The 144179-nt window shown below is 36.3% G+C and overlaps 1 protein-coding gene and 3 long non-coding RNA genes across 4 annotated transcripts; 2 read left to right on the top strand and 2 right to left on the bottom strand.

Annotated features, from left to right (window-relative positions):
- The first annotated feature begins 41702 nt into the window (after positions 1-41702).
- Positions 41703-44088, top strand: LOC123381271. Its single transcript, XR_006588096.1, has 3 exons — positions 41703-41934; positions 42564-42670; positions 44043-44088. It is a non-coding gene; the product is annotated as an uncharacterized LOC123381271 (long non-coding RNA).
- A 6009-nt stretch (positions 44089-50097) lies between these two features.
- LOC123383969 lies at positions 50098-53209 on the bottom strand. Its single transcript, XR_006594434.1, has 2 exons — positions 52930-53209; positions 50098-52146 (listed from the first exon to the last, which is right to left on the bottom strand). It is a non-coding gene; the product is annotated as an uncharacterized LOC123383969 (long non-coding RNA).
- Positions 52342-139778, top strand: BMT2 (base methyltransferase of 25S rRNA 2 homolog). The gene is made up of 5 exons (XM_003982969.6): positions 52342-52835; positions 68883-69024; positions 83501-83671; positions 124770-124884; positions 136550-139778. Exons 1-5 carry the CDS (start codon positions 52676-52678, stop codon positions 137177-137179), a joined length of 1218 nt encoding a protein of 405 aa, XP_003983018.1. The 5' UTR covers positions 52342-52675; the 3' UTR covers positions 137180-139778.
- Positions 93437-100232, bottom strand: LOC123383968. The gene is made up of 3 exons (XR_006594433.1): positions 99314-100232; positions 98272-98420; positions 93437-93773 (listed from the first exon to the last, which is right to left on the bottom strand). It is a non-coding gene; the product is annotated as an uncharacterized LOC123383968 (long non-coding RNA).
- Positions 139779-144179: the final 4401 nt, after the last annotated feature.

Below are 144179 nucleotides of genomic sequence, written 5' to 3'. Positions count from 1 at the left end.
GGCATTGGCCAGCACCATTTCCCTCTCCCATCCCCCAGCCAAAATTTAAAAAGGGAACCAATTCCCGTCACTGAACTTGCTTGCATGGTGCAAATGCCCAACACTGTGCTTCTGTGGATCCATCCCTACAGGAGGGAGCCTGCCTCCCTCCTGGTGCTGCAGGGCCCCTCCCTCGGGGGACCACCTACAGCAAAGAGCTAAGCCTACCCCTCCTGCCCCTGTGCACCTTGCAGATCCACCCTGGCTGATACGCCAGATTCCATCGAAGCAGCACTACAAGCCTGGCAGTGTGCAAGCAGCCCAGACAGGGGCCACACCACTCCACAGTGAGTCCTGCCCCTGAGAGAGGGGAAGATAAGGTACACACCAGTCTGACTGTAGCCCCAGCAGTGGGCTGGAGGCAGACATCGGGTCTGACTGCAGACTCGCCCACCAACACAAGTTACTCTAGACAGCACAGGGGAAATGCCCTGCAGTTTAGAGCCACCGGAGGGACTACCCAAAATGATGAAATAGAAGAATTCTCCTCAAAAGAAACTCCAGGAAATAGCGACAGCTAACAAATTGATCAAAAATGATTTAAGCAATATACCAGAACAAGAATATGGAATAGTCATAAAATTATTTGCTGGGCTTGAAAAAAAGCATAGAGGACAGCAGAGAATCTATTACTACAGAGATCAAAAGACTAAGAAATAGTCATGAGGAGCTTAAAAAATGATATAAATGAGGTACAAAATAAAATGGAGGTGACCACAGCAAGGATTGAAGAGGCAGAGGAGAGAATAGGTGAATTAGAAGATAAAATTATGGAAAAAGGAAGCTGAGAAAAAGAGAGATAAAAAAAATCCAGGAGTATTAGGGGAGAATTAGAGAACTAAGTGACATAATCAAATGGAACAACATCCATATCATAGGAATTCCAGAAGAAGAGAGGGAGAAAGGGGTTGAAGGTGTACTTGAACAAATCATAGCTGAGAACTTCTCTGATCTGGGGAAGGAAAAAGGCATTGAAATCCAAGAGGCATAGAGAACTCCCTTCAGACATAATTGAATTGATCTTCTGCAGGACATATCATAGTGAAACTGGCAAAATACAAGGATGAAGAGAAAATTCTGAAAGCAGCAAGGGATAAACAGCCTATAACTTACAAAGGTAGATATATAAGAGTAGTGGAAGACCTATCTACTGAAACTTGGCAGGCCAGAAAAGAATGGCAGAAAATCTTCAATGTGAAGAACAGAAAAAATATGCAGCCAAGAATCCTTTATCCAGCAAGTCTGTCATTCAGAATAGAAGGAGAGATAGAGGTCTTCCCAAACAAACAAAAACTGAAGGAATTCATCACAACTAAACCACCCCTACAAGAGACCCTAATGGGGATTTTGTGAGGGAAATGTTGCAAGGACCACAAAGTACCAGAGACATCACTACAAGCATGAAACCTACAGACACCACAATGACTCTAAACCCAATAATAACGCTGAATTTAAATGGACTAAATGCAACAACCAAAAGACATAGGGTATCAGAATGGATAAAAAAAACAAGACCCATCTATTTTCTGTCTACAAGAGGCTCATTTTAGACCTGAGGACACCTTCAGATTGAAAGTGAGGGGATGGAGAACTATCATGCTACTGGATGTCAAAACAAAGCTGGAGTAGCCATACTTATATCAGACAAACTAGACTTTAAATTAAAGGCTGTAACAAGAGATGAAGAAGGGCATTATATAATAATTACATGGTCTATCCATCAGGAAGAGCTAACAATTATAAATGTCTATGTGCTGAATATGGGAGCCCCCAAATATATAAAACAATTAATCACAAACATAAGCAAACTTATTGATAACAATGTGGTAATTGCAGGGGACTTTAATACCCCACTTACAACAATGGATAGATCATCTAGACACAGGATCAATAAAGAAACAAGGGCCCTAATGATACATTGGATCAGATGGACTTGACAGATATATTTAGAATTCTGCATCCCAATGCAACAGAATATACTTTCTTCTCAAGTGAACACGGAACATTCTCCAAGATAGATCACACACTGGGTCACAAAACAGCCCTTCATAAGTATAAAAGAATGCAGATCATACCATGCACACTTTCAGACCACAGTGCTCTGAAACTTGAAATCAACCACAGGAAAACGTCTGGAAAACCTCCAAAAGCATGGAGGTTAAAGAACACCCTACTAAAGAATGAATGGGTCAACCAGGCAATTAGAGAATAAATTTAAAAATATATGGAAACAAATGAAAATGAAAATACAACAATCCAAACGCTTTGGATGCAGTGAAGGCAGTCCTGAGAGGAAAATACATTGCAATCCAGGCCTATCTCAAGAAACAAGAAAAATCCCCAATACAAAATCTAACAGCATACCTAAAGGAAATAGAAGCAAAACAGCAAAGACACCCCAAACCCCGCAGAAGAAGAGAAATAATAAAGATCAGAGCAGAAATAAACAATAAAGAATCTAAAAAAAAACTGTAGAGCAGATCAACGAAACCAAGAGTTGGGTTTTTGAAAAAATAAACAAAACTGATAAACCTCTAGCCAGGCTTCTCAAAAAGAAAAGGGAGATGACCCAAATAGATAAAATCATGAATGAAAATGGAATTATTGCAACCAATCCCTCAGAAATACAAGCAATTATCAGGGAATGCTATGAAAAATTATATGCCAACAAACTGGACAACCTAGAAGAAATGGACAAATTCCTAAGCACCCACACACTTCCCAAACTCAAACAGGAAGAAATAGAAAACATGAACAGACCCATAACCAGCGAAGAAATTGAATCATTTATCAAAAACCTCCCAACAAATAAGAGTCCAGGACCAGATGGTTTCCCTGGTGAATTGTACCAGACATTTAAAGCAGAGATAATACCTATCCTTCTCAAGCTGTTCCTGAAAATAGAAAGGAAAAGAAAACTCCCAGACTCATTCTATGAAGCCACCATTACATTGATTCTCAAACCAGACAGAGACCCAGCAAAAAAAGAGAACTACAGGCCAATATCCCTGATGAATATGGATGCAAAAGTTCTCAATAAGATACAAGCAATTCAAATTCAACAGCATATAAAAAGAATTACACAACATGATCAAGTGGGATTCATTCCTGGGCTGAAGGGCTGGTTCAACATTTGCAAATCAATCAATGTGATACATCATATTACTAAAAGAAAAGAACCATATGATCCTGTCAATTGATACAGAAAAAACATTTGACAAAATTCAGCATCCTTTCTTAATAAAAACCCTCAAGAGAGTCGGGATAGAAGGAACATACTTAAACATCATAAAAGCCATTTATGAAAAGCCTACAGCTAGTATCATCCTCAATGGGGAAAAACTGATCAGGAACAGGACAGGGATGTTCACTCTTACTGCTGTTGTTTATCATAGTGTTGGAAGTTCTAGCGTCAGCAATCAGACAACAAAAGGAAATCAAACACATCAAAATTGGTAAAGATGAAGTCAAGCTTTCACTTTTTGCAGATGACATGATACTATACATGGAAAAGCCAATAGACTCCACCAAAAGTCTGCTAGAACTGCTACATGAATTCAGCAAAGCTGCAGGATATAAAATTAATGTACAGAAATCAGTTGCATTCTTATACACTAATAATGAAGCAACACAAAGACAAATAAAGAAACTGATCCCATTCACAATTGCACCAAGAAGCATAAAATACCTAGGAATAAACCTAACCAAAGATGAAAAAGAACTGTACGCTGAAAACTATAGAAAGCTTATGAAGGAAATTGAAGAAGATACAAAGAAATGGAAAAACATTCCGTGCTCATGGATTGAAAGAATAAATATTGTTAAAATGTCAATACGACCCAAAGCTATCTACACATTCAATGCAATCCCAATCAAAATTGCACCAGCATTCTTCTCGAAGCTAGAACAAGCAATCCTAAAATCTGTACGGAACCACAAAAGACCCCAAATAGCCAAAGTAATTTTGAAAAAGAAGACCAAAGCTGGAGGCATCACAATTCCAGACTTTAGCCTCTCCTACAAAGCTGTAATCATCAAAGCTGTCATCATCAAGACAACATAGTATTGGCACAAAAATAGACTCATAGACCAATGGAAAGGAGACTCCAGAATTGGACCCACAAAAGTATGGCCAACTAATCTTTGACAAAGCAGGAAAGAATATCCAGTGGAAAAAAGACAGTCTCTAACAAATGGTGCTGGGAGAACTGGACAGCAACATGCAGAAGGATGAAACTAGACCACTTTCTTACACCACTCACAAAAATAAACTCAAAATGGATAAAGGACTTGAATGTGAGCCAGGAAACCATCAAAACCCTAGAGGAGAAAGCGGGGAAAAAAACCTCTCTGACCTCAGCCACAGCAATTTCTTACTTGACACATCTCCAAAGGCAAGGGAATTAAAAGCAATAAGGAATTACGGAAAGAGCCTGAATGTCCATCAACTGATGAATGGATAAAGAAATTGTGGTTTATATACACAATGGAATACTACGTGGCAATGAGAAAGAATGAAATATAGCCTTTTGTAGCAACGTGGATGGAACTGGAGAGTGTTATGCTAAGTGAAATAAGTCATACAGAGAAAGACAGATACCATATGTTTTCACTCTTATGTGGATCCTGAGAAAATTAACAGAAGACCATGCGGGAGGGAAAGGAAAAGAAAAAGTTAGAGAGGGAGGGAGCCAAATCATAAGAGACTCTTAAAAACTGAGAACAATCTGAGGGTTGATGGGGGGTGGAAGGGAGGGGAAACTGGGTGATGGGCATTGAGGAGGGCACCTGTTGGGATGAACACTGGGTGTTGTATAGAAACCAGTTTGACAATAAATTTCATAAAAAAAATTTTCACATCTTGAATGGTAGTATTGCTCTTATTAATAAAGGGTCTTTAATATAATTGATAACAGAATTATATTTTTGAGGACCCAAGGCCCAGAGTATTAAATGAGTACATTTACATTTTATGCAGTTCATTACAGAATTCGGGGAGAGCGAGTAAACACTTAATGAAAGCAACTAAAATAAGTTGACATAATGATTAGTAATAGTATACGTTTATTCTATCCTATGGTTTCTAACTTTATTCTGAGCTAAATATTTTAAATTTAGAAACTTTTATGATTAATGTCATTTGGTCTAAATAAAATTTATCAGACCAAATTAAAGTATCAATATGATAAGAAACTTTAGTAACCAATATTTGGCTCATTGCAGCTATCAAATTATTTAATCATGAATGATTTAAACCAATTACAAAGAATATCTTTCAACCATACATTTCCCAAATACATGTGTTGAAAAATAATAGTAATTGTTCAATGTCCTACTAACATAGTTCATATATTACTTGGGATCACCATCAGTTCCTCCTCCTAGGCACTTATCAAAGTGTATACAGCAAATGATTATTTGCCAAAGTACTCAAGATTCTTGAGGGCAAATTAATGTTTCCTCTTATCTCTAGGGAAAAATAACATACTCCATGCAGAGAACTCAAAACCGTAATTGTTTACAAAACAGTAAAAAAATAAAAGCTAAATTGTTTTAAATCCTACTAACAAATAGCATGAAATGCTAAAATGTGTGAATAGAATGTCTCCTTTTAAGTGCAAATTCTGCTAGACTTAGACAATGATGTCTCATCAAGCCTTGATATTTTACAAGAGCTCTCGCAAACCTGTGCAGCCAATAAGCTTCCATCTCTACATATCCTACACCTTATATCCATTAGATCTGGGTCAGAGAAGATCAATGTGTACCAGATGCAGATGGACAACTCACACAGGTGCAGTTTTTAAGATAATTCTGATTGGTGCTATCCTGAGGGTATGGAAGGAAGAGGAGGTCGCACGGAGCACAAAACCAACTGACTGGTCCTGCATGGCTCTCAGATGCTTTATGATGCCACTGAGTGCACAAGGGCACACACAGAGGAGCATGAACAGAGGGGGCAGTGATGTATGTGCAAGAGCTCATTGGCTGTTGCCATGGAGGCAGCCAGTAATGGTGTATAGGGAACAAACTGAAGGACATAAAAAGAGATGACTGTGCTACAAATACTGAGAAGGAAACCTGCGAAATCCTCTCCTCTTATTGGCTATTACTATGGAGATAGCCTTTAAAATCCCCTAGGAGATGGAAATTAGATTCTGATTTAAACACACACACACACACACACACACACACACACACACACACACACTACTCATAGTGGGGAGTATCAGCATGAAAAATATTTAAGGTATTCTCCATAACACTTGCTAACATATAGCAAGAAAATCCTCCATAGGCACAATATTGGCATTATTTAATAATGATTAAGAATATCATTTTTCCTGCCCTGGCATCCGTTTCAAAAAGTTATCCAGCTCATCCAATTTTATGTCTAAGATGTATGTCAGATTCCCATACCATTGGGTCCCATCAACAGGTCACCCTTTCAAGTAATGAATACAATCCCCTGCTGCACAGAAAGTGCTTAAAGACCTTGACACCCTGATGTTTGGCAGAGAGATATATTTCAAGTTTTATCAGCTCCTTATAACTTGGGTAAATGTTTTTCAGAGCTGCATTATTAACAAGGATCCTTGGCACCCTGTTATGTTAAAATATCAGTTGAGCTTTAACCTGCCTCTCATGAAGCATAAAGGAAATCATTGTTTCTTAAATTATTCTCTTCCGCTTCTTTTCGCATGATAGTAGTTTGCCCTGACTCAGTTACCAGAATAACCATCATCTCTTGAATCCTTTTCAGTGTTTCCTTTGCTCTAAACTCCTGCTATGTGTGGTAGCTAAGCTACCTAAGACTTAGGGTTATCCACGTTCCAAAAAATATGTAGAAATATGTAACTCAGTCTAAGGAAAATGTATAGTATAGGAAAAAACATGCCTTTAAGGATATGGAAATTAATTACCATTAGTTATATACCAAGAAAAGTACCGAGCATATTAAAAAGTTGAATAGTTGTGTATGTAAAATAAAATACTTTTTTCTCCTTTTCAAGGTAACAGAATGAGAAAGAGCTAGGGTTTGAACCTTCTAGACACTAAATGTTGAGATAGAATTGTCTCAGTGGCTGAATTCTTTAGGAGGTATGAAACAGGTGTTATGAAGGGTACAGTTGAAGTGGCATAGAGGGTCATTGATTACTCTTTGCAAGGACTGTTCTAGTCACAGAATGGAGCTTGAGAGAGAGTCACAGGTAGCAAAACTCTCTGATTCACTCCTGGCAACATTATATGAAATTCTGCAAGCAAGAGAGGCACATGCTTTTATTGCAAAAGTCAAAATATTAATAGAGGTATAAATTACTATGGAATGTTCTGAGTCACCACTCTAGCTGGGTGAAAGGATTATGTCTTCTGCCAGAGGAAGAGAGCGTTAGAGAAAGGCCAAAACAACCCTAGACAGTACACCAATTCCCTGCAAACAAACATTTAACACAAATCCTCCTGCCCTCCAAAGGCATAGCCAAACAAGCCACCCTATGGGAACTTAACTGAGTCCTCATTACAAGTCAGGATGCTCTAGAATTATAGATTTTCTTGGCGAGGGATCAGTCTGTATTTGGAAATGGTAAGGTTCTATCTATGCACTCGGTGTCAGAAGCAATCCTGAACCCAGTGTACCTTAACATTTGTCAAATACATCTGCTGCAAGCTGCCTACACAACTGTATGACAAATAAAAGAATACCGGAACTATTAAGATGATAGATGTCATCAGTGAGACAGAAAGGTGTGCTTACATGGTCTCAGAAATGTTCCACAGTACCTCACTTTTGCTTTCTTTAATGCTTAAAAATGTGGTTTAGCCTTCAAGCATTACCGATTTGGTATTTTTAAGCAAATGGGGAACTCTGGTTCCCTGTAAATATTAAATATTTGTATTTACAAAGATCTTTTTATAGCAGGATTTGACCTGAACATTTCACAGGATGTGAAGTACGGTATCTCATTCCTTTGACCCTAGGCAGTATCCTGAGAAATTCCATTTGCAGAATGATTTTCCTGAGGGGACTAATGCTCTTATTTTAGGTTATTACACACAGAGATCATTCATTTTTTTAAGTTAATTGATTTTTCATGCTACAATTTTAGTGCTACTATACAGATCTTAAGTTGCAAGGAAGGCCCTCTAAGGATTACTTCCTCTAAGTTACATACGTGAACTTCCTGTAATTAGCCAGCCAATGAATGTGAGCACCTAGACTTTGGCCTCCAGATACAAGTAGTCTGACTGTCTGTGGGCAATTGTGATGAAAATATAACATTTATTTGTACTTGATTATGTTATTTTTAAAAAACATTTACTCACATTAGGATATTATATTTCAGAAGTAAAAATAGCAAAGTGTCAACATTCCTACAAATATGTTCATCAAATTAGTAAGAAAAAAAGATAAGAACCACAATAGGTGAGAATGGGCATGAATGAATCAGCAGGTCACATGAGGTGATGGCTGAAAAAAATGTCCAACCTCACCTGAATTCAAACACGCAAAATAAAATGCAATAATATGTTAGCATATTATAGTTAGATTGCCCAAAATAAATAATGATATATCTTAATGATGACAAAATTTAGAACAATAAATGAAAACCATCTACTTTAAAGATTAGATCATTTTGATTAAACTTTAAATGACTATAAATACTTGGGCATAATTTGGGAGCATCTTCATTAATTTGTAACAATCATAAATGTTAATCCAATTTTTCTGTTCCTTTCTCATTTAAATAAAATGTTGTTTTTCTAAAGTTTGGAAAGTCCAGCGTTCCTCAATTGTTGGAGTTAAAATTGTATTGCACCTTTTTTTCATTTTAATAGTTACGTATGATCTCAGCCTACCTTTGACTTAGCAAGTGAAGTAATTCCCCCAAGGTCTAACTCCCTTGACTTCAGAGTTCTAACTTTTCCTTCCTTACAGTATTTGACAGAAAGAAACTGGGTTGAATATGTCCTACATTTCCCACTATAACTTCCATATGACAGCATTTTTCAAATCAGCAGAAAAATTTCCTCTTCTGACCATGTTTCTTTTTCATGCCCATCCTTCTCTGTTTTTGAAACCAGGGCTGGTTTAAATCTAAATTTATAATGTATACTTAGGCTCACATTGCATTTTCCCTTGGTAATAGGAATAGCAGGCCTTAGCTCACCTATTAATCTACTTGTTTGGTGGTTGTTATTTAAAAAAACATGCCCTTGGCATTTTGGAACAGAGTATAACATAATTTAAACAGATACATAAGATTATTTCCTTCTCTATACCAACTAAACTGCCCTCACAGTTGTTCAAAAGCACAGATTTAATGTACCACAACATTTTCCTAATTCAGCGCTGCTAGGAAACAAATTATAATTTTCAGAAATTTCTTATTTCTTAATGATATGACATATTAAGCTTTTGATAAAAAAAATAATGTTTCATATCCAGAACTGATAAAATAAAATATTTGTGACTCCATACTACCTTACAAGATGCTTTCAGTAATTAAAATAAATCCTCTATATTTTCAGCAACTAAATTACTTTTTTAATGTTTATTTATTTTTGAAAGAGACAGAGACAGAGCATGAGTGGGGGAAGGGCAGAGAGAGAGAGGGAGACACAAAATCCAAAGTAGGCTCCAGGCTCTGAGCTGTCAGCACCAAGCTGGACACAAGGCTTGAATTTACAAACCACAAGATCATGACCTGAGCCTAAGTCCAATGCTTAACTGACTGAGCCACCCAGGTGCCCCTAAATTATTTTTTAAATTCCTATTTAGATAGCACCTAAGGGTAAAATTAAAGATTCTAAAAGTAGTAAGTAAATTTGATATATTTTTCTGCATTTTTGGTTTAAAGGTTTTTATTTTGATGGTTTATTTTTCAAGAAAAAAAATCTAGTTTTGTTATAATACGGGAAAAGTATCATGTCTCCAGCCTCATTTACTGCTAATCCTTCCCTGCCCACTATTATATGACCTGCCTGAAATGCTCTTTGGATTTTTTTCATATTTGGCAGATTCATATCATATTTTAGGACTAACTCGGAGATCCTGTATGAGACCATCAACAACTAGATTTGAATCACTCATTGCACTATCTGTAAACCCCTAAGTCTTTGTCCACACTTCTTTTTAAACACTTAGCATCATTTATGATATGTAGTTCATTTCACATATGTCCATATCTCTTTCTAGAGTATGAGATCCTTAGGGGGAAGGAGCTGGTACAAAATAAATGCCACATAGGCGTTTAATGAAAAACTAAATCAAACCAGTAGTATTGAGATTAGGAACACAGGCAGAACTATAAGACATAGAAGGAAAGTGAAATACTTCTTCCTTGAAACAGGAGGAAAGAAGTTGTACGTATTGCTCCTTCAGGAAGGTATTTTCTTTATTTCAAAAGTAAGGTGGGGTGCCTGGGTGGCTCAGTTGGTTGAGTGTCCAACTTTGGCCTAGGTCATAATCTCACCGTTCCCAGAGTTCGAGCCCCATGTTGGGCTCTGTGCTGACAGATGGGAGCCTGGAGCCTGTTTCAGATTCTGCATCTTCCTCTCCCTCTCTGCCGTTCCCCCACTTATTCTCTGTCTGTCTGTCTGTCTGTCTCTCTCTCTCTCTCAAAAATAAATAAACATTTAAAAAAACAAAAACAAAGCAAGAAAAACCCTACAAAAGTAAGGTAAAAAATCTCGGGAAGAAAACTGATTCCTCTGATTATGAATTTGTGTCCAAGGCACCATAGAGTTTGGCCAAACTGCGAATAGTTGTGAATAGATTTCACAAGATATTCTCGAAGAAAGCAAGAATAAACAAAGAAGAATATGACTGAGAAAATTAGAGAATATGTTTTCTAATGAATTAAAATAAAAACTTAATCAAAATTAGAGAATAGTTCAATGGGGTGATTAACATCCCATCATCCATCATCAGACTAGGCTGTCCTGAGGAAGAACACACTCAGCTTAATCCTATTTCAGGAAAAGAGATGAGAAACAAGGGTCTATGAAACTTTGAATGTCTGCAATATCCAAATGTACAGGTATCTTTTTCTTCTTCAAAGGTACTGAGTATCGTCTTTATTGTGGCTGAAACTTGGGAGTGGGCTAGAAAGGTAATACAGTGATTTATAATAAGAAACATATACTAGGTTGTTTGTCCCCATCTCTGGTACAGAGCTCCTAAAATTCTTGGAATTTCCTAAGTGTGGAAAACCTTACAGATGTCTTCTGTTATGTTAATGAGGCAGAAAGCTCCTAGGTAACCTAAGTGTGATTCTGAGACCCAGTGAGTAGAGGGTTGGCCCTTTTAGTCCCCCTCCACCCTCCACCTCTGGGGAAGGGAGAGGAGCTGGCGACTGAGTTCAGTCACTAAAGGCCAATGATTTAGTCAGTCATGCCTATGTTATGAAGTCTCCATAAGAACCCAGAAGGACAGGGTTTGGAGAGCTTCCTGGTTGGTGAACAGGTGGAGATTTGGGGAGAGTAGGAGCCTGGAGGGGGCATGGAGGCTCTGTGCCTTTCCCGCATTCTTTGTCCTATGCCTCTCTTCCATTCAGCTCCTGAGTTACATCATTTTACAATAAACCCGTGATCTAAACCCGTGATCTAGTAGCAAAATGTTTCTCTTAGTTTGTGAGCTGTTCTAGCAAATTAATAGAAACCAAGGAGGGGGTTGTGGGAACCTCTCATCCACAGCCAGTAGGTCTGAAGTACAGCCAGTAGGTCTGAAGTACTAATAAATAACCTGGGCCTGTAATCGGCATCCTGATTTGGAGGGGTTTGTTGGGACCTCCAATTTGTAGCCAGTTAGAAGCACATGTAACAGCTTAGGCTTGGGACTGGCCTCTGAAGTGGGGGTGTTGGGGGAGGGGCAGTCTTGTAGGACTGAGCCTTAACTTGTGGAATCTGATGCTGTGTCCAGGTAGATAGTGTCAGAATTGAGTTGAACTGTAGGACACCCAGCTGTGTCCTGAGCTGGGGAGAACACCCCCCCCCACAAATACACATGTTCCAATTGGGTCCAGAAACCCAAAATGAGACAATTCTGGGTTCTGATTAGTTCTTATTCCTCAAGCTAGTGAGAAGTCATTGTCCAATACAAGCAATTAAAAGAACTAAACAGATGCTTGGATCAGAGTAAGCAGAGTTTGAGTAAACACATATAGACTCTTGCTCCTGCTCTTCTTCAGGACCCTTCAGATAAATATTCCTTCTTCTGTAAACCAATCTGTCTTCAGATATGTGTTAGTATCATTCATTAGGCTCTAGCTCTCACATTTAATCATATTTCAATGTTTTTCTAGACCCAAATTCTAATTTGGACTAATAAAACACCCATAAATTTGCTGATTTAATCAATCATGTGAAGGTTTTAGTCATTTAGCTCTTAGAATTTCATACTATTTGTTCCAGTTATGAGATCATCTCACACTCTAGCCTTCAGTAGTACACTGCCTCTCATTCTCAGTGGATTACACTCGTTGTATCTGTACATGCCTAATGTTAGAACCCTTCACAAAGACTGCAATTGTCAAAAATAAGGTCTTCAGGCACTTCTCATAACCATTACCCACAATCAATTCCATTCTCCCTGAAGGGGAAGATTTTTGCAAAACTTGGCAATACGCAAGTTAGGCAGTCTGTTCAGCAATGAAGTGTAGGACATCCAGTCGCCATTTTTTTTCAATGTTTATTTTTGAGACAGAGAGACAGAGAAACAGAGAGAGGGGGAGGGAGGGAGGGAATGGGGGAGGGGCAGACAGAGAGGGAGACAGAGAATCCCAACCAGGCTCTGTGCTCTCAGCACAGAGCCCGATGTGTGGATCAAACTCACAAGTTGTGACATCATGACCTAAGCCAAAACCAAGAATTGAATTCTTAACTGACTTAGCACCCAGGCACCCTAAGACATCCAGTCATCATTAACTGAGGAGTCTTACAGGATTTATTTGTTTAGTTTGGGCTTTCTAACCCTTGGAATTTTCTGATCATCATGGGGACGCTGTTTTCTGGTGCTCCAGATAAGCTAGCAGGCTTTTTTATAATATATGAGCTATAAGATCTACCAAAGATAAGTTATCTTAAAAGCCTCTGCATCATTTCCCTTGGAATCATCCTGACCCTCTCATTCTCCATAGCCACATACAATCTTCAGAAAATTGAATGGCTCTGCCCTCAAAATATGTCAGAATCAGACCACCTTACACTCCTCCCTTACTCCCATGGTGGTGTGGGCACAGATCTAGGCCACCAGGAGCTCTTATGCCCTGAATTACAGCTGCCTCCCAACTGTTCTGTTTCTGTCCTTTCTATGCTATAGTCTCTCCACAACTCAAAAGCCAAAGAGATCATTTCATTTTTTTTAATTTTTAAAAAATTTTAAAAAATTTATTGATTTAAATCCAAGTTAGTTAACATACAGGGTACTACTGGTTTTAGGAGTAGAATCCAGTGATTCATCCCTTACATATGACACTCGGTGCTCATCCCAACAAGTGCTCTCCTTAATGCCCATCATGCATTTCGCCTATGTCCCCACCCACCTCCCTAGCAACCCTCAGTTTGTTCTCTGTATTTAAGAGTCTCTTATGGTTTGCCCTCCTCCCACAGAGATAATTTTAGAACATTTGTCTGCTCCCCTCTGCTCAAAACCATACAGAGGTTCTCTATTTCACTCAGAGTAAAAGCCAAAGTCCTCACAGGGGCAGCAAGGCCCTAAGTGGTCCACTTCCCACTCTACCTCCCACGGGACCTCCCTGACTCCAGCTCACTTCTTCTAAACTACATTGGCCTCCTTGCTGTTCCTCAAATATACCGGCCATTCAGTCACTTGGGCCCTCCATGTAGCCTGTGCCATCCACATGCCATGATTTTGTACTTCCTTCAAGTCTATGTTTAGTATCACTTACTCCATCAGGCTACATGAATGCACTGTTTAAAACGGCAGCTTTACCTTCTCCCTGACACAGCTGATGTTACTAATGCTGCTCTACGTTCTCTCTCATAGCACTTACCATTTTCTAGTAAATGAGGTAATTAACGTATTTATTTTATTTATTAGGGTTTGTCCACCATTTCTATAGTATAAATTCTATACTACACACACACACCACACACACATATACATACCAAGTTACCTAGGTTTTGTGCAACCATATTTTCCAAACACCTAGAACTGTAGCTGGTACACAGTAAGTCTACAACAGATATTTGTTGAATTAAACAATTAAAGAACTATGCTTGGGAGCCAAGATGGCAGAACAGCATGGAAGTTTTTTGTGTGTCTCACATCCATTAAATACAGCCAGACCAACACGAAACCATCCTACACACCTAGAAAACTGATTGGAGGATTAACACAACAATCTGCACAACCTGAACCACAGAATTCAGCAGGTATGTGGCGCAGAGAGTTGAACTTGGGGAGAGAGAAGCCGGCAGCAGGCAGGGAGCCGCTTTTGCAGGTGGAGAGAGGACAGAGACTGGTGGGGAGAATATGGGAAAAGCCCCCTTCCCCAAAAGCTGGAGAGGAAGTGGAAAAGTGAAAACAGCCGCAGGGACTGAACTAAAAAGGGAGAAAGGAGAAAGGAGAGGTTTAAATTCCATTAAGAATGTAAACAGCGGGAACACAGAGTCTGAAACGCTTCAGCTCCATACCTGGTGGTGCTTTGGTGGGAAGGGTGAATCCCCAGGAGCAGAGTGGGGTCCGGGAGGTTCTTGGGCCACACAGGGAAAAGTGGTTCCACTGCTGGAAGGACATTTGGTGGAGACTATTGAAGTCACCTGGTCCCAGCAGACCCCAGAAAATGGCCACATTCGCTGGTCCTGGAATAAGGTCGTTAAAAGTGAAGCCTAGTGCCAGATGTGTGTTGTGATTTTCCATTATCCCTGAAAAGCTGCGGCTACACTATTTTGCAAACTTTTTCTGGGGTGGGCTGGCACCTGGCTGCAGTCTCAGGGCACCAGAAGCAGCAGGATCCCGGAGGCATTCCTGGGTGCAGCCGGCATTTGGCCATTGCTCAGTGAGACCCTCCCACAGAGCAGCAGAACGGGTCAAAGCCACAGTCCTTCAGAAGTAAGGGGCCGGGGAAAACAGCTGCATCTGAGACAAAACTCGGGAGAGAGGTCCTACCTCTGGCTTGGTCATGGACAGTGAAGAAGCAGGGAGTGGACGAAAGCTGAAAACAGAGGACGGGTGTGCGATTGTTGATCAGGGAGAATAGAGTTCTGATACTAGAGCCTGGATAGCTGGGTGATGCCATTTTCACTGCTCCTGCTCCTGCACATATGCACCTATGAGCGCAGCAACAATCCACCCCAGGAGCCTAGCAGCGCCATCTAATGGAGAATGGAGCCATTACACTAAGCCCCGCCCAACCAGGCCAACTTCGCTCTCAAGAACATAAGTCTCACCGCCAGCTTAATTTATGGACTATAAAGCACTACATAGTCTTACTTCTAGGGGAAAATGAAGTAATTTCAGTCCTATTTCAGTTAGCAGGTCCATCCATTCAGTTTTCTTTCTTTCTTTTTTCTCTTTTACACTACTTTTCTTTTTCGTGAATACAGAAAAAGAAAATTCATTTTGATTTTCAATTTTTATTAAAAGTATTTTTCTTTAATTTTGTTTACTATATTTTGTACTTTTGTGTAAATTTTTTCAAATTCTACCTTACTTTCATCATTTTATTTTAGTCTACTTCAGTGTATTCACCTTTTCAAATTTTCAAACAATTTCCTTTTTTCTTTTTCTTTTTTCTCTTTTTCTTTTCTTTTCTTTTTCGTGAATGCAGAAAGAAAAACTTCATTTTTACTTTCAATTTCTATTAAAAATATTTTTCTTTCACTTTTTTAACTATATTTTTTTGCTTTCATATAAATTTTTTCAAATTCTAATTTACTTCCATCATTTTATTTTAGTCTATTATAGTGTATTCACTTTTTCAAATTTTCAAACGATTTTTTTTCTCTTTTTTCTCTTTTTCGTTTCCTTTCTTTTTCCTGAGTACAGAAAGAGAAAAATTCATTTTTTATTTAATTTTTATTAAAAATATTTTTCTTTATTTTTTTCTACTATATTCTTTACTTTTGTGTAAATTTTTTCAAATTCTATTTTACTCCCATCATCTCTTCAGTGTATTCATTTTTTTCAAATTCTCAAACGATTTCCTTCCCCCCCTTTTTTTCTCAAATCTGTCAAACTACTTTCAACACCCAGACCAAAACACACCTAGGATCTAGCATCTTTTATTAGATTTTGTGTGTGTGTGTTTATTTTTTTAATTTTAATATTTTTAAAATTTTAATTTTTAATTTTAATTATTCTACCTCATTAATTCCTTTTCTCCCTTCAAAATGGCAAAAGGAAGGAATTCACCCCAAAAGAAAGAGCAGGAAGAAACGACAGCCAGGGACTTAACCAACACAGATACAAACAAGATGGATGTTTGAACCAGAATTTAGAATCATGATAATAAGAATACTAGCTGGAGTCGAAAATAGATTAGAATCCCTTCCTGCTGAGATAAAAGAAGTAAAAAATAGTCACAATGAAATTAAAAATGTTATAACTGAGCTGCAATCATGGATGGATGCAGCAGCGGCAAGGATGGATGAGGCAGAACTGAGAATCAGCGATATAGAGGACAAACTTATGGAGAATAGTGAAGCAGAAAAAAAGACAAATTAAAGCAAAAGAGCACAATTTAAGAATTAGAGAAATCAGTGACTCATTAGAAAGAAACAACATCAGAATCATAGGGGTTCCAAAAGAGGAAGAGAGAGAAATAGGGGTAGAAGGGTTATGTGAGCAAATCATAGCAGAAAACTTTCCTAACCTGGGGAAAGACACAGACATCAAAATCCAGGAAGCACAGAGGACCCCCATTAGATTCAACAAAAACCGACCATCAACAAGGCATATCATAGTCAAATCCATAAAACACTCAGGCAAGGAGAGAATCATGAAAGCAGCAAGGGAAAGAAAAGTCCCTAACCTACAAGGGAAGACAGATAAGGTTTGCAGCAGACCTATCCACAGAAACAAGGCAGGCCAGAAAGGAGCAGCAAGATATATTCAATGTGCTGAATCAGAAAAATATGCAGCCAAGAATTCTCTATCCAGAAAGACTGTCATTCAAAATAGAAGGATAAATAAAAAGTTTCCCAGGCAAACAAAAATTAAAGGAGTTTGTGACCACTAAACCAGCCCTGTAAGAAATTTTAAGGGGGACTCTCTGAGGGGAGAAAAGATGAAAAAAATAAAATAACAATAATATTAATAATAATAAATACATATATATTATATTATACTTATATATTTTATATATTATAATTATAACATATAATATATAATATATATAATATATATAATACAACATATATATAAATATATAAATATATATATTTATATTTGATATATAAATATATATCAAAAACAACAAAGATTAGAAAGGACCAGAGAACACTACCAAAACCCAACTCTACAAGCATCATAATGGCAATAAATTCATATCTTTCAGTATCACTCTAAATGTCAATGGACTCAATGCTCCAATCAAAAGACATACAGTAACAGAATGAATAAGAAAAGAAGATCCATCTATATGCTGTTTACTAGACACCCACTTTAGACCTAAAGACACCTTCAGATTGAAAATAAGGGAATGGAGAACCATCTATCATGCTAATGGTCAACAAAGAAAGCCAGAGTAGGGGTGCCTGGGTGGCTCAGTCGGTTGAGTGTCTGACTTCGGCTCAGGCCATGATCTCATGGTCTGTGGGTTCAAGCCCCGTGTTGGGCTCTGTGCTGACAGCTCAGAACCTGGAGCCTGCTTTGGATTCTGTGTCTCCCTCTCTCTTTGCCCCTCCCCTGCTCAGGCTCTGTCTCTCTCCCTCTCTGTCAAAAATAAATAAACATTAAAAAAAATTTAAAAAAAAAAAAAAGAAACCCAGAGTAGCCATACTTATATCAGACAATCTAGACTTTAAAGTAAAGACCCTATCAAGAGATGCAGAAGGGCACTATATCATAATCAAGGGGTCTATCCACCAAGAAGACCTAACAATTGTTAACATTTATACGCCAAATGTGAGGGCACCCAAATATAAGAATCAATTAATCACAAACATACAGAAACTTATTGACAGTAATACCATAATAGTAGGAGATTCAACACCCCACTCACAGCAATGGACAGATCATCTAATCAAAAAAATCAACAAGGAAACAATGGCTTTGAATGACACACTGGACCAGATGGACTTAACAGATATATTCAGAACATTTCATCCTAAAGCAGCAGAATATACATTCTTCTCCAGTGCTCATGGAATGTTCTCCAGAATAGACCACATACTGAGACACAAATAAGCACTAAGTAAGTACAAAAAGATTGAGATCATACCGTGCATATTTTCAGACCACAACACTATGAAACTCGAAATCAACCACAAGAAAAAATTTGGAAAGGTAACAAATACTTGGAGACTGAAGCACATCTTACTAAAGAATTAATGGGCTAACCAAGAAGTTAAAGAGGAAATTTAAAAAGGATATGGAAGTTGATGAAAATGATAACACCACAACCCAAAACCTCTGGGACGCAGCAAAGGCGGTCATAAGAGGAAAGTTTATAGCAATCCAGGCCTTCCTAAAGAAGGAAGAAAGATCTCAGATACACAACCTAACCTTACACCTTAAGGAGCTGGAAAAAGAATGGCAAATAAAGCCCAAAACCAGCAGAAGACAGGAAATAATAAAGATTAGAGCAGAAATTAATGCTATCGAAACCAAAAAAAAAAAAAACAAAACAATAGAACAGGTTAGTGAAACCAGAAGCTGGTTCTTTGAAAGAATTAACAAAATTGATAAACCACTAGCCAGTTTGATCAAAAAGAAAAATGAAAGGACCCAAATAAATAAAATCAAGAATGAAAGAGGAGAGATCATAACCAACACAACAGAAATAAACACAATAATAAGTGAATATTATGAGCAATTATATGCCAATAAAATGGGCAATCTGGAAGAAATGGACAAATTTCTAGAAACATATACACTACCAAAACTGAAACAGGAAGAAATAGAAAATTTGAACAGACCCATAACCAGTAAGGAAATCGAATTAGTAATAAAAAATCTGCCAAAAAAACAAGAGTCCAGGGCCAGATGGCTTTCCAGGGGAATTCTACCAAACATTTAAGGAAGAGTTAACACCTATTCTCTTGAAGCTGTTCCAAAAAATAGAAATGGAAGGAAAACTTCCAAACCCCAAATAGCCAAAGCCATCTTGAAAAAGAAAACCAAAGGAGGAGGCATCACAATCCCAGACTTCACGCTATACTACAAAGCTGTAATCATCAAGACAGTATGGTACTGGCACAAGAACAGACACTCAGATCAATGGAACAGAATAGAGAACCCAGAAATCTACCCACAAATGCATGGCTAACTAATCTTTGACAGAGCAGGAAAGAATATCCAATGGAATGAAGACAGTCTCTTCAGCAAGTGGTGCTGGGAAAACTGGACAGCGACATGCAGAAGAATGAACATGGACCACTTTCTTACACCATACACAAAAATAAACTCAAAATGGATGAAAGACCTAAATGTAAGACAGGAAGCCATCAAAATCCTTGAGGAGAAAGCAGGCAAAAACCTCTTTGATCTTGCCAGCAGAAACTTCTTACTCAACATGTCTCTGGAGGCAAGGGAAACAAAAGCAAAAATGAACTACTGGGACCTCATCAAAATAAAAAAAGCTTCTGCAGAGCAAAGAAAACAATCAGCAAAACTAAAAGGCAACTGACAGACTGGGAGAAAAATGTTTGCAAATGACATCAGATAAAGGGTTAGTATCCAAAATCTATAAAGAACTTAGCAAACTCAACACCCAAAAAACAAATAATCCAGTGGAGAAATGGGCAAAAGACATGAATAGACACTTCTCCAAAGAAGACATCCAGATGGCCAACTCACACATGAAAAAATGCTCCACATCACTCATCATCAGGGAAATACAAATCAAAACCACAATGAGATACCACCTTACACCTGTCAGAATGGCTAACATTAACAACCCAGGCCACAACAAATGTTGGTGAGGATGCAGAGAAAGAGAATCTCTTTTGCATTGTTGGTGGCAATGCAAGCTGGTGCAGCCACTCTGGAAAACGGTATGGAAGTTTCTCAAAAAACTAAAAATAGCACTACCCTATGACCCACCAATTGCACTACTAGGCATTTATCCACGGGATACAGGTATGCTGTTTCGAAGGAACACATGCACCCCCATGTTTATAGCAGCACTATCAACAATAGCCAAAGTATGGAAAGAGCCCAAATGCCTATCGATGGGTGAATAGATAAAGAAAATCTGGTATATATATACAATGGAGTATTGCTCGGCAATCAAAAAGAATGAACTCTTGCCATTTGCAACTATGTGGATGGAACTGGAGGGTATTATGCTAAGTGAAATGAGTCAGTCAGAGAAAGACAAAAATCATATGACTTCACTCATATGAGGACTTTAAGAGACAAAACAGATGAACATAAGGGAAGGGAACAAAAATAATATAAAAACAGGGAGGGGGACAAAACAGAAGAGACTCATAAATATGGAGAACAAACTGAGGGCTACTGGAGGGGTGGTGGGAGGTGGGATGTGCTAAATGGGTAAGGGGCACTAAGGAATCTACTCCTGAAATCATTGTTGCACTATATGCTAACTAATTTGGATGTAAATTTTAAAAAATAAAAAATAAAACAAGTTAAAAAAAAGAATCGCTAATAGGAAAATATTTCAGTCAGCAGAATCAGTTAAAGATTCAGAGTTCAGATGTATGTAATAGAAACATGACTACTGTGATTTACAAAGGAGTTATTTTTCTCATGTAAAGTAAGCAATCCTAGTTAGTTCCTTATTTCTTATGCCTTTTCCCTCGTGATCCCTAGCATGGGGTTCCTTACTCACAACCTTGAGAGGGTTGCTTCACTTTTAGGCACTAGCCACTTTGTGCCTTTCCTTTCCTGTGACACTTTGTGTCTAATGAGTTCTAATTACATCTCACCAGCCAGAGCTAGAACACATGGCCATTCATGGCTGCAAAATTGTGACGTGTCCATAGTTTTAAGTGGACACATTGCAGCCCTATATCAGAAAATTGGAGCTAACGCGTGGAAATGCTTAGAAGCACATATGGCATAGAGTAAAAGGCATATACATATTAGCCATTACTATCACCTTTGCCTTTTATTTAAAATTTTTTTTAATGTTTATTTATTTATTTTTGACCACAAGCAGGGGAAAGACAGAGAGAGGGAGACACAGAATTCAAAGCAGGCTCCAGGCTCCAAGCTGTCAGCCCAGAGCCTGATGCGAAGCTTGAACCCCCAAACCAGGAGATCGTGACCTGAGCTGAAGTCAGACACTTAACCGACTGAGCAACACAGGCACCTTGTCTTTTATTTTTTAAATTCAGAAAATATTCTGTGAGTACTTAGCCAATAAGGAAATCAACATATTATAATATGCCTACATTGAGTTAATGTAGTTAATATATTAAAACTTTCATTTTTAAATTAAAGGATGATTAAAGTAGTTAAAATGAATTTGCTCTAAAGAACACAATTGATGATAGGATCTTAGAATTTAATTATGCAAAATATGTACAAATTAAATGCTACTTTGTTCTGAATCAGGCTCAAATTCATCCAGATAAAATCATACTTATGTACGTTTTCCAAATGTTGCTGATTCATTTATGTCTAAATGCCTCTGATGTGGTAAGTACAATTCTAGGCTCTGTTTTATGCTCTGTGGACAAAACAATAAAAGGGCAAAAAGGTGTTTCCAGAGTTCACATTCTAATGATTCTAAACAGGGAGTTTATAATATTAAAAACTCTGTCTATACTCCCAGTTTTCCAAATGACTTCCTAAATTAATTTGTCTAATAAATGACTAATAGGAAACTAAAGTAATCCATTTATTTAAAAATTAAGTTTCTCTATACCATAAAACTTAAAAAAGAATATCATGTGAAGTGCATTTTCCTTCTTCGCATCTACGTTACAGGCAAGCTATTTTTCCCCCATGTACATATAGTGTACTTACACCTTTACACTAATTCTTAAGGAAGTTGTTTATTTCTTGCTTCAGTGTACCATTCCTAACAAATTTCTCGGATGTCATTCGTATCTGTAAACATTTAAAAAAAATTTTTTTTCAACGTTTATTTATTTTTGGGACAGAGAGAGACAGAGCATGAACGGGGGAGGGGCAGAGAGAGAGGGAGACACAGAATCAGAAACAGGTTCCAGGCTTTGAGCCATCAGCCCAGAGCCTGACGCGGGGCTCAAACTCCCGGACCGCGAGATCGTGACCTGGCTGAAGTCGGACGCTTAACCGACTGCGCCACCCAGGCGCCCCTATGTAAATGTCTTAAATATAAAGAGCCTGTTGGTCTAGGCTGAGGGAAATTTTGGAAATTAGTTCACAGCCACAAATATTAAGTACCGTTCCTTTATATTACAGATATACAGGATGACTTTAGCGGTGCAGAGAAAATTGAAAAAGGCCACCACATGAAAAAAGTCATCATTTTGAATTCATTACTATCTGAAACTGATCTGAAACCATTTTCTATCTTAGGTCAAGTCTGTAGAATGGGAAGCAAACATTTGAGAAGGAAATCAGCAACACATCTCAGAAATCCTGTGAGAAAACATTCAAGAAAATGTTTATTTCAAAATACTATATTCCTATATTCTGGTGGGGAATGTTCCTTACAAAGTTCTACTTCCTGGCTTTCCAGGGACTAGGGTCACTTCCTAGTCGCTGCTTCTACCCAACTTTCTGGGTGCCACTCCTAAAACAACAGTCTTTATTTTCAGTATGGTCACTTGAGGCCTGAAAATTAACGCTCCCCATTATAGACCTATTTGGTAGAGATTGACAGAGGTGTGTCTGCGCTGTTTTCTGTTATGAGCTGGGTGCACAGTTTCTGCTCAATATTTTTTTTCCTGTTGCCCATGATAAAAGCAAAAAGGTTTTTTAAAAAAGGCTCAAACAAAAATTCAGAGTAAGGCTAATGACCCAATTACGTTATGTTATCAGACTTTAATCTTGAAATAATACATCAGAAACTTTGTAAAACTGGTTAACCTGTTACCTTTTCCCCAAAATGTTCACAAAATCGCAGTGTTTCAATTATTGTTATAAATCCTAAGACATTCAGAGTTCAACCACAGTAACAATGCTGTAAATAGCCGTAAATCTTTTTCTCTTTTGTCCAATACAGTCATTGCCTAAATAACATATGCATATCTGGTCTTTCCATTCTGCTTGAGGTAGAAATAAACTTTTGCAAGATACTCTAATCATTTAACACTGAATTTTGTAGAGATTCACTAAATAATATATATGTCTATATCTCTACTATTTCCAATTAGGACATTTGCATGTGTGTGTGTTTAAGGGTAAGGGAAAACTATTAGAAATAATAAGAGAATTCATAAACCCATGGATTACATACTTAATATTAAAAATACATAGCTTTTTCAATATTCAAGTAATAACCAGGTAGAAAATATATGGGAATAAATGATCCCATTTATAAAAACAATAAAAAGAAAACATCTAACTATAAACTTACAGGAAATATACAGAACCTATATGCCTAAAACTTTAAAACGATACTGGGGAATATATAAAAAGATATAAAGAAACTATAGTACATACAAGCGCTTGTATACAAAGGAGACAATATTGTAAAGATACCATTTCTCCTGTAGATTACTCAATAAGTTAAAGGCAATGACAAAACACCAAAAAAATTTCTTTTCTCAACTGGACAAAATTATACTAAAGATCATCTGGAAAAGTAAATATGCAAAGACAGTCAGGCAAATTCTAAAAGGGAAGAATGAAAGGAACTAGCCCTACTAACTCTTAAAGAAATAGTATTTCTTCCATAATCAAACAGTTTGGAACTTGAGAAGAAATAGATCAATGGAAGAGACACAACAAATAGAGCACACTTATGGAATAGGATAGAAGTGTTAGCTAATGAGAAGGTGGTCATCACATTGCAGTATGTAAATGTATCAAATCAACACCACCTTGTACCTCCTAAACTTAGACAATGCTGTATGTCAATTACATCTCAAAAGAATAGGGGATGGGGGCTAGGGGAGAGAGAGTATAATAGGTAAAGAGATTTCCTTTATGTTAAAATTGTGTTTCAAACTAATATGGAAAAACTTCCATATGATGAAAACTAATATCATAACTATAAACAAAGTCAAACAATACATAAGGGAAAAATATTTGTAACATGTAAAAATGGATTAATCTCCTTAATTTAGAAGTATCTCCTGTAAATCAATAAGAACACAATGATCGTTTGTGAGAAAGAAAGAAGAATTTTTTTATTCCAAAAGAGAGCAAGAAAATGGTGCCTACTCTGAGTATGACCAAAAAAAATAAAACACAAACAAAAACAAAAACTCTGGAATTCTGAGTGAAGATGTTTGGAGGGAAATCGGAAAGTGAGGCTTTCACTTTCCAGTTTGTATCTTTCTCTGCAGTACAGATTTTTCTATCTTCCAAGTACTTATTTAATCAACATGTCAACATATTACCTAGGTGACGGAATTATATGCCAGTATTTATTTTCATTCTTTTATTCACCAATATTAAAAATAAAAGCCAAATTATTGTTATTTTAACATTTTAAAGAAATTGTTCAATATTGTCTGTAATTTACTCTAGGATGCTCCAGTGTAGATAGTCAGATATATGGGTTTCAGTTTAATTTTACCCTACAAGCCAGTAATTATCATCCAAAGTGTCCTCATCAGAAATATACACTTCATGGGTTGTTAGGTACTTTGAGTAGCTCTAACTAAAGCCTACAATCCAAAGGCTGTTACACCAGCCTTTCAAGTATCTTTATCTCCAATCAACACCAGAGGCTTTGTTAGAGGCAGAAGTGATTTTTCCACTGGTGAAATGAATGGTATTCAAGATTTCTAGCATTAGCTAAAAATATTATACAGATATTCCCATTTTTGAATGAATAGCCTAGTATTTATGCAACTCAATATCCTACACCTTTTAGAGTAAAGACTTGGTTTAGGATTATGAGTAAACTATTTGGCTGCCTAATGGAAGACTGTGTCACCTGGCTGCAACTAAAAGGTTAGCGTTTTTTTAACAACAAAATCAACAACAAAAATCCTACCTCTTTCATACTTTCTCTTTTATATTCTCAGATTGCCGTTGCCTAGTTGTCTTTGATCTCTGTGAAATCATCATTTAAAATTAGGAACCCTTAAGATCTTGCTCTGATTGAGCCATTCCTGAATCATCCTTTTCTTTCTTTCTTTTCTTAATTATTCAAGTATAGTTGACATACAATATTCTGTTAGTTTAGGTGATTCAACAATTCTGTACATTACTCACTGCTTACCACAATAAGTATAGTCACAATCTGTCACCATACAATGTCACAATATTATTGATTAGTATTCCCTATGCTGTACTTTTCATCTCCATGATTTACTTACTTATTTATTTATTTTAACATTTACTTATTTTTGAGAGAGAGAGAGAGAGAGAGAGAGAGAGAGAGAGAGAGAGAGAACAAGTGGGAGAGAGGCAGAGAGAGAGGGGGACAGAGAATCCGAAGTGGGTTCTGTGTTAAAGGCAGAGATCCGTTGCAGGGCTCAAACTCCCGAACTGTGAGATCAAGTCACACACTTAACTGACTGAGCCACCCAGGAGCCCCATGACTAATTTATTTTATAACTTGAAGTTTGTACCTCCTAATTCCCTTCATCTATTTTGCACATCCCTCCACTCACTTCTTCTCTGGCACCACCAGTTTCTTCTCTGTATTTAAGAGTCTGGGTTTTTTTGTTATTTGTTTTATTTTTTAGGTTCCACATATAGGTGAAATCATATGGTATTTGTCTTTCTCTGCCTGACTTATTTCACTTAGCATCATGGAGGTATCACAATCCCAGATTCCAAGATGTATTGCTATAATAATCAAAATAGTATGGTACTGGCACAAAAATAGACACATAGATTAATGGGACAGAATTTAAAAGCCCAGAAATAAGCCCATCCTTATATGGTCAATTAATCTTCAACAAAGGAGACAAGCATGTGCAATGAGAAAAAGAGAGTCTCTTCAACAAATGGTGCTGGGAAAATTGGACAGTAATATGCACAAGAATGAAACTGAACCACTTTCTTCTACCATACACAAAAATAAACTCAAAATGGATTAAAGACCTATAGGTATGATCTGAAACCATGAAATTCCTAAAAGAAAACAGGCAGTAAGTCCAGACATAAGCTTTAGCAGCATCTTTATGGATATGCCTCCTTAGGCAAGGAAAACAAAGGCAAAAATTAACTATGGGGACTGCATCGGGAGCATCCCTTTCACATTTCATTATTTGTATAATAATTTTGCTTCTAGCAGTAAAACTGTTTACTTCCTACCCTGTCTTTTTTTTCAACTCTCCATGAATTGTCAAAGAATAAACAGATAGGTCCATAAATAAATGCGACTGTAAAGTGCATTCTTCTATCTTGAAACCAAAATAATTTTTCAGTTATGTACATTCAATGCTTTCTGATAATTGGCAAAGAACCTGAATGGTACTGCATTCCAATGAGTAACTGACTCCATAGCATCAGAAAGTAGAGTGATAATATGATATATGCCACCCAGAAAAAGCAAGCGTTTTATTTTTCCAAAATTATGTATGAAATCTAACATCTGTTAGAGTCATGCAAGGTGCAAAATAACTTAGTTAAGATATACAATAACTTAGAAACATCTAAATACTGTTGAATGTTGTTGATTAAATTTTAAAAGAGCTTAGCATTTTCTTGTTTTCTTTGACCGTATGTTTTCTCTGAGCTTCTTAGTACCCCTCTCTAAAAACTCAAGGTATTTCTGCTATCCAATCTGCACTCTCAACACAATCCCATTACTCATTCTTAGTTCTCATTTCTTACTCTCAGAGTGTAGTTTTTTCTTTATTAATTCAACTACCAGAAACAAACATTTAACATATGCAAACAGAGGGCTCTCTCTGAGTTTCTACATACATGGGACATGATACACTTAGAGAAATGATTATCAAAGAAGTGTGTTTACAATCTAATTGAAATGGAGAAACGAAAACAATTTTAAAATATGCTTTTTCAGTTCTTTGGGGAATCTCTATGATCAGCCTCCATGAACCTTTCCTCATCCATAAAATAGGGATGCTAAACCATCCAATCTAAGGTCTAATTGAAGAAGATTTACGTACTCGTTTATGACGTACCATGGTAATATATCACCAGATAATAATGTGGGCTAGCAATTTGTTAGCCAGCAAATGTATCTCCCCTTTCATGCTGCATATCTAAACTTGGGTTTTCAATAAACATATTTTCCTATAGGCCTATAAGGTCTAGTTATGAGATTTTTCCCACTATGGTTGCAGGTCTCTAGAAGAATGAAGCCATAATCTCTTTAATTATAAAATCACAACACATGTGATATGATGGACATTGTGATGAACCCAATCAAACTACTGGAAAGTATTTAGGATTTTAAAGGCAAAATAAAGGCAAAAATAATAGCCATTCTCTGAAATTGCAAGTGTCTAATACATTTAAATGCTCACCTTTTCCCCATAGATTTTAAACTATTTCCTTTGTGTGGCTAAAACTGAATTAAAAACTGACAATAGATCAGCGTTATGCTTCACCATATAATGAAACATTGAGTAAATACAATATTATACATTGCTATTATAAAATCCTATAAAGTAAATTATACTGTTGGGCTATAGATTCTGATAAAATGTGTTTTTGTTTTGTTTTGGCTTCGTTTTGTTTTTTGGCTTGTTTGTTTGTTTGCTTAGCAACACGAAAAACTAAAAACCCAGGAATGAGAGTGACAATTCCTCAGTAAACCCAGAAATGATAGTGACAACTCCTTGCTCTGTCTCATGTTTGGAGTTGCGCGATGTCTACCTTTGAAGAGAAACTCAAGTGGCACATGTAACATCATATGAAGCCAAAGTAGGTTTGATGGTACATTTTGAAATACGATGACTGAGATACTGCTTTTCACTATCAGCTTTGCCATCTTTCTTGAGAATTTTTTAATCATTCAAGAAATCCTAAAAATCAGCTCCTATCTTATTTATAAACATGAAAGATCTCAAAATAAAAAGAAGAGGAAGACAAAATTTAAGGAAAAATAGTAATCTCTGGTCAAAGAATTCTAAATAGCTATTAGCTATAAACCTTAGTAATTAACATCATAAGTTTAAAATGAATAGTCAAGATTTCAATATTGATGTATTAGACTGCTCAAGCTGCCATAACAGAGTACCACAGATGGGGTGACTTAAACAACGGAAATTAATTTCTCACAGAAATCTGTGATGAAGGTGCTGGCAAATTCATTTTCTGGTAAGGAGCTCTATTTCTAGCTTGCAAAACGATGCCTTCCCTATGTGTCCTCACATGGTCTTTCCTCTGTGTGGATGTGCAGAAAGAGGGAGACAGAGACAGAGAGGTCTAGTGTCTCTTCCTCTTCTTGTAAGGACACCAGTCCTATGGGATTGGGGCCCCACCCTTATGATCTCATTTAACTTTAATTACCTTCTTAAAGACGCTATCTTCAACTACAGTCACACTGGGGACTAGGGATTTAACATAAGAATTTTGTGGGGACAGAATTCAGTCCATAATTCTTGATATCCATTGGAAATCCCTTGAAATATTGGTTTCTCTACTTCGGATCAAGTTAGAAATAATTGGCATAAGATGTTCATTAATTGTGACAATCACGAGTTTATTCTTATTAGTAGGAACATCTCCACATTCTTATATTATGATTTTATCCTTTATCTCCAGGAAAGACAATACAGGAGCATTATAACATGAACTTGTTGGCAAATTTATGTTGAAATGAGAATTTAGCTACTCCTTTCTTTAAATAATGTCAGCTTCCTCTACTAGGACCATGCCTTCCATAATTCGTGCTATTTCATGAAGAGAGATTGCAAAAATATAGCACATATAGGGAAATTTATCCTTATAATAATGGTAACAGTACTGTAATATCAGGTAGCTAGTATCAGAATAAATCTCTTGTAAATATTAATTACAAATTCTGAAAAAATATACATACACACTATTTGAAGGCAATGTATAATGATCAAATGCAAGCAGGAACTAGGGAAGAATTCAACACTTGAAAGAAGAAGGAAACTCAATGAGATGCACATTTATACATTTCCCCCACTGAGGATATGAAGCAATTAGAACATAAACAGGAAGCCACAGTCTTACTTCCTCAAATATCACAGGGCAGAATTTGGGGCTTCCAAAGTAACTGGAAATTGAGAGGATAAATCCAGAAAAGGGAAGGCCATAGAAGGCCAAGCTCCAAAGTCTTGATACAAACTACCTTCAAACGCTTGGGTAGCCCTCAAATTACTTACATTTAGGACTGAGAGAAGGAGACCAGGAAAAAAGCAACAGCTAAAAGTTATTTAAAAAAAAAAAAAGTGAGCAAGGATTCCAGCTATTGCCTACCTCAAGAAAAATGGACTTTGGAGTTTGAGTCAAGTCAAAGTGAAATGCTTTGTAAACACCACAACTTTCCACTGAAATCCCAGAACAATCATGATCATTGATAAAAAGACTACTTTCTAGGAATAAATCATTATTCTAAGATTAAGAGCAAAGCTAATCCCTAAGATAATGGGCAAAATCTTCCCCAACAAAGTATAAAAATTAAGCCTCCACAAGTTCATGGTGATCAGCCAGTAACTTAACTTGTCTGGTCATCACACAAAAGACAACACTTCTCTGAAAACTATAACGAAACCAAGAGTCTTGGGGGTGCCTGGGTGGCTCAGTCAGTTAAGCGTCCAGCTTCACCTCAGGTCATGATTTCACAGCTCATGGGTTTGAGTCCTGCGTCGGGCCCTGTGCTGACAGCTCAGAGCCTGGAGCCTGCTTTGGATTCTGCGTCTCCCTCTCTCTCTCTCTGCTCCACCCCCACTCATGCTCTGTCTCTCTCTGTCTCTCAAAAATAAATAAAACGTTAAAAAAAGTTTTAATAAAAAAGAGTCTTTACAATGCATCATTCACAATATCCCATGTGCAATCATAAAGTATTAGACATGCCAAGAAACGAGAGTGAAACCCCTCGTCAAAAGAAAACAGACATAATAGAAAGAGATCTCATGTTGACCTAGATGTTAAAATGAGCAGACAAGGACTTTAAAGAAATAAGTATGAAGATGTTCATGACTTAAGAAAAAGATGATCGGGGTGCCTGGGTGGCTCAATCATTTAAGCATCCAACTCTTGATTGAGGCTCAGGTCATGATCTCAGCATTGTAAGATCAAGCCCCTTGACAGGCTCCATGCTGGGTGTGTTGTCTGCTTAATATTCTCTCTCTCTCTCTTTCTCTCTCTCTCTCTCTCTCTCAAACAAATGAAACAGATTCTCTCTCTCTACCTCTTCCCCTCTCTCTTGCTTGTGCTTTCTCTCTAAAATAATAATTTTAAAAAAAGAGATGATCAGAATGAGTGAATAATGGACAAATCTCATCAGAGAAATGAAACTACATAAAAGAACTAAATGAAAATTTTAAAACAGGAAAGTACAATAGGCATATGAAAAAGCGCTCAACTTCATTAGTCATCTGGAAAATGCAAATTTCAAACACAATAAAATACTATTTCACATCTTTAGAATAGCTAAATTTAAAAGATGACAATACTAAATATTGACAAGGATATAGAACAACTGGAACTTTCAGATATTGCCAGTAGGATTATAAAATGATGCAGCTACTTTGGGAAAAATTTTTGGCAGTTTTTTATAAAGTAAAATGTATACCTATCCTATGGACTAGCAGTTCCATCCCTATGTATTTATTCAAAAGAAATTAAGACATATGTACACACAAATATTTGAAAGCAAACGTTAATGGCAGAAACAACTCAAATGACCATCAATAGGTGAATAAACTAATTATGATCTATTTATACAACAGGATACTACTCAACAAAAATAAAAGAATATACTCTTGTACAACATATTGTACAACAATAACTATGAAAGACATTATGTCATTTTAAAGAAGCCAGACACAAAGGAGCACATACTGCTTGATTCCTTTCATAGAAGCTCAAGAACAAGCAAAAACATTCCTATAGTGATACAATCAAAACGTGAATTACATATGATTAAGTAGAGACCAACTAGAAGGGGCAGATTGTATCTTTCTAGAGTGATGAAAGTGTTCCATATCTTGTTTGAATTAATGCTTACATGACTGTATTCATCTGTTGTAACTCACCAAATTGTAAGTATATTTTACTTCAATAAAGATGGTTATCAGAAAGTATCTACAGATACCTTATAAAATTTAAACTTCTCAGTACCATCAGAGAATATGGACCTATGGCATATACTTATTCTCCATGAAAATGTATTACTGTATATAGTTTTCTATGCAATCCAATATAAATACCAAATGTAGAAAGCAATAAGGAAAAAACAAAACAAAACAAAAAAAGGATTAAGACATTTTCCAATCTTACAAAATAGTGTTTACTTGGGACAAGGAAACTACCAAAAATATTTTCTGTTCCTTGTTAAGATTCTTTTTGCCTTCAAGATTCAAATTTACATTCTAGGTAGGAGAGAAATCAAATTGGTTCACCTCTTTAGAATGGATTCTGTGCCTAGCTAAGCAGAATGAACTGCTCCAACACAGCATTTTATATTGCATATTCATTTATCCTGAAATCTTGTAAGTTAAAAAGCAAATACTGTAGTGACACGTTGAAAGCTAACATACCCTGATAGGAAAAGTTGTCACTAGAGATGCATGGCTTAAAAAAAATAAAAAAGATTGAGTCATCATAAAACAATGGCTCTCAACCCTACCTGTACATTGAATCAGCTAGGCAGATTTTAAAATACTGTATACTAAGCCTTATTAAAACAGAATATTCTCACTGAAATATGAACTTCATGAGGAAAGTTTTTGGGTTTTTTTTTTTTTTTTACTTTGTTCATTCTTATACTCCCAGAGCTTAGAAAAGAGCCTGGCACATAATAGTATTTGATGAATGAATAAATGAGTAACAAATTAGTTATTACAAGTCAAGGAACAATTTTGGTCTTGTACATAGTGGCAGAATTCCTCTAGATGATGCAGAGCACGGCAGTGCAGAGCAGTTATTTCACAAAAAAGTTTGATAATTTGTATTATTTTAGCTGAAAATTATTAATCATTTATCAAGCATCTCCTATGGTTCAGGAATTATGCTCAGATTAAGGGATATGAATGTGAATAAAACATAGTCCTGCATTTGAGAAGCTCCCAGTCTATTGGGGATTAGTGGTAAAGAGAAAGTTTAGCATGTAAACATTCATTAATTTATTCATTAATTCATTACCCATTCATTAAGCTCTCACTACATGCCAAGCACATATGTGCCAGGGTCTATAGTAGCAAACAGCAAATGTGATACCTGTCCTCAAGGAGCTTACTGTCTAGTAAAGAGAAAGATAATAAACTTAGAAATAATTTGTGATCATTATTATGAAGGAAATGACTATAATGTTGTAATAAAGAATTTTGTCAGATGGAGGGCACTATTTTGTATTGAATGGTCATAAAATACCTCCTTAGGGAGGAAATATTTGTGTTGCAATGATGAGAAGAATGCAAAGTTCATAGGAGGTTTCCAGCAAATGAAATAACACGTTCAAAATACTCAAGGTTGGAAAAAATTTGACATGTTCAAGGGCCTGAAAGAATCCAATGGCCAGAGCATAAATGGAAAGTAGAAAAAGTTGAAAGTAGAATAATAAAACTAATTTAATAATAGGTGTTAAATTCACAGCCTGGTAGGTCATGGCAGAGAGTTTGGATTTTATTCTAAGTGCAATATGAATCTATTAAATGATTTTAATCAATAAAATGGCATGATACAACTTACATATGTAAGAGTATTCCCTTTTCCAAATGGAAAATAGATTTTCTAGCCTGTTTATTTCTTCTTACATTCATAATATTAAATTATAGTAACCCAATAGCTCATAAGTATACTTTTTATAGGAGGGAAAGCGATTGGCCTAGTTCAGGTGTCTGCTCCTGTTTTAATCAACTATGACTGGATAGTGGGGAGTTGTTTGGAATAAATATGGCTTCTGAAAGCTATGTTGAGAAGCCAAAGTAGGTGTATTAAAGTAATACTATGAAGACTATGACTTGCTGAATGAAGAGACACAAGCCACCCACAGGGCAGTTGGCAGGTAGCTTCCTCAGCATCCAAACTCCTACTTTGGGAAAGTGCAAAACTTGGGGTCATTTTGATGGAAGGTATAGTTTCAATACACTCATACAAGAGAAGTAAAGTCACAAGATTTGTAATTTACAAATGTCAGAAATGGGGATGGGCAGGGCTGGGAGGTAGTGCAGCTGCCATGACTGGGGAAAGGGCAGTCATCTGTTCCAGGTCATGAGTGAAAAGGAGGTACAGAGCAGGGGAGTAAAAACCTGTTGCTTACGAGGTGGTTGGGGCAGAGGTCACTAACTTTTGGGGGGCTTTATTCTAAATGGTTACTTTAAGAGGTGCTCAGGAAAAGCAAAGCAGGAACTTTCGGTGGAAATACTAAACACGGATCCTATTTAAATGTTCAGACTCTGGCTGTGAGGAGGGCTGTCATTATGTAAAATGCCAAGGCAGCAACTCAGAAAAACAAAAGTTGTTTTTCAAAAGTTTCAAAAACTCAAAAAACAAAACAAAACAAAAACTGAGGTGTTTCTTATCACAGATCCATTTTTGTGCATCAGTGGTCAAACTCATGGGAAGATTTTTTTTTCAACACGGAAGTAATATGATCAAATTCATCATTTAAAAAGTAACTCTGTGGCCAAAATGAACAAATCAGGAGACTATAGATGCTGGAGAGGATGTGGAGAAACAGGAACCCTCTTGCACTGTTGGTGGGAATGCAAACTGGTGCAGCTGCTCTGGAAAACAGTGTGGAGGTTCCTCAAACAATTAAAAATAGACCTACCCTATGACCCAGCAGTAGCACTGCTAGGAATTTACCCAAGGGATACAGGAGTACTGATGCATAGGGGCACTTGTACCCCAATGTTTATAGCAGCACTCTCAACAATAGCCTAATTATAGAAAGAGCCTAAATGTCCATCAACTGATGAATGGATAAAGAAATTGTGGTTTATATACACAATGGAGTACTACGTGGCAATGAGAAAGAATGAAATATGGCCCTTTGTAGCAATGTGGATGGAACTGGAGAGTGTTATGCTAAGTGAAATAAGCCATACAGAGAAAGGCAGATACCATATGTTTTCACTCTTATGTGGATCCTGAGAAAATTAACAGAAGACCATGCGGGAGGGGAAGGAAAAAAAAAAAATAGGTTAGAGTGGGAGAGAGCCAAAGCATAAGAGACTCTTAAAAACTGAGAACAAACTGAGGGTTGATGGGGGGTGGGAAGGAGGGGAGGGTAGGTGATGGGTGTTGAAGAGGGCATCTTTTGGGATGAGCACTGGGTGTTGTATGGAAACCAATTTGACAATAAATTTCATATATTAAAAAATAAATAAATAAATAAATAAATAAATAAATAAATAAATAAATAAAAAAGTAACTCTGGCAACGGTATAAAGAACAGATAGGAATAGAGACTAAACATAGTCAGAGAGGTAAGTCCAGTTAGGAAACCAATAAGAAAAATTCCAGGTAAAAAAATTAGAAGAACCTGGACTGGGACAGCAATAATAGTAGCAATGGAAAGGCATAGACAGATACCAGACACATTTCAGAAGTTGAATGGATCAGACTTAGTTATAGGCAATGAGGAAATGTGAAAAAGAAAAGATTATCACAAGATTTCTAGCTTGAGCAATAGGGTAAATAGGATTGCTGATAGTTGAGACATGGAAAACAGGAAAAGAAACAAAAAAGTCTGAGGGGGGCCACACCGATCATGAGGAGTTACTGTAAATCTAATGACAGATTGAAAGCTCAGGAAAGAGTTGAGAAATCAATGTTTGAGAGTAACATAGATGATAGTTAGAACTTTAGGATTGCATGAGATCATTCAAGATGATCATGTAAAGTGAGAAAAGATACGTAGCTCCCTAGGAAAACTCTAGCAGAAGAGATGGAACTAGGAGAAAAATAAAGAGCAATCCGAGACATATGGAAAGAATGAGATAAACATGATTTAGAAGTCAAGAAGGAGCTTTACAAGGAAGGAAATGATCATTAACATCGAATTCTATTGGGAGGAAAAGTCAGCTGAGGGCTGAAAAGCAGCTAATGTATTTGACAATCACATCATGGTTGACCTTCTCAGAGCAATTTCAGCAGAGTGGTGTGGGTGGATGGCAGAGTGCAGTAGATTGAGAAGCCACTGGAAGAAGAGGAAGTAGAAGCTGTACTTATGACCTGCTCTTCTCAAAACTTGTGTAGAAACTACTAAATATGTCGGTATATAATGGCTTGTTCTAGTAAAACTTATTTTATCACAGTGCTGGGTTGGACTAAACCTAAATTATTGACAAAGCTCTCAGTTGAACCACAGACTCCTGACTCTCAGATATCCAGAGCTCACCTAATTTTTTGATAAGTTAATCCCATGACCTTTTAGCGAGGTAGATCCAGTAGTATTATATCTCATCTCTATTTGCACTGGTTTTCACGGTATTGTTTTTAAAATGATTTCTTCCACCATCCTTCCTTTTTATTCCATCTCAGATCTCAGAAATGCGACCTTTTTGCAAGCCCATTAACGCTTTGCTCATTTTCTCCAGTTTCCTATCTGTTGGGGTAATTGCTTCCTACACAAAACTCAGTCTCCTATTAACTGGCTCATTACCTTAAGTTAAAAGTTCAGAAACTTCTTCAGACTGAAATCACTGCAGTGTCCTGAAAAGAAACTACTTTTGAAGATGCTGACACGTCTGTAAGCCAAGACATTTTTTGGATTAAATTCACTGTTTTACAGATTCAACTTATTCCTTTTCAGGTTTCTGTTTGCACCAGTTTTCTTCTCTCACTGCAATGGTACATTTATTACTCTCCAAGTCATAATAGTGGCAAACATACAGAGCAGTAGAATATAAAACCATTTAGTGTCGATCACAGCTCTGTGTTGATAGAGCTAATTTGGTTCAGAAAAGAAATACTATTAAAGTTCCTGTAGTTCTCTCTCCAGTTGAAGACAATTAGGTTTATAAACGTTTATACTCATTATTTCCATGCTAACTAGTTTTATCTTTGCATTTTCTAGTCTTACCTCACTGATGCTGAATGTCCTAAAAAACCTTTACTTCTCTGGATCAGTGAGAAAAACCAAGAGATATGAAGGGGGGGGGGGGATTTAAAAAAAATGTAATAAAATAAATGATATGAATTCATTATACCTAATGAGTAATTTAAATTCTTCTTTGGTAGTATAGGTAAACATCTTCTCAAATATACTTTTAAAAGGATCTATGTAAGTTCAAGGACATACATCACTCCAAATGGAACAGTATCTTCCAAAAAAGAATAAAATGCCCTAGTGTTCAACTGTCCTTACTGTCAACTTTTATTTAGCACATACTAGATTGGAGGGCACTGACATAGAGATGTGGGCCTTGATTTATGTCCTCAAGAACTATACCATGGGTTGAGAAGACAGGACATGCTATCCATAGGAAGTAAATGATAATATCAAATAGCACATTTTCAGTGAGAAATGAGCAGTACAGATAGTAAGACCTATCAGATTTAAAAAGGAAAGAGCTAAAAAATCAATATGGAATAATTAGAAAATTTTTCATGAAGGAAGTGCTCCTTGTGCTGGATCGTGGAAGAAGTATAAGATGTGGGTTAGCAAAAAGGCCTGGGGAAGGTATTAGAGGCAGAAGAGACAACTTGATGATCCAAAGGAGAGGGAAGAATTGCTTAAGATTTGTTAGACCGATATGGTTGGAAGAAGGCCTGGAAGTGTCTTTTGTGTTCTGGGGGAAGTTAGCACCGTGTAAAAAGTGAACATACCATATTGTAAGAAGCCCAACCTACTCATGTGGAGAAGTCAGGTAAAGAGCTGAGGCCATCTGCACCGAACTCCCAACTGAAATAGGCAGGACGAACTTGCCAGCAATGTGAGTTGAGGCCATCTTGGAAGCAGTCTTCCAGGACTGGCTGAGTTACTCACCTGATTGCATTGCTGAGCCCTGCCTGAGTTTCAGAACTTTGAGCAAATGAATGATTAATATTGTTTTAAATCATAAAATTTTGGTGTGAATTGTTCCAGACGGAACCTGGTCTGGATCATCCAGCGGAAGAACCAAGCAGCACGCGGAGATCTTGGAAGGCGGGAGGTTTATTTGACACTGGCAGGCTTGGAGGAGATCACTCTCTAGAGGTCTGAGACCCGAGCACAAACACGGGGGACAATTTATAGTCTGTTACTTCTGCAATATTAGTAATTTGGCACGCATGGCAAGTGGGGTAGGAAGAACCCAGAAGGGGAGTCTTCGGGTGGGGACTGAAATTCCCCTATCAGTCCTTTCGGCCATCTTGTAACAATTTTTCCCTATCATTCCCTCCTTTGATGCCCCTTTAAACAGATCTAGGCTGTATTAGAGGGCATCATATTTATTTATTATGGGATGGTCCTTTCCCTTAGTTCTCTGACTTTGGTTGTCAGAAAGTCAAAGGGATGCAGGTGTCCCCTTTCTTGGCAGTGAGGAGGTCAAGGGCCCATCTGTTCTGGAGGGCAACTCCTGCCAGGGAACTTATTTGGCTCTGCAAAGACACTAGGGAGTTGACTACTCGTTCCATATCTTCATTGAGTTCTCAGGACAGTTTACGATATAGTCCCACAGAAGAGCCTATGCCTCCCATGCTTGTCCCTATCCTTGTGGCTATTCCTGCTCCTAGGAGGACGGTAGCAACACCGCTCATTTAGCCTGGGCCTTAGGGCTAAAGGTTTACAAATGGGGACCAGATTAGAGGCAACCAATACCAACAAAACATCTTATCCATAAAAGGAAGGTGAGCACAAACAGTGCTGTTTCCCCAGCTTTCTGGGACAACCTCTGCCAATCGGATGGCAAGGAATATTTTATCGGACTGACTACATTCCTTCCTAGTTGGGAAGGCTTCAACCCATCCAGAGTTTGTACAGACTATCACTTGGAGGTATGTAAGTCCTCGGCGTGGCTGGATATCTGTGAAGTCTATTTCGAGGTCCTCAAAGGGGGTAGCTCCTATTCTTTGGACTCCTGGTGGGGGTTGTGATGCGGATCAGACATTATTCTTAGGAGGGCATGGGGGACTTTAACATGCAGTTCTTGTCCCAGGGAGAGCTTATCTGCCTCTTTATTGAGTAGAATTGTTGCCGCTAATGCCCTAAGACATGGCAACCATCCTGCTGCAACTGGGTCCAGTTTTTTTGACACATATGTCACTGGCTGCTGCCAGGGGCCAACAATCTGTTTGAGAACCCCAAAGGCAACCTTTCCCTTCTCGTGCACAAAGAGGTTAGTATCTCTATATCTGGCAGGCCAAGGGTTGGTGCCTGCCCGAGAATATCATTTATTGCTAGGAAGGCGGCCTTTGTCTCTTCTGTCCAGACAGGGGGTTCTTGATCTAGCCCTAGCAAGAAATTATAGAGGGGTCTTGCTATTGCTGAGAATCCAGGAATCCAGATTCAGTAGAATCCCTCAGCCCCCAGGTATTCTCGTAGACCCCTCTTAGTTTTGGGCTGGGATAAGGAGGGGATGACCATCCTTCTCTCTGGCCCTAGTCTGATGCCCTGGGCCTGGTTCAGTCCATGCAAAGGCAAACAAGGGTCGGCTCTGGGGGGCCAAGTGGAGGCAGAAGAAGGCATCCTTTAAGTCTCGGCAGGTAAACCAGCTGGCAGAACCTGGGATCTGGCTGAGGATGGTGTACAGGTTCGGGACCACTGGGTGCAAGGAGACAGTCACTTTGTCGACAACTCATATGTCTTAAACTGGTCGGTACCCTCTTCCCAGCTTCTTGACTGGCAAGAGAAGAGTGTTGCCTGCTTGTGGGAGGGGGTATTGCTGCTGTCTCTGCAGCTGAATCCCTGGGATTAACTCTACAATAACAGAGTCCTGATTGTGGGCAAGTCCGGGGGTGTTGTCCTTGGCCCATACAGTGGGAAAGGCAGTCCTGAATTCGGGCGGGTGGCTCAGTTGGGCCTGGGCACAGAAAAGACTGCATTCTTCTTGTCTTGGATCCAATTGGAGGCTGGTGCATCCCGTTAGCTCAAAGGTTATTTGGGCCCCCAGCTTTGAGAGTATATCCTGGCTGTGGAAAGAGATAGGGCACTCAGGTAGGTAGAGGAACTCATGTCGTACCATGTGGCCCCCGAGTTCACATTGAAGGGCTTGGCAGAAGGGCTTGGCAGAAGGGCTGTTGCATTGCCTGTTTCCCTGTGGCCCTGAGGATGGTTGCAGTCTTCTCGCTAAAGGGGGACCACAGGGGAGGTGACCACAGAATGTTCAGCCCCAGTGTTGACCATAAAAGTCATGGTTTGGGCCCCCTACTTTCATTTTGACCATGGGCTCATGGGGGCCAAGAAGAAGTGAGCCCAGTCCCCCTCACTCTGAATCTATTCCTGCTAGGCCTATAAGGTCTTTTCCTCATAGGGTTCTTCTGCATATCGGCTGGGTTTCTGAGACTTTCCCCAGTTGGGACATTCATTCTTCCAGTGTCCTTTCTATTGTCCTTGCAGTCCCTTGCTAAGGAGGTTGTGGGCTTCCTCCCTTTTGGCGGCTGGACCTTCCCCATCTTTTTGTCATCCTTTTCCTTCAGAGCAGCGGCGAGGAGGCTGGCCTTTTTTCTCATCTTTTTTTCGGCTTCCCTCTGGGCAGTGATCTCCCTGTTCATGCAGACCTTGTTAGCAACCTCAATCAACTGGGTGGTGTTCATTCCAGCAAAACCCTCAAGTTTTTGGAGCTTCCTTCTGATATCCAAGTGGCTTGGGCCACAAAAGAGGTGTTTACCATCTGTTGGCTTTCTTGTGCCTTGGGATCAAACGGGGTGTAAATGTGGTAAGCCTCGCATAGCCTCTCATGATAATATTCATGGGCTTCTTGGCCCCTGCTCAGATCCCCCAGAGGAGAGCCTCTTGGTACTGGCGAATGTGGACTTGTCCTTGGTCCACTTTGTCAAGGCGACCAAGACCCTAGCCTGCCCCTGTTCATTGCAAGTAAATCGCACCCAAGGGGGAAAGGTTTGGGCAAACTCTAACCAGGAGTTGATATATGGGAACTGATCAGGGTGACCTGGGTCTATGGTGACAACACACCAGAAGCGGTGGACCTCTAAGGTTCCCTCAGAGGGACATCTAAGGTTCCCTCAGAGGGCATTCCTACACCAGAAGTGGGCCATTCCAACTCACATAGCATCCTTAACCTGCCTGGGCTCATCTTAATTCCATAGTCTCCTAAAAATCCCTTTTTGAAGTTCTTGATCATAGTTTTGAGAGCTGTGGGTTTGCTCTGTCCTGACCCTATAATGTTCCCATGAGACGGAGTGGCAAAAACAGAGGGGTAGGGGAGCACCCTCTAATGAGGAGACCAGTCAGATGTGCGTCTGGCCGTGTCCTGAAGGAACTTTGGTGACACTTAGCCATGGCAGTCTCAGCTTTGTGACTTATGATCGGAAACTATTCTGATGCCACCATAGACTGTGTGCCGTTCACCACAGAATCACAGATGGGCCCACTCAGACTCTGTGGGCTTTTGGGGACCGTAAGGGCGCCCGCCCGTGAAGCCACAGATTCAGTCCCAACTGGAGGACAAGGTTGGGCTGCACATTCACTCACGCACTCAGACCAGATGTTAATACATTCCCTCCCTAGGAATCTACCTGTGAGACCTCTAAAAGGTCTCCAGGAGGTGATCAGGCTCCCCTTTCACCCTGACGGGTGGGTCTGACCGGGTCAGGGGCCAGGCCTTACCAGTATCTGAGGTCGGGTCCATATCCTCACCTACCAAGTCTCCCGAGTCCGGTGGGAACGGCACAGCGGGGCTGGCCTGAGATGACCGAGCAGGAGACTGCCGAATATCAGACAGCTCGCGCCTTCTCCGTTGCAATTCCTCATTCGGTCACCACCTTGCTGTTTTTCCAAACCGGCGGCAACAATGGGCCGGCGCGGTTTCCTGTTCAGGGAACCAAATGTTACAGTGAAAGGGCGGGCCTACGTCGGCCGACCCTATCTTGTTCTATGTCCTCCACCTTGAGTGACTATGTCCCCGACATGACCCCTTTTCCAGGAAAATCACGGAAACCTCAGACCGCGCCTCCTCCCCTTGAGTAACCTCCTGCTCACCCATTCAAACTTCCTGATCAAAATATGCCCAGCGACCTGCGTAACAGGAGTCCGACCCTTCCCCAGCCAATCGGCTGAGGTCATGACCCTTCCCCAGCCAATCGGTTGAGGCCACAGCCATTACCTCACCAACTGCCCCTAGGCCCCAATAAAACCTTTGTGCTTTTGAAACTCGCTCTCTCTCCCTGGTATCTCACCGTTGTGTCAGTGCAGGTAGGGGATTGAGCTCAAGCTAGCTCGAATAAAGGCTCTTTTGCTTTTGCATCGGACTCAGCTCCCTAGTGGTCTTTGGGGATCACGAATTCTGGGCATAACAACAGAACCTTGTCTGGATCACCTGGTGGAAGAACCAAGTGGCACTCGGAGATCTTGGAAGGCAGGAGAAGGTTTATTTCACACCGGCAGGCTCAGAGGAGAACACTCTCCAGAGGTCTGATCCCCAGCGCAAGCATGGGGGACAATTTATAGTCTGTGACTTCCGCATTAGTAGTCATTTGGCGCGCCGGGCAAGCGGGGTAGGAACAAGAACCCGGAAGGGGAGTCTTCAGGCGGGGACTTGAACTCCCCTATCAGTCCTGTCGGCCATCTTATAACATAATTTTTTCCTATCAGAATAACTTCCTTTTTTCTTGAAATAGGTTAATAGCATGATATAAGCAAAGTTTACCTGTGAGGACCTCTTGCTTCACTATTATTCGCATTACCAACTTTGTCTTCTCTTCCACTTCCCCATAAATGTTTATCTTGAAATCCTTGTCATATGATAACTGGTTAATTAATTTATTTTTTAAGTTCAAAGTGTGCCTTTGGATGTTATTTATCTTTTAATAAAGAAAGATAGGAATATCTTTAAGATGCAAGTGCTGAAAAGGATGGAGGGTAGGGGCAGGTATGTGATAAAGAAGAAACAAAAAAAAATGTGTAAAATCACTATACAGGACCCCAAAACATCCCATTTAAGCTATATTGCTTCAGGTTACCTAGTTCACAAATTTTCTTTGCTTAATTTCTCTGCTTACAGTATGATGTCACTTACTGAAGTTTTTTTTTTTTTTTAAGACTTTAATTTTAAGTAATGTTTACACTCGTTGTTGGGCTTGAACCTACCTACAATCCTGAGATCAAGCGTCACATGCTCTACCAACTGAGCCAACCAGGTACCCCAGGTAGTTTTTTTTTTCAATTGATAAGAGTTAAATACTGTCTCATATGCCAGTTTATTATAGGCTAAAATCAACTTGGCAAATTTATTATAGGCTAAAATCAACTTGACAGATAAATATTTTTAAATAAGTAACAAAACCTTTCTCCATCTGATGCTCTTCCTCAAACATGTGAAGTGAATCAGAGAGTAAAACAAAAAAAGTATTATATTTCCCTTCAACTACTCTAGCACTAGTTCTCTTTAACTGGTATGAAACCCCAATGGGAAATTGTCTTTAAAAAATATATTCTTCTAAAATTAAGTAGAACATATATTAATTAAGCACAAAAATCTAAGTAATATTTTCAGTTATTATAACTACCAACTATTTGCAATTGCAACACATTAAGAATTTAAAATTTGCCTATCTTCTATTTTAGAGTCATGATAAGAGACTAATATTCAAAAATTATTTGTTATCTCTCTCTTTCACTTTTATATATCTTCTCAGTTGACAGACAGTCCTTGCTATTTTCACACTAAATTGATCACTTAGCTGATCTACGTAGCAAAAGAGGTAACCAGTCTGTATCAAATTTCCACTTACTTTATTTTACAAATAGTGAAAAATTAGAATTTCCCTGGTCTGCATCCTCTTACTAGTAACTGCAAACTTTATAAAAATATAAACAATGTGTTTTTTTTTTTCCCTCACTGAAGCCACAATACCTAGTGGAAGTTTTGGCATATAATAGATGCTGAACTTATTATATTCAACAGGTTTATTGAGATATAATAAATACATAATAAAATGCACACATTTAAAGGGAACCATTTGATAAATTTTGACAAATTTGGACTCATAAAACCATTACCAAAATCAAGATAATAAATATACATCCATTATCCTCAAAAGTTGCTCATGCCACTTTTTTAATCCCTCCTACCCACTTCTCTTTACCCCATCCCCATAACCTACTTATCTACATTTTATCACTATAGACTAATTTGCGTTTTCTAGGGTTTTATATAAGTACAGTCATACAGTATAGTATTGTTTTTTGTCTGACTTCTGACATTCAGCATTAATTATTTTGATATTAATTCATGTTGTCACATGAATCAGTAGTTTATTTCTTATTATTGCTGACTAGCATTCTATTGTATAGCTATGCCACAATTTGTTTATCACTCATCTGTTGACATACATTTGAGTTGTTTCCAATTTGGGGCTGTTACAGATACAGCTGCTGTAAACATTCACATATACGTGAATATATACACACACACACACACACACACACACACACACACACACACACACATATATTCTTTCAAAATTCTTGTGTAATTTTTTTTTTAATTTTTTTAACATTTATTTATTTTTGAGACAGGGGGAGACAGAGCATGAACGGGGGAGGGTCAGAGAGAGAGGGAGACACAGAATCAGAAGCAGGCTCCAGGCTCTGAGCCATCAGCCCAGAGACCGACGCGGGGCTCGAACTCAAGGACAGCGAGATCATGACCTGAGCCGAAGTCGGACGCTTAACTGACTGAGCCACTGAGGAGGCCCAATTCTTGGTAATATTTAGGAGTGGGATGGCTGAATCATATGGTAGGCATAAGTCTAACTTTTTAAGCAACTGCCAAACTGTTTTCCAAAGTGGTTGTACCACTTAACATTTGTACCTGCATTGTATGGGAGTTCTCCTACCTCTGTGTTCCAGCAAATGCTTGGTATGGCCAATTTTTAAAATTTTAGACATTGGCATAGGTGTGGTTGTATTTCATGTACTTTTAATTTGTTTTTCTCTAATGGCTAATGATATTAAGCACTTTTTCATGTGCTTTTTTGCCATCTGCACATCATTTTTAAGGAAGTGTTTCACATCTTGTTCCCCTTGGTGAAGGAGGAAAGTTGTTTGTTTTATTATTATTCAGTTTTGAGAATTCTTTATATATTCTGGATACAAGCCCTTTATGAGACATATGATTTCAAATATTTTCTCCCACTCAGTGGCTTGTCTTTTTGATTCCCTTAGCAGTGTCTTTCAAAGAGCAGGCAATTTTAATTTTTGTGAATTCCAAGTTACTATTTTTTTCTATTGTGGACTGTACTTTATGTCATATCTAAAAAATATGTGCCTAACCCAAGGTCATAAAGGTTTTCTTCCAGAACTTTTACAGTTTTAAGTTTTATATTTAGGTCTATGTTCCATTGTGAGTCAATTTTCATATATGGCATGAGACATGGGCTGAAGGGTTTTGTTTTGTTTTTTGGCATAAAGATGTCCAATTGTTCCAGCATCATTTGTTGAGAAGACTATCTTTTCTCCATTAAATGTCTTTGCAATTTTGTGAAAAAATCAGTTGTCTGTACATGTGTGGGCCTATTTCTGAATGTTCTCTCCTCTTCCATTGATCTACTTGTTTATTTTTATGTCAGTACCACACCGTCTTGATTATTGTGGCTATATACTAAATCTTGAAATCTCCAACTTTGTTCTGCATTTTTAAAATTGTTTTGGATCTTTTGGTTTCTTTGTATCGTCATATGAGCTTTAGAATCAGCTTGTCAATTTCTACCAACAGTATCTTGTTCCAATTTTGACTGGGATTGCTTTGAATCTTTAGGTTCAATGTGGGAAGAACTCACATCTTAACAATATTGAGTCTTCTGACCTGTGGCTGAGCACATTTTTAGTGAATAAAAGAAAACAGGTTGGAAGTTCAATTTTGAGTAATTTTCAAAAGCTTTAGATAAATTGTAAATACTGAATTTATTACAATTTTATGGTAATGCAGATGATATGATTTCACACAGAAAAAGTTCTAAATACCCCACCAAAAAAACTGCTACAACTAAACAATGAATGCAGTACATTTGAAGGATACAAAATCAACATACAGAAAAGCAGTTGTGTTTCCATACACTAACAACAAAACACTTGAAAAAGAGATAATCAATCCCATTCACAATAGCTTCAAAAACAATAAAATATTTAGGAGGAACTTTTACCAAGGAGGTGAAAGATCTGTACACTGAAAACTGCAAGACTTTGATGAAAGAAACTGAAGAAGACACAAACAAATGGGAAGATATCCTGTGTTTTTGGATCAGAAGTATTAATATTGGTAAAATATCCATATTACCCAAAGCCATCTAGAAATTCAATGTAATCTCTATTAAAATTCTAATGACACTTTTCACGGAAATAGAAAAAAAAACAAGCCTAAATGTGAATAGACCCACAAAAAACCTCAAATAGCCAAAGCAATCCTGAAAAAAGAAGAACAAAGCCAGAGACATCACACTTCCTATTTTCAAGCTATATTACAAAGTTTTAGTAATCAAAACAGTATGGTACTGGCATAAAAATAGATACATATACCAATGGAACAGAATTGAGAGTCAAGTAATAAATTTCCACACATATAGTCAACTAATATTTGACAATGGAGCCAAGAAGAGTCAATAGAAAAGAAGAGTCTCTTCAATAAATGGTATGGGGAAAGCTGGATAAGCACGTGCTAAAGAGTAAAATTGGACCCCTCATGAAAATAACTCAAGATGCAAAGACCTAAATTTAAGATCCCAAACCATAGAACTCCTGGAAGAAAATAGAAAGAAAAAGTTCCTTGACCTCGGTCTCAGCAGTGATGTCTGCTGAGTGCTTTTGATATGGCATCAAAAGCACAAGGAACAAAAGCAAACCACATCAAAACTAAGTTCTGCACAAGAAAAGAAAGCATCAACAAACTGAAAAACAACTGACGGAATGGGAGAAAATATTTGCAAATCATATATCTGCTGAGGGGTTAATATCCAAATACATAAGGAACTCATAATTCAATAGCAAAACAAAACAAAAACAAAAACTAACATCCAATGAAACAAACAAACAAACAAAAAAACTAACATGTAGTTAAGAAATGGGCAGAGGTGCGCCTGGGTGGCTCAGTTTGTTAAGCCTCCCACTCTTTATCTCGGCTCAGGTCATAATCTGACAGTTTGTGAGCTTGGGCTCTGTGCTGATTGCATGAAGCCTGCTTGAGATTCTGTTTCTCCTTCTCTCTGCCCCTCCCCTACTTGTCCCCCCACAACCCTCAAAATAAATAAACTCTAAGAAGACATGCAAATGGACAACAGATATATGAAAAGCTTCTTAACATCACTAATCATCAGAAAAATGAAAATCAAAACTATAATATTATTAAAGGATATTGGTGGCTGCCAATTTCCAGAAAGACCAAAGGGGCACACTTGGAGACTACCCAGTCTAGATCAACACCTAAGTCAGACCCAGCGACTACTCTACCTGGTCCAACCCCACCGACTCTGTTTCTTGGCTTTCAGGGCAAATGTTGGACATTGAAAGATGGAATTTCAGTCCCTGTAATAACAAAAAACCCACACCTCCACAGTCTCCCTCAACAGACCAAAAGATTCCTTGTAGCTTCTGCTTCATTGTTTTGCACTTTTCTGAGTGCACTTTTCACCCCAGAGAATATAATTAGCAGAGTCTAAGTATTTTATCTGAGCCTGCATATATACTGGGGGAAATCTCCCAGATGTAAACATGACGTTCAAAAGGAGCTGAGTAGCCTCTGTGTGGCAAGATACATCTCACAAAGTGTTCTCAAAAGTAAAGTGAGTCACAGAATTACAGTGGTTTGGGGGCTGAAAGGGATCTTTTAAATTGCTGGTGTTTTCCAAATTTTAGGCCAATACTCAATAGTGGACCATAAAAATCAATGTAGTATGCTCCACATTTTTAAAAACTAAAATAGAATTGAAAATATCACCGCGTATTATTGCACTTAGCAAATGAAGGTATTCAATGAAGTATTGTCTGGTGGAAATTTTACCCTGATATGTAAGTGTCTATATGTATATATTTATATGTATAGTATATGTTTAAGTATCCTGAGCCCCAATGTAAAATGTATTAAAAAAATTATTTCTTATTGTGTGTCATGGTAAAAAAATAATTGAAAAACACTAGTCAAATCTAACATCACATTTTACATATGAAGAAGAAAAAATAAAGTTTAGAGAAATCAAGTGATTAATGTTCTCATGTTTAATGAAAAGTTGAAATCAGGATGTAGAAAATCTCTTAGTCTTATGCTTCATTATAAGAACAACATCTATCACCTGGAAAAATACTTCCCATTTTCTATGTAGATATCTTCCTACATTAGTCCTGCTGTGAAAATTAAATGAATTTAATTAATTAGTATATCACAAAAATATTGTAAATTTTACCATTGCCTTTGCAGTTAGGCATTAATGTTTTTCACTTGCTGTAGTTAATACTAGTTTTAACATGATTCTGCATATTGACTTTAGAAAGAGAGGGTAATCTGTATTATTTTAAAGATTTTTACGTTGGCAGATATGTTAACGCAGGGGAGACATTGGACTAGTAGCTATAAACAAATTATTTAAGAAAGTAATTCTATTTAAAATAAATTGAAGGAATTTTAAAGTTGTAATCCACCATACTGAATGAAATCTATCACTGAAAATATTTCTTTGCTTGCTAGTTCTACTATTATTTTAATTAATAGAAGTATTAATATTAAACTAACATTTATAAATGTACAATGGTATACATCAATAGTGCAAAGAGACTTGATGTATCTTTTTGATGTATCTTTTTGGAAGATAGATACACTCCAAGCTGGCCAAATCTTTGGCTCATGGCTATTTAGAAATAGAATTTTTATTTTTTATTTATATTTATAGTTATATATTTTTTTTATTTTAGAGAGAGAAGGAATACAAGCGGGAGAAAGGGGCAGAGGGAGACAGAGAATCTTAAACAGCCTCCAGGCTGAGCATGGATGGACATTGGGCTCCATCCCACAACCTTTGGATCATGATCTGAGCTGAAATCAAGAGTCAGATGCTCAATGCACTGAACCACCCAGGCACCCCTAGGAATAGAATTTTTAGAAATTCAGTTAAAATGAAGACTGGAAAAATAAAACCTAATTTGGAAATAAAGAAGGTCAAAGAGGAGTAAATAATAATAGGGTACAGAATAAAAATAAATGATCAATGCTTTAGATAATTTAAAGACTCTCAATTTCTTCTGTGTAGTCTTCTCCCACCTACAGGAATATTCAATAAATAATGAAAACTACACTATGTAAAATATACCCAGAATCTTTTATTCAGTAACTTGGGGCCGTCACCCAGATTTTGATATGGATTTTAAAATTTTACTTTTCATTATCAATTAATATTTTTTTAATTCTCACTGAAAATATAATGTATTTTTACATGTTGACTCTTACTGCCTATAGGAATTTGTTTCCCTTATAAAGAATATCACTGCAAACAAACAAGACAGGTATTTTTCTTTCCAAAGACATTTTTCCTATACTGAGTGGTTCTTTGACATAGGAAGCTTACTATGATGCACCAAATGTGCATGGGGAAGAGTACAAAAGTTGGTCTGGTAAAGCAAAGAATGGGGATGAGAAATTTAGTTATTAGGGGTTTAGTGCAGTCATTAGAAATGCCTCTCCCTCCCAGACTGGTTCGTCCTGCTCAGTGAATACTGTTTTATTCCAACATCCCTTTTTCCAACAGCCATTTAAAATATTCATGAGAGGGGTGCCTGGGTGGTTCAGTCAGTTAAGCATCACACTCTTGATTTCTGCTCAGGTCAGTGCCTCAGGCCTTGCACTGAGTGTGGAGCCTGCTTGGGATTCTCTCTCCCTGTCTCTGCCCCTTTTCCCTCGCACATGTGCACATTCTCTCTCAAAAATAAAAAAGCATTAAAAAAATGAAAGAATTAAAAAAATAAGGTATTTCCAGTAAGTGAAATCCTGTCATCACATGGGAAAGGAGGTACTGATATTTTCCTGCACGTAGGATATGTTTGTTGAGTATGGCACCAAACATACTTCCTGCAAAGAATCCCTTTACCAGCAATTAGGACAGATATTTTATTTACATGGAAAATCCCACTACCATCCTTCTGCTACCTTAACAGATAGAAAACTTTTTCCAATATTACTAATCACACCAGAGGAAAGTTTTAAGCTTCCTTTTACATACTGTGGTTAGTCCTCTTAAGAAAAGTCAGTATTGGTCATATTGGCCTTAGCCCTATTTGAACTCATGAAAATTCAGAATAAAATCCAGCTTTCCAATTCCTATTTCTTGAGTTGCTTCTCAAGAAAGCGTCAAACTGAGATGCCTGGGTGGCCCCGTTGGTTAAGCACTGGACTTCTGCTCAGGTCATGATCTCATGGTTCATGGGTTCAAGCCCCATGTCGGGCTCTGTGCTTGACAGCCCAGAGCCTGGAGCCTGCTTTGGATTCTATGTCTCCCTCTCTCTCTGCCCCTCCCCTACTCACACTCTGTCTCTCTCTCTCTCTCTTTCAAAAATAAATAAACATTAAAAAAAAAGCATGAAACCAAAAACAAACTTAAAATATGGAGCTCTTTAATTTGCTTAAAAAGTGACAAGAGTCTTGAATAAGTTCCTTTTACTTGCTCTTATATTAATATTTAATGTTAATATTATGCCAACCAGAATAGCTAGTTAAAAATAAAAAGCAAACAAAAAAAACAAAACAGCAGAAAAGTACCACATGTTTCTTAAAAACAAAGACCTCTAAAAAATCTCATTAATGATTTTGTAAATTGTAATACTTATACTCGGTAAGGGTGCAGTGAAATAGACATACATACTGTTGGAGGTGACAATAAAGTGCTACTATCTTTCAGAAAAGGCGATTTGACAATATACATTAAAAACTTCAATATATTTGACCCTTTGATTCAAAAATTTGACTTTTAGAAATTTAGCCTAGTGAAATGTACGATTAAAGAAATGGACAAACATTTGTGTACCAGGGTGTTCATCACAGCATTATTAGGAACACAGAAAAACAACACAAATATACTATAGCTGGCAATTGGTTACTAAAGTGAGAGGCTATTCATATACTAAATTACCTTACATCTATCAAGAAATATCCCATTTGAAATAAAGATACACAAGCAAAGAAAAAAAAATGTTAACAGTTTTCTCTCTCAGTGATGTGTTTCCAGGTGACTTTTACTCTCCCCTCCCCCCCCCCCAGCTTTTTTGAGATATAATTGACACATAATATTATGTAAGTATCAGGTGTACAAGATCTTGACTTCATATGTTTATAGATTGCAAATGATTACCACTACCAAATCAACTACCATTTCCATCCCATTACATAGTGACCATTTCTTCTTTGTGAAGAGAACATTTATGATCTTTTCTCTTAGCAATTTTACTTTACTCCTTTCTGTGTTTTCAAATTATCCTTCAGTGTACATATTTACTTTTAAAAAGGACCTTAAAATTCATTTGCTACTAGTAGCAGGGAGGAGAGTTTTTTATTCCTTAAGGACAATTCAGAACAAATGAAATTTAATGCCCTCTTCACTATGGTTGTAACTTCTAAATATTTCCACCTCTTTTTGCCTCCTATATATGTTAAATTATGGAAAGAGCCAAAACAGTGTGTCATTTAAAGCTTCCCTTTCTTCCCAAATGAAAACACTTCAGATAAGACCACCATATCCTCAAGTTATTAGGCATGTGTGTGTAATTTCATAATTATAATTAGTTATTTTGAAGTTCACCTGTATTTGATCTGCCTCTTCACTGTGCAGGTAGGGACACACCTTCCATCTTTATATTCCACCAATCTTCTCCGTTCATTTACCCCCTTCCTGTTCTTCCTATGTTCTGGAGAATGTGTACAATGCTTTGCTCTTCAGGGTCTTCGTTATTCAGAGGTGGCATATAAAAGTTACATAACGCAAGCTTTATTTGTATTCGTAAAATCACTGGTCAAAAAGTTTTTGCAACAATTTATGAGAAACATCATGTAACCAACAACTTCAGTTCAGGGGTACCCTACAGCCTAACACAATCCAATAAGAGCTCTCAGCCTGTTGAGCAGCAGCCTCAGTACCACCTCGAGAACGAATACAGTCTACCACTCCCTGGAGAGCAGCATTTCACCTTTCTGGGACAGAGATCAGCAACCACACTCCCTATGAAGGTATAGGTTGCCAACCCCACTTAGGCACACTCCCCACAGACTTACCCACCCACTTAAAGGACAGGAGAACACCCAAGCCGGTTTTAAAAGCACTCAGTTCTGATGCAAATTAAATCAGGGCAGGCTTCCTGTGACACCTGGGGTCCCCACATAAGTTCTTGAGGGCATGTGCTGTGGGTTCTCCATCTTTCTTTCCCTTTACCCTATTATCTTCTATTGATTTTCTTGGGCCTCTCCTTTCCTCATTTTCTATTTCCTTCGCCCAGCTCTGGCACTAGAGGCATTAACTACTGCCGGCCCGTGAATTAAGTCACCACTTGGTAGACTTCTCGTGCCAATGAAAGCATCTCTGCTTGGGTCCCTCGAAGTGTAAAATTCCTGTGCGGTCGAGTCATCTCAAAAGCGCTTCCCAGAGCCAAAGACAATCTACAAGCGACAAAGTACAGCAGGGGTTCAGGTAGAGGACCCTAACCGCTTCTCGCTAGAACGCAATTCACTTGTGATGAACAGCTGGAAGACGTGAGAAGGCTGGGCAGCAGAACGTAGCCCGAACTACAACTCAGACGCGCAAGCGCGTGGCTGAGAGCGCCTGCGCACAGAGCCCGGCGAGGGGCGGGGAGCAGAGAGGGGCTTTTGGGCCCAGCGCTCCCACTGCCTCGGCTTCCCTTAGCCCACAAGCCCTGCCTCCTCCAGCTGCTTGCGGTCCCAAACAACCGGGTGCGCCGCCAGCGCTCTCCGTCAATTGGCCCTTGGCTTTTTCCGTTTCCGCCCAGCCCTCCACAGTCCACCAATCAGCTTGTGCGTTTGGGTAAGGGGCCACCTCCGAGGCCGACGCTTCGGTTCCTCTGCCTCCTCCGGCTGCTGCCTCCGCTGCTGCCTCCTCCTTCCCCACCTCCTCCGTCAGGCGGGCGTCTGCGGGGGCCCGAGGGGCGGCGGCGGCAGCGGCGGCAGCGACATGGAGCCGGAGGCCGGCGACCGAAGCAGTGCTGGCAGGCACAGGGCCGGGCCCCCCAGCACTCCGCCGCCCCGGGAGCAGGAGCGGAAGCTGGAGCAAGAGAAGCTCTCCGGGGTGGTGAAGAGCGTCCACCGGCGGCTTCGCAAGAAGTACCGGGAAGGTAAACAGCGAGCTTGAGCGAGGGGGGAGGGGAAGCCTCATCGCCCCTAGCCCCTTGTCACCTATCCCCTCCTCCAAGGGGCCACCATTACAACCTGAAGGAGCCGCACGTCAGCCCCTGCCAGTGCAGCTCTCCCAGGCCCGGACGCCCCCTTCTCGGTCGAGTCTTCAGTGGCGTCTGGCGCGCTCCTCCCGCCCCTTTTTCTTTTAGGGCCCTTCAGGAGAGTTCCAGGGCTGTGCAGGAACTGAATCCCCACCCCTTCCAATCCCTTGCCCCCAGTCGGGGTGCTGAGGTTGTTGTCATTACACACAGAGACGCGCACACCCCCAGGAGAGGTGGCCGCTAGGCACGAGAGAGGTGAAGGTAAAACACGAAGGCAGGTAAAATCTGTTTGTGAAGACAGATTGAAAGAAGCCTGAGTTGCCACTCGCACCCTCGCGCTTAACCAGCCCGTTCGATTTGCTGCCCTCAAAGACCCCTCTCCTGTGGGTTTAGCCAGGCGGTGAGGGAGCTTCCTCGCATTGGTTTCCAGGGCTGCGAAGTCAGCAGGCCTTTCTAGCTGACTGGACTTCGCCTTGTTAGAAGGGGGAGGGGCGCCATCCATCCCCTTCAACCCCCGCCCCCCGCTCCCGCCATTCTTCAAAAGCTTGATCTTAGTGGTTTTTTTCGGTGAGGTAGGAAGAGATCTGGGACAGGTTCTCAAAATACTATTTGGCTTTGAATAGTCTATGTAACCGCCAAGCCTCCTAAGGACACAGATGCCAGTGAAGCTGGCCATCGCTGGGGACCTAGCCCTATGGAAGATCTTAAGCAGAAGAAGCCTTTAATAGCTCTTGCTTCTGCCTGAGGGGTGTTTATAGTTGGAGTGTACGGTTAGCCTTGGTGTTTTTAAATACAGGCTTTTTTACAGAGCTGTTTTATAAGATCGGCATTGAAAATTCTGGTTTTTCACACGCTCAGGAGAAATTTCTTCTCAGTATCAAAATGAGGGATAAGCTACTTGCCCTCACTTTAGCTGAATTGCAAACTGGAAAACCTGCAGTCTTCTGGTGTTTTATACTTCTTTAAATTTAGGATTAGACGCAAAATTATGACAGCGAAGGAACTGGCATGTAACATCATGTTACTTTTGATTTACAAACACTTTTCAGTTACTCGAGAAGATTAAAAAGTGTCTTTTGTACCTTTGGATGTAGTTAATGTGTTTCATTTTTCAAACTTTAAATTCAAAGTTTTCCTCCCTTGGCAACTCAAGCCTAGCTTTTAAAATAACTGCTTGAATAGTCATCCTCAAAGATGGCCTATAGTTATTGTTCAGTAGCTAGCAATAGAAAGAGATTTATCAGACATAGTTAAGATGTTGAAATTTGTTTTTTAAAAGAATGTTTTAACCCCCAACCCACAATTTATTCAATAAAATGAGTAGTTGTCATGGCAACCATTGCATCATTCTTGATTTTCAGAGAATGCACTTACATAATGGCATTCACTGTAGATTGGAAAAATCCACTGGAGAAATGAAATAAATGGACACACTTTTATCATGCTATTTTGTATGACTTTAAGCAAATACGTCTTTTTAAAGAAAAAAATGACTAGCATATAATTGTTTCCATTTTTACCTTTTTATAATATTCATTTATTCATAAATGAATAGGTTTCACTTAAATCAATACACTACTAGTTTGTCATCATGTCTTTAAGTGCTGTTTATACTTGATTAGTTCCCACATGTTGAAACATGTCTTTAAACATGAATATTAAGCAAGGGAATATTTGTTCATAATGAGAATTGGTAGTTGGAAGTTACCAGAGCTAGAATAGATACATGTAGTTCATAAATGAATGATCTAGTGTGCTTCTGGGCAGGTGAAGCCCTGATGGGCTGTAGATATTTGAGTGATACAGTTCTTTTAGCATTTTAATGCCCTGAATTCCATCAGTGATCCAGAATTCTCTAGGCTTTATTCCATTGATACACAAAGGCCCATCAGTGAACTAGCAAAGTAAAAGATCCTAACGAGCATGCCCTTTCTTCTTTAACTTCTGACATGTAGGTCAAATCTTAGTTGTGATAGAACAAAAATCTGTGAAAACGCCATCTGTGGGAAAGTCTAATTATGCACATAATCCCAAGGAAATAATTTTTAGTGTTTGCCTTTGAGGTTTTAGTATTGTTACAACACTGGTGGTCCACAGTCTGTAAACATATTTTGCAAGTTCATCTGCAAGTCACCTGTGGTAATGAAATAATAAATAGCGCTTAGGTGCTAGGTTAGGTTACAAAGGCTTATTTAATCAGTAACTGTAATACCAATAACTATGGAAACTATACTCCTTTTATAACAGTATTCCTATCAGAAAATGGAGTGATAATTCCAGCTTAGAATATTGGAATGTTAGACTAGAAGACACCTTAGCATTTATCATGGATTCCCAAATATGACTGATCAGTAGATTCATCGGGGGTGCCTTTTGGAAAATTCCTGTCTTCATCTTGGATATATAGTTTCACAGTCCTTATCACTGAGGCCTGGAAATTTGTCAGCCAGATTTTGGAGTGGTGATTTAAACTAGTTCCTTCCTTTTACACTTGAGTGTGCCAAATCCCAAAAATATTAAAACAACTTGCTTGAAGTTTGGATAGTTCATCATTAGTACTGTACATATTTTATAGGAATAATAGTTTTTTCTTCCCGGTTGCACACCTAATGGTGACCGCAGATGTTGGTGGAATGGGAGAGAAAATGGAAAGCAGGAAGTAGCCCTAGAATTTGTGTTAGGTAAAAAAGATGTAAATTGATGATAATGGAGTAATCCATGGGATGGGTATGATTAGCTGAGTTGGAACTACATGATGTATGGGGCTTTAGGGGGAGAGATGTCAGGGAAGAAAATAAGTGGGGGTAGAATGAAGAAGGAGGCAAAACATTCACAGTAAGGACAGGAGTGAGCACTGGATAACAAGCATAGGGTTGGATAATGTAGTTTTCACTTCCCTTATATCTGATACTCGAATTGAAAATGAAGCAGAAATAACAATGAAAGTAAGATTTTCCTGCTGTGGTAGAAAAAGATTTCTCTCCATCCTTCCCAGTCCATTTATCTACCTGATGCTTGTTGATGGGGATGAGCAGGCTTGGGGTTTGAGGGGGTAGTGGATAAAATGATAGAGACTAGCAGGTGGATTTAGTGTACTCTTTCTTTTACCGCTTTTCCCTCTCTACTCCATTTACTGCTTGTCCTTGGTCACCACTTAGAGATCCTTTGCAGTTTTTTACACATTGAGAATTGGAGATAATTGTCAGTGTTCTAGGCCGTGTTGATGTCTTAAGTAGTTACCAAGAGGAAATGTTAGGGAAATGTCCAGTAGTGGTGATGAGAAGGGGTGTTTCTGGTCTCAGCCTTAGAGATAGGGACAGTCTTTTAGACTGAGTTTATATAAATGGAAACATGCTTGCAGATATAGGTGTTTTCTGTCTTTGCTGTACAGAATTTTAAAAATTGACATCCATGTAAACTAGAAATATTTTAAATGTATCATAACAGTTGTAGACAGCTTCTTAATGAGAAACAACTAGTTTTGCTTTCCAAACAGGGACTTCATTGTTTAATCAGATGTGCCTGGTGAGTACATACCTAATTGAGAAGTAAAGTAGAAGCATGTATATTTTCAGTTGTCTTTGTATTTTTTTTTTCCATAATCCTATTCTTACGATGATTATTATTATGCTTGGCATCTTTTTCCAAACTTAAGGTATTTTTGTAAACATTCTGAGAGAATGCAGTTGTTAGAAATAAAAGTGTCATTTCCGTTCCATTTAGTTTTGATTTTTTAACCCATCTGTGAATGCTTTTTAGCAAATTTCATCAATTTATTCACTCTCTGAATTTACTTATTCTTTATGCCAAAACAAGTTAAATAGTTAATTACATAAACCCCATGAAGCTTACAAGTCAATCAGAGAAAAGTAAAAATACATATTAACCTGTTAACAGTGGTATTCTCAAGGTCATGGGATTATGGATGATCTTTATTATAGTTTCCTATATTTAAAAAAATCAGTGTTATTAGTAGCAATGATGATATTATAAAACTAGTTAAAACAAGACAGATTCTTACTGACACTGAAACAGAAAAGAACACAGATAAGGTTCTGTCGACTAAGTCCAGAAAAAATTTGTTTCAAAGATTGATGGAGCGCCTGGGTGGCTCAGTCGGTTAAGCATCCGACTTCGGCTCAGGTCACGATATCGCGGTCCGTGAGTTCGAGCCCTGTGTCGGGCTCTGGGCTGATGGCTCAGAGCCTGGAGCCTGCTTCTGATTCTGTGTCTCCCTCTCTCTCTGACCCTCCCCGGTTCATGCTCTGTCTCTCTCTGTCTCAAAAATAAATAAACGTTATTAACAAAGATTAACAGTTGTGAGCAGCATATTAAGAGTGAACAGCTAAATTGTCTAAATTACATGTTTAATTCTTATTGATTACTCAAATTCTTCATAGTTGGAGACAAAGGGTGAGCTAGAATAACAGTTTACAATAGGCTGAAAAGTACATTTGTAATTGTTATTCTTTAGCAAACCCCTCAAACGAGAGAATTGGCACGGAGGAAAAAACCTTTGAATTAGAAATAATTTTAAACTAACACTAAAAGGTCTAAAAATGAAAGAATGAATGTAATGTTAGTGTTTTTCCTGAAACAAAGTTTTGAAATTGTGTTTAAAATTGGGATAATAGACTTTTTAATTGAAATTTCCTAATTTTTTTTCTTCTATGGCCTTCAACATTTTTTTAAAATACTGACCAACTCCTTAACCCCAAGAAACTTTGAACAGGTTTTCTTTGTTTTACTTCTTTTAAGTGACGTTTTACTCTATTTTCTTTACATTTTTTTTCAGTCTCTCATTCTGATATAGAATTAGAAAGTGCTGCTTTGTGATAGAATCTTTGTTCAGTCAGCAAAATGAGGTGAAGACTGTCCACAGAAGGGCTTGTTAACTTTGTCCTAGGAGAGTTTGAACTGCCTTTCTAGCAGGGAGAAAAAAATGAAAAGAGTTTAATGAGTAATAACACTAAAAGATTAAGAGACTATTGACTGATAAACAGTTCACTGAGATGCACATAGCAGATTAGCTATTTAGTTTTGTAATTTTTATTCATCTTTGTAGTAAGGTATGTTTTTAGGGGTTTTGTTTTTGTTTTGTTTTGTTTTGTTTTACATTTCAAAGGGTACAGTAAAAATTAAGTAGGTCCTTTTGGTTGGTGTAGATCCTTTTGATTGTTTTGTGGAAAAAAACTACAATAACATATGCAGTGGATCTTAGCCTTGGTTCTGCATTGGTATCATCTGTGGAACTTCGTGGAACATAGGCATCTGTATTATTTAAAAGCTCCATAGGTTATATCATGGACAGAGCAGTGAAGGAATGCTGATCTAAAGTGTAAAGTACTATAGGTTAGAGTAGGAAGGAATCTGGGAAGAAAGGACTTCACCTAGGAGACTCTTAAACTAATCTGATTTAGAGTTACTAATAGCATAAATAACAACAGTAATCATGAAAACAGAGAAAGTTATATCAAAGACTTTTTGAAGGTCTGAGTGAGCAGTTTTAGTGAAAGTAAAAGGGAAGAGTCAGAGATGATGTCAAGGTTTGTTGTTTGGGAAAATATAAGTACCCATTTTCATCCATTTTAGAAATGTATGTATGTTGGGATGGGGGCAGAGAGAACAGAGTAGACAGGCAAGTTGAGAGAGATGGTGTAAGGGTTTAGTTTGGAATATATCCTTTGCAAGTGTAGGATTGGAAGCCCTCTTTGTGGAAATTGAAGTTTGAGGGCAGATGAACTGCCCAGCAGAGTGATGATAATTTATAAATGAGGACAGATCTTAAAAAACAACCAGATGTGTCCAATTTTATGTAAGTAAATGCTCCTCTTTCTACCTTAAGCTCCAATACCACAGTTGTGCTTGCCTTTATTGTATTTGTCACTTATCAGTTCACTAACCTGTCTTTCCATTAAACTTCGTTCTTTGAGTAGGACTCTGCCTTTTGTCTTTGCATCCCAAGCACCCTGCCTTATAAATTTAAGACACACTCAAAAAGAAAGAAGCTAATATAGATATTTCCAGATAGTTGAGTTCAATCTTTTATATTCATTCATATTTTTAAATTGTAAATTTTGGGTACAATTTTTTGTAATGAATTTATTGTCTTGTCTTCTTATATTAAGTAGTTAGATTAATTTTACCCTTTTAGGGGTGCCTGGGTGGCGCAGTTAAGCGTCCAAGGCTCAGGTCATGATCTCACAGTTTGAGCCCTGCATCAGGCTCTACACTGGCAGTGCAGAGCCTGCTTGAGATTCTCTGTTCTCTCTCTGCCCCTTCCTCGTTCATGTGCGTACTCACTTCCTCTCAATAGAAATGAGATTTTTTTAAAAAAAATTGTTCAGACTATCATTATGAACATCATATTTTTCTATAAGTCAAACTGGAGATAGCAGAGAATATAGATATTGCCCTTAACATTTGTTAAGTATTTGTTGCATCAACTTGCCTTATTTTACTATATGCTGTGAATTCTTTTTCTCTTCTTATTTGCTACTCCCCTTTCCCTACCCACTGATTCCCACATACCAGTGTTAACCAGAGATTAAGAAAAAAAGTTTTGCCCACAGAATTATGAGAACTAATAAGGATATTTTAATGTGTGTCTGTTTGTGTTAGTATTAGAAGATGGTAATAATTTTGTGTATTAGTGTATATTTACTTATATACTCTAACTTCATAGTTAAAAATGTTGCAACCCCAGTACCAATCTCATAAATTCTGGGGGTGAAATTTGTACAAGTTGCAAAATCCAAACATCTGAGAACCACTGATAGACAGCACTAATTTATTGTGCTTTAAGTGTAGGTATATTGATGCCTATTGCAAGGGTTATTTTAGAATAGATGGCTAATCACCATACCTTTAAAGGGGCATCTGAGTACACCCTGTTCTCATTTATACATAAATTTCTCTAATTAATACAGAAATTCCTAGTCTCATTTATACAGAAATTAGTTCTCAGAAGTTTGTTCGTAAGTCCTTTGTTTACACTAAATAAGTAAACTCTGTAATTGTACCCATACCAGTAAAGTTGTTTTACAAGGAAATAGTAGATGTTGATTCCATTGATTCTGACTCTTCTTAATTCTTTTCATCTCGTGTGTGGGGATGTATTGAAAGAGTTTTACATTTTGAATTAACTACTTTTATCATAAATATGTTTATAAAAAGAGAGTGCCCCAAACACAGGATACACTGTTGACTAAATTGTGTTTTTAGGTACTGAGTTTTATCCATGCAATATTTTGTTTTTTAATGAAATTTGACTCTTCAGGTTGCCCCAAGCCTTGCTGACCTGTATATTATTTCACCAGACATTTGAGTTTACAGTCTTGCACAGACCTGTGGTTTTGAGCCATCGCTGTACAGTGACTTTGCTTGGGGAGCATTAAAATACATGACCAGTTCCCACTCCAGGTCATTTAAATTAAACTTCTGGTTGATTCCAGTGTGCAGCCAGAGTTGAAACCACTGCCAGAAATCTAACAATGCGGTTGTAGAGACTAAGTAACTGCATTTGACCTACAGAAGACCATTTGTTTGTGGCAAGTAGAGTCAGTGTACTTTGCTCTGGTGTCAAAGCTTTGTTCATATCTGTGAAAGTTCATAAATCAAAAATTTGTAAAGAGAGGCAAGGCAGTATGGTGGTTATAAGCATGGCTTTTGGCACTTGACTGCTAGGTTTGACGTATACCCTTGAGAAGTTTACTTAATCTCTCTGTACCTCAGTTTCCTTATCTGGTAGAGTAAAATATCTTTCTCAATGGGTTGGTATTAGAATTAAATGAGTTAATATTTGTAAAGTACTTAAAACAGTCTGTGCAACATAGGAAGCATTAAATGTGTTAAATACATCATTTAAGAAATACTAGAGGTGTATCATTAGCTACACTGCCTGGGTGCATTTAACAGCCATAACATTGAAGATTGGCTGGTTCCTGGAATTTCTACCTACATTGCTCTGTAGTCTCTTGTTCAGTCAGAATGGCTGTAAAAACAAAGGTTTTTTTGCCCCCCCCCCTTGCTTCTTATATTTCTATTTTTATGTGAAAATAAAAAAATAAAAATCATTTCCCTTAACAGAGAAATGACTAGTCATAGCATATTGGGTGTAAGATGCAGGTTTTCAGGTGGTTCCTGTGTTTGAATCTCAAGAACTGCTTCAACACCACACACTGTGGATGTTTTGTTCCACTTTGGGTGTGTCAGTATATCAGGTGCTCAAGAATGCTGAGAAGCTCCTTTAACTCTATTTGTGAAACAGTCTGGTCCTAAACACTTTGTTAGCCTTAGAATGGCTGTTGAACTTGTTTCCATTTGGTCATGACTTTATCTGTTTACCTCCTGTTAGAGGAAATGATCTTGAAAGGTTCTTCGAACATGAATTTGGTAATCTGATCATTTATAGGTAATGTGTCTTACTGCCCATATTTGGTAATATACCTAAGTAAAAATCAAATAGATTTTTAGTTCTGAATTTCTAAAAGTTCAAGATTAGTTTTGATACTCAAAGTAAATTGGTTTTGATTTTTTTAATGAATTTGATGGCCCTCAGGTTTAATAAAATACATTTTTTTTTAAATTTTGTAACTTTTACTGTGTTCATGGCACATAATTTTTTTAGATGAAACTTACTGAGGTACAATTTATGCACAATAAACTGCACACATTTGAAGGGTGTAATTCAGTGGATTTTGACAGATGTGTACACCTATGAAACATTACTGTAATCAACATTTAGGATGTTTTTGTTGTCTCCCAAATTTCCTCATGCTTCTTTGTAGTCACGTCTCTCTCTCTCTCTCTCTCTCTCTCTCTCTCTCTCTCTCTTTTCCACGTCTACTGATCTTTTCTCACTGTAAATTTGTCTGCTTTTTTTTTTTTTTTTTTTTTAGAGTTTTATGTACATGGAATCATGTGATGTCTTCTCTTTTGTATGCCATGTGAGAACCACAGTAATGCAATGTGAATCTTTGGTATCATGGCTCACAAGGGTGAACCACTAAGAATAATGACAAGCTATTCTTGTTTTAAATTGGCCTCAGATTTATACCTAACTAAAGTTCTTCTGTGCTTCTTATCTTTTTAAAGTGAAATTAGGAGTTATTGAGAAAATAATATTATTTCTAATGTAGTTGTAAATATCAGATGGTTGTGGCATGTAAAAATGCTTTCACTTTAGCACCATCTAGTCATTTTTTTTCACATAAAAATAACTCATCTGTTTAGTGTTGTTACCAGTAATTTCTCCTTGAGTTTAGGGCTTTGCCTTTTTTTTTTTAAAAATGTTTTAATGCTTATTTATTTTTGAGAGAGAGAGAGAGAGAGAGAGAGAGAGAGAGCGAGCGAGAGAGCAGAAGAGGAACACAGAGAGAGGGAGACACAGAATTCGAAGCAGGCTCCAGGCTTTGAGCTGTCAGCACAGAGCCCGATGCGGGGCTCTAACCCACGAACTGTATGATCATGACCTAAGCTGAAGTCGGATGCTCAACCAACTGAGCCACCCGGGAACTTTTCCTAAAAAAGCTAGGACTTTTCCTAAAAGATAGATGGACTGTTATCAAAGAATTTAATGGAGTTGACTGCACTTCAAGCTGCAATTTTGCTTTAGACAATAGTGTAAAAAATATATATATAAATAAATCATGTGTGTATGTATATATACATGTATATACATGTATATATACATATATACATATATACACACACATACACGTAGATCTATATCTGCTTAAAACAGTGGTTAAAATTTCTGGAAAATTGACTTTGAATCTATTGTTTTTCTAAGCCTCTTATAACTCTTATTTTTGAGAACGCTCTTTTGAAATATTCAAATTGTACTTTTTTTTCATCACTACTATCTGTTGACAGTTGTCAACTGTAGTTTGAATTTTACTTTGTGCATAATTTAATTTGTAATTTTGGGGTTTCCTGTATCTTTTGAGCATGGTGAAAATTCAAACATTTTCTCTCCCATTAATGGGACACCATGACTAACCTCGATAGTTTATATAAGTTCTAAATCAAAATGTCTTTTGAACTAATGAATTAATGTGCTATTAATTTTTTTCCTATTTAGTTGTTACTGGCTTCTCATAGGAAGTAGTAGCTTGTATTTTTCTTTAGTTGTGACATATAATGTTTGTGGAGGTGAATTTAGTCAATAATTAGGATATTGTCTTGATATTAGAACCAGTCTTCAAAATAACTTGGCTCACTGATTTCTATTATTGAACTTGGTTTGGCAACCTAAGTTGGCATCACTTGTGTTTTAAATTATTAATTAGTTTTTTTAAGTTTATTTATTTATTTTTGAGAGAACACACACACGCGCGCGCGCACACACACACGTCCAAGTCGGGGAAGGGCAGAGAGAGGGAGGATCTGAAGCAGGCTATGGGCTGTCAGCACAGAGTGGGATGCAGGGCTCCAACTCAAGGAAACTGTGAGATCATGACTGAGCCCAAATCTGACGTTTAACTGACTGAGCCACCCAGCACCCTTATTAGTTAGTTTTTTAAAATTAATGTTTAAAAATTTTAAATATAAGGAGAATATAATAAATAGAAGTCATGTTAATATGAACTTTGTTCTAGAATCTTGTAAGACAAATTGATGACTTTATCTTTTAGATAAAGCAGAGTTTTTTGGTTTTTTTTTAATTTTTTTTTTTAACGTTTATTTATTTTTGGGACAGAGAGAGACAGAGCATGAACGGGGGAGGGGCAGAGAGAGAGGGAGACACAGAATCGGAAGCAGGCTCCAGGCTGTGAGCCATCGGCCCATAGCCCGACGCGGGGCTCGAACTCGCGGACCGCGAGATCATGACCTGAGCTGAGGTCTGACGCTTAACCGACTGAGCCACCCAGGCGCCCCTAGACAAAGCAGAGTTTTAAGTTGATCTTTAAAACTATGTATTTGAACAAAAGATTACTGATTTCTTCTCTAAACTTATTCTTTTAGTTTGACCATAAAATGTTCATTAACTATTAATTTCAAGTTAAACTGGAGGACATATATATATTTTTAATTGTGCTTTCTAAAAATAATTTTTGATTTATCTGTATTTGGGCAAAATGAAATGCATATATTTATTGTAGATTTGCCTCTCCTTCACTCTCTTCCTTTTTTTTAAAGATACATTCACATTTTCGTAGGATGTCTGTAACAAGTAGGCAAAAAAATAGATATTAATCACAGTGATTTTGAGTCATCACAAATGCCAATATCATTGTAAAATCATTATAAGATTAATTATTAGGGGTGCCTGGGTGGCTCGGTAGGTTGAGGGCTGGACTTTCGGGATTGGCTCAGGTCATGATCTCGTGGTTTCATGAGTTCGAGCACTGTGTTGGGGTCTTTGCTGACAGTGTGGAATCTGGGATTCTCTCTCTTCCTTTCTCTCTCTGCCCCTCCCCTGCTCACGTTGTCCCTGTCTCTCTCAAAAATAAATAAATAAATAAATTTAAAATAAAGACAAATTGTTGGGATGAGCTCTGGGTGTTGTATGTAAGCCAATTTGACAATAAATTATATTAAAAAACAAAAAATTTTAAAAAGACTATTAATTCATTGAGAGCTCTGATTGAGCTTAAATACTTAAGCATTTCTGGTTCTGTTGACTGGATCTTTGATGTAGACCTCAGGAAGTTCGTAGTTCCTGATTTGCCTTTTGGTAATGAAAAAATATTATTCTTTTAAATAAGATAGTCTTTTAAATATTGGTTGACCTAATAACTAAATGATAACCAAAAATTCTTAGAATCAAGTTTTAACATGTTTTTTATGTATGCAATTTGACCAAGTTAGCAGAAGAATTTTGAATATGTATACTGGGCACTGGTCACCCTTAATTGGTTTTGGCTTTTAGGATCCAAATCATAAATTATTTTGAAAATATTTTTGCTTAAAGGAAAAATACCATTATTTTAATATTCTAAAAACAAAGAATGGGCTATTATGAAAAAAAAAGAACTAAATTTACCCATTCTATTTTTGTTTGATGACTTTATTTAAACAATACTTTAATAAGCTTTCAAGGGTATTCTAGAAAGTAGAATTTTCTCATAACTGGAGGCTATGTTTTTGTTCAACTTTGCAACCACCATTTAACATAGTGTATTCCTAATAGACAGGGTTTTATACATTCTTGTTGAATAAATACATGATTTAAAAGTTCTGGGTCCAGGATACCTTACATAGGATATGGGGAACACAGCACATTCTTATCTTAGAGCATCTTGTTACATATCTTCTTTCCTTTCTTTGATGCCTGTGCTAGCTCATTAGCTTTGTTATTCTGGGTAGCATTTGGAATAGGTTTTGTTTTGTTTTGTTTTGTTTTCCAGCAAATCCAATGAAAGAATGAAGAATATAGAATATATACAATTGTGTTGTTTAATCTCAGTTATATGTAAGTGTACTACTACACTTTACTAAACACACATCTGTTTGAGTATCAGCATACTTGGGGAGAGTTTAGAGACTTAAATGTTAATGAAGACATCAAGTTGAAAGTTTTCTGCAGACAGTTTGAGTTCAATAGGCTTGCAGACAAAATTTGAATCCTTCCTCTAAACTTCATTGGCGCAGATAGTAAGGTTTCAAATTCTACAAGAAATTGATAATATTGGAACAAAATTTTGTTAAATGTGCAAAACTACAGGTCTTCTTAAAAGCTGAAGGGCAGTAGGTTTCTGTGTATAAACAGTTATCTTTGCATCTCATAGCTAATAAAGTAATTGTAAAGTAAATTGAATTTCACAGTGTACAGTGACATAGATTTGTAGTAGATGCCTTTGGTGTCCCATATACCTTACCTTGGTCTTCAGCTGTGGTGGGCAAACCCTGTGAGCTCAGAGGAACCCAGCCCTTACAAAGTCCCACTTTAAATGAGTGCTGCTTTCTTTTCTGCTCTGCACCTTTCTCCAACACTGCTGGAACCCATTAAGGATATCCCCTTATTCAGTGCCTAAATGAAAACTAAAAGTGCAGGTTCTTAACAACTCTCAGTTAATTGGGGATTGTAGCTGATGCATAAAACATCCTTGCCTTCTGTCTTTTAGGTGCCCAGTTCCAGAGGCTTTCTGTATGCTTCTCTTATCCCTAGGAGCAAACTCAATAATGCCCTCTGTATTACCACTTTTTCCTTCCTCGGTTTATTCTCCCTATTCCCTCCACTCCTGTTTCCTAGGATTCTCTCCCAAATAAACTGCTTTCCCAAAAACCCAGGTCTTTTCCCTACAATGTATCTTCTGTAGAATCTAAACTGAAAAGTTGTACAGAAAGGAAATCTGGGGGCACCTGGGTGGCTCATTGAGCGTCCAATTTTGGCTTCTGTCGTGATTTCACGGTTTGCAGTTTGTGAGTTCGAGCCCTGCGACGGGCTCTGTGCTGACAGCTCAGAGCCTGGAGCCTGTCTTGGGATTCTGTGTCTCCCTCTCTCTCTCTGCCCTTCCCCTGCTTGCGCTGTCTCTCTCACTTTTTCTCAAAAATAAATTAAAAAATCTTTAAAAATTTAAATTAAAAGGTATCATTAAATGGGGTGCCTGGGTGGCTCAGTCGGTTAAGCGTCCGACTTGGGCTCAGGTCATGATCTCACAGTTCATGGGTTTGAGCCCCGTGTCAGGCTCTGTGTTGACAGCTCAGAGCCTGGAGCCTGCTTCAGATTCTGTGTCTCCCTCTGTCTCTCTGCCCCTCTGCCCCTCCCCTGCTCATGTTCTGTCCCCCCCCCCCCGAAATAAATAAACAGCAAAAAAAGTTTTTTTTAATGTATCATTAATCAAAATATTTGTTTTAAAGGCTTTACTTCCTGTAGTTCTATTTAGAGAGTTGGTAAATAACTACATCTGAAAGATGTTGCTAATACTGAGAAGTTTTTCTTTGAGAATTTGGGAAATAAATTTGCCTGCTTGTTTTTAGTGGACAGTTATTGCCAATCTACTATATAACAAATTGAAAGCTCTCATCACCTCACAAATATTACCAGTTAATGAAAATATTGTTCTATAAGAACATAACCCCCAAGAAGAGAACTTTTCATTCCTTTGGGGTTTACAGTTGGTATTCAGACCTAGAAAGAGACTGTGATATATACACCTTTTTAACAGTGTGTGTGAGGGCATGTTTGTACCTTTCTTGCTATTTCTTAATTTGGTCAAACTAGAGGGCTAATAGTTTGATTTTCAACTCAGTCCTTGTTGGACTGTGCTTAAAATAAAGTGTTTCAAATTTTGACTAAGTCTTGATATATTTAAACTTATAATTATTTTTTCTTTGTTAAAAAAAAAAACACTTCTTAAATACTAGAATCTCATAGTCTCACCTCTGGAGAGAATTTGGGTAGAATGATTATCTTCAAATTTGGTTGTTTTATTTATATTTTTCAGCCTATTCTGCCAAACAATTGCCTACATTTGAACATGAAGCAAGAGAACCTAAATCTTACCACTAAGGACATTGAGTGAAGCTACTTTGATAATTTTTGTTTACTCTTTTACCCTTACACTTATGTTAATGTCATCTATTTGGCATAGCATCCTCATACCATTCTTTATTGGAACTCATATTGCTGTTTCAGATTTCATATTAAAAGTGAGAACTTATTTAATGTTTTTAAAACGATAGTAGCAAGGGGTGCTTAGATGGCTCAGTAGGTTAAGCATCCAACTCTTGATTTTGACTCAGGTCATGATATCACAGTTGTGAAATCGAGTCCCACCTCTGCTTGCTGTCTTTCTCTCTCTCAAAAAACAAAACAAAAACAAAAAAAACCCGTAGTAGCCAGAAGTAATATCGTGGCTCAGTAATATACTCAGCTTATGAGGTGCCTGGGTGGTTCAGTCGGCCAAGCATCCATCTCTTAGTTTTGGCTCAGGTCACAATCTCACAGTTTGTGAGTTCAAGCTCCACATCGGGCTCTGTGCTGACAGCATGGAGCCTGCTTGGGATTCTCTCCCTCTCTCTCTCTGCCCCTCCCCTGCTCATGCTTGCTCTCGCTCTCTCTCAAAATAAATAAACTTATATATATATATATATATATATATATATATATATATATATATATAGTCAGCTTATAGTGTTTATTCAGAACATTTTGTAAAGACTTAAAACTTCAGAGAGGCTTCTAAGGTAGTTTCTCTAGCAACATTTTTGCCCTATAATTATAATTTTTTAAAATACAATATGCCTAGAACACATCCAAGTGAAGAAATAAAAATATTTATCTTGCTTGGTAATTTATGGTGCCATCTCACCTATCAACCCTTTTTTTATTGATTGATTGATTTGCTTATTTTTGAGAGAGAGAGAAAGAGACAGAGTATGAATGAGGGAGGTGAAGAGAAAGAGGAAGACACAGAATCCAAAGCAGTCTAAGGTTCTGAGCGGTCCGCACAGAGCCTGACGCAGGGCTTGAACCCACGAGCTGTTAGATTATGACCTGAGTTTAACTCGGCCCAACCGACTGAGCCACCCAGGCACCCATACCCCTTTTTAATATAGGAAACTGATCAGTATGTAGAGATCCAAGAAAATAACAGGCAAGAAGCAGGCTTAAGTAACTTTGTGCCGCAAGGTCAAATTGCCCAAGGGTACCAGGATAATTAATGTTTGAATACCCAGCCATAATTGTCCCCTACCAGTGTGTTTTTGGTTTATAAACTGATAACTCCTACTTATGTGTGTTAGTTTCATTCAGCTTCACAAATCCATCTGTTTAAATTGGTGAAAATTTATTTGATTATCAAATCATCATAGTTAAAATGATACATCTGTTTGCATAAAGGAGCTTTTAAAATTCTAGTTTAAACTTGATGCAACTTGACTTTATAATTTTGCTTATATTCATCTTTAAGTAATTTTAGATTACACAGAAACTTTTAAAAGCCTGAGACATTTGTAAGTGAAGTTAACTTAATTCGTCTTTTCCCTTGTTTTTAGTGGGAGATTTTGATAAGATCTGGCGAGAACATTGTGAGGATGAGGAAACACTTTGTGAATATGCTGTTGCAATGAAAAATTTGGCAGATAACCATTGGGCAAAAACTTGTGAGGGCGAAGGTCGTATTGAATGGTGTTGTAGGTGAGTGTTTTTATGAACTAACATTTTTGGTTTCTATTATATCGTTTAAAGTCTGAAATCCAAGTAATGCTTTGTATAATTTACTGTACCAAAATAGGACTGTTTTAAAACATATTATTTTTTTAAATAACTTCTCCCCCTTGCCACACTTTCTCTAAGTTTATATCATTCATCCCTTTTTAATCAAAATGTTTTTCTTTGACATAACTTGAAGTTTTGTTTCAGCCTTTCAAAATTGTAGCTTTAAAAAATAAAAATAAAAGTATAGCTTTAAATGCATCAAATATACTTAAACATCAATACATTTAAAATATGAGTTTTAACACTTAACTTCATTGATAAGTTATAGTATAGAAATTTCTTTTTATAATTCTCCATATTTGGATTCAAGTAAACGTGATTTTCTGTATTTTAAAATTTGAAAACCTCTTAAAAGTGTCAAAATCCTGAATTTTGGATATATAATTCAGAGTATTCCAGCACTTAAATTTACTTTGGATAATGCGTATTTTCTCATTGTATAAATTTAAGACATCAAAATGAAATACTCTTGGTCATTTCTCTCAAGGTAGTAAAATTATTAGAACGGATATATGTATTGATTGAATTTATAAATGAATTCTCAGAAAACAAAACATTATCTTTCTGCATGGACAATGAATTTATGATAATTTCTGGTTTATATTTCATTGCAGTTATTTTTTATCCAAAATTTCTGTTTTAATCTCATTTAAAAGTTATGTTATAATGCATATTTCATTCATTCAACAAATAATCCAGAGAAAATTGCGTATTTAATTTATTTATTTTATTTATTCATTTAATAATTTTTAATGATTGTCCACAGTGTACTAGTCACATCACAGGCACTGGGAGTACAACAGTCAGCCAAACAAAATCCATGCTTTCATGGAGGTTACATGCTCATGAGGGTTAGAGGCAAGAAACATTACATAAATTAAAGATATGCTGGGTCAGATAATGGTAAGTCTCATGAGAAAAACAAAGCAAGGAAAAATAAAACAATTTTAAGTATGGTAGACAGGGTAGGCCTCCCAGAAATGATGCATGTAAAAAACATTAAAGAAGTGAGACAACAAGCCCTAGCAAGTCCAGGGGCCTTGAGGTAGGACTGTGCTGACATGTTTTTGAAACAGCAAGGAGACTAATGTGGTTAGAGCGAAACATAAGAAGAGGGGTAGAAAATAAGATACTGACCAGCTAGATCTCGTAGGGTCTTGTAAACCATGGTTAAAGACATTGGCTTTTATTCTGTGTGAGATGAGTCACTGGATGTTTTAAGAAGAAGAGTAACAGGATTTTATTAACCTTTAAAGTGTGTCAAGAATTCTTAAGAATTAATTACTGTGTTAAGATAGACTATAGGAAGGGGAGTATGTAAATCAGGAAATCAGTTAGGAAGCTAATGTGATAATCAAGGTGCAAAGTTATAGTGAGGCAGTTTTCTTAGAGAGTGAGAAAGTGAATGGACAGAACAGTATAATAAAATTAATGCTCAAGTGAGTATAATGACTCAAGAGAAGGGGAAGGGAAATAGTATGTATGTTGTAGTGATTATAGTGATACATAAGTGGGGAGTTGAAAATATGAGGTGAGTGAGGAGGAGTGAAAAGGTGTTATCAGTAGATTGCGGACCCCAAGAATTGTGGAGTCGGAGAAAGAAAGGAGCCAGAACAATAGGAAATAAGATTCTTGGAACTTAAATGTTTGGTGTTTTCTGCTTGGTTCTAGAGAGAAAATCTCTCTTTTAGAAAATACACATTTTCTCCCTCAAGCTAAGAAATGCAAAATGAAATGTATTACTGAACCAGTTATTTCCCTTGTAACATAGAGTAATGACATAATCCAATCAGGAAATCAGCACCATCTCTATTTAAGACCATCATTCTTGGCTTTTAGCAGCACTGCTTTAAAATTAGTATTCGGGTATACCAGGCAAGCTCTCAGACTGCTTCTTAAATGGACTTTGATGTGTGATATTCTCATAGGAGCATTTGCTTATACCTTCCGTAAATAATCTGTGCTCACACTTTTCTCTTCTTTTTCCTTAGATGTGTGGTTGCTATCAATAGTTATTGTATCTACATGTGTTTGAAAAAGGTCATTTTTAAGTCAAACTGCTGAAAGGGAACATTCGTAAGAATTTAGGTCAAACTGCAGGAAAAGAACAGTGGCAAATATTGTAAAATAAATTTACTATGGAAAGTAATCCCATGAGGAGTTTTATAATGTCTTTACTTTAAACTTAAAACTAGCTTGAGAGAAAAGGCTACAAAACAGTTTTGAATTTTGAAACTTGATTTATCTATAATTTTAACTTGAGTTTATATAATTCCTTTCTCTATTGACAATTCTAAGAAAGCAGTAGTACTTTGAGAGCTAAAGTGGGCTTTTAAAAGAGTTTGACAGAAGTTTCTGTTCAGTTAGTTATACTTAAAACTTCATAAGAATTTGGTATGTAAGGTAAGGCTTACTGACATTACCCTGCTAAGATTTTGTTGGCTGTTTAGCTTGAAGAATTCCACGTATGATTTCCTTCAAAAAATAATTAAATTTGATTTATAGCATGAAATACTAAAAACATAACACAAAGGCATAGCTGTATGATTAATAAAAATATTTGCTTTTTCTAACTCTTTGTACACACAGAGAAACAAACACAGTTTCCTGGATTTGCAAGTAAATTGCAGATAACATGATATTTCATTCCCACACATCTCCTAAGAATAAGGACATTCTTCAGCATAAGCATAATACCATCATCACATTAAGATAATTAACAGTAATTTCCTCATTTCCTAAAATACTTAGTTCAAAAATTCAGATTTTTTTTTATTGTCCCCAAAATGTGCTTGTAATTTTTTTTTTTTTTAATCAAATTAGGTCTCATGCATTGCATTTGGTGGTTGCATTTCTTTAGGTTCTTGGTTTTGTTTCCCACAACATTTAGTTTTTTTGAGAAATGACAGTTTATTTGAAAAATATCCCACATTCTATATTTTGTGGTTTTTGATTCAAGGTGGTTAATAGCACTGTTCAAATAATCTGTATGTCCTTACTGATTTTTCTTTTTGGCTTTTTGTTCTGTCAGTTACCAAGAGAGATTTTCAAGATACCATTTTTCTCAATTTTTGTATAATTACTTGGCTCATCTTTAGATTATTTAATTTTTCTCTTAAAGTTCTCTTAAATTTCATCTTTTTCTGAATTAGAAAGATTTATAGGGTTGCCTGGATGGCTCAGTAGGTTACACATCCAACTCTTGATTTCTACTTAGGTCAGGATCTCACGGTTCATGAGACTGATGTTCTCTCTCCTTCTCTGCTCCTCACCCTTGTGCACACTCTCTCAAATAAACTTAAAAAAAAATTCTTATGGTAATTATTATAAAGTCCTTGTTTGCTTATTCCAATATATGGTTTATCAAGATCTGTTTCTTTTGGCTGTTTTTTCTTTTGATTATGGATCATTTTTTTTTCCTGCTTCATTATATGTCTGGTAATTTTTAAAAATATATACTAGCATTATGTTTAAATTTTTTTTTAACATTTATTTATTTTTGAGACAGAGAGAGACAGAGCATGAATGGGGGAGGGGCAGAGAGAGAAGGAGACACAGAATCGGAAGCAGGCTCCAGGCTCTGAGCCATCAGCCCAGAGCCTGACGCGGGGCTCGAACTCACGGACCGCGAGATCATGACCTGAGCCGAAGTCGGACGCTCAAACGACTGAGCCACCCAGGCGCCCCGCATTATGTTTAGAAGAGACTGACATAATATTAGTTTTTCCTAGAAAGGGCATGCTTTTTGTTTTGTTTTGTTTTTTCCCTCTAACAGGCAGCCAGTGAGACAGGGACACACTTTGATCCATCAGGGGTTAAACTGAGTTGAAGTTGGATTACATAGTTGCATTTCACTTGTGTCTTCAAATGCTTTGAGGGTGAGTCCTGTTTTATGTATATTACAGGCACAGTCCTCTAGCAAGACTCTGGGACCTAGGTCCATAGAAGACTGCAAAGAATTTTCTCTGCTTTTTAGTCCCACTCCAAGCCTCTAGTACTTCCCTTGCCTTTTTCATATTTGAAAATCAAGACCTATGGAGGGGGGTGGGGGTGGGATGCAGGAATAGAACAGGGAGAACAATCTTTGCATTTGCGTTTCTTAAAGATTCCAGTCTGTCACACCATTCTAAGCAACCATTAAAAGCTCTGCTGGTTTCCCTTTAATCAAACAAAATCCTTCTACCCTGGAAGACATGATCCTTTGCTGCCTATACACCTTTTCAACAAATGTACAAAGTGCCTGTGATCTCTTCTCATCTAGGCCTTTCTTTAGTTCCTTTATACCTTTTGTATCCTCAGCTCTCTTGATTTCTTTTTAATACATTGTTTTTTTAGAGTGTATAGTTCTTTTTCCCCCATAGCTACAGCATAACCAGGGGCCCTTTGTGATTTTCTGTATCCTAATCCAAAACTAGTTTTGTGTCCTGTATTTTGGATTTATTTGATTGTTTTCTCATGGAGCCATTTATCTACTTTTCCAGTGTCCTTTATTTCTTATAAACTGATCTAAAGTGTTGAATCAGGTAACATTATTTTTGACAGAATATCTGTTAGGTGAAACTGCACACTTACTGCATTACATTAGCAAGTTCTTATTGTCGGGTTACCTGCTAAATTTTGCCATTTGGTGTAGGTGGTCCTTCCATTGTAAACTTATATTTTCCCTTTGCAATTAGCAAGTAATATGTAGAGGGACATTTTGGCTTGTGGATCAATCCTGTCTCCTGACAGTCTGTCAGCTAACAGGTTTACTTCTGTTATAAACTATTTCATTTGGGATTGCAGAGTGATTTTTTAATTTTTTTTTTTAATGTTTACTTATTTTTGAGAGAGAGAGAGAGAGAGAGAGAGAGAGAGAGAGAGAGAGAGACAGACAGAGACAGGGTGCGAGTGGGGAGGGATGGAGAGAAAGTGAGACACAGAATCTGAAGCAGGCTCCAGGCTCTGAGCTGTCAGCCCAGAGTTTGACCCAGGGCTCACAAACCGTGAGATCAAGAGCAGAGCCGAAGTCTGGCGCTTAAATCGACTGAGCCATGCAGGTGCCCCACAGAATGATTTTTTCAACTTGTATCATTCTTTTTATTTATTAGCTTCTGTAAATAAAACCTTTTCTTTATGAACAGGGAATGATTACGTGTTCTTCAGAAAGGCTGGGTAGAAATAAACATATACGTATCCCTAATTCTTTCTGTTTAGTCATCAATTCTTAACAATAAGGAATTGGTGTAGTAATTCCAATTGTGATAAGTATGTTTTTTGGTTTGGGGGTTTTTATATCACAGTAGCCTCCTGCATTGTTATTTATTCATTCTTTCCATCAGTCTTTGTTTTTTTTTTTTTTTTGAGGGGGAGTATGTTCAAATTATTCCATATTCCATATATAGCTGGCTTCTGAGTTCTGAAATCACTTTTGAGCACTTTGTTACTATGTAGTACAAAATAACACTTTAGTTTTGCCACCCAAGACTTAGAATCAAACTGTTTCTTCATAGGGCCTGTTTCTTTTAGTGAGAAATGGCATTTAGAAATTAAATTAAGATCTGGGCACTAGATGTGCTGCTAAAGGACTTAGTTCTGAATAACATTAATACATTTGCTTTGTCCTACAGTTCACATAAAATAATTTGAAAACTACAATGTCACTTTTACTTCTAAACTTTACCTAGCAGTAAAACTAACTGGATGAAGTTTAAAGTATCTTTGTAGTTCTTCTGTCTTTAGAACATAAACCACTAAGGGTCAGGATACTGTGTTTAAAAGTTACTTGAAATAGTTCTTTTGTATATGGTTATGTTCACTTTCAGTTTTATGGGTTTCCCCCCCTATTTTATTTTGTAAAAATATAAAACATTTGCATGGTTCAGAAGTCAAGACTTTATAAAAAGGTGTATTCAAAAAAGGTTCCCTTCCAATTTCTTCATTTGTTACTTGTTTTATCCAAGTAACAAATTATTTTCAGGTAACATTATTTTGTTGTTTTTTTGTTTGTTTGGTTTTTGCAGAATTAACCAAATTCACATACACATACATAACCACCCATTATCTGTATTCAAATGGGATATGGTATATGCTGTTTTATACCCTTCTTCTTTACTTAATATGTCGTGGAGATCACTGTTGTATTAGGGTTCTTCACAAAATGGGTTCCTGTGTATATGGAGGCTGATAAATCTTAAGATATGCAGTGGTGAGTTGACATGCTAGAGACACAGGAGAATCACTGGTGTAGTTCCAGTCCTAAAACTGGCAGGCTTGAGGCCTAGGAAGAGCTGATGTTTCAGTTTGTCTGAAGGCAAGAAAAAAATCAGTGTCCCTGTTCAAAGGCAGTTAAGCAGGAGGAGTCTTTCATACTCTAGGGAGGAGGGTCAGCCTTTTTGTTCTATGCAGACCTTCAAGTGATTGGATGAGGCCCACCCCTATTATGAAGGACAGTCTGCTTTACTCAGTTTACTTATTTAAATGTTACTCCCATTCAGAACCATCCTCACAGAATCACTCAGAATGTTTGACCAGATATCTAGGTACCCGTTGGCCCAGTCAAGTTGACAACATGAATTGACCAACTGCAAGTAAATAGATACCCTCTTCATTTTCGTAAGTTATTTACAAGTTTTTCCTGTTAAAAATAGTGCTGTAATGGATAACCTTGTGCATATTCATTTTGTACATTTGGCATTGTATCTTTGTAGATTCCTGGATGTGCAATTGCAGAGTAGAAGAGTAAACGTATATGTGATTTTGTTAGATTTTGTCAAATCACCCTCTTTAGAGGTTTTATCATTTTGTAGTTCCGTCAACAAAAAAACAATACCTATCTCTTCACAGTCTCACCTACCTTTAGAAGTTTTGCCAGTTTGATAAGGTGGGAACTGATACCTCTGTGTGGTTTTAATTTATGTTTCTCTTGTGAGTGAGGTTGAGTATGTTTTTATATATTTAAAAATTATTTGCCCCTTATGAATTATGTTCGTGTTTTTGACACTTTATTTCCACTGGTTTTGGTTCCTTTTATCTTGATTTTTTCATAGCTTTTTATAACTTACAGATATGTGCCCTTTGTCTTCATTAATACCTTTTGCCATGCAGGTTTTTGGTTTGCCATGTAGAAATCTTTGTTTTTACGTAATCACATATGTATCTCTTTTATTGCTTCCAGATTTCTCTTACCTGAGAAAAGCTTTCCTGATTCCCAGACTATAAGAATTCCTAATAGTAATTCACTCATTTACTCACTAGTTTTCTTATAGTACTTGAATGATATCATTTTCTACATTTAGATCTCTGACCTATTTGGAATTCAGTCTAGTGTTTGTTGGGAAGTATAGATCTAACTTTTCCCCCAATATAATTCCCGTTTCTCCAACATCATTTATGAAAAGCACCACCTTTTCTACAGTGATTTGGCATGACACTTATATGCCATGTTAGCCAACTATATGCTATGGTTGGTTCTTTTTTTAGGACTTTGTTATGTTTCATTGTCTATATCATTTAATCTATGTTATTCTGTAACATCTTCCCCTGCGCCACCACTGCTCTTCTTTCTCAGGGTTTTCTTGGTTCTTTCCTTTTTTTTTTTTTATGTGTATTTTAGAACCAACTGGTCTAACTAAACTTGCAAAACTTTGTATTTTTATTGGGATTTCATTAAATTTTTTAATAACTGGAGAAAACTGACATCTTTGTAATGTTGAATCATCATGCCCATGAAAAAGATATGTATTTTTCTATTTGTTCCAGTCTGCTTTTGAGTTGTTCAGTAGTGTTTTAAGGTTTTCTGAATACTGGTTTTCTGAATATGTGCATTTTCTTGTTACATTTATTCCTAGGTGTTTTATCATTTTGATCTGTTGTAAATGTAACCTTCACTTCTGTTATATATTCAGATATGCTATTGTTTGTATATGCACATATATATGGAGGCTTTTGATTTTTGTATTTTTACATCTATTGGTATTGGTTTATGATTGATTCTTTTGGGTTGTCTAGGTAAACTCATCTGTGAATATACATTTTTCTTTCTTTCCAGTTTTTTTTTTATTTTTCTTTCTTTTTTTTTTTTTTTTTTTTTGACTAATACTTTTTCTCTTGTCTGCTACATAGCTGTGTCTTATTCATTTAGCAATGTGTGCATTGTGTTCCCGTTAAAAACGTGGCTGGCTTTTTGGCTGATATATATGTATAATTTTACTTTTAGGAAGTGTTCACCAATTCCTATTTTACTGAGTGTATTGTTTGTTTTTGTTTTTTTTTAGGAATAGGTGTTGAATTGTGTTGAATGTCCTTTCAGCATCTGTGGAAATGTATATGAGTTTCCTCCTTAAATTTTTGAATATATATGTGAATATATTAATGGATTTAAATTTCCAGGTGAAAGGGATTTTTTTGTTTTATTCTGTTATACTTTTATTGTGTTGTAATAGGATGATTTTTATCTGTTTTTCTGTGGCTCTTACTGTGGTTTTCTTCATGACATAGTATATGTATATGGTAGTTTTGTGAATATTCCATGTGCACTTGAAAAGAATTTATACTCTCTTTAGAGAGCAGAGTTTGTTATGTAGATAAGATAAACCTCATTATACTCTTTTTGGTTTCTCTAACCTTACCTAATATCCATTCACTTGATTGAGTCATGTATTAAAGTTCTCTGTTGTTAGTTGTGTCTGTTTCTCCATGAATCCCATGGAGTTTCTGCTTAGTGAAGATGGCTGCTATGATAAATGGCACATAAATATTCATAACTGTTATATCTTTGGAAATTGTGGTCTTCAGCATTATAAAGTTTTCCTTTTTTTATTCACTTAATGCTTTTCATTCATTACTAACTAGCCTCTTCATCAACATTTCTCAGTCATCTCATGGATGAACTTCATCTTCTAGTAAATCCTTTAAAACCAGCTTGCAACTATGATGTTCCCTAAGTTCTTACATACAAAAAGCTATTTTTCTATAGTTTTGTTACAAAATGTGCAGCTTGGCTGGATAAAAATCGTTTACTCACACTTTCTTTCCTTCAGCTTCTGAAAAAAAATGTTTCTCTATTTTAGTCTTATTTTGTATCTTCTTTCCATTTTCTCCCTCCCTCCCCCCCCCCCGCACCCCTTCTCTCCCCTTTCCCTCTCTACTGAACCATTTGGTAGTCAGTTGCAGAAATCACAAGACTTTCATTCCTAAATATTTCAAGGTGTATCATTGCACTTAGTTGAGGTAAATTCTCTAGCTTTCTCTTTAGTTGAAGTTTTTATTTAAATTCTAGTTAACATAGAGTGTAATGTTAGTTTCAGTAGTAGAATTTACTGATTCATCACTTACATGTAACACACAGTGCTCATCACAACTGCCCTCCTTAATGCCTATAACCCATTTAGCCCATTACCCTGCTCACCTCCCCTCCAGCTACCCACAGTTTGTTCTCTGTAGTTAAGTGAAACAAGTCGGTCAGAGAAAGACAAATACGATTTGACTCATGTGAATCTCTCTCCTTTTTTTTTTCTTTTATGACACAGACATCTTATAAAGGTTAATAGACTCTCAATTTGGATTTGTATGGGTTTTTTCTGATTAGATTTTTTAAAATGTTTTTTATTTATTTCTGAGACAGAGAGAGACAGAGCATGAGTGGGGGAGGGACAGAGAGAGAGGAAGACAGAATCAGAAGCAGGCTCCAGGCCAGCACAGAGCCCAACGCGAGGCTCAAACTCACAAACCGTGAGTGAGATCATGACCTGAGCCGAAGTCGGTCGCTCAAAAGACTGAGCCACCCAGGCACCCCTCTAATTAGATTTAAATGAAGCATATTAGCAAGAATATTACTTAGGTGATATTGTGTCCTTCTCAGTGTATTACATCAGGAGACACATGATAACTGTTCTGACCTGGGTTTTTTTCCCTTTCAAGTAGATTTATTTTTTTGGTGCAGTTTTAGGTTCACAGTAATATTGAGCAGAAAGTACAGTTCCCATAAACACCCTGCCCACACACATGCCCAGTATCCTCCCTGTCAACATCCACCCAGAATGGTACATTATATTGTAATTGATGAACTTCTTTGACACATCATTATCATTTAAAGTCCATAGCTTACATTAGGATTTGTTTTTGGTGGTGTATATTCTGTGGGTTTTGACAAATATATAATGACAAATATTCACCATTTTAGTATCATACAGATACAGATACTACTTGCCCTAAAAATCCTCTGCTTTGCTTGCACATCCCTTCTTTCCCCAGTCACAGACTCTTTTACTCTTTCCATAGTTTTGCCTTTTCTAGAATGTCATAGAGTTGGAATCATAGTATATAATCTTTTTATATTGACAGCTTTCACTTAATAGGCATTTAAGTTTCCTCCATGTCTTTTCATGGCTTGGTAGCTCATTTCTTTTTAGCACTGAGTAAGAATCTATTGTCTGGATGTACCACAATTTTTTTCTTTATTCACCTGCTGCAGGACAACTTACTGCTTCCAAATTTTGGCAGTTATGACTAAAACTGCTGTAAGCATCCATGTGCAGGCTTTTGTGTTGAAGTGAGTTTTTGTGTGTGTGTGTGTGTGTGTGTGTGTGTGTGTGCGCGCGCGCGCGCGCGCAGGCGCGCGCGCACGCGCAAATACCAAGGAGTGTGATTGCTGGATCGTATGGTAAAAGTAGAGTTAATTTTGTAGGAAATGGCCAAATTGTCTCCAAAGTGATTTTATCATTTTGTATTCCCACCAACAATGAATGAAGAGTTCTTGTTGCTCCACATGTTCACCAGCAGTTGGTAGTGTTGATGTTATTAGTGTGTAGTAGTGTCGTGTTGCTATTTTAATTTGCATTTCCCTAATGATACATGACCTGGAGCATATTCCATAAGCTTATTTGCTGTCTGTATATCTTCTTTGGTGAGTTATCCATTTCTTTTGCCCATTTTTAAACTGGGTTGTTTGTTTTCCATTAAGTTTTCAGAATTCTTTGTATATTTCAGATAACGGTTCCTTCATCAGATAAGTCTTTTGCAAATATTTCTCCCAGTCCATGTCTGTCTTCTCATTCTCTTCTCATTCTCTCCCATTCTCTTTTGCAGAGCATTTTTTTATTGTAATTAAGTCCAGCTTCTCAATTCTTTCTTTGATGGATCTTGACTTTGGTGTTGCATCCAAAGAGTCATTGCCAAGCCCAAGGTCACCTAGATTTTCTCCTAGGAAGTTTATAAAACTCTCCAAGAGTTTTATAGTTTCGTGTTTTACATTTATGTCTATAATCCATTTTAAGTGTTGTGAAAGGTGTGATGTCTGTTTAGGTTCATTTTTTTGGTATGTAGTTGTCGTTCCAGCACCATTTGGTGAAAAGACCATCTTTACTCCATTATATTGCCTTTGCTCTTTTATTGAAAAATCATTTGAGTATATCTGTGTGGGTCTACTGGGATGTTTTGTTCCATGTGTCTAGTTGTCTATTCTGTCACTAGCACCACCCTGTTCTGATCCACTATATAAAGTAAGTCCAATAGTGGTTAGTCCTCCAATTTTGTTCTTCTTCAGAAATGTGTTGGCTATTTGGGTCTTTTGCCTCTCCATATAAACTTTAGAATTAGTTTGTTGGTCTCCACCAAATAATTTGGCTTGATTTTCATTGGGATTGTACAGACTCTATAGATCAGTTTGGGAAGAACTGACATTGTGGCAATATTGCATCTTCCTATCTATTTTCATGGAATATCTCTCCATTATTCATTCCTTTTTGTTCTCAGCTTTTTAATTTCAAATTTGAAATGTTCTTTCATATCTGCAGTTGCTTTATTATATATAATTAATACCAAAATGTTACAGTTTTTTTCTCTTTTATAGCTGTTTTTGAGTATATGTTTTTGATAATTTTCATCCACTGGTTTTAATTGTTTTTCTCTTCCCTTCTATTAGAACCTTGTTTGGTTTTTGTATTCATTGAGCATTTATTTTATGGGTTTGTCTATTCTGTTGGAGTGTCTGTAGGGGTTTGGGTGGCTTACTTGGTTCTTTAATTCTGAAGAACCTTGTTTGATTGCCACAAATACAAAAGTAAAGTGCCTTTAATATATATTGTCCTCTTTTGGTCTGACTTAACATTTTTTAATGTATAGTTTATAACATCTCAGTAGGCTCATTATCCTTAATTGCTTAATTTTTTCCTTTTATCACCAAACCTCCAGAGATACCTCCATTTTTTCAAAGTGCCTCTTTTCTCCCCCAGAAGCAACATCTTTTCAAGGCTCTCCTTTTTGGTGGCATTTACTTTTTGTACACTTTTGTAATTAGCCCCAGCCCCAGGAAATCACTAAACTACTGTCATTAGATTAGATTTCTAAATACCACATCTTTACATTGGCCTTGGAGTCTTGTGGGATCTGAGGCTTGCTTATCACTCCAGTGTCACCTAGCCACCTTTCCCCACTATATTTGTGTTGGCCTCAGGATCTTTTTACCTGTGAGTCCATCCATCTGTTTTCTTCTCGGCACCTTACGTTTCACATATCTTGAATGGATGTCCATCTCTGCAGGATCCTTGCTGTGTTTATCTACTGTGCCTTTGCTCATGCTATTCTGCCAGAAAAGCACTCACCTCCCACCTAGCATTCTTCCTTGATTATTCCTACTTATATTTCTGAAGTCAGCATATATTACTGACTCTAGATTGATTGGGTTATCAGCTGTATATTATCTTTATCAGTTGTATTTTCTTTATTATTGTATAATTGTTGTCTTATTCACTAATCTGAGCTCCTTGAGAGCAGCAATCCCTTCTCCAATTTGTTTTCTCATCACAGATGTGCCTGGCACATGGGGGCTCTGTAGTCTTAATACTTAATAAATAATTGATTATGAAGAATGGGTTTCAACTCCTATATATAAGAATTAAAACTAAATCTACATAGGAAAATTAAAGAAATCTTTTTTTTTAAGAAGTCTTAATAGTAATTACTAAGAAAAAATGAAGTTGAACTAATAGCATACTGTAAGTATGAGGAGAGATGGGCATTGTTCCCTTAGATCATAGTTCTACTTGCAGAAATCAGTTTTAAATTTTTTTTTTAACGTTTATTTATTTTTGAGACAGAGACAGAGCATGAGCGGGGGAGGGTCAGAGAGAGGGAGACATAGAATCTGAAATAGGCTCCAGGCTCTGAGCTGTCAGCCTAGAGCCCGACGTGGGGCTCGAACTCACGGACCGTGAGATCATGACCTGAGCTGAAGTCAGCCGCTTAACCGACTGAGCCACCCAGGCGCCCCACAGAAATCAGTTTTAAATTAATTCTTCAATTCTTCTCTTGCCATATGTTTCTGGAAATTCACCAAGCAGAGTCTATGGAGAAAAATAGTTTAGCTTTGTTCAAAGTATGAGCTATATGTACTAATAATGTGTTGTAAGAATCTAAAAAGAAAATTTGTTTAGATTCCCTCCTCCTTCAAGTAGCTTGGTAATTAATTGTATCATTTATTGTTTTCACATGTAAGCTATCACATTGTAAGCTCAAGGGCCTGAACTAGGTCTTGTTAGCCTTTCTTTACCTTAAGATTCCTGGCTTTAATAGCTAATAAATATTTGAGTTGATTCTATGGTTTATGTTAGTTTTTCCTGTTATATACCCAGGCATGGTGTCCTACTACTGTAAAATTGTATTCGGTTTGAAGAAAATTGTTTATAAGATTATGTCAGTCATCACTTTCTGGTGCTGGATGGCAACCTGATCTGTTCTAAACTATATGAGCTTAAAATGAAACATCTTCAAAAAATCTGCATTTTACTACTGTAAGAATTCAGACAAACAGGAACGGTCTCTTGATGGATAAGAATAATTTCCAGGTGTTACAAAAACCACCTTAATGTTTAAACTTCTGTTCTGTAAATGTTTACCTATATGATACAGTACCATTTTTACCTGAACTAGATTTGTATTCCCTTCCCTCAGAGCAAATAAGAATATCAATAATTCTTAATATGTTGACATCCTCACTTAATTTTCATAAACCAACAGGGATCTAAGAAACAACTATTGGGGTATCTGTCTGCTACCAGCAGACCTGGCTCAGAATTAACTGTAACGACTGGTCTTTTTGTATGCTGTCACTGAATAGCAGAGTTACCTAAGATTTTCTAGAGGAACTTAAGTTTTAGTTAAGAATGCAGTTCAGCAAAACATATAGGCACATCTGTACCCTTGAAAACATACTTTTTACTTGTTAAATATAATCTGTGATTATGCTTTATTGTATGTGCAGTGCTACAGGTACTCAAACTTACCTCTGTGTGACGTTTTCACAGTAAGAATTTGTAATTGAAAGTTTCCCGTTTTGAATAATAAAGGCTAATGCTTTTCCATTTTATTTTATATTCCTGCCTAGTATTTTAAAATATAACTTCATTTTGCTTTGTAGTGTATGCAGAGAATATTTCCAAAATGGTGGAAAGAGAAAAGCACTTGAAAAGGATGAAAAAAGAGCTGTACTCGCCACTAAGACCACTCCAGCCTTAAGTACACATGAGTCTTCTAAACTTGAAGGTCATTTAACCAACCTCAGCTTTACAAACCCTGAATTTATAACTGAGTAAGTACAGTTTTTCTATTTCAATTACTAATGTCATCCTGGATAGCTCTATTAATAATGTAAAATAGTGTAATGATTTACAAAAAGTAATGGGCTGTTTGCTTGCTCCCCTGATAATAGATTAGGCTGAAAAATGCAGATGTATAATATTAGTAGGTAGAAAACTAGCATAAAATTTTAAGGGATATCAGGAAAACTAATGGTTCTATAGCAGATTGTGTTCAGGAAGCAGAAAGAATTGTTTCTTAAATGTTGTAATAATTATTCTTATGGTAATAAAAGAATCAAAACAGCAAAATCCATTTTAAACTATGTTTAATTTAAAGTGGCTGTCTCTTAACTGAAAAATCACAAGGAATAATGGAAGATTATTAATGGAACCAATTGCCATTATTCTATTGTTGAGTGAAAATTTGCCTACCAGTAGTTTATGTGTGCATAGGTACAAATTTTATTTAATAAATACATGAATATGTTTCCAGTTTAATTGAGCTATAACATTGTGTAAGTTTAAGGTATACAACATGATTTGATATGTGTAAATATTTTGAAATGATTACAAGTTTGGTTAACATCCATCACCTCACAGTTACAATTTTTTTTTCTTGTGATGAGAACTTTTTAAATTCTTTTTGTTTACTTGTTTTATTTTTTATTTTTTAAAATTTACATCCAAATTAGTTAGCATATAGTGCAACAATGATTTCAGGAGTAGATTCCTTAGTGCCCCTCATCCATTTAGCCCATCCCCCCTCCCACAATCCCTCCCATAACCCTCAGTTTGTTTCCATATTTATGAGTCTCTTCTGTTTTGTTCCCCTCCCTGTGTTTATATTATTTTTATTTCCCTTCCCTTATGTTCATCTGTTTTATCTCTTAAAGTCCTCATATGAGTGAAGTCATATGATTTTTGTCTTTCTCTGACTGTGATGAGAACTTTTAAGATTCATTCTCTTGGCACCTTTGAAATATATAGTACAGTGTTGTTAACTATAATCATCATGTTGTACCTTACATCCCCTTAACTTCTTATAACTGGAAGTTTGTATCTTTAACTCAATTTCTCTACCCCACCCCCTACTGCCATTTCTGACTACCAGTCACATCTCTGTTTCTATGGGTTTGGTTTTTCTTAGATTCCATATATAAATCAGATCATACAGTATTTGTCTTTCTGTCCCTGACTTATTTCACTTAGCCAAATGGCCTCAAGGTCCATCCATGTTATAACAAATGGCAGAATTTCATTCTTTTTTGTGATTAAATATATATATATATGTATATATAATATACACACACACAAGTATTATAATCCAATTATTAGTAGTATTAAAATTATTTATACACCTTAGTACCAGAACAGATTTGTAGTATCAAGTAATACTTTATTAATTTCTTGAAAATACTGAACTTGAATAATTCTAGAAACATTTTTGATAGACACTGAAAGCTAAACATGAAAATAAAATTAAATCAACCTCTTAACCATTTAAATATGTAGTAGATATCAAACGTAGCATTACCGCTGGTTACTTTGATTTTACATAATGTTGAAAATACTATAAGCAGTTTTATTTAAAATTTAACATACTTTTGATTAGTTCAGTAGGAAAGGATGAAACATCTTCTTTTCAAAGATTACTATAAAGCTTACAAAGCTTAGTGACTTACTAAACATCCTGCAACTCAGGTGTTATGAACATTCTTGAATATTTTTAAAATGATGACATTGTAAAAAATATATATAGTTATACCGCTATTAAAGACAGGTACATATAGAACATATCAATCCTAGAATTTCTGTATGGTTCTTTTTTTTTTTTTTTTTTTAAATAAGTAGGCTCCATGCCCAATGTGGGGCTTGACCTCATGATCCTGAGATTAAGAGTTGGATGCTTTACTGACTGAGCTACCCAGCCGCCCCACTATATGGTTCTTTTTTATAGTCTCTATTTTACTGTTGAGATTTCCTTATTTGTTGAGTCACTGTCAGCATATTTTCCTTTAACTCTTTTAACATGTTTTCTTTTAATTCTTGGAACATTTTTATAATAGCCAATTTGAAGACTTTGCTCCAGCATTTGAGCTCACTCAGTCATTTTTTATTTAATGCTGTTTTTCTTGAGCATGGACCACACTTTCCTGTTTTTCTTTGTATATCTAGTAATTTTTTGTTAAAAACCACCCAATATATTTTTGATAATATATTGTGGAAACTCTTGGTTTGGATTTTCCCTCAAGGAGGGGGCGGCGGTGGTGGTGGTGGTAGTTTTTTACTATTTTTCCTGGGCTGAATCTTTGGGATCTGCTTTCCTTGCAGTTTGCCTAGTATTGTTATTTTTATTTTTTAGGCTGGTTTCCTAGAGTCTGTCTGCTTAGCTTAGTGATCAGTGATAGCACAGGTTATACTCCAGTGCCTCAAGCCAGTTAGGCCTCCTCCACCCTCTCCCAGTGGATGTGTGTTGACTGGGGAGTGCTTTTAACACTTAGGCAGTTTTCAAGTGTGCCTCACCATTTATTTTCCATCAGACCCTCTTGGGTCTCCTGTGCATGTTCACTTAGCCTCCAGGTCAGTCAAGACTATGTGGAGACCTTACCTAGCACCTCTATGCCTTTCTCATTTCCAGGATTTTTTGGGTTAAATTTCTGACAAGTTCTCCAGTCTGCAGCTCAGCCCAACCAAAACTGCAACCTGAGGCTAGCATACCTGCTGACTTTCTGTTTGTTTTCTACTTTTACTGATGGTGCTCTGTGTGGGTTTTTTACCCTTTGTTCCAATAAAGTTAGCTCCTTCCAGCTGTGAAGCTGCTCTTTTTCACAGCCAGCCCTATTCTTGAAGAACTTCCACACCAGCTGAGCAAGGGGTGAGGGTGAGAAGAGTGGTTTCAGGCAAGAGCACCACAAATCCTCATTGTTCTTAACCTAGGATCAGTTGGTTCTCACGAATAAACATTCTCCAACTTGTTTGCCTTTGTTTGAGTCCCAAAACGGTTGTTTTTGATGATTGTGTCCAGTTTTATAGTTGTTTCTTGAGGAGTAGATTTGCCAGCTCTACCCTGGCAAAGTCCAGAAATTCATGTCTCTGGTTTAATTTTAATGGAGAGAAATTAGTTTGGTTTTAAGTATTTTAAAGAAAGTATCCAAATATGATTGTTACAGGTCAGGATTTACTTAGTATTGAAATTAAACATTGAAATGAGTTAACTAGCATGGCTAGGCTTAGACTTTCTTTATTCTAAAAACTCTGAACTCTGTTATATACCATCTGGCCCCAATATGTGTATGTAGACATTACTCTTCCTGCTTCTCTTACCATTTTTGCAGCCTTTATTCTAGTCATATGGAACTGTTTAAATTCCCCTTGTGGTACATGCTTGGTCTGAATTTCTGGTTGCAAGTACAGTGTATCCTCTTTCTGATAAACTATTGCTCTATTATATTAGGCTATATTTGAAGCATCTCCCCTTCCTGAATTTAACTTGAACTTCCCAGAATTGATACTCTTCGGTACTAATGTTAAACCTTCTTTATAAATGACTCTATTAAAGTACTTATTATATTAAAGTCCCTATTTAATATTTCTCTTAACTACAAATGAAATAAGATGACATGTAAATTTGCATGTAATGAATGTTATAGATGTAGAAAAATTATTGCTCAATCCCAGTTACATTTAGGCACATTTCTTTCCAGTCTTTTTCATAGACATTGTTTTTTACACAATAGAGACCATGTAGTATAAAGAATTTTGCAAACTGCTCTTCCCATGCTATTAAAACACTCATTCTGCATTATGTTTCACACAAAAATCTGCCACTGTATATGTCCAAATATAAAGTGATTCTGAATACAAAATAATACTCTGTTTTCCCAGAATGAATCATAGTCTCGTCTCATCTCCTTTCCTCTCCTCTCTTTCTTTCTTTCTCTCAGACAGGTAGATGAAATATTCAAAAGTCAAATGTTTATTTATTTATAGTTATTACTATATGGAAAGATACACATCCTTTACCATCCAAATCTATTTGGCTTCTGACTTTGGAAAGCAAGTTTAGATAGCAAGGGTTATCTTTTTCTCAGTCTCATCTCAAAATATGTATTCAGATCATTGTGATTTCTAGGTGCAGATAACAAGGACTAATGTAGCAAAAATACCTGTTTTTTTGTACTTATATTTCATGAAAACCAAATGTTTGTTACTGCTAGAGCCCCGTTTTAAGTCCTCTATATCTCAAATTTGAGATGTGATACTTTTTTAATCTGGATATAATGTGATTGCTGGAAATTTTATCCCAAGTCCCAGTTAACACCCATTCCTCCTAAGGTAGCTATGTCCCAACTGTCTTTTATCTTGTACATATATACTTGTAATTGATACAAAATAAGTACTTACTTTGCTGCCTTTTAAAAGTATTTATATTTTTTGAGAACATTCATCAAATAGACCATATTCTGGGCCATAAAACACCTTAACAAATTTTAAAAGGTAGACCCATCATGGAAAGTATTTTCTCAGACTGTAGTAACAGAAAGAGAGCCAGAAAATACCAAAACATTGATAAATAACACATTTCTAATTAGAAATTAGAAAATTTCAAAATATTGTACACCAAATGAAAATGAAAATGCATCCTAGCAAATTCATGGCATGTGGTGAAAGCGGGGCTTGGAGGGAAATTTATAGTATTGAGTACATATATTTTTTTTAAAAAGATTAAAATCAGTTCTCTAAGTTTCTACCTCAGGAAACTAGCAAAACAAGAACAGAATAGATCCAAAGTAAGCAGAGGTAAAGAAAATTACAGCAGAAGTCAGTGAAATTGAGAATAGGAAAGTGGTTGAGAAAATCAGTGAAACTGAAAGCTGGTTTCTTTGAACATTAATAAAATTGATAAACCTCAGACCAAGCTAACCAAGAAAAACAAGAAGGAGAAACACAAATTACTAATATCAGAAATAAAAGAGCAGCCATCACTACTGATCTCATGGACAGTAAAAGGATAATATTATGAATATTATGAATAACCTGTGCCCACAGATTTGATAATTTAGATAAAATGGACCAATTCCTTGAAAGACACAGTCTACCAAAACTCACACAAGGGGAAATAGATAATCGGAATAAGTCTGTATATGTATTAAAGAAGTTGAATCAATAATGAACAGCCTTCCAAAACACAGAGCACAAGGCCCAGTTAGTTTCACTGGTGGAATCTACCAAACATTTAAGGAAAAAACTGATACCACTTCTCTGCTGTCTGTTCCAGAAGGTAGAATCAGAAGGAACACTTCCTAATTCATGCTGTGAGGCTGGCAGAATGTAGTTTAAGATGTTGAACCAAATTTCCTATTATCCGTTCTGAAGTGAAACTGATGTGTTCCTGACTGACTGTATAAAACATGATTAAATATTGACTGTATTATTATCTGTATTTGGGGGCTAAGTTATGCTTTAGTTGGCTTGTAATGGAAACAAACCTAAGGTGAGAAGGAAACTGGAGAACTCCTCTAGTTGATGATGTTGCTTTTTAATATGATCTTTATAAGAAAACATCTACCAATTAAAATTGTAAAACTGTATTTCGGTGTATAATTATGAAATCTGTACTAAATTTTTTGCCCCCTCCCCCCCCCCCATAATGTAGCTTGGTTTTATGTGAAGTTACATTGTGTGAAGTCGTTTTGAGATGGTTTTTCTTCAGTACTACTTTATTGCTCAAAGGAAAGAAACCGAGAGGGCTCAATAATGTAGACTTTGTAAGAACTCAAATGCCCTTTTTTGAAGGCTAATATGGTATAAAGAATCTTGCTTTATATACATTATTCTTTTGTTGAACATTTTGGTTTTCTTTCTTACATTTTATCTCAGAATTAAGCATCTTTTTGTGCTTAAATTGTTATGCTTTGGGGATGAATTCCCGGGAATGAATTGCTGGGTTAAGAGTACAAGTGACTCAAGGTGGTTGTACATATTACTGAATGACTTTCCAGAAAAATAATACTAAATCCATTACTTCTGGCAGTATGAGTGTCTGTGTTGCCAAGACTTATGAGCATGGAGTATTTTTATTTTTTTAATTCTCTATTAATGTGATGGAATAAAATGACATCCCATTGTGTTAATATGCATTTCTAACAGATACATAAAATAAAACACCAGGGAAAGGAAATTTACAAAATAAAAGAAAGTCATATTAAATCAGGAAAATAACATTCACTCCATGACATTCTAGTATTTGACATAGCAGAAACATGGCACACATGCTGCCATTATACTTTCCAAAATCCATGATAGATGAAGCTAAGTAGATCTTTCCTACAGATCCTGTACTTGGCCTCAGAATCTTTTTCACACAGCACTTAAAAAGCCATTACCAACTAGTCAGTATGAGAGAAGAAACTCCTCTGCCATTTATGTCCATTACCCTTGCTGTACATAGGACCATAGTTTTGACTCTGCGTTTCTTAGCAGCTGGGGCCATCTGTAGGACCATGTCTTTGTTTCTTTTTTTGAGAATTACTGTTTATGTCATTTACTTGCTCAAGTAAATCTGAAGTATTTATCAATTTGTATGATCTCTTTTCACTACTCAGTAACTTGATATTTAGTTATTGGAGTAGGGACTTAACACGTTTTATGGGTGAAAGGAAAAGAAGGAAGAAAGGACATATTTAGAACAGTACAATCACGTTTTTATAATTACTTGGAACTTTGTTAACTGGTGGAAAGCGGGATGGAAAAGGTGGTGTCACTGAGTGAAAGGAAAGACTGTAAAGACTATTAAATGATTGCTCCAAAACCAAGAATCTTACTATAGGCCTTATCTCTATTCTGCCTTAGGAGGTAAGAAACTGGACATATTCTTAAAAGGTTTGTGACAGAGGGAATATAATACTAAAGAAGACCTAATTAGATCTATTAATACTGGTTTGGGGAATTCAGTTTATCACAATTAAATAGTGATTTTCAATACCATTTTGATATTCTTTTTTTTCCCTTAAGTGTTAGTTTCTACTCAGTTTTTCCATTCACTTAGTTTATTTTCTTGAGCTTTTTATTTTTAATTTTTTTAAATGTTTATTTTGAGAACGAGAGAGAGAGAGCAGGGAGGGGCAGAGAGAGAGTGAGAGAGAGCATCACAAGCAGGCTCCACACTGTCAACACGGAGCCTGACGTGAGGCTCCATCTCACAAACCATGAGATCAAGACCTGAGCCAAAATCAAGAGCTGGACAGTTAACCAATGGTGCCACCCAGGTATCCCTGGGCTTTTTAATATTGAAGGTTATTTTAGTAAGTAAAAGGTTTTATAGTAGTAAAGGAGGAAGTTAAATGTCTTCTGAATGTAATTCAGTACATAAATTAAAAATTTTAAGTGTTTCATTTGTGGTTTTTAATAGTGTTTTGCTTTTAGTTTGAAATGTATTACATATCAAAGTACGTATACAATTACAAATTTGAACCTGAAAATAAAATTCATTATTTTACTGAAATATTAATAGAGCAAAATTATGATTATACATATCAGATCTGGAGTTTTAGTAATATTATCAAGTCCCATTTAAAGCCATGTATATTATAGTGTTTCTGAGCTGTTTCTATGGAAACAATGTGTATTACCAATTCCAAATTATAAAGTTTTCCTCCATAGATGTTCTTGGTTTAGAATAATGTATCTTGAGGATTATGAATAAGCTGACTGTAAATAACCCATGCTTATCAGTTGCTTCTTTCTAAAAAGTCAGAAAGATAGCTCCTTTCCCAATTTTAGCACTGGCTCAGAGAATAAACTTGAGAAAATATCTAACAATCCTGGGTCTCCTTTTCTTTATAAAAATAATACTCTATAATCTTATAGCTATTTGAAAAAAAAGTGGGAAGAGCTATGTATAAAATCCCCAAAGCTCTGAGCTTTCAGATAATGATCCAAAGTACTAGATGTTGAGAATGAAAGTAGTGAGGATTATATCAATTCAAAACATAATTTGGATAATAGTTCAGTTGACAAATCATCATGAGGATACCATGATCTAGAATTCTATAACCTGACTGTATGTAAAAGAAAATGATGACTACAAAATGTTTTCTATCAAAATAAATTCTGTCTGGAGAGATTCTTAAAGTAAATGTGCTTCCTTCCTTACTAAAACATATAGCATTCAAAACAAATTTTTTCTGTTAACCTTAGTTTATAAGATTCTTAATGTAGTTCTGTATACTGTGTGTTTTCAGCTATTAAACATTAGCATCTATCTAAAACAAGTTATTATTTTAGTAACTGGAATTGAATCTAATGTGATCTAATAAAAATATATAAAGCTAATGAGATTTACATGTGAAATTTAAGAAAGATAATTTAGGAAATGGAGTTTTCATTTTTTAACTAGCAAATTACTATTTTCTAATGAATTACCTAAAACCCTTCCTGAAACAAATATCAATGAATGTTACTCATTTTATGGGAGTGTCAGAGGCATGTGCTGTCATTATGTACTTATGAGTCTTAATGGTAATTTGGTGGTTATTGATAATCAACTTCTTCCATATAACTTCTCCTTATCACTGCAATGTTATCTTTCAAAAATGAAGTCTTCATGGGGTGCCTGGGTTGCTCAGGAGGTGGTGTCCAACTCTTGATTTCGACTAAGGTCATGACCTCACAGTTTGTGAGTTTGAGCTCTGCATCAGGCTCTGGGCTGACAGCATGGAGCCTACTTACGATTCTCTTTCTCCCTCTGTCTCTTTCAAAATAAATAAACTTAGTTTTCATCTTAATTCATGTGCTGTAAGAACATGTCGTCTTACCAGTGCATTTACTTGCGCCTTTCTCTTAGCAAGCAATACATTCCCTTTCTCTGCCTGTCTCTTAAGTGCTGGTCCTGGGGCTCTCCACACTTAGCATATCCTGCCATGAAAGCTTAATTTACTCCCATAGCTTTGGTTAACATATGTATGCCAATGATTCCAAATCTGTATCTCCACTTCAGATCTCTTACCTGAACTTCATATATCTAGTTACATACTAGACATCTCTGTGTTTGTGCCTGTGAGATACCATGACTGAGCTAGTTTTCTCCCCTTTCCTGCTCTCTGAACCACCAAAATCTGTTCCTCTTCCAGTGCCCACTGTTTCATTAAACATATCTGTATGCCCAAGCCAGAAACTTTAAGATGTGTTCTTGACTCCTTCCCTTCTCTGACTTCCCACATGTAGTTAGTCACCAAGTCTTACTCTCAGTTCTAAGTATCTTAGATACTCTCAGTATCTAAGCTCTCAATATTATGTCGGCCTCTTATCTCTACCGTCATCTCTTAGCAGGGTTATTGCAGTAGTCTCCTACTTGCAGTTTTATTCCAATCCATTCTCCACAGTACAACATGAGAATTGTGTTGAAAAACACAAATCTGATAATACCAACTCTCTTACTTAAAATTTTTCAGTGATTTCCCTTTTCCCTTGAGATAAAGTTCAAACTGCTATTGTGACATAAAAAATCCTTCTTGATTGACTTTTATCTCCCTCATTTCTCAGTACTTTTTCTTTTTAACTCTACAACTAAATAATAGCAATCTCCCTTTTATTCATGTAGAGTTCCAGCTCCTGCCCTGTTGTTATTCCTTCCGCCTAGAAATTGTCTCACAACCCTTCATTCATGCCTTTCACCTGAATAATTTACTGTTTATTCTTATAGTATTCTTAAATTTTTTTTAACATTTATTTATTTATTTATTTATTTATTTATTTATTTATTTATTTATTTTTGAGAGACAGATACAGAGCACAAGGGGGGGAGGGGCTGAGAGAGGGACACACACACAGAATCCAAAGCAGGCTCCAGGCTCTGAGCTGTCAGCACAGAGATTGACATGGTGCTCAATCTCAAAAACCACGAAATGTGACCTGAGCCAAAGTCCGATGCTTAACCATGTGAGCCACCCAGGCGCCCCTTACAATCTTAAACATCCAGCTTTCTCAGGAAGAACTTCCTTTACTTCTAGACTGACTTGATATCGTCAACAAAGCCATGTAGTCCTCTAATAGAGCAGGGCTGAAAGTATGGTCCATGGATCTCTAGGAGTCTCTGAGGCTTTTTGGGAAGAGCTGTGAATTCAAAGTATTTCCACATTAATATACTTGCTTTTTTTCCTGTGGTCATTTGTACTGACAGTCCAAAAGCAATGGTGGATAAAACTGCTGACACCTTAGCACAAATCAAAACATTGGCACCAAACTATATTAATAGTCATTGTATTCTTTACTGTGCACTCACAATTTCAAAAAAGGCCACTTTCACTTAAGACTGTCATGGAGGGGTGGGTGCACCTCGGTGGCTCAGTCAGAGTCAGACTCTTTACTTCAGCTCAAGTCCTGATCTCGTGGTTCCTGAGATTGAGCCCCACATCAGGCTCTGTTCTGAAAAATACAGAGCCTGCTTGGGATTCTCTGTGCCCCTCCCCTGCTTGTGCCCTCTCTCCCAAAAATAAATAAATAAACTTTAAGAAAAAAAAAAAAAGATTGTCATTGATGCAGCAGTAAAAGTTATAAATTTTATGAAACAACTTATGAGCAGTCATCGCAAATCGTCTGTTTAACATGCCATGTGATGAGAAGTAAACAAAAAGTGCTTTTGCTGCATACTAAAATAAAACCATGATGTCATGATGATGATCCAGCTATTTTCTTTCCAGCCAAACATTAGAAACTTGTAAAAAAAGGAAAGGAAAACACTTCTCAGTAAATTTTTTTAGGAAATTGGTTGTTTTTTTAAAAATAAGTATAAATGATTTTATTGTTGCTATTTTTATGAATAATTTTTAAAATTGTCAGCTATAGTTTCTAATATGGTTAATATCAATAATTATAACACACATTAACAATGATTCTTTGGGGTCTTCAGTAATTTTAAGAGTGCAAAGGGGTTCTGAGACTAAAACTTTGAAACCCCTGCTCTAACACATTGTATTTCCCTGATTCTGTTCATGGTTTCTTTCCTCTTAGACCACACTGTAAACTCTGAAAATAACATCCACACTGCTTTGTGGATAACTCAGCTCCTAGCACAGTGTCAAACACACATTAGGCCCCCAATAAGTATTCCATTAAATTATTGAATTCAACAAGCACGTGTTGATTATTATTATCTTGCATATTGTTGAAAATGTGAATCTAAAGGTAAGAAAGGAGTTCAGAAATCAGGAAATAGATGTAGAAGTCTAATCTGCAATTGGGATTTTTTTGATTGGTGGAATGACACAGTGCCATTTGGGTATACAGAATATCACCAGAATCAGTCTGGAGAAAGATGGTAGAGTAAAAAGAGAAGAGAGGAAAATCTTAATTATGGAAGTTTAGGGAATGGTCACATATAACAGGAATGAAAAGGAAGCTCCAGTGAACGTAAGAATTGAGAAGGATAACCATCATTAGGATGCTGATTAAGAGGATTGTTCATTGGAAGTTTATAATAATGATACTCTAAGAGAAGCATGAAAGCAAGTAGAAGGGTTAAAATAGGGTATCTTTAGGGAAATTCAGATCATTTCTACCCAAGTGACACAATACACATTTTGTACCTTAAGTCTACAGAGTAAATTTTTTATTATCTCGCATCACTGAAATAAGAACTCAACTGCATTTATTTTTAATGTGAATACAACAGCATTAACAAAATTGGGGAATGGAGAAGAGTAGCACTTGGCTAAAGCCAAGGAAGAGAAGTGTGTGTGTTTGGGTGTGTGTGTATGTGTGTAATTGGGTGGGTTGAAGAATAAATCATGTTTTTAGTGCTACAACTTTAATCATCACTTCCTTCTTATCTTTAGAAGGATCACTTTCTTAATAAATAACCTCCTGTTTAGTACTTCTCCAAAAGAAATACTTTTCTTAAAGGCTTTGCTCTTATTTCCCATCATTTGTATATAAGTCTTTCTCCATAATTTTTTCCCTTAGTGTCTTAAAATTACTAATCATACTCAGAGAATAGATTTTCCTTTAGTTATTGCCATCCTGTCTAGTTAATTAGGATAACTTGGTTTCTTGGTATTAAACTTCAGAGAACATTTACTAATTTTATATGGGGTGTTGGAGAGTGATGCTATTTATGTTTTGCCTTTTTTTAAAATTAAATCACTTGCATTTTGATAAATATAACTCCTTCTTCATCACAGGATTTTGATATGGAAGTATCAAAATATTGCTGTACTAACTATCATGATTAAGGATAGTCCTGTGCAGATTTTTAGTAGGGATGCAATACATATAATACCAGTTTTCAGAGATTTTAGATAAATCTAGATACATTTCATGCTAGAGTATACTGAACATAGATGGATACATCTAACCAAGACAATGAAGAATCATACTCAGTTATTAAACGAGAAAGTCAGGGGTGCCTGGGTGGCTCAGTCAGTTGAGCTTCCGACTTCAGCTCAGATCATTATCTCACAGTTTGTGAATTCGAGCCCCAGCTCAGAGCCTGGAGTCTGCTTCCAATTCTGTGTCTCCCTGTCTGTGCCCCTCCCCTGCTCGCACTCTGTCTCACAAAAAATAATAATTATTAAAAAAAATGTTTTTAAATAAAAGGGAAGTCAGTTAAGACATAGGTTAACTGGTGGAATGTTTGACCATTAATTTGTACTATAAATTTTACTTTGTTACCCCTGCCTATCAGTAGGGTGACCTTGTGCCCTGGTTTGTCTTGTACAGTGCTGGTTTATGCTTATTAATAGTGCTTCCTTTTATTTCAGAAGTGTCCAAGTTTGGACTATATGATGATCCTACCTATTAAACACAGAGCCCACCATATAACCATAGCTTCATTAGAAATATACAGTAAGAAGGGATAGATTTAGACAGTAGACAAAAAAGATAAGTAAATGGACATCATGACTTAGCTGATGACTTCACTTCTCCCAAGAAATGAGAGAATTGGGTAATTTTTTTTCATGGCTTAGAAGAACAAGCAAACAGAAAAGAGAAAGTCTGTTGGAATTGAACACAGACATTCAGTCTGAAAATCTATAAGTGAAAGTCAAAGAAATACAGTGGAGTGACACATCATGTGGCCTCAGCAATCAGAACACCTGAGCAGGTATATTTCTAGTCATTCAAAAAAATATATGCTGAGTGTTACTGTATTTCTAGTTCTTTGTGCCAGGTAACATGGAAAATAGAAGAATAAAGGTAAGATTTAAAAAAAAAAATAGCATAATACTAAAGGTGATAAATATGTAAAAGTACTAGGTGGTTTAGTTTACATTTAATTCTTCAACTGCATACGTTTGTATTTGTTACTCATGGTTGCTTAATAGTAAATGCATTAGTTTGCAAGTGTAAGGTGTTCTTACAGCAAAATCATAATTTTCAAAGTTTTGCTTTTAAATATTAATAATAGTCAAACTAATGGATTTGTTTGCATTTCTATTTAAACAAAGTTCTTTTTTGCTGAGTGCAGGAAAAAAAAAAGATCTTGTGCTTTGGAGAATCATTGTGCCATGTTTTATCATTTTCCCATCCAGGAGTATTATTCAAAAAAAGTTTTCACACATGGAAATCATATTACAGTAGCAAGGAAAAATATGTGGAACAGATTAATTTTACTTAGACTCCCAGTGTACTAAGTGGCATTATGCCTATAGACCTATAACCTCTTTTATACAGGTAGTTCTTTTAATCCATATAGAATTCCTGAAAAATGAGTCAAATGAAATCATATAAGAGTTGGACAGTTAGAAGAGGGTTTTTATTCCTGTTCTCTTAAAAAAGAAAATTCTTAATTATACCTCATGCTTTTAAGCAGAATTAGTGACAATATATTTCTAGTATGTTACACATGTTCTTTAATAATTATAAAATTGAGTATACAGTTTAATTTTAGCTTCTCAATTATATATCCAGTTGATATAAAATTGAGAGGTTAAAAATTCACTAAGCATGCTTAATGAATTTTATCTTTGTCTCAGTTGTACTAAGACTGATAACTTAGTTCCTTATCACTGGCATTTTAATTTTCCCACTATGTTTAAAATAATGGACGTGCAGTAAATTGGATTTAATTGACAATGGCATATGTGGGGGGAAACATGAATACCAGATTTTAGATACCTTCATTTAGTGTTATTAACAGTCTCCCTACTTTACTTATAATTTCATTCTTTTGAGAAAGTATAATTGTAACATTGTTTGAAAGCCATGGTTTGGAGGGGGAAAAATGTATGGATAAATTTGAAGGTTGCTGTTAACTGTAAAACAAAGAAAGGAATTTTACAACTCTTCTGATAGCTAGTACTCATGTCTGGGCAGGATCTCTTGTTTGAGACCTAGAAGAAAGAATAGGGTTAGTGTCTTTTGGCTTCCTAAACCTTCTACCATGAAGTTTATGGGGAAGCTGCTACTTAAAGAGATACAATAAGAGCTGAAATTCTATAATCAGTATGAAAGCCTGCTTCTTCTTAGGTTTCAACCCATTCCTTTCTTGACCTCTTCTGTTTCACCAGGCAGCAGCTGTTGTAGCCACAGGTGGCTGACCATTTGAGCTCATTCCCTTCCTTCTCTGGCTCTCTCCATTCTCTGCTTCACTTGGCCTTGGGAGACTACCTACCTGTGGATCTGCCGGTCAGAGCTGGCTTCTCTTTTAGATTAGCCACAGTGTTGCACAGAATTCTGAATGATTTCCTTGTTGAAGTGGTATTCTTCATGTAGTACTATATATTCTATTGCATATGTTTCCCATTCTTCAGTTCAGCAGTACTTATAGGAAGATATGTGAAAATAATTCGTAAAACATTTTCATTATATAGCTATTACCAAAATTATATTCCAGCTGTGTAAATTTAAGGATAACAACTTTGGCTTGTTTGTCATTGACACCCATGAAATACCTGGCACATAAATACTCAGTATATATTTGAATAAATGAAAGAAAAAATGTGGAAACTATTGAATAATCTAATGTAGAATGTTTGAGGGTAATTGCTTTACTTCTGGAGAATATTTTAAAATTAAGAGCATGGCCTTAAGAACTTGAGAGAGAAAATGTGAACTTCAGGTGGTAGGAAACCTGTTTGAAATATGTAAGTTATCAAAGAACCTTGCATTCTTGCCCACCTCAGTTTTCCAAAGTAGTTTTTAGACTTGAAAGATATAGTTACATGTGTTAATTTTTGTCTGAAGTAGCAGTGATAAAGGTCACCGCATAGAACTTTTAAGCTATAAATGTGAGTATAGAATAGTCAGGTATTTCAAAATGACATTTTCTACCTCATTCAGTCACTAAGCGTTTCTAGGCAATGTTTATTTACTTTAAGAACCATTTGGGGCGCCTGGGTGGCTCAGACTGTTAAGTGTCCAACTTTGGCTCAGGTCATGGCCTCACAGTCCATGAGTTTTAGCCCCACGTCGGACTCTGTGCTGACAGCTCAGAGCCTGGAGCCTGCTTCAGATTGTGACTCCCTTGCTCTCTGCCCCTTGCCCACTTGCACCCTGTCTCTCTCGCTCTCAAAAATAAATATTAAAAAAAATTTTTTTTAATAAGACCCAGGTAAGAGGAAAAGCCTATTTCTCCCAAGATCTCAGTACCATTATAGATTAACTCTGGGTTGATCTGAATACATATTCTCAAAGGTAGAAACAAACATGAAAACCTGGAAAAGTCTTTAGTTTGACAGGATTCACAGAATTCAGGTAAATTAATCCACTCTGTCATAAAGTCACAACAGAACCTGTGTCTAAGGCCAGGTTGGACTGTGGTTGAGAACTTAAAGTGTCAGAGAATTCTAAAAGCATTAAATTGTTTACTTAGTTACTGGCCCAAGAGGCATCATAATTTTTCTCACCACTGTAATTTTGCAAACTGTTGTACTAGTTAGTGTATACAAACTTCATGAGCACAGATATTGCAACTCTTTCATTCTCTGCTATAATTCTGGGGCCTAGCACAGTAACCTTACATATAAAGGAGCTTAGTAAATCAGCGAATGAATGAATTCTCTGTTAGAATGGACTGTAGAATTAATTTTAACCAAACCCTCCAATAGTACCAATCCCATGATTAATTAAACTCTGACTTTAGAACATAGAAATGACTTAATTGAAATGGAGAATGGAAGTTAGAAATGGAAAATTAATAGTACAGTTGACCCTTGAACAATGTAAGTTTGCACTGCATTGGTCCACTTATATGCAGATTTGCTTTTGATAAATACTTACAGTATGATAAATGTATTTTCTTTATGATTTTCCTTAATTACATTTTCTATAGCTTACTTTATTATAAGAATACAGTATCTAATACATACGCAAAGTATGTGTTAATCGACTGTTGATTTTATCATTAAGGCTCTGGTCAACAGTAGGCTATTAGTAGTTAAGTTTAGGGAGAGTCCAAAGTTATATGTGGATTTCCAACTTCCAGGGGGGTTAGTACTCCTAACACCTGTGTTACTCAGGTGTTAACAGTATTCTGTTTCCTTTGTTTTCTTTTTATCCCTAGAATATCTTTTCACTTCTCTGTATCATTAAGATAATGTTGGCCCAAAGTATTTAGAGTAGGATGGAGCCATAAATGCCATAGATTATAGATGATCCCAAGAAGAAAAACAATTAAAATGTTAGAAGTAGACAGAGGTTTTAAAAAGGAGGTGGGAGGGAGGCACCTGGATGGTTCAGTCAGTTGAGCGCCCAACTTCGGCTCAGGTTATGATCTCACGGTTTGTGGGTTCGAGCCCCGTGTCGGGCTCTGTGCTGAGCATTCAGAGCCTGGAGCCGGCTTCGGATTCTGTGTCCCCACCTCTCTCTCTGCCCCTCCTCCATTCATGCTCTGTCTCTCTCTGTCTCTCAAAAGTGAATAAACATTAAAAAAAATTTTTTTTAAAGGAGATGGGAGGGAGGGCTTCATACCTTCAGAAAACATCAGTAATCTCATATCTTTGTACCACTTGACTTCTTACCTTTGTTAATATAAGAAAATATATCCAGTTTTAGCCAACTTGTATTTAAACACCTTGAATAAGGATGAGGTCGGTTTAAGTAATTGCCATGTAACTGGGGCCTCATACACAAAAGTGAAGAGGAAGAAACAAAAAAGGAAGTGGAGAATTTTTAAAGCATAACAGATTAGAGACCTTAAATAAGAAGACAGAAGAAGAGTCAGATAATAACAAAATGTTATAGTGGGAGAAAAGACCAAGTAAAAAGCAATCACTAATTCCAGAAACATAGGCATATTTATTGTAGGGGCAGTCTTACACATCTATAAAAATTATTGATAATCATGATGAGTGGCCCTATTGTCAAGAAAAGACTGTGTTCATTAAGTCATTTTTAAGAAGATAGATAAATCTATAATAACTCTCAAAAGATTTCCATTACATAAAAAACATTCTTACTCAGGCACTAGATCCTTGCCCTTAAAGAATCACAAAGTTGTGAGTCATTAAAAAGTACTGAAGTGGAGACTGTCAATAAGTTGTTTGTCATAAATAATAACAGATGAAATAGTTGAAATAAACAGTATTTAAAAATATCTTAATTAGGGGTGCCTGGGTGGCGCAGTCGGTTAAGCATCCGACTTCAGCCAGGTCACGATCTCGCGGTCCGTGAGTTCGAGCCCCGCGTCAGGCTCTGGGCTGATGGCTCGGAGCCTGGAGCCTGTTTCCGATTCTGTGTCTCCCTCTCTCTCTGCCCCTCCCCTGTTCATGCTCTGTCTCTCTCTGTCCCAAAAATAAATAAATGTTGAAAAAAAATTAAAAAAAAATATCTTAATTATAATAGCTTCCCTGTGATGTTAACTGATATCTCAAGACACAATCACTTAGAACAGGGTCATTAGTTAATATAAATCTGCATTTCAGTTAACTTTATAATTTTGAATTTTTCCAACTTTTTGCCAGAACTGATATAGTCATTTTTTGCTTTAGTATAGCTAAAAAGTATTTTTATTAAGATACAAATATCAGATCTGTTGGGATTTTTTTGTATTTCCCTTGTATTTGCATTTTTACATTATCTTCAATCTTTAGTTTCTTTGCCAGGAATTTTAATAAGGCACTCTTTCATGGGGCTTAGTTTAAAAGTAGTAATTCAGTCTGTTCACTTACCTGGGAGCAAGGAAACTCTGTGTGTTGTGGTATGCTGCTAGCCAACAAATAGTAGAGATGTGCTACTGTAATTCCTCCATGTTGTGGAACTCCTTTTCATCCCTCAATCCTACACAACCATAGGAAACTTGATCACTAAACACAGACTCTGAGGGGCTGTGTATTAGAGTTTTCCAGAGGAACAGAGTGTGGGTGTATATATATAGAGAGAGAATTTAAGGAATTGGCTTCTGTGGTTGTGGGGGCTAGCAAGTCCAAAACCTATAGGATAGTCCATGTAAGAGGTGATGTTGCAGCTTGAGTCTACAGGCAATCTAGAGGCAGAATTTCCTCTTCTTCAGGTAACCTTGGTCTTTTTTTTTTTTCTTTAAGTTTATTTACTATGAGAGAGCATGTAAGCATGCAGGGAAGGCTGGAGTGGGGGGTTGGGCAGAGAGAGAAGGAGAGAATCCCAAGCAGGCTCCGCACTGCCAGCATAGAGCCTGATGCAGGGCTCGATCTCATTAACCAGTAGATCATGACCTGAGGCGAAAAAATCTAGACCTGGACGCCCAGGATGCCCAACCAACTGAGCCACCCAGGTGCCCCTGGGTCTTTTTCTATTAAGTCCTTCAGCTTACTGTACAGAGAGTAACTTGCTTTACTCAGTCTGCCAATTTAAATGATAATGCCATCTGTAAAACTAACTTCCAGTATCTCTAGACTAGTGTTTAACCAAATACCTGGGTACCATGGCCTAGTCAAGGTAACACATAAAAATAATCATCACAGAGTGTCCGTGTCAGTTCATGTATCAGTAAAGTTTAATTTGTTATTATAGAAATAAAAATCACAGATCAACAGAAATTCTTATACTGGCTTCTTCTACGGACAGACGATTTTATATTTTCTCCAGTTTTAGGAACACTGTAATGGATGTCCTTTACAAATAGCCTTAGTTGTTAATGCTCAAAGAAAATACTTATGAATGTTTCATTAAAGTGTATGAGCTTTCAGAAGTAAATCCCTAACATATAATAAAACCTCATTAATTTGAAATTCATGGTTATTAACATCTCATCAAAAATTTATCTTTGCTATAACTGGAAAAAGGATTTTTAAACAAATAAATAATGTAAGAAGTATTACAGTTTTAAACATTTAAAGATGGGAACTTCAGGGGTGCCTGGGTGGCTCAATCAGTTAAGCATCTGACTTTGGCTCTGGTCGTAATCTCACTGTTTGTGAGTTTGAGGCCTGCATCGGGCTCTGTGCTGACAGCTCAGAGCCTGGAGCCTGCTTCCTATTCTGTGTCTCATTCGCCCTTTGCCCCTCCCCCACTTGTGCTCTGTCTCTCTCTGTCTCTCAAAAATAAATAAATGTAAAAAAAAAAAAAATTAAAAATGGGAACTTCAGGCTTTGTTTTAAATGTCTACAATAATTTTTAAGTCTGCAGTTCTTTAATGATTTTACCATCTCAAAATTACTGTTACCTTTCATTTGCATATATGTTTTTACATTGGTGCTCGCAAGTGTGTGTGTGTGTGTGTGTGTGTGTGTGTGTGTGTGTGTGTGTGTATACACACATTCACTGGCAGGGTAAATATAGTATCTGCTATGGTCTTTGTTTTTAAGAGATGTATTATAATTCATCAAATTCTTGCTTGATACCTTCTGTCATATTATCCTTAAAATTTATAATACCCACACACTTATAGATAGCATTGCCTGTTTTATCCCATCCATACCAGGCATCCCAGGGGTAACCTCCCTTTCCCACTTGCTCTGGAGGCCCAGTGTTTGCTCACCTCCCACTCTGACACTGAGCAGCTCATCTCATTAGAGGTGCCATAGAGGTTAGAATAGGTTACTAGCAGTGTGTGCAGGTGTTTGCACATATTTTCTCAGCCTAGTTTCTTCTCTCGGGCTCTGGAAAGTGTCTCTGGACAGTCAGGCTGGGCCACTGCATTCAGTTGTTTAATTTGTGAAGTAATATATTATCTTAATATTTTTTTATTTGAAGGTTACCTTTTCTCTAAATCACAAAAGACACCATATATAGACCAGCACAGCTCAGAAATTTTATCATTTTCCTTTGTCATTAGTGTGACAGTCATGTATGTAAACTTTATTTTGATCTCATTAAGTACAAAATAATATTTTTTATAATTTTTGCAGTCTGCAACTTTGTTTTTTAGAAAGAAAGAGTGGGGGAGAGGGAGAGAGAGAGAGAATATTAAGCAGGCTGCACACCCAGCATGGGGGAGCCCAACATGGGGCTCAGTCACACAACTGTGACATCATCACATGAGCCGAAATCAAGTCAGAAGCCCAATCAACCACGTCACCCCAGCACCCCACAGTCTACAACTTTAGGTGTATTATTTGTTTGTGTATGTTTTTTTTTCTTATTGCTAGTGTGGGTTAATATTAATTGACTTTTAGTTTACTTTTAGCATTTCCCTCATTTATATCATTTTTTTCATTTATACGTAAAAGTACCTACTCATAAGAACTTCACTGATGTGTAGTGGCCATTGTTACATGATTACAATGATCACCATGATGGCAACACAAAGTTGTCAGTAAGAGCAGGAATCTGGACATTCCTGTGAAGCCATGGCTGAGAGCTTTTCACGTCAGTCTTTCTACCCCTCTCTGATCTCTGTATAAGGAGTTTCTGGGTTATCTGTTCAGGTTTTTTTAGATGTTTTGCTTAGAAACTAGATCTGCATGTCATTCCCATGAAAATTCTATACTCCTGTCTCCAGGCTCAAAAGTTTCCCAGAGAAGTTCTGTGAAATAGGTAATACATAATTCAAAAGGGAGTTTGTCAACAAAATAAATTTGGGAAAACATTGAAATAAATTAAATTGACTTTGTTAATTATAGAGTTACTATACAGTTAAATGCCTGTACTCTAAAAAGAATATATTTCCCCCATTCACTAACATATTGACAAAGGCACATTGTGGAAGACTATTGCATGAAATATACTTTGGGAAAAACCATCCCTTTAATTATTAACTCCATGAGCCAATGACACTTGTCTTCTCTTTTCCTTGTTAATGCTCAACTTCATCTATTTAGTGCAGATTATTTAGACTATAAACAACTTTTACTCACCACACTTAATCTCCCTCCAATACATTGTTTAATACTAAGTGGTAAGAATGTGTCGCTAAATAAATGATTTTCTGATCAGAGTCAGAAGTTGTCTATTTTATCTACATTTTCTGCTGTTTCTTGAAATGATTGAGACAAAAGACAGTTGGAATTAATGATTCTCATGTGATCCAGGGTATTTAGTATTTATTTGTCAACTATAAGCTCTAAAAGTTGGCTTTAGAAAACTTCATATATTTTTGACTCATGAATTCAAGGCATGATAGTTATTTATACATTAACTCTAAGTCATTTTCATCTTGTGTTTTTCCCTCAAAAAGATAGGAGATAGAAATCTATTTTTCCCCTTCCCCTACTTCAAACCAGCAGGGTGAATAATGCCTCGATCATTGACTTCAACCATTTTAACCATAGAAACTTTTTTTTAGAAGAAACATTTCATGGTCTTAACAAAGTTGTAGCCTCCCAGTTTCTCCCATGTCTGCCTTTGTTGTCCTTTGATTGGACTCTAGAAAAACCTGCAGCTCTGTAGAAGGCACTTTGTGAAAACCACTGTTGTAAACTACACACTTGGGTAAATATTGCCAGGTTCTCTTAGGTAATGAATAAAAAATTTTACTTAAGAGTTTACATCTCCCTCTTAATATGTCTTGAGAAGTTTAAGATGCTGTTATTGATACAGGCAGCATGCCAGAGAGAAAATTATGTAGGAAACAAAATCCTGTATTTCCTTATTAAACTACTTAACCAAGCAAGGTGGGACTTGAGGGGGAAGGAGTAAAGAAATATGATCTTGTACTGTAACTGTTTTTGGAAAAGAGAACAAAGACCATATTGAATAAAAAACACAGAAAATTTAAATAGGAAGTTATTTGAACATGCTATACCATTCTGCATATATTCAGATTTTTCTTAACACTTTTCTATTGTGTAAAGAAGGAAAAACTATCAAATAAAGTTAAACTATGTATTCTTGAGTTCTAAAAATGTTTTCAAATAATGACATTTTTAGATTCCCTGTATACATTTTTATAAAGAAACCAAAAAATAGTAATTTACTGAGGAATGTAAATGAACATTTCAAAGCAGCATTAAGATGTAGAGGATGTGTAACAGGTAAGTTTTTTAGCCAGATTTTGTTTTCTAATCAGTGTTTAATTGCCTGACAGAATGTAAATGAAAAGAGGTAGTATAGATATGCTGAAAATAGAAACCAGTCTAACAGTATTTCAGTTGTTGAAAATAAGTTGTCCTTTAATAAGTCCTTTGATTCCTAATAACCTCTTGACCTGTTACATAGAAGTAAGAACTAATTATACTTTAATAATATGATCCAGGAATATAGGACTGTGTACTTGAGCTGTTGGGAGTCCAGAAATTTTTTTATAGGCAACTGAGGCAGCTTTCTGGAAAGAAAGGAGGCAGGAAAGTATGTGTTTGGTAACTTTTCTCTCTCATGAAGACCACCCGTGCTCCTTAAAATGGAATTCCATAAGATATCTTTTCATATTTAAAGTAAATCTGCATTTTGCTTAGTTTAATGGTTTTCTGTTCCTTGCAACTAAACTATACCAGATCAAGGTAGTGATTCTATAAACCCTTGTCTTCATTATCACTGCCTGTGTATGGAAACTCAGCTCCCTCTCTCTCTGCCCCTCCCCCGTTCATGCTCTGTCTCTCTCTGTCCCAAAAATAAATAAACGTTGAAATAAATAAATAAATAAAAAAGGGGCGCCTGGGTGGCACAGTCGGTTAAGCGTCCAACTTCAGCCAGGTCACGATCTCACGGTCCGTGAGTTCGAGCCCCGCGTCGGGCTCTGGGCTGATGGCTCGGAGCCTGGAGCCTGTTTCCGATTCTGTGTCTCCCTCTCTCTCTGCCCCTCCCCCGTTCATGCTCTGTCTCTCTCTGTCCCAAAAATAAATAAATGTTGAAAAAAAGAAAGAAAGAAAGAGAGAGAGAGAGAGAGAGAGAGAGAGAGAGAGAGAAAGAAAGAAAGAAAGAAAGAAAGAAAGAAAGAAAGAAAGAAAGAAAGAAAGAAAGAAAGAAAGAAAAACTCAGATGATCCAAGTGGAGCCTATGAACTACACTGAATTGTATCAAAATGTGCTTTGAGTGTCATATGTGTGTTGGTTGTAGAGGGGTGGGGAGCCATGGATTTCATCAGATACTCAGACAAATCCATTACTCAAAAAGATAAGAAACTACTGGTAGAGAGCATGGAGGCCCTTGCCTCCTAAGTGAGAGTCCCTTTCTGTTCTGTCTCCATGTTGACGCAGTAACAGCCTTTGGTTTATTATCTTTAGATCTAACAGTGCCATAGTTATGCCAGTTTATATCCTGTATCTGGCATATTGAAAAGGCAGCTCCTTAGAGCTTTGCTGCCATTAGATATATAATCTGATAGATGTTTATAAAATTTGGCCCTTAAATAAAATTCACTAGGTAGTAATTTTTTTTCTAATAAGTCTTAATTTTTGTTCATTTAATTACTTCCAGCTGGAGGTTGATATGGACAATTTTATTCAGGCAAGAGAGTGGTACTTTATTCTCTCAAGAGCTGATCTGAAGTTTAGAATGGCCTTTGAAGGTCATCTGCTACAACCCTTTCATTTTACATAAGAAAACTGAGATGCAAAAATAATAACTAAAATTTCTAAGGTCATTTGTTAGTAAAACATGAGTAAAGGTGATGTTCTGTTGGTTATCTGTTTGCAGATTCTTTTTTATTATACCAGACTTTTGATACTGTTCTTTTTTTTTCTTTTTTCTTTTTTTCCTTTTAACTCAAGTACAGTTAACATACTGTGTTATATTAGTTTCAGATGTATAGTGTAGTTATTCAACACTTGGATACATTACTCAGTGCTCATCATGATGTGTACTCTTAATTCCCTTCACCTATTTCACTCATCTTCCCACCCACCTTCCTGCTGGCAACCATCAACTTATTCTGTATAGTTAAAAGAATGTGTTGCTTTCTTTTTTCTTTGTTCATTTTGTTACTTAAAATCCACATAGAAGTGAAATCATATGGTATTTCTCTGACTTACTTTGCTGAGCACTATACTCTAGATCCGTGCATCTTGTCACTAATGGCAAGATTTCATTGTTTTTGTTTTTTGCCTGTGAAATATTGTATATATACACCACATCTTCTTTATCCATTTATCTATTATGGACACTTTGATTGCTTTCATATGTTGGCTGTTGTAAAGCTGCAATAAAAATAGGGGTCTTTTCAAATTAGTGTTTCATATTCAGTGGAATTACTGGATCATATGGTAGTTCTGCTTTTTAATTTTTAAAGAACTTCCCTACTATTTTCCACAGTGGTGTTGCGTTTGCATTCCTACCAGCAGTGTGACAAAGGTTCTTTTTTCTCCACATCCTTGTCAACACTTGTGTTGACAATACATTTGTATTTTTTATTTTAGCCATTCTGACAGGTGTGAGGTAGTATCTCATTGTAGTTTTGATTTGCATTTTCCTGATGATAAGTGATGTTGAGCATCTTTGTATGTATCCATTGGCCATCTTCTTTGTCTTCTTTGGAGAAACATCTGTTCATGTCTTCTGCCCATTTTTAAATGGGCTATTTGATTTTTGGGTGTTGGGTTGTATAAATTCTTTATATATTTTGGATACTAACCCTTTATTGGATATGTCATTTGCAAATATCTTCTCCCATTCCATAGATTGCCTTTTAGCTTTGTTGTTTGTTTCCTTTGCTCTGCAGAAGCTTTTTATTTTGATGTAGTTCTAATACTTTATTTTTGCTTTTATTTCCCTTGCTTCAGAGGACCTATCTAGAAAAAAGTTGCTATGGCTAATGTCAGAGAAATTACTGCCTGTGCTCTTTTCTAGGATTTTTATGGTTTCAGATCTAGTGTATGGTGAAACCAGAAAGTGATCTGGTTTCATTCTTTTGCATGTAGCTGTCCAGTTTTCCCAACACCATTTACTGAAGAGACTTTTTCCCATGGGATATTCTTTCCTGCTTTGTCAAACATTAATTAACCTTATAATTGTGGGTTTGTTTGTAGATTTTCTATTCTGTTCCATTAATCTGCTTGTGCCAGTAACATACTGTTTTGATTAGTACAACTTTGTAATGTAACGTGAAGTCTGGAATTGTGATACTTCCAGCTTTGCCCCCGTTTTTTTTCAAGATTATTTTGGCTATTTGCGGTTTTCGTGGTTTCATTTAATTTTAAGGTGCTTTGTTCTAGTTCTGTGAAAAATGCTGTGGTATTTTAATAGAGATTGCATTAAATATGTAGATTGCTTTGGATAGTTGGACATCTAAACAACATTTGCTCTTCTAATCCATGAGCATGGAATTCCCTTTGAGTCATCTTCAATTTTCTTTCATCTATGTTTTATAATTTTCATAGTATAGGTCTTTCCCCTCCTTGGTTAGGTTTATCTCTATTATCTTTGGTGCAATTGTAAATGGGATTGTTTTCTTAATTTCTCTTTCTCCTACTTCTTTATTAGTGTATAGAAATGCAACAGATATCTATACATTGACTTTATGTCCTGCAACCTTGTATTTATCAGTTCTAATAGTTTTTTTAGTGGAGTCTTTATGGTTTTTTGTATATAGTATGTCATCTGCAAATAGTGCAAGTTCTACTTCTTCCTTATCAATTTGGATGCCTTTTATTCCCTTTTCTTGTGTGATTGTTGTGGCTAGAACTTCCAGTAGTATGTTGAATAAAAGTGAACATACCATTCAGTATGGTGTTTGCTGTGGGTTTTTCATAGGTGGCCTTTATTATGTGTAGGTATGTTGCCTCCAATCCCCCTTTGTTCAGGGTTTTTATCATGAATCAGTATTATACTTTGTCAGATGTTTTTTCTGTATCTATTGAAATAATCATATGTTTTTTACCCTTTCTGTTGTTGATGTGATATATCTTATTGATTGATTTGTGAATATTGAACCACTCTTGCATCACAGGAATAAATCCCACTTGATCATAGTGAATGATTTTTAATGTTTTGTTGGATTCATTTTGTTAATATTTTGTCAAGGATTTTTGTGTCTGTGCTCATCAGAGATACTGGCCTATAGTTTTCTTTTTTGTAATGTCTCTATCTGGTTTTGGCATCAGGGTAATGACAGCTTCATAGAATGAATTTGGAAGCTTCCTTCTCTTCAATTTTTTTTTGCAGTAGTTTGAGAAGAATAATAGGTATTAACTCTTCTTTTATAGAATTCACCTGTGAAGCCATCTGATCCTGGACTTTAGTTTGTTGGTGTTTTTTTATTTACTGATTCAATTTTATTGTTGATAATCAGTTCAAATTTTCCATTTCTTTGTGATTCAGTTTTAGGAGGTCATATGTTTCTAGGAATTGATCCATTTCTTCTAGGTTGTCCAGTTTGTTGGCATATAATTTTTTATAATCTTAAAATTGTTTGTATTTCTGTGATGTCAGTAGTTGTTTCTTCTTTTTTATTTCTGATTTGAGTCTTTTTTCTTTTCTTTTTTTTTTTTTTTTTTTAAATGAATCTGGCCAGAGGTTTATGTTTCCAAAGAACCAGGTCCTGGTTTCATTGATCTATTCTTTTTTTGGTTCATATTTTGTTTATTTCTGCTCTAATCTTTATTATTTCCTTTCTTTCACTGGTTTTGGGTTTTGTTCTGTCCAGCTCCTTCAGGTGTAAGGGTAGATTGTTTGATATTTTTCTTGCTTTTTGAGGTAAGCCTGTATTGCTATACATTTCCCTTTCAGGAGAGCTTTTGCTACATCCCAAAGATTTTGGAGTGTTGTGTTTTCATTTTCATTTGTACCTGTGTATTTTTTTATTTCTTCTTTGAATTTTTGGTTAATCCATTCATTGTTCAGTAGCATGGTATTTAACTTCTCTATTTGTATTCTTTCTTGAGTTTTTTGTTGTGATATCTAGTTTCATGGCTTGTGGTCAGAAAACATACATGGTATGACTTCAGTTCTTTTTGAATTTGTTGAGACTTGTTTTGTGGCCTAACGTGTGCTCTGTTCTGGAGAATATTCCATGTGCAGTTGAAGTGTGTATTCTGCTGTTTTAGGATGGAATGTTTTGAGTATATCTGTTAGATCCTTCTAGTCCAATGTATCATTCAAAGCCAGTGTTTCCTTATTGATTTTCTGTTTGGATGATCTGTCCATTGATGTAAGTGGGGTGTTAAAGTACCCTACTATTATTGTATTACTTTTGATTACTTTCTTTATATTTGTTATTAGATGCTTTTATTTATTTGGGTGCTTTTGTGTTGGGTGCGTAAATATATACAATTGTTATGTCTTCTTATTGGATCGTTCCCTTTGGTTATATAGTGTCTTTTCTTTCTTCTTTCTTCTTCCTTTTTTTTTTTTTTTTTTTTTTTTTTTTTGGTAATCTCTTGTTACAGTCTTTGTTTTAAAGTCTATTTTGTCCAATATAGATACTGCTACCCTGGCTTTCTTTCACTTCCATTTGCATGATAAATGCTTTTCCATCCCTTTGCTTTGGTCTACATGTGTCTTAAGGTCTGAAGTGGGTCTCTTATAAGCAGTAATAGATTGGTCTTGCTTTTTTATCCATTCTGTCACCCTCTGTCTTTTGATTGGAGCATTTAGTCCATTTACATTCAGAGTAATTATTGATAGGTATGTACTTATCGCCATTTTGTTACCTATTTTATGATTGTTTTTGTAGTTCTCTGCTTCTTGCTCTTTTCTGTTTTTTTATGCTTTTCTTTAGTGATATATTCCTTCCTTGTCTAGTACTTGTTTTTGATTTGTGTTTAACATTACGTTAATATATAATATCTGCATACAGCAGTCTATATTAAGTTGTTGGTCACTTAAATTTGAACCTATTCCTTCCTTACCCCCTCACACATATGTTTTAAGTATATGGTGCCCTACTTTGTATCCTTTTACTTTGTGAATTCCTTGACTGATTTTTATAAATAATAATAACTTATGGGGGGGGGGGCACCTGGATGGCTTAGTCAGTTAAGAGTCTGACTCTTGATCTCTGCTCAGGTCATGATCTCATGATTCATGAGTTCGAGCCTCACATCACTGTCAGTGCAGAGCCTGCTTAGGATTCTGTCTCTCTCTCTTTCTGCCCTTCCCCACTTGCATGTGTTTGTTCCCTCACTCTCAATAAATAAACTTAAGGAAAAAACACTTTAAGGGTGCCTGTGGCTCGGTCAGTAAGCATCTGACTTTGGCTCAGGTCTTCATCTCACGGTTCACGAGTTTGACCTCTGTGTCGGGCTCTGTGCTGACAGCTTAGAGCCTGGAGCCTGCTTGGATTCTGTGTCTCCCTCTCTACCCCTCCCCTACTCATGCTCTCTCTCAAAAATAAATGAAACTATTAAAAAAGAAAAGAAAAAACACTTTAAAAATATACTTATTTGTATTGCTTTCATGCTTCTTAACTTTTCTTACTTCTACTTATAGTGTTTCCTTTCCACTCAGAAAGTCCTCTTTAACACGTGTAGGGCTGGTGTAGTGGTCATGAACTCCTTAAATATTTGTCTGTCTAGGAAACTCCATCTCTCCTTCCATTCTGAATGAAAGTCTTGCTGGATAGAGTATTAGAGTATTGTTGGCTGCAGGTTTTTTTCCTTTCAGCACTCTGAGTATATCATTGCTCCTTCGGGCCTTCAAAGTTTCTGCTGAAAAATGAGCTGACAGCCTTAAGCAGTTTCCCTTGTATGTAGCTGTTTGGGGTTTTTTTTTTGTTTTTTTTTTTTTTTCTCTTGCTGCTTTTAAAATTCTCTCTTTATCACTGCTTTCTCCCATTTTAATTACCATGTGTCTTGATATGGACCACCTCCCTGAGTTGATTTTATTGGGGGCTTTCTGTGCCTCCTAGACTGGATTTCTGTTTCCTTTAACCAGTTTCAGGAAGTTTTTAGTTACTAGTTTTTCAAATAAATTTTCTGCCCCCTTTTCTCTTTTTTTTCTCCTTCTGGGATCCCTGTAATGCAAATGTTATTATGTTTGATGGTGTTGCTTAGTTCCCTGAGTCTTTCTCCTTTTTTTATTATTTTTTTTCTCTGTCCTTTTCAGCTTGTTTTCCATGACTCTTTTCTCCAAGTTGCTGATTCCTTCTTGTGTTTCCTCTAGTCTACCATTTGTTCCTCTAGTGATAATGTTACCTCTTTATTCTTTGTCTTCATCTATGATGTGTAGTTAATTCATGTAATTTTTATACAATACAATATGGAATGTGCTGTTATTAGTAACTTCTCTGTTTGGGTAAACAATACAGTGATTGCTATATTAAAACATATATCAGTTTGAAAAATACTGCCATATACATATATGTGCTTATTCATGGAGGTGGTATTTAATTTTTAAGTCTTGGATAAATCTAGGAAAGAGCCATTTCAGATATTTCTTATCTTTTTCTATGAAATGTGATAAGAGGCTTATTTTTTTTGTTTGCTTATTTTTAAAAACAAAGTGAGTTTTAAAACAGTGTTAAAAGCATAAGAAACAAAAGTTAACACTGTGGACTTAAAAAGAGAACTAAATACAATGAAATCAGAAGACATTTCTACAGGCACTTTGAATTTGAGATTCTGTGGAAAATCTGTACTTACTTAGAAACATACCAGGGGTGCCTGGGTGGCTCAGTCAAGTGTCTGCCTTTGGCTCAGGTCATGATCTCACAGTTGGTGGGTTCAAGCTCCATGTCAGACTCTGCACTGGTTGCTCAGAGTCTGGAGCCTGCTTCAGATTCTGTGTTCCCCCCTCTCTCTCTGCCCCTCCACTGCTTGTGCACGCTCTCTCTCAAAAAAAAAAAAAAAAAAAAAAAAAAACCTTTGTATTTGCCATACTTTCTGAGTAGGATGACAGTCACCCATCCTTTTACTTATTCTCTACTCTGTCCCCATTTTCTCCTGAGAGAAGTCTGTTCATCCTGCAGGTCCCAGCAGGGTTTCCCCTTCTTTTTCACCAGTGTTCTTTCACTTTTATAACATTTGTACACTCCTCTAGAATGCAGTTGTTGCATTATATTTTGCTATATATTTGCATGTGTCTTCTTCATTGCACTGAATTCCTTGGCTCTTACTCAACTTGTTATCTCATGTTCTTAACCAGAGGCACACTGGTACAATAGGTATTTATTAAAAGTTTGTCATATTATAGATGTGTAAACATTTAAAGCTGTTTTTTAAATGAAACCAAAGGTCCTTGGCTTTTGTGTGTGTGTGAAAGTTTTGCAATCTCTTAAGTAATTTTAAATTTTTAAATTAATATTAAATGGTCTTCACAATGTATTTATGATTATGGCTGTTTAATATAAACTTTTTTAAATTGCATTCCAAAATTTATTGTCTGATTTTAAAACTTGAGGTTTTAGGTTGACAATCCCCATATTTTCACATCAAAAATTAGAACATAATCATCTGGCAAAATTGTTCTGTTTTATTTTTTATATTCTGTGAATAAAAGGTACCCTAAAGTATAGTTTGGATGCTAAGATACTGGAATTTCCAGATCCTTCAGCTTCAGTGAGGGAGAGTAATTCCATTGGTAAATACAGAAAAAAATAAAATAAAATCTTGTTATCTTGTTATATTGTTTAAGTATTTCTTTTGTTAAGTGACTTATTCTTTCTTTGGTTAGGCCAATTTTTCAAATTCTAGATATTTAACCACCACATTAACCACCACTTAACTTGGAAACAAAAGGGGCTTTCCTCCAAATAAATTTATACTATGAAAATTTGCCAACCTAGTAATAATGCTTGTTGTTGAATTTGGAAGTATTGGTGCTTCAGATATAGTGGTATCAGAAATAGGGATATCAGTATTTAGTCTTTATCAATAAAAATTACCTGATGTAAAAGTAGTGCTTGAAAGATTGATTTATTTTGGACCATGTGATTAGTGATCCCATAAGAATTTATTAAGGGTAATTCTTAGAACAGGGGTAGCTATACATACTATTAACATGGAAGAATTGTCTGTTTCTCTTGGTAAAATTTTAATTAGTGATTTAAGAGAAAACTGCAAATCTGTCATTTATCTGTTTTTGGTGTTTTAACTATTGTGTTTGCAGAACATTTCTAGAATGCCCATAATCCAAAAAGGATAGTGCCTTACAAAAATGTACAACAGATAGTTTTTAAAATATGAAAGAATGATTGAGGTAAATCAAATGAATAAGGAATAATGTGGAAGTGTAGGCAAGGTTAACCTACTGAGAATTCCTGTATACTTGTTAGATGGGAGTTACAAATTTAGCTCATAATCACTATGCATTTTCTAGAAAGGAAGTACTCCACCCCTTCAAAATAATTTTCTTTCAGTGTGTCATCTGATAAATGAAATGAACCTTTCCAGGCTTAATTTATTTCACACTTAACCCTTAGGTGGGTTTATGTAGTCCCTAAGTAGAATTCAGAAGGATAATTGGACTTGAATGAGAAAAAAATTCGTCTTTATTTTCAGTCACTTATAATTAAAATTTAGTAGTTTTCTTCTATTAATATGGGCAGCTAAACCCATATGACATTTTCACTCATAAAAATTAAAGATTTGGGTGTTACAGTTACCATATATACCTCAGAATATTGATTCTCATTACTTTAAAGTTACCATAGTTATTAGATTCACTGCTACATCCTCATTATTTAATTTTACTTAAGAAACATGTTACTATATCAGTCTTTTAAGTATTTGGATAAACATGTTTCAGTGTGTAATTTTATTGTATTCCTTTGTATTTCAGTTTATTTTATTTATTTAAGGCATTATTTTGAAAAGGTATCCATATACTTCACCAGATTGCTAAAGGGATTTATGATCCAGAAAGTATTTTAGAATCTCTGACTTAGAGAAAGAAACTACACAGGGTTGTGTGAGGTTAGATTCTTCCTTTCAAAACTCATATTCATTCAATAATTGGATTATTTGAATAGTCACTGAAATTCAACATAAATAATGTTAAATTCATAAATATTTTTTTGTAGAGAAGTTAATATTTATTTGAAAACATTATTTAGTAACAATAAGCATGCATTTCCAGGGAGTTCTTACAACTTGTGTTATTACAGCTAGCACAATAGTGTAGTTTTTTTATTTAATATATTTTAATTATTTAAGGAACAATTGATTCTGAAGTTCCCATATTATATGTATTGTACATACTAACATATAAGTAAGTAAAGTCTGTCAGTTAAGATCACTTAAGGTTGGCTGTCTAGCCTTTTTTGGTGAAGAAACTTCAGTCATTTAATAGATTATTCAGAGCCTACTTTTGCCCTTAGCACACCTGATGGTTTCACATATTATAGTACTGTCATATCCATTAATAATAATGAAATACTACTTGTGTTCATTGAAATATCTTTTATAACTGTTGGCTCTCACAAGCTGATTTTATGCCAACCACTTACACTAATTTTATCTGTTCGTATATTCTACTTTAAAAGTTATAGAGTATGGCTACCTGGATATTGTAATTAATCTCTCAACCTTGGAAACATTTTTTTTTTTTACATGTTGGGTAAATCTTAAAAATGTCAAAGAACTAATAAAGCCAAAATGCTAATTCTGACAGGAACCCAGAAGTTATAGAGCTCAACGTTGCCTTTGTCCTGAGAGTGTTTGTCCAAACTGGCAAACTTAAACTTTGGTTTTCATGCTCCAGTGATACAGTTGAAGCTCCAAATAGCTGCTTTCTCAGTTTAAGGGTGATCCAGAGTAAATCTACTCCATTCGCCCAGAGTGTGACAGGCCCCAGCAAGTTGAAACTACAGGACATCCCTCCAAAGCATACTCATAGTCCAAATTTACATCCCTAGGGTAATCCAAAAATCTTCAGACCCTAAATTTATTTAATTGAAGGTGGCCCTACACTGGTGGTACACCTGGTTGCTGGACAGAAGCAAAAATAAATACCTTTGCTCAAAAATCTTCATATGTAATATAAGAAAAATAAACAGTTCAAAGTAAAAACTAAGTAGGGGAGCCTGAGTGGCTCAGCCCATGATCTTGCAGTTTATGGGATTGAGCCGAGTGTCAGTTCCGAGCCTGCTTGGGATTCTCTCTCTCCCTCTCTCTCTCTGTCCCTCCCCTGCTCGTGCATACCTGCACACTCTCAAAATAAACTTTAAAAACAAATGTTGAGGGGTGCCTGGGTGGCTCAGTGGGTTGAGCGTCTGACTCGATTTCTGCTTGGATCATGATCCCAGGGTCATGGGATTGAGCCCTGCCTCAGACTCTGCACTGAGTGTGGAGCCTGCTTTAAGATATTCTCCCTTTCTCTCCCTCTCTCTCTCTCTCCCTCTCTCTCTCTCTCTCTCCCTCTCTCCCTCTCTCTCTCCCTCTCTCCCTCTCTCTCTCTCTCTCTCTCTCTCTCTGGAGGCAATAAGAGACTGTTAAATACAAAGAATAAACTGAGGGCTGATGGGAATGGGGGGGTGGGGAAAATGGGTGATAAGCATTAAGGAGGACACTTTTTGGGATGAGTCCTGGGTGTTACATGTAAATGATGAATCACTGGATTCTACTCCTGAAGCCAAGACTACACTGTATGTTAACTAACTTGAGAATAAACTTAAAAAAAAAAAAAAAAAGATTCTCTCTCTCCCTCTCTCTGTCTCTCTCTCTCTATCTCTCTCTGTCTCTCTGTCTCTCTCCCTCTCCCCTCTGCCCCCTCCCCCACTCTCGGGCTCTCTCTCTGTGTGAAATAAAAAAAATAAAATAAATTTTTTAAAATGTTGGAAATTTTAGAGTATATTCTTTTTTTTTTAAATATACCTGACACACAGTGTTACTTTAGTTTCAGGTGTATAGCATAGTGATCTGACAACTTTATACCTTATGCTATGATCGCAAATATGCCTACCATCTGTCACCATGCAATGCTATCACAATACCATTGACTGTATTCCCCATGCTATAGCTTCTTATCCCTGTGACTTATTCATTCCATAACTGGAAGCCTCTGTATCCCCACTGCCATTTCAGTCATTTTACCCATTCCCCCTGCCTTCTCTGGCAACCATCAGTTTGCTCTCTGTATTTATGGGTCCATTTCTGTTTTTGTTTATTCATTTGCTTTTTAGATTCCACATATAAGTGAAATCATGTGGAATTCATCCTTCTCTGTCTGGCTTACTTCACTTAGCTTAATACCCTCCGGGTCCTTCCATAGTGTCACAAATGGCAAGGTTTCAATCTTTTTTATGGCTGAGTAATATTCCTGTGTGTGTGTGTGTGTGTGTGTGTGTGTGTGTGTGTGTGTGTGTGTGTATACATGCCACATCTTTATCCATTTATCTACCAATGGAAACGGGAAACGGGTTGCTTCCGTATTTTGGCTACTGTACATAATGCTGCAATAAACATAGGGGTGCATTTTTCTTTTCAAAAAATTATTTTCATATTTGGGTAAATACTCAGCAGTGGAACTACTGGATCATATGGTAGCTCTATTTTTAATTTTTTGAGGAATTTCCTTACTGTTTTCCACAAGGCTACACCAGTCTGCATTCCCACCAGCAATGCACAAGGATTCCTTTTTTCTCCACATCCTTGCCAACACTTGTTATTTCTTGTTTTTTTGATTCTAGCCATTTTGACAGGTGTTAATAATAGCTCACTGTGGTTTTGATTTGCATTTCTCTAATTAGTGATGTTGAGCATCTTCCAGATGTCTTTTAGTCATCTGTATGTCTTCTTTGGAAAAATGTCTCTTCAGATCCTCTGCCCATTTTTTAATTGGATTATTTGTTTTTTGGTGTTGAGTTGTATGCTTGAGGAGATGTATCTACAAAAATATTGCTTGGACCAATGTTAAAGAGTTTACTGGCCAGGTTTCCTTTGGAGAGTTTTATGGTTTCATGTCTCACATTTTAGTCTTTAATTAATTTTGAGTTTATTTTTGTGTATGGTGTAAGAAAGTTGTCCAGTTCTATTCTTTTGCATGTAGCTGTCTAGTTTTCCAAACATTTCTTAATGAGATGGTCTTTTTCCATTGTATATTTTTTGCTTTGTTGTAGATTAATTGACCATTTAGGCTCAGGGTGAGTTGATTTCTGAACTCTTTTTTCTTACATTGATCTATTGTCTGATTTTGTGCCAGTAGCATACTGTTTGATTACTACAGCTTTGTAGTATATCTTGAAATCTGGGATTATGATACCTTCAGCTTTTTCTTCCTTCTCAAGATTGTTTTGGTGATTCAGGGTTTTTTGTGGTTCCATACAAATTTAGTATTTTTTGTTCTAGTTTGAAAAATGCTTTTAGTATTTTGATAGGGGTTGCACTGAATTTGGGATTGCTTTGGGTAGTATGGATGTTTTAGCAGTATTCTTCCATGGTTATGGAGTATCTTTCCATTGATCTGTTTTATCTTCAGTTTCTTTCATCATTGTTTTATAGTTTTCAGAAGACAGGTCTTTCCCCTACTTGGTTAAGTTTATTTCTAGGTATTTTATAGTTTTTGTTGTGATGGTAAATGGGATAGTTTTTCTGCTATTTTATTAATAGTGTAAGAAACATAACCAATTTCTGTGTATTAATTTTGTATCCTGAAACTTTACTGAATTCATTTATTTTAGTAGTTCTTTGGTATAGTATTCAGGGTTTTTTATTTATACTGTCATGTCATCTGCAAATAATGAGAGTTTTGCTTCTTCCTTACCAATTTGGATGCTTTTTATTTCTTTTCCCTGTGTGATTGCCGTGGCTGGGACTTCCAGTACTATGTTGAATAAAAGTGGTGAGAGTGGACATCCTTGTCTCCTTCTTGATCTTAGAGGAAAGGCTTTCATTTTTTCTACCATTGAATATGATGTTAGCTCTGGGTTTTTCATATGTGACCTTTATTATGTTGAGGTTTTTCCCTCTAAACTGACTTTTTTGAGAGTTTTTATCACTAACAGGTGTTGAATTTTGTCAGATGCTTTTTCTGCATCTATTGAGATAAGATTTTTATCCTTTTTGTTGATGCTCTGTATCATGTTGATTTGCTGACATTGGAGCATCCTTGCATCCCTGGAGTACTTCCCACTTGATCATGGTGAATGATCCTTTTAATGGATTGTTGAATGCAAAGATTTGCTAATATTCTGTTAAGGATATTTGCAGCTGTTTATCAAGAATGTTGGCCTATAGTTTTCTGTTTTTGTAGTGTCTTTGGTAATTCTGGCCTTGTAGAATGAATTTGGGAATCTTTCTTCCTCATCAGGTTTTTGGACTACTTGAAGAGGAATAGATAGATATTAATTTTTCTTCAAATAATGGTAGACTTACTTCACTTGTGAATCCACATAGTCCTTGACTTTTGTTTATTGGGAGGTTTTTTTTTTTTTTTTTTGCTGACTGAATGTTGTTACTAGCAATTAATGTATTCAGATTTTCTATGTCTTGCTGATTCAATTTTGGAAGATTGTGTATTTCTAGGAATTTATCCATTTTTTTTGTAAGTTGTCCAGTTTTTGACATATAATTTTCCTAATATTGTCTTTTGGTTCTCTTTCATTTCTGATTTATTTGAATCCTCTTTTTCCTGGTAAGTCTGTCTGAAGGTTTATCAACTTCATTTATCTTTTCAAAGAATCACCTCTTGGTTTTATTGACGTTTTCTTTTGTTGGGTCTCTTTAATTTATTTCTGCTCCAATCTTTATTATTTCCTTCCTTTTACTAACCTTGGCCTTTTTTCTTTTTCTAGTTTCTTTAGGTAAAAGATTAGATTGTTTCTTGTGGTATACCTGTGTCACTCTAAATGTCCTTTTAGAACTGCTTTCCCTGTATCCAGATTATGAACCATTGTATTCTTGTTTTCATTTTGCTCCATATACCTTTGATTTCTTTATCAACTCATTGGCTGTTTAGTAGCATGTTGTTTAATCTCCACTTGGGTTTTTTTTTTTCCAGTTTTTTTCTTGTGATTGATTTCTAGTTTCATACCTTTGTGGTCACAAAAGATGCATGATATGATTTCAATGTTAAATTTATTGAGACTTGCATTATGGCCCAACACATGATCTGTCCTGGAGAATGTTTCCTGTATACTTGAAAAGAATGATTATTCTGTTGTTTTTAGATGAAGTGGTCTGTGTTTATCTGTTAAGTTCATTTGGTCTCGTGTGTTACTCAAAGAGGGTTTTTTTTGTTGATTTTCTGCCTGTTTGATGTATCCATTGGTGTAGGTAGGGTGTTAAAGTCCTATTGTTACTATATTATTCTCAGTTTTTCCATTTATATCTTCATATTTGCTTTATGTCTTTAGGTCCTCCAATGTTGAGAGCATAGATAATTACAATTGCTACATCCAGTTGTTGGATTGACCCCTTTATCATTAGATAGTACCTTTGTGTTTTGTTAGTCTCTGTTTTAAGGTCCACTTTGTCTAATACAAGTATTGGTACCATGGCCTTCCCCCCCCCCCCAACCTTGCTTCCGTTTGCATGGAATTTCTCTTCTCATCCTTTCACTTTTAGTCTGTGTGTAAATCTAAAGTGAGTCTCCTGAGGGCAGCGTATAGATACATGTTGTTTTTTCTCCATTCCACCATCCTTTATCTTTCAGTTGATGCATTTAGACCATTTACATTTAAAGTAATTATTATTGATAGGTGTCTCCTTATTGTCATTTAGTTAATTTTTTCCTGGTATTTCTAGTTCTGTCTGTTCCCTTCTTCTTCTCTTGGTCTATTTGTGACTGAAGACTTTCTGTAGTATTCTTGATTTTTTTCCCTTTATTTTTTGTGTAACTATCATAGATTTTGGGTTTGTGGTTACTGTAAGGTTCATATAAAGCATCCTAAGTGTTTAACAGTCTTAAGTTAATGGTCACTTAAGTTAGAACACATTTTAAAAGAACTTTTTACTACCCCCCACCACATTTTATATATATGTTGCCATATTTTACATATTTTTATTGATAATTTTCTTCTTATGGCCTCTTCTTTTCCATTTAAAGTATTCCCTTTAACATTTCTTATAAGGCTAGTTTAGTGGTGATAAACTCCTTTAACTTTTGTTTGGGAGACTTTCTTTCTCCTTCAATTTTGAATGATAATCATGCTGGAAAAGAGTATTCTTCATTGCAGGTTTTTTCCTTTCAGTTCTTTGAATATAAGGATTGCCTTATGGGGTTTCCATTATATATAACTTTTTGTTTCTCTCTTGCTTCTTTTCTCAGTCTTTAACCTCTAACATTTTAATTACCACATGTCACAGTATGGACCTCCTTTATGTAACGAGCAATGAAGCATGAAACTTTTAAAAACATTTATGCAAGAAAGAAGAATGTCACATAAGCAAATGTGTAGTACAAAACTATATTATTTAGGCATGTGGCCATAGGTTAAGACTGTAAAAGAAAATGAAGAGTATGATTACCATGAAAATCAACATAGTGGCTACCATTACATGAAGGGCTGAGGGATGTCATCAGGGAGTGTCATGCTTCCAGGGTGTAGGCAATGTTTTATTTCTTGACCTGGATGGTAATTACTTGGATGTTGACTTTGTGATTATTTAAACTGTAAATATGCTTGATGCAAATAAAAAATTAAGGAGCTAAACCAAAGAATTTGAAATGAACTTAGAGCGTACTGATAATTAATAAGACCATGGTACTGCTATTGGTGGTGGTTATCATAATGTTGAATTAACTTGAATGATTTAGAATACTCCATCCAGATAGAAAATTTAATTTACAAGAAGCACTTTTTAAGAGACTATCAGAAATGTTTTGCTATCCAGTTTACCAGAACCAACTATTATATAATTTAATATGAGGAAAATTCTACTTTTACTATGTTCAGGAAGATCACTAGTGGATGAGCCACAAAAAATTCCATCTGTGGCATTAACAGCTAACAATATTTACCACTTTTTGAGCACTTGCCATGTGGCAAATATTGGTCAAGTATTACAAATGTGTGATCTCATTTAATCTTGGAAATAACTCATTAGTGTGGGTACCCCATTAGTGTGTCCCCATATTACACATGTCAAGGGCAGAATCTGGTTTTGATCTTAATCTCTCTGATTCCAGAACTCTTGTTCTTAGTCCCTATAATCTTGAGGCTAGGGTTATCTAATACTGTATATATAATGTTACTATGGTTCTAGATTTTCATTTATTCTAACTTGTTATGATTTGGGTATTCAAGTTTTTATCAATTTAGCAACAAACGTCAGCTAAATACCAGGTATTTCTGTGGCCACTATCTACTGGATCTTTTGCTCTGTTTAGCAGCTTGGAACCTGTGCCACAGGAGTTTACTGGCCTTACTTCCTTAAACCTAATGTATTGCACTATTTCAAGTATTACCAAACTGAATTCTCAACTTTACACATTTTTTGTTCTATGCATCACCCAAACTACATACTAATTTGTTTCCTGAGTGGCTGTAGTACATGAAATTAACCTCTTGAGCCCTATGAGCAGTTCTTTTAACTGGTGGAGTTGCTAGCTATTCCTTTCAAGAACTAACATTCATCTGGATGTCATTGTCAGAAGTATTGAGTTTTTCTACAGATACAGAAAATGAAGGGCCTCTTCAGTTAACTTCCTATTATAACCTTAGACCCTTATAGCTCTTCTTCACATGAGTTTTTAAAATTTATTGACAAAAATATTTTAATTAGTTCATATTGTTTTTATGTTGCTATACACTGCCATGTACTCTGTGAAATGGTGAGTATGGTCATTTCTATAAAATGTTAGGACATGAAGCTCTTGGTAAAAAAATGTAATCCCTAGTTCTTGCATTCCTTTTCTGGAAAAAAAAAGTCGACCTTGTTACTTTGACTTCTAGTACCTTTTTCAGCTTAACCTTCTGTCAATAGTTTAATGTCTCCCAGTGGATCCAAAGGAAAATGGTAGCCAAATGTCAGGAAGAGAACCTGTACAGGTTTTCTCTACCCTTACATTTCAAACCAAGATTCTATTTTTACCCAATTATTCTCCTATATTTTATTTTTCCAGTATGTTCTCATAAATCTTGTAAAGGAAGTTGTATTATCACTGGAAATGGCATATTGTCTCCCGCTTAATTTTATTATTGCTTTACTGTCTGAACACTAGGAGTGTGGGCTTGGGTCCAATAAAAAATCCACTGTTTTCTTTATTCTTAATTGCTGCTACATAGATTGTTATAAAGTTGGTTGCCTGCAATGAGTATCATAGTTATTTCTGATTTCGTTTACCTTCTTTTTCTACCATTTTTTGGGCATGAGCACACAATTAAAATTTTTCCTTCAAAAAATATGATTTGTGATTTCCTCTTTGATCTCTTATAATTTACAGAAACAAACTGAAGTCCAAGGATATTATTATTGACTAATGAGATTTGATTTGTGAAGGCATTCTTTATCTGTAAGGACAATTTTCAAAGAGTGGTCTCGGGATTTTAGACACTTGAGGATTTCTGTGGGTGAAAAATTATTTTTACAATAATACTAACTTTATTCTTTCTCTCATGAGTATAAAGTAGGGTTTTCCAAACTATAGGGTGTGTGATGTTACAACAGCCTGAACACAAAAGCCCATATGAGAATTCATCTTTCTTCTATTATGTCAGGCATTAAAGAGACTTGAAAAAATGTGAAACATCTCTTCATTTTTTATTATCTTTCTAATCTAGATTTTTCATTTAAGGAGTATAATATACATTTTCAAAATCCTATTGCTTATGTTAAATAAATGAACTGTTTTTTCACTATTCAGTTTTCATATGGTATTATTGGTACCTACATCCCACATGTACAAAAGGTCTGTAGGTCCTCAGTTATGTTTAAATGTGTAAAAGGATCTTGAGACCAAAAACTTAGTCAATGATTTACCTTATCTTTTTCTCAAATGTTTGAATTTTTTTCTTATATTTGGTTTTATCCTATAAAAGGCAAACTGAAAATAATCTATTTTTAGGTTGCTACAGACCTCAGGAAAGATCAGATTACTTGATGTTGGCAGCTGCTTTAACCCATTTCTGAAGTTTGAAGAATTTCTAACTGTTGGCATAGATATTGTACCTGCTGTAGAGGTATGCATAGTTCTATTTTGTTTTGAGACTTGAAGATCTTACGCATATACTTACCAAGAAAAAAGCAATGTCTTTAGTGAAATAGCAAGTATGTTTCCTATGCACAAGTTGATAAATTTTTAGTCAAAAGCAAATTCGTATTCCATGAAAATTTTTGAGCATTTAGTTGACAAATATGGTACTGGTTAAAATAATACTGGCTTTTATTTTGTTTCTTGGTTGTCTATTTTTGTAATCAAGAGACTAATAAATTGCAAAGATTTCCAGGTAGCTATAAGGTTTGGGCTTTTTGTATTTATCCTTTTTTGAAGTGTACTGTGATATGGAGCCATTATGGAATAATGTCCAGAGCAAGGACTTTGGAGACCATCAAAACTTTATTAAATTGCAGCTATTTGTACATAGATGAAACTAGTTAAGTTGTTTTCTCTACTTTTAAAATAGATTTTTTTTTCTTCATGACATAAGTTTGCCATTTTACTTTTGATAAAGCATTACACACCAAAAATTGACAAATTGAATTTAAAAAAAAAAGTCTTAATGTTTATTTTTGACAGAGCTAGGGAGGGGCAGAGAGAGACACACAGAATCTGAAATAGGCTCCAAGCTCTGAGCTGTCAACACAGCGCCCGACCTGGGGCTCAAACTCACAGAGCATAAGATCATGCCCTGAGCCAAACTCGGAAGCTTAACCAACTGAGCCACCCACGTGCCCCACAAATTGCATTTTTAATGTTTTAAAGAGAGTATGTGTTACAGTGTAAACTGGGTTAGGGATTGGTTTTCAGTCTGCTATATGCCTAGCACCTAGGAATGCCTAGTACATGAAGTACTCATTAAATACTTCTTGAACAAAATAATGGAATCTTATGTTCAACCTGGGGTTCCATCCCTGAGCCTGTTTCCTCATCTGTATGGTGGAGTTAGTGATGGAGCACATTTCATAGCACCATATGTACTTGAGAAGAAGTATTTAAAACACCTAGCACAGTGCCTGTTACCTAAGTGAGTGCTAGATGGTTGCCATTATTATTGAAAAGTTCCTGCATGGAGATTCAACTTTGATTTTTTTCTTGAATTTTTAATGAAGAAATGCTAATAAAACTTACCATTATCTCTACTTCTGAAAGGTGGACAAATGTTTGCTTTATGGTAAAACAGCTGTTCTTAGCTTATCACTGCAGAGAATTCCTGTGCCTTCAGGAGCTATACTGTTAAAATATATTGGGCTTTGTACATGGATTTTCTTCTTTCGTCAAGACACACATTAGAGATGTCCTTTAGGGACCCATTTGCTCTAAACCTTGGGCTTAAATACTAAATTTGTTTATAGATAGGGCTATAAACTTTCAACTGTAAAGTCACTTGGGTAGGCAAAAGAACTAACTATACAGAAGTTCAGTGGTAGCATCAGGCTTCCACAGGTCCAGAATGCTGTAACTAATTTTAAGATGAAGGGCCTTTTACTTCCAGTCAAGATGGAGTAACCTACCTCAAACAACACAAAGTGGACAAAATACACACAATAATTTACAAGTCATTTGATATCAGGTAATAAAGGACAATGATCAGTGAGAGACAAAAATAAATGATTTGAGCCCTACTATTGTACCATCATTTGGCCTTTAGAGTTTCTAGGACATGACCCAGAGAAGGAATCCCAAGCAGGGCCCAAATGTTTCCCTGAGTTGTGGAGACAGAGCTGAGAGTCCTGGGGAGAATAAGGCAGCTAGGGTTCATAGGAAAGAGTACCAATTATATGAGAGCTGCACAGAGGGAAAACTCCAGAGACCTGGAGGGCCAAGAGTCCTCCTTGAGTTCTCAGCTGAGTACTGATCAGTATATGACATGAATGAGAAAACTACAAGAGACGTTAAGTACCACTCGAAAAGGGTAGAGGTTTTAGTGCCTGGCACTCACATAGGGTGGAAATAGTACCTGTTTCCATCAGCCACACTGGAAACCTAAAAAATCACAGTGCATTGGGTAGAGTACAAAGAAGAGTCTTGCCTGAGTACCAGGAAATAATTAGCTTTAGACTGAATAATGGTCTAGTCCCACCTAACAAATCATAAAAGACCCCAAAGGGTCAAAGTGTTTCCAGGTAATTTAACTGCATCCCAGAACAAAGCTCAAGAATATTTATAGCAGTACAATGCCATCTAGCACCCAGAAAGGTAAAAATCCACCATGTTGGACATCCAATAAAGAAATAGGCAGCCATAGGACCCATGGTGAGGAGATAAATCAACAGAGACCAACCCTGAACTGACAGAGATGTTAAAATTAGGAAACAAGGACATTAAAATAGGCTCAGTATGACTGTATCCTGTATGTACAAAAAGTTTAGAGACACAGAACATACTTTAAATACCAAATGTAACTTCTAGAGATAGATACTATCATACTCTGCCCTCTTGATCTCCTCTTGGCTCTGTAGGCTAAGGGATCATGTGTTCCTTGTACCATGGCAATGTAATAGTATAGTCCATATCACCCAGAAAGGAGCTCATACTCCCTGTCTGGCACCTCAGTTTTTGTGACTACTGTCAGAGTAAATCTCTGTATCACCTGGCTCTGGTGGCCAGTGAAACTTAACACTCATGGGTCCCACAGAACTGTTATCAATGAGGAAAGTTCCTAAACAGCTGTCACCCCTAGGGCACAGCAAGAGGCATCAGACCCAGGAGCTCAGTCTTACTGTGAAGGAAGATTATTAGCTAATCACCACGACTGCAGCCTGAGTGGCAGACTTCTAATTCAACACAAGATGTGGCTGACTATAATCCTTTCCAGAGATTTCTGAGGGTGGGCACTGTCTTTGAGCTCAGTCTCTGCTGTGCTAAGTGCCATGGTCTCCTGGAGGGGAGCTATACACACATCTATTGTGCCAGTTTTTGCAGCTGCCTCCTGGGGAACACCCCTTGATCACCTGGCTCTGGGATGGGGGTAGAGGACTTGCATTCTTGGGTCCCATGAGACCCTGGCAGTTGGAGAGATTGTTCTTGGCAGGTTAGCAGGCTCCCACCCCGAGAGCACTGCACAGACAGCAGACTGAAGCACGTTCCCCAATATTTCTGTGAAGGAGACCTCTTTGCTTCTTCTGGGGCTTTAGCCTGGAGACCTGTTTCAGGTTTGGCACACATTTAATGTCAAACAGACCTGCTCTCAAGAAACATAGGCTGAGGATGCCATCTTGTATTCCCCCTCTGCCTTGCTCCACCTCACTACTGTCACCCAGAAAAGACCTTACACACTAATCTGGAGCCCTGATCTCTTTGCCACCCAGGGGATGCCTCCAGATTGCCTGGTTCTCAAGGCCAGAGGGGGCTTACATTTGTGGTCCCACAGGACTGTATATATTTGCATATTTTTTAAACCTGATGCCTGAAGGTCTGGCTTCTAGTCAGCCTGAATCTAGGTGCTGAGATCATCCCCCACCAAGACACTGACAGGTCTTAACACATCCTCAACTACTGGGAGCTATTAAAAATGTAATAGGCTGCTTGGACAAGCATAAAGGTTTGAAAGACAACCAAGATCTGAGGCAGGGTTGAATAACAAGTTTCATCTCCTAACAAGACCACCCCTTCAAGACTGGCTTCAAGAGGCTATCGTGTCATCTGCTATATAGAAACCAACAGAGTCAAGTAAAATGAAGAAAGAGAGGAATACATTCCAAATGGAAAAAAACAAGTTACAAGTACAGGAGGAAAAAATTAATGAAATGGAGATAAGTAATTTGGATTCATTGTCAGGTAAAGTAATGGTCATGAAGATGCTCACCAAACTGGGGAGAAGAATGAATTAACACAGTGAGAACTTCAACAAAGAGACGGAAAATATTAGAAGGTGCCAAGTAGAAGTCACAGAGCTTTAGAATATAAATACTGAATTAAAAAATACACCAGAGGCATTCAACATGAGACTAGAAGTAGCAGAAGCATCAATCAACTTGAAGACAAGGCAGTGGAACTCACACATTCAGAGCAGCATAAAGAAAAAGAATGAAAAAGGAGATAATATTAAAAGCAACAAGAGAAAAACAACTTACTACATACAAATGAACTCCCTTAAGTCAAGTCTATAAGCAGATTTTCCAGCAGGAACTTTGCAGGCCAGATGGGTGTAGCATTTTATATTCACGGGACTGAAAGAAAAAATATTGCCACCCAAGGACTTTACCTGGCAAAGTTACCATTCAGAAGTGGAGAAACTATTACAACACTGATGAAAAAAATTGGAGACGACACATACGTTGGGAGAGCAAATATTGTTTAAACATCTATACTACCAAGAGCAATCTACACATTTAACGTAATCCCTGTCAAAATACCAACAGCATTTTTTCATGGAACTAGAACAAAGACCCCTAAAATTGTACAGAACCACAAAAGACCTGAATAGCTAAAGCAGTCTTGAAAAATAAAAATAAAACTGGAAGTATCACAATTCCAGCTTCAGGTTATAGTCGAAAGCTGTAGTAATCCAAACAGTGATGTACTGGCATATAAACATAGACACTCAGATCAACAGAATACAATAGAAAAACTAGAAATAAACCCACAATTATGTCAATTATTCTTTGACAAAGATGGAATGAATATCCAATGGGAAAAAAAAGTCTCTTCAGCAAATAACATTTGGAAAATTGGAAAATTACATGCAAAAGAATAAAACTAGACAACTTTCTCATTATACACAAAAATAAACTCGAAATGGATTAAAAACCAAAATGTGATACCTGAAACCATAATTAAGTCCTAGAAAAGACTATAAGTAGTAATTTCTCTTATGACATCAGCCATAATAACATTTTTCTAGATTGGTCTCCTAAGGCAAGAGAAACAAAAGCAAAGGTAAACCATTAGGACTACATCAAAATATAAAGCTTCTGCACAGTGAAGGAAACAATCAACAAAACTAAAAGACAACCTACTGAATGGGAGAAGATATTTTGCAACAGACAAATTCCATTAATGGTTAGTACTCAAAATATAAAACTTATACAACTCAACACCCAAAAAATAACCCAGTCAAAAAATGTGCAAAAGGTATGAACAAACACTTCTCCAAGAAGACATACAGATGACCAACAGACACATCAAAAGATGCTCAACATCACTTACAAGGCAAATGCAAATCAAAACTACAATGAGCTATCACCTCACACCTGTCAGAATAAATTGTGGAAGCAGCCCAAGTGCCCATCAATAGGTGAATGGTCAAAGTGGTGTGTGTATGTTTGTGTGTATACATACACACACACACATACATACAATAGAATATTAGCCATAAAAAATGAAATCTTGCCACTTGCAACAGTGTGCATGGAGCTAGTCAGAGAAAGACAGTGCTAATGCAAAATAAACCAGTCAGAGAAAGACAAGTACCATATGATCTCACTCTTATGTGGAATAAGAAACAAATGAGCAAAGGAGGAAAAAAAGAGAGAAAGAGAGAGAAAGCAACAAACCTAGAAACAGACTCTTAACCATAGAGAACTGACAGTTGTCAGAGAGGAGGTGGATAGATAGGCAAAATAGGTGATGGGGATTAAAGAGCCACTTATGAAAAAAATAAATCATTTTGGGGATAATTGAGGACATTTGGGTATGTACTGCATATTTAAAATCAACAGTAAATGTCTAGGTGTGAATGGTAAAAAAAAAAAAAAAAAAAAAAGGAGAAAGGGAGTTTTCCAGACCAACAAAGCTAAAGGAGTTCATCACCACTTACCTGGCCCTTGAAGTTATGTTAAAAGAACTTCTTTAAGCTGAAAATAAAGAGCACTAATTAGTATTTTAAAAATATGAAAGAATAAAGCTCACTGGAAAGGTTAACATATAGTAAACATAATAGTTTAGTCACTTATAAAGTATGAAGATTAAAAGACAAAAATGGTAAAAATAAATAAATAAATAAGTGTGATTATAATAGTTAAAGGGCACACAAGATTTAAAGATACAAAATGTGGTATGAAAATGTAAAACATGGGGATGAGTAATCATGTTAAGCTTCACAATGGGATCAACCTTAAGTTGTCAACTTAAAATAGACTTAGAGATCTGAGTTGCTATATGTAATCTCATAGTAACCACAAAACAAAAAATTATGCTAAATATACGAAAGAGAAAGAGAAAGGAAAATAAGCATACCACTAAGAAAGTCACCAAACCACAAAGGAAGAGAGCAAGAGAAGAAACCAACAGAGTAGAACTACAGAAAACCAGAAAATAATTATCAAAATGGAAATAAGCACACACCTATCAATAATTACTTCAAATGTAAATGTACCAACTTCTCTAGTAAAAAGATTGGCTGAATGGATTAAAAAAAAAACACTCTAATAGAAGGCAGAGACTGTCAAATTGAGTAAGAAAATGAAACAACAAACAAAAACAATGGCCAAATATATTCTGTCTGTAAGAAATGCACTTCAGGGGTGCGTGGGTGGTTCATTTGCTTAAGCCTCCAGCTTTTGATTTCCACTTAGGTCATCATCTCATGGTTTGTGAGTTCAAGCCCTGCATTGGGCTCTGCTCTGGCAGTACAGAGCCTGTTTGGGATTCTCTCCCTTTCTTTCTTTCTCTCTCTCTCTCTCTCTCTCTCTCTCTCTGCCTTTCCCCCTGAGCTCTATCTCAAAATAAATAAAACTCTAAAAAATGCACTTATAAACATACAAATAGATCGAGAGGCTAAACAAAAAGAAAGTTCATGTGGCTACATTATAATCAGACAAAGCAAATGACAGAGCAAAGATTACCAGCAATAAAGAGGTTATTTCAGAATAATTTAAAAGCTGTTTAAAAACAGCTTAAATACATAAACCAAAAACTGATAAAATAGCAAGGAGAAACAGACATTTATAAAATTATAGTGAGGTATTAATACCCCTGTCTCAATAATTGATATAAAAATTACAGCATCAAAGAAGAACCCATCAGGGAAATTAGAGTATATTTTGGAATGAAGAGAAATAAAAACTTAAGAGATCAGAATGTGTATGATGTCACTAAATCACTGAAGCACTACGTAGGGGAAAATTATAGCCCTATACACCTTTATTAGAAAATAGCAAAGGTTTCAAAGCAATGACAACAAATTTCCAACCAGAAACAGACAAAAAAGGCACACTAAATTCCAAGTATGAAAAAGAAAACCAAGTTATCAGAGCAGAAATCAAGGAGATAGAAAACTTGGAGATAAACACCTTGGAAAATTGATAAAAGGAAAAGCTAGCTCTTTGAGAAGTGATAAACCACTAAAACCACACAGAAGTATGTTTCACTTTGAGAAGTGATAAACCACAAAATAGATAAACCACTAGCCATACTAAGAAAAAGAAGTTATATCATTACTGATTTAACCAATATTAAGAGGATGAAAAGGAGATATTGTTAACAATTTTATGCCAATAAATTCCGCAACTTAAATGAAATGGAAAAATTCCCTGCAAGACATACTACCAAAGTTTATTCATGGAGAAATAAATAACCTGAACGGCCCTAAATGCATTAAAGAAATTTAAATAGACAGTTAAAAACTTGTCCAAAAAAGAAAATTTCAGGCCTACATCACTTCACTGGTAAAATCAACTAACAGTAAGGAAGAAATACCAATTCTACACAAACTCTTTCATAAAATTGAAATGGATGGTATATTACCCAACGTCTTCTAAAAGGCCAGAGACTTTCTTTATGAACATACATGCAAAGTGTTCTATACAAAGTTATAGCATGTTGAATGCAACTATATTTCAAAGCAGGTAATGTATCATGACCAAGTTTTGTTTGCAAGATTGGTTTAACTTCAAAAAACTATTTTTTCACCTTAGCACACTAATAAAGATCTCAATAGACATAGGAAAAACATTTGATAAAAATCCAAACATTCTTTCTTTATGAAAACTCTCAGAAGGAATTCAACTGAATTCCGTCACCCTGGTAAAGGCTGTCTGAAAAACCTACAGCTAACATCATACTTAATAATAAAACAAAAATGCTTTCCCCACTAGAACAAGGAAAGAATATGTACCTTCGCCACTTCTATATAGCATTCTCTGTAAATTCTACCCAGTGCAATAGAGACAGAAAAAAAAAAAAAAAAGCAGTAATAGGCATCAAGATTGGAAAGAACTAAAACTGTATTTATTCATGCATGACATTGAACATATATTATTCTATGGAATCTAGAGAGAAGCCAATAGAATAAATGAGTTTAGCAGAGTTGCAAGATAAAAGATCAATATACAAGAGTCAACTGTGTGTATACACACGCAAACTCACCTACACACACTAGCCACAATCAATTAGAAATTAAACATAATACCATCTACAATAGCATCAAAAATATGAAATACTTAACATATTTATATAAAATATTTCACATAAAGCTGATAAAAGATGGGAGAAAACCTATATATTGCAAACTATAAGTTATTTTAATGTTTGTAATGTTTAATTTTGAAAGAGAGAAAACAATTGGGGGAGGGGCAGAGAGAGAGACACACAGAATCTGAAGCAGGCTCCAAGCTCCAAGTTGTCAGCACAGAGCCAGCCCTGGGGCTCGAACTCATGAACTATGAGATCATGACCTGAGCCAAAGTGGGATGCTTAACTGACTGAGGCACCCAAGCACCCCAAAAACTGTTCATTATTGAGAGAAATTAAAGAAGACCTAAGTAGAGAAATATACCATGTTTATTTATGGAAGAACTCAATATTGTAAATATGTCAGTTTTCTCAATACCTATTCATAGATTCAGGGCAATCTTGATCAAAATCCTAGCAGGCTTTTTTGTAAAAGTTGAAAAACTTACTCTAAAATTTGTGAGGAAATTCAAAGAACCTAGAATAGCTAAAACAACTTTTTAAAAGGACAGTGTTTGAGAGTAACACTACCTGACTTCAAAATTTTAAAGGTACAGTAATCAAAACACTGCAGTATTGGTGTCGAGAGTATCAATGAAGTATAAGAGAGGGCCCACAAATAAGACCAAATTTATGGACTACTAATTTTCAACCCAGATGGAAAAGATAGCCTTTTCAACAAATGGTTGGAAGAACTGAATATCCATATACAAAAGAAAAAATTTTAGTCCATACCTCACACCATATACAAAAATAAACTCAGATTATGTACTTCAATGTGAAACATACAGCTATAGAAGTTTCAGAAGAAAACATTGAAAAAAAAAACTTCCTAATGTTGGGTCAGGAAAAATTTCTTAGATATGACACCAAAAATAGTCCATTATTAAGGAATAAATTATAAATTGGTCTTCATCACAATGTAAAATGTTTCCTCTTCAAAGACATTGTTAAAAGAATAAAAGACAGCCACAATCTGAGAGTATTTTTTTAAATATGAAATTTATAGTCAAATTGGTTTCCATACAACAATCAACAAAACTAAAAGGCAACCAATGGAATGGGAAAAGATATTCGCAAATGACATATCGGACAGAGGGCTAGTATCCAAAATCTATAAAGAGCTCACCAAACTCCACACCTGAAAAACAAATAGTCCAGCGAAGAAATGGGCAGAAGACACGAAGAGACACTTCTTTAAAGAAGACATCCAAATGGCCAACAGGCACATGAGAAGATGCTCAACATCGCTCCTCATCAGGGAAATACAAATCAAAACCACCCTCAGATATCACCTCACGCCAGTCAGAGTGGCTAAAATGAACAAGTCAGGAGACTGTAGATGCTGGAGAGGATGTGGAGAAACGGGAACCCTCTTGCACTGTTGGTGGGAATGCAGACTGGTGCAGTCACTGTGGAAAACAGTGTGGAGGTTCATCAAAAAATTAAAAATAGATCTACCCTGTGAACCAACAATACCACTGCTAGGAATTTCCCTGAGAGTATTTTCAAGTCCTACATCTGATTAAGAACTCGTGTCCAGAATAAAGAACTCTCAGAACTAATAAAACAGGTTTGTTTGTTTTTTTTAAATGTAAAGCAACCCAATTATTAAGTGAGCAAAAGATTTAAATAAACACTTGACCAAAGAAGATATCCAGATGGCAAATAAGTACATGTAAAGAAGATAAATATCACTACCTATTAAGAAAATGCAAGTTAAAACCACAGTATACCACTACACACCTCTGTTACAATGATTTTAAAGTGTAAAAGGCTAGCTATCCCAGGTGTTGGTGAGTATTTGGAGGAACTGGAATTCCCATACACTCCTGGTGGGAATGAAAAACTGTTTAACTACTTTTGAAAACAGTTTTGGAGTTTCTTTAAAAGTTAAACATACACCTACTAGTATATGATCCAGCCACGCCTTTCCTGGATACTTACTCCAGAGAAATGAGAGCATGTCCATTGAAAGTCAAACAGGAATATTGGTAGCAGCTTAAGTTAGAATAGCCAAAAGTTAGAAATAGCCCAGATGTACATAAACAGTATGTGAACAAACTGTGATATATTCTTAATGCAGTAGCATACCTTACAGCAATTAAAAAGGAACTGTCAATACATGTAAAACAGTGGATGAATCTCAAGAAAATCGTACTAGGTGAAAGAAGCGAGACAAATCAACAATACATTATTGTGTCTTATTCCATTTATATAAAATTCTATGAAATACAAACTATAGTGATAGAAATCACATGAATGATTGCCTAGTGGTGAAGAAGAACAGGAAGGGTACAAGGCAGGGATTATAAAGGCTCATGAGGAAGCTTTCAGGAGGTGTTAGGTCTATTCATTAACTTAATTGTGGAATGGTTTCATGAATGTTTAAATGTCAAAAACTTATCAATGAGTACCTTTTAAATATGCTTGTGCATCAGTTAACTCTTCAGTAAATAGCAAATCGAAGAAAAACATACATCTTTTTCTGTGTAATAGAACTTTACATCTCACTTTGCCTAATCTGTAGTGCACATACATGACCGGCTTGTCCAGCTACTAGCAAGAATAAGGCACTAAACTATTCTATGAAAAGGGCAACTAATTTTTATCTAATTTTAAATTTTTATTCTGGGTCATTTTCATGGAGTTGTAGTATTCAGCAAATTATGCAGTGCTGTTTATTCCCTTAGTTGTGGTGTTTCCCATGGTCATTGAAGTTAATTTTAATGTGTTGTTTTAAACCAGGTATTAACTTTTTGATAGAATAAATGTAATAATTAAAATTACTTTTAAGATAGCTAATGGTTTCAATGACATTTTTCATTATTTCAAAAGTTTTGGTGTTCTTCTTTTACCAACTTATAATGCCCCTTTCTTTTATTATCCTCTTTGATGTCCTTGATTCATCTTTATTTCATGGTATTTCTTGTTTAAAGTTTTTTACATTGACCTGTTTTTGATAACTGTAAATGTTGAAGTGAATGTAAATATAAGTTTAGATAAATCATTCCTGTAAACTCTTACGCAAATTAAATTTCAAATTGTTCAACAGAAATATTTAGTTTTTTAATGATGAATACAAGTTCTCCAGGCTTGATTACACTTCAAGATTATTGTGAGTAAAAGTTTAGGTTCAGTGTCTGTACAAGTGGAATAATTTAGAAGGGAAAGGTTCAAAAGTAAAGGTTGGATTATGTAGAAATGCTGTGAAATAGTTCGTTGTAAAATCTGTGTAATAGGATGGAAGTAATTTTCAAATTCTTAATGAGTCCTTTTTTCCCTTTCTGCAGAGTGTATATAAATGTGACTTCCTGAACTTGCAGCTTCAGCAGCCACTCCAGCTTGCACAGGATGCTATAGATGCCTTTTTAAAGCAGCTGAAAAACCCTATTGATTCTCTTCCTGGAGAACTTTTCCATGTGGTTGTTTTCTCTCTCCTTCTTTCTTATTTTCCATCACCTTACCAACGATGGATTTGCTGCAAGAAAGCCCATGAACTGTTAGTGTTAAATGGGTTATTGCTTATCATCACACCTGATTCCTCCCATCAGAACCGTCATGCTATGATGATGAAAAGCTGGAAGATTGCTATAGAGTCCCTGGGCTTTAAACGTTTCAAGTATTCAAAGTTTTCACATATGCATTTGATGGCATTTAGAAAAATCTCCCTAAAGACCACAAGTGACTTGGTTAGTAGGAACTACCCAGGAATGTTATATATTCCTCAAGATTTCAACAGTATAGAAGAGGAGGAATATTCTAACCCTTCCTGCTACGTTCGATCAGATATAGAAGATGAACAACTAGCATATGGTTTCACAGAGCTCCCTGATGCTCCATATGACTCAGATTCTGGAGAAAGTCAAGCCAGCTCTATTCCTTTCTATGAGCTAGAAGATCCCATATTACTTTTAAGTTAATATCAAAGTAAAAGGCCCTTTCAGTCCAGACTCCTAAACTAATTGCTTACACTAATCAGAAATACTAACACGAACTCAGTACTTAAAACCTGGTTTGCATAGAAAAAATGCAAAGGTTTACAGAGTTTGCTATTTTTTTCTACTTCTGGATTTTAAAATTTATTCTTATATAGAAAGCTTAAAGTTTCATGCAGAGTGACTCCTGTCATAGCAGAAACCACTGTTACTTTAGCATTTAGCACTAAGATATCATAGAAAGGTACCTTTTTTTCTTTAGTGCTATTGTGAAAAATGAAGCGTAACTTGCTATGTATTTTCCCTTTTTTAATCTTTTCAGTGTTGACTTTAAACCATTGCAATGAGAAAAGATATGTAGAAAGCTGTAGCTTGCACTTTGATGACTCACAAGTTAAATGTGACACAGATAGATTGGTTTAGTTGTTTTGTGATGCACTTACTCTCTTTTCTAGCTAAATTGTTATCTGTTACAGAAAGCCATTTTCTGTTCAGTTTTGTCTGATGACCAGCATTTCTTCAACTTTTTAGAATTCATCTTTTTTTTCTCTCTCTCTTTTGCTCATTTGGCAGCAGACACTTGGGGAAAGATTTCTAATCTTTCTAGTCCCCCAAGTATTTCTAATCCCCCAAGTATTCTAAATCCATTAGTACAAGACAATAAACACCATTGCCAAAGTAGAATGTTCCTATCTTTCATATTGATTTAGGCCTTGGTGTTAAGTGTATCTAACTGTGAGAATTCACTCTTTTTTAAATTTAGGTTTCATTTCCAGAATTTTCTATTTAAGCAAGGGACAATACTCAATCCTGACCTGAAACACCTTGGTGAAAGGGTTTGCACTTGTCAGAGTTTATGTTCTGTCTAGACCAGCCATGTTAGGGTCCTCACCTTTCCATTAAGGAGGTGTGCTGCACTACTAGTCTGGAATTACATAGAAAAATTCTACATTAACCCTCTGCTAGTGAGCTCATAACATGGTTTTGACCTTTCGGTATTCTAATTTCTATCAGAATTCTAGCAGAAAATTTTCTTTGAATACATAAACCATTAGTTGGCTGTGGGAATTTTCCCTTTCCACAATAAGTGACTTTCTGTGTTTCTGAATCAGAAGCAAGTGATTAAGGAGAAAATTACGTCCAAACAAGACAAGATTAGTTTAAATAGCTGAGAACATTTAGTCCACATTGTCTTGTCAGCCAGCAATTGTCATGTAAACTATCATTTTTAAGAGTGCCACTGTGTGGATTTTTTTTCAAGTGGTTGATACATTAAAATTACCTCATACTGAGGTTTTTGCACTGAAATATCACAGTTTCAGAATTCATGGTTAATGTTGTGTGTGTGTATGTGTGTGTGTGTGTGTGTGTGTGTGTATTTTTAAAGGAAACTTGCATTTTCAATAGTTGATCCTAAATTTCATAAACTGCACTTCTTTGGTAAAACTGACGTTTTGTGCTTATTGTGAGTTGCCGTAGTTAACTTTGAATGTCAAACTTTATTTAGAAATACAAAATTTACCCTTTAAGATATAAATGATTGCATATATATGCCCAATATTTCAAATTAAATTTCACATTCTAAATTAATGAAAGTTACAGGATTGTAATTAACCTACAAAGGTCAGTTGACTAAATGTAATATCGATTACTCAAATATGCGAGAAATAACATGAAATGTTTCATTTACTTTCAATAGCTTAAGAGTCAATAATTAGGATTGACTTTTCTTTCCAATTAAGCACTATGAGTCACATCTTGTAGCTCCCACAAAAGAAGGAAAAAAAAAAACAGTGTTAAGGTAACACAAAACTGTGTTTTGGTAGTACCTCTTTTACCATACTGCCCATTTCCTTTGGTTTGGCTAAATACTATCTTAAGGACAAAGAAAACTATCTCATTAAAGTGCTTTGAAAGTAAATGACAACATTGGTTTTGAGAGGCTGGTGTAAGTATGACCTTGGAGTCAGCCTTTGTGTTACAGCTAAAATGTTGGTGCTATAAATTCCTCTGATTGTTTACAGATGTTGATTCTGCTTATGCTCCAAAGTGTGCATGATGTATTTTAAGTAGTACTTTAAAGAAAAGTCTGTTTATAAAACCTACTCCCACTTAGTATAAATTTGTTTGGATTTATAAATATCATTTGTTACTGTAAATTCAGCTTCAAATTAGGTTGGTACAGAATTTAAACTAATACATTTTCCACCAAAGCCAATTAACGTTTAAGTGTTAAAATATAAGCAGTCCTGCGGCTTGCTGCCAGATTGTGTATGTAATGAGAGGAGACGTTAACAGAGCCTTCTAATACTGTATTGGTACTCCCAAGAATGATTTCATTTGGATACAAGTTTTAAGGGGTCTCCTGTCTCACAACAGGAGTCTCCAAAAGAATTTGGAGTTTCAAAAATAAATCATCATTTGGTTAGATTCTTCAGGATCATGACTAGATCAAAAGTGGTTTATATCATAGTTGCCAAACAGTGGGAGGTGGCATACCTGAAAAATGTATGTTTGTGTTTGTTGTATTTTTTCACTTTTTGTGAACAAAGCACATTTATTAAAAATTTTAAATTTTCTAATATTCATTGTGTACTGCTTGTAACCGGAAAATTTTGTGGTCTTTGACCCATCTTACTAAATGATTTTGGAATTGGGATGCAGTTTAGAATCTGAATCACATCTGCAATTTTCCAGCTGCATTCATCTACCCAAATTTCTTAATTCCATAAATTCATTCACCAAGATCCAGAAAGTCAATTGACTACCAGATTGATAAGCAGCATGACAATACATGACAAACAAGTATTAACAAGCATAAATTCTAGTTCATTTTGTCTACTTTCCTTGAAAATTAATGATTATATGAGAAAGAAGTGTATTAGTTATTTTAGTGCAGCAAATGGCTTTCTCATGAGATCAAACAGTTCTTTATGGAACAAATGTTTGAAATCTACACAGTATGCTGAGGAAACATCAGGATTGGGGTGGTCACAGTCCCGTTTCTGTGGAATTTATGATCTACTGGAGAAGAAAAGCATTCTACATGGGGTTAATACCTCCATCTAGGAATGATTGCCTACTGATAGATCTTTGACCCTGCTCAAGTCCCTTAATTTGTTTACCAAAAATGGAACAAAATACAAGAAAGTTTTAAACACAACTGTATAACAAATTACAAACACAATGCAGATAAGAGGGCTATATTGTTCATCTCTCTAGAAAAGTGCAAGCTACAAACCAATTCTATGATGGTAAAAGGTAAAAAAAAAAGGGGGGGGTTGTGAATCAAGCTTTTACTTCATTTCCCCACATTTTTCTGAGCACAGTGCTACAATGGTATTCCTCTTCAAGGGCCCACACACTAACATTTGGTTCCTTTTAGGTGTTACAAATTGTTAGATGATAGCAAAGGTGGAGACAAAATTTTCTTAATTACTAGTCCAAAACACAATGTTTTTACAAAGAATGTTCATATTATGAAAATTTGATATTTAACTTCAGTAACCTCCATGATGGTTCACAATAAAAATTTCATATCCACAATCCACTACCAATGAAAAGTTCCCCAAGATTATTAGTGGTGGCCTATGTTACACAATACTCCATAAAAAAGCTACAATAGCTAACAATTTCATTAAGGAACTCTATTATAGAAGGAAGGAAATAATGGGTTTTCTAAGTCCTATTTTTCTTATTGGAGGAATTCATAACTACATAATTGAGAAGACTTTATCCTAAACTTTGATTCGAATGTTTTATCATCCTAAATTTAACAATGAGTTCAGTAGTTTTGTATGCATTTTTTTCAACTAGAAATCTATTTACATCTGGCACTGCTGAGTGGTAACTTTTGGTCAACATCAGCAGTGTTCGACTTACTTTGTATTTCCGTAACACTTGTTCAGTGAATACAAAGCTATTCTGCTTTTTGCAATATAAAACACTGGTTATTAATGTCACTGATGTTTATAGTAATCAGAAACATTGACAACTATTTTGTCATAGATTTTAACTATTTCTAAGATTGGATCCTTTGGTAGAACCAAGATCATACATATTTGTGTGTTTCCTAAAGTAAAATCCAAAGAATTCGGTCATAGATACTGGCTGCAGATTTGTTTCTTGAATTTGTTATAAATAGAAGGCTATAAAACAAACTTGTTACTATTACTAGATTAGAATGCCCATGTAAACCATAAAAAATGGTACTGAGCCTTGCTCAAAAGACAATGCCAATAGTATTTCCTAAACCCAGGCCTATATGCAGCTCTTTAGGGAAAAAAGCCAGGCGAATATACTTGCATACTTTAATTGTGTATAGGTCTTAACTACTGAAGGCAGTCACAAACAAGTAAATCCTTTAGTAGTGCCTAATATTCTATAGTTCTCTCAGCTGGTGTGGAGAAATCAGGTACCTAGAAGACTAAAATGATTTGTGGACACATTTTTTATAAAGCTATTGTAGAATCCACATCTAAGTCCTTTATATTTGTTTCCTACACCTACATCTACGAATCCTTTCTACAGCTAATGCTACACTTTAGCTACGCCTGTTGTACCCAGGAAGAAGGATACAAACGTGGCCAAGGCCAGTATTTAGTTCTTCAAACTCCTGTAACACATGACTGGATGACAGAGTCTACAGAGACAGGTTAAATGTAAAAAATAAAGTCAGCAAAAAGGACCAGTCTCCCAACTGCCATAGGCCTTTTCATTAGGAATCCAAGAATTAATGTGTTTGTCAAAGGCAAGGATGGATGAACCATTCCCTGGAAATAAGGTAGATGGATGATTTCTGGGAAGAGGAGAGGTAGGCAGACCAAATTCCTGGAGCCTTCCTGCAAGAAAAAAGATGCTTAAGCAAACAGACCTGAGACAAAAGAGGGGCTCTGTATGGCTTGGCTATAAAAAGGGACCCTTATGTTTTCTAAACTCACTGAAGCATTAGCACAGATTAACATTCCAGAGAGATTACTGTGGAAACAATAAGGACCTGGGAATTTCAGAGTAAGAACAAAACATTTCGACAGGAAAGGTGATCTTTTGGAGCTTGTCTAACCACAAGTATTCCCAAGACAGGGGACCCTGGTGGCCTGGAGAATGGTTCCAGCTGGAATGAGCAGCTATGGAATGGGAGTTAGGAGGTGATAAATCATCTCTTCGCTAGTGACTGGACACACAAAAACTGCTAACATCAATTTTATACTTCAAAAAGTCAAAAGATATTTTTTAATGAAATGAACAAATGTTTTTCTCCCTAAAAGTTCTCAAGTGTAAAAAAGGAACATTTTAACATCACTCGTGTAGAGATAGTATTATGAATAAATATAGGTGGATGATAATAACTTCTATAATTTCACTTCCCAAAGAACGTGAAATTTAGAAGAGAGCGAGCTCAGATCTTGTAAAAGCTCATTTTAGATTGTATACGGTATTACTTAGGAAATAGAGTTGTTTTTGAGTAACGAATTTTCACTGATCAACTGGACCTTATGGTCCCTTTTACTAACTATGAGGATTATTTGTGAAATAGCTAGTTCAAGTTAGCGATACAGTTTGTAGCAGTGATTAAAAGCCAAGTTTTTTTTTACCATTCACTCAAATACAGATTCATTAGTTGAGACCTAATTACTGCACTATTACACTGGACTAGGTACTGTAAGGAATAGATGCCTATTGTGCTCTTCAGGGCTGACAGTGTAACTTAAAAAAAAAAAAAAAAAAAAAGGTAAGTGCATTAGCTTTAATAGGAGGCAACAAAAAATTGCACAATAGCATACTGCATGGCAGCATCTGGTGGTACCTATCAATGAAACCTGTTCACATGACCTTTTGGCACAATGTTCATAACCAATCTAGACGCAATTTACTCAAATATGGATATCCCTCATCATGCAAGTGCCAAATGGCAATAATGTTGCCCCTTCCTGCCACTCCAAGTCAGCTTCCAACATTGCTCTCCTTAACCTTCTATGATAAAGCCCCAGGGGAAGTGGGGTTGGGGTTTGGAGAACAATCCTGTACCCATCCTTGCACCAGCTAGTCCCTCTACCTGGAATTTCTTCCTTTTATATTGGATTTGTAGGACTAGTTCATTTTTGTTATTAAGATCTTGGCTTACACGTCACCTCCTCAAGGTGTCCTTCCCAGTCCACATAATCAAGTAGTCTCTTCACATCACTGTAAAGCCTCTGCATAACTATCTGAAGGTTATCTTTTTCCTTGTCTGTATATATGGGCAAGTCCCTCATCTATTCTATATCTTCAGCCTAGCAAAGTGCCTTGCAACAAAGCAGGTGATCAATAAATACTTGTAAACGAATTCATCTTACCTTATAAAATGCAACAGAGAGGACAGGGGACCATGGCTGATGGTTAGTTCATGAAGCTTATGGGGTGATTTGTTTCAGTTATTTTATTAATGTATTCTCAAAATCAGGATGTAGGTCAATTTATACTTTAGAGAAGTCTGAATTGGCTTATATAAAATATTACTTACATCGATATGTAGTGATTTGGAGCCATATAATTTTTCTCCCCTCTACTTACTCCTATCCATTTAAATTTGTTCTATCTTAACCTCAGATACTACTTTCTTACCATGCCCCTGACAGTGCTATCCAATCCCTACCTCCCTCTCATTGCCAATGAAAGAATTTAAGTTTGTAGACAATCATTAGCTACTACATCTAAGGAACACTGAACTTATTGACCTCTTTGGTTCCCCAAGAAATGTAGCACTCCAGCAGTTTCTTAATTCATGTAAGGGAAACATTATTCCAACTACTTTCCAGATAGGTTCCTACCAGTAACTACTATGAGATTTTGGGCAAATTCTTCCCAGGACCTGTTTCTTTTTTTTTTTTTTTTTAATTTTTTTTTCAACGTTTATTTATTTTTGGGACAGAGAGAGAGACAGAGCATGAACAGACGAGGGGCAGAGAGAGAGGGAGACACAGAATCGGAAACAGGCTCCAGGCTC

The sequence above is a fragment of the Felis catus genome, chromosome A2, assembly GCF_018350175.1.
Source record: "Felis catus isolate Fca126 chromosome A2, F.catus_Fca126_mat1.0, whole genome shotgun sequence".
NCBI lineage: Eukaryota > Metazoa > Chordata > Mammalia > Carnivora > Felidae > Felis > Felis catus.
This window is presented reverse-complemented; position numbering and strand designations above follow the sequence as displayed.

Excerpts from the sequence above, each read along its gene's own strand:
- BMT2 (XM_003982969.6), top strand. The coding sequence starts at position 52,676 with ATGGAGCCGGAGGCCGGCGACCGAAGCAGTGCTGGCAGGCACAGGGCC. Across the intron at positions 52,836-68,882 it reads TCGCAAGAAGTACCGGGAAG|TGGGAGATTTTGATAAGATC; the intron begins GTAAACAGCGAG and ends CCTTGTTTTTAG. Across the intron at positions 124,885-136,549 it reads ATATTGTACCTGCTGTAGAG|AGTGTATATAAATGTGACTT; the intron begins GTATGCATAGTT and ends CCCTTTCTGCAG.